This window comes from Hemitrygon akajei, chromosome 2, assembly GCF_048418815.1.
Source record: "Hemitrygon akajei chromosome 2, sHemAka1.3, whole genome shotgun sequence".
Lineage (NCBI taxonomy): Eukaryota > Metazoa > Chordata > Chondrichthyes > Myliobatiformes > Dasyatidae > Hemitrygon > Hemitrygon akajei.
Window position 1 is genome coordinate 32,809,319 of NC_133125.1, and position 118,919 is coordinate 32,928,237.

At 39.7% G+C, this 118,919-nt stretch overlaps 3 protein-coding genes across 7 annotated transcripts; all 3 read left to right on the forward strand.

Moving 5' to 3' along the window:
• Positions 1-9,811: 9,811 nt before the first annotated feature.
• Positions 9,812-18,717, forward strand: phax (phosphorylated adaptor for RNA export). Its single transcript, XM_073069726.1, has 5 exons — positions 9,812-9,967; positions 11,427-12,112; positions 16,311-16,431; positions 16,798-16,881; positions 18,100-18,717. The coding sequence occupies exons 1-5, from the start codon at positions 9,890-9,892 to the stop codon at positions 18,370-18,372; spliced, it is 1,242 nt and encodes a 413-aa protein (XP_072925827.1). The 5' UTR covers positions 9,812-9,889; the 3' UTR covers positions 18,373-18,717.
• Positions 18,718-36,702: 17,985 nt separating this feature from the next.
• Positions 36,703-69,959, forward strand: jtb (jumping translocation breakpoint). Of its 4 annotated transcripts, XM_073069790.1 has the most exons (7): positions 36,703-36,738; positions 48,674-48,789; positions 52,502-52,542; positions 64,093-64,178; positions 65,834-65,907; positions 68,091-68,156; positions 69,176-69,309. In XM_073069790.1, exons 1-6 carry the CDS (start codon positions 36,718-36,720, stop codon positions 68,110-68,112), a joined length of 360 nt encoding a protein of 119 aa, XP_072925891.1. In that variant the 5' UTR covers positions 36,703-36,717; the 3' UTR covers positions 68,113-68,156; positions 69,176-69,309. The 4 variants fall into 4 exon arrangements, with proteins under 4 accessions (XP_072925891.1, XP_072925862.1, XP_072925881.1 ...); XM_073069761.1 differs by lacking the exon at positions 68,091-68,156 and having other exon boundaries at positions 69,176-69,959; XM_073069780.1 differs by lacking the exons at positions 36,703-36,738; positions 68,091-68,156 and adding an exon at positions 45,274-45,368 and having other exon boundaries at positions 69,176-69,959.
• Positions 69,960-70,102: 143 nt separating this feature from the next.
• Positions 70,103-116,637, forward strand: lmnb1 (lamin B1). Of its 2 annotated transcripts, none has more exons than XM_073069738.1 (12): positions 70,103-70,999; positions 78,916-79,303; positions 95,540-95,696; positions 98,027-98,152; positions 101,990-102,160; positions 103,247-103,372; positions 103,731-103,951; positions 107,276-107,501; positions 107,589-107,693; positions 109,750-109,869; positions 110,406-110,510; positions 115,922-116,637. In XM_073069738.1, the coding sequence occupies exons 1-12, from the start codon at positions 70,993-70,995 to the stop codon at positions 115,961-115,963; spliced, it is 1,794 nt and encodes a 597-aa protein (XP_072925839.1). In that variant the 5' UTR covers positions 70,103-70,992; the 3' UTR covers positions 115,964-116,637. The 2 variants fall into 2 exon arrangements, with proteins under 2 accessions (XP_072925839.1, XP_072925848.1); XM_073069747.1 differs by lacking the exon at positions 70,103-70,999 and adding an exon at positions 78,339-78,827.
• Positions 116,638-118,919: the final 2,282 nt, after the last annotated feature.

Sequence of the window (118,919 nt, forward strand, 5' to 3'; positions counted from 1 at the left end):
CTGTCCCTCAACACTTCACCCTGGTTATGATTTTCCTTCACATCTCTGTATAATCTGAAGAAATTGGCCTTCGTAATTTCTTTCTCTACACTTTTAATTTCTATTGTCTCATTCTTTTTTTTGTCCTGTTATATGCCCACTGATTCCCTTTCTGCTCCATACATTTCCTTTCTGGTGTATCTTTAATTGCTGCCACCTCTGCAGGCATCTGGTCTGTTTTTAAAGATCTAATCTGAGTGTGGCCCCTACCCTTGGGACCTCCTGGCATGATTCATACACGTTATCTTGTCTCCTAACCCTCTTATCAAGGTTGCTGTGGCCATGATGTTTGTTTCATGGATAATTATTGTTTACTGACCCTGACTCATCCATGTGATTTCTCCCTTTCCTGAATATGTGATAGCCCTATTGTATGCATCTATCGCTGATCAGTACTAACAGTGGATACTGTCACCAGACAGTTGTCTGACCTGGAGCTGACCTCACCGATTCTATGACCTTTTCGGACAGAAAGGGTGCTGCTGTGGTCTCTACCTCGCTTAGTGGACAACTTCACATCTTTGCCCCTTATTAGGACACTGCCTCCAACATAGCCTGAGAAACCACAGCTGTAACAAATCACCTCATTTACCTTTCTAAGCTGTCCCTCACTCAGTGTCCCAGTCATTGGCACACAAAGTAAGTCCTCTGTGTCCTTGCAGCAGCTATATTCACTGCAATGCTCCTCAGACAGGATGAAGAGGTCAATACTCCCCCAGCCATTAGGCTTTACAATTCTACCGCCAGGACTTAAGAACTTTTTAAAAGCTATTATTAATGCTTTTTGAGATAGTGATTTAGATGCATATCATATTTTTTACTGAGTTAAGTATTGTATGTAATTAGTTTTGCTACAACAAGTGTATGGGACATTGGAAAAAAAGTTGAATTTCCCCATGGGGATGAATAAAGTATCTATCTATCTACTCTCTTTCCTTCTCCTCTGGTCTATCTCCCTGACCCATGACACTGTTGAGTAGTTTGATCCCACAGCTATTCCCAAGACTAAAACTTCCTGGTGGGCTGAGCTCAGGCCTTCCTTATAAGGAAGGCTGTTCATCCTTCCTGATTGCACAGCCCTGAGTATTCCTGTTCTTCATAGTCCATGGTGGATTTGTCGTCTTTCTGACCACTGATATTATTATTCCCAGTTACTCTTTCCTCCTCAGAGTAGCAATATCTTTCCTTGTTACTGGCACACTCACTTGTTGCCCATATACCATCCCACACCGCAGGCTATACTTGTTTAGTTTATTTCGAGATACTGTGTAGAACAGACTTTTCCGGTCCAACAAGCTCACGCAATTAACACTATCCTGATCACAGGACGATTTACATGGCCAATTAACCTACTAATTGTTACATCTTTGGACCATGGGGGGAGGCTGGAGCACCCCGCACGGCCAAGGAGAAATGTATAAACTCCTTACAGACTGCGCTGGAACTGAACCCCAAAACACCCATTTAGCTTTAACCAACACATATGTATCTTTGGGGATGCTTTTGGTGAATTTCAATCATTTCTTCAAGCTTGCATTGGAATTCTGCATTTGCACAAGCAATTTTATTTGGGGGCAGCTCAGTAAAAATGTTCTGTTTATCCCCAGACATGAAGGGTTTATGACATGATTATCCATAAACATTATGGATAATGGTAATCAATGTTAAGGGTTGGCTGTGTACATCAGGATTCTTGCCCTGGCCGTTGTCTGATCTTACTAGGTGACATCCCAACAGGCATGGCTGGCTATAACCTCTCCTGGTTGCTGGCATATTCCATCCTTTCAACTTCATGGGTCAAAACCTCCAAATCTACCTCATTGTTTTGCTATTTGGCCATTCCCATAACTGCTACCCACCTGCAATGTCTTTTCCATTTATTACTCAGTCTATCAAGGTCTATCACTAATCCATCCTTTTATTGTTTGCTAATTCCTCTCCCTAACTGTTTGTTATATCCCTGTCACAATTTGCATCCTGCCTAGCTCTTCACCGTACCTGTCCCTTGCCTTCTCCAATTTGCCTCTTGCTATGTTGGACATTTATTTCTCTGCTGCAGGTACTTCCATGCTAACTCCTATACTAAACAAAGACAAAGGAAGGGTAAAAATAAAACAAGGATCAGTTTTATTCACCATATACATTGGCATGTCTTAGCAATATGCTGTGGTGTATTGGCACAATATGCAACAAAAATCAACAATATTCAACAATGATAGAGAGTTATATAAAGATAAATTTAGAGATTAAAGTACAGATCTGGAATAAAATGTGCATAAATAAATAAATGCCTGCATGTATTTCCCAAGTAAACAGGATTATAAAAAATGATTTAAAGTGTGTACAATGCAGTACAATAACTGAGGTAATGGATATAGGAAGGCGGGGAGGGTTAACTCAAGTGGTTGATCAGAATAACTACCTGGGGGAAGAAACTTTTAAGATGACATGAATTATTTTTGTTTTAACAGGCCTATAGTGCTTTCTAGAAGGGAGCTTTTGGAAAAGGCAGTTTGCAGGGTGGTTAGTGTCCATAATGATTTACTGCGTGCTTCTTTATCCTGGACATTGCAGTGATGGTGGACTGCAGCCAATTTCCTTTCCTGCTAACCTGAGAGTTTGCTGTAGTTTTTCTATATTTTGAGAGGATACATACTTAAAACCAGAGGGCATATTCTCTGCATTCTCCTCCTCCTGCTACTAAGCTTATAGTGCCTGCTGTATTCCTTTCACACAAAACTGTTACCACACAAAAAACACACTTTATTGTTTAGTAAATAAAATACTATACTGTCTCCCAAAGATGTACTGTATATACCACCTCTCTAATCTCAACAGTCAGTAACCTAATTTCACAGCTGGTGGCCATGTCTCACCAAACTACCCAATACTATCAGATAGTTCTACACACACACCAATTTTTATATGTCCCTGATCAGCTCTTTACCATCTCCTGATTTCTTGAGATCAAAGTTAACAGCAAGTGATTCAATCAAATTTCAAGTTACAATGACTTCACCTGAATTCTGAACTGATTCCACAAACCACAGACTCACTTTCAAGGACTTTACAAATTCATGTTCTCAATGTTATTTTTTCAAAATTTGCACAATTGTCTCCTTTTGCACATTGGTTAATTGTCAGTCTTTGTTTATGTATAATTTTTCTTTAAGTTCTATTTTCTTAACATTTTCTGTAAACACCTACAAGAAAATGAATCTCAAGGTAATATATGATGACAAACAGTGGCATGCAAAAGTTTGGGCACAACTGGTCAAAATTTCTGTTACTGTGAATAGTTAAGTAAGTAGAAGATGAACTGATCTCCAAAAGTTCATAAAGTTAAAGATGAAACATTCTTTTCAACATTTTAAGCAAGATTAGTGTATTATTTTTGCTTAGTACGATTTTAGAGCGGAAAAAAGGGAAAGGAGCACCATGCAAAGGTTTGGGCACCCCAAGAGATTTGAGTTCTCAGATAACTTTTACTAAGGTCTCAAACTTAAATTAGCTTATTAGGGCTATGGCTTGTTCACAGTCATCATTAGGAAAGGCCAGGTGATGCAAATTTCAAAGCTTTATAAATAGCCTGACTCCTCAAACCTTGTCCTAACAATCAGCAGCCATGGGCTTCTCTAAGTAGTTGCCTAGCACTCTGAAAATTAAAATAAATTATGCCTATAAAGCAGGAGAATGCTATAAGAAGATAAAGCATTTTCAGCTAGCTGTTTGCTCAGTTCATAAGGTAATGTAGTTAACAGGAATGGTGGAAGTCAAGTTGAGGTCTGGATGACCAAGAAAACTTTCCAAGAGAACTGCTCATAGGATTGCTAGAAAGGCAAATCAAAACCTCTGTTTGACTACAAAAGACCTTCAGGAAGATTTAGCAGACTCTGGAGTGGTGGTGCTCTGTTCTACTGCACAAATATAACCTTCATGGAAGAGTCATCAGAAGAAAACCTTTCCTGCATCCTTAACACAAAATTCAGCATCAGAAGTTTGCAAAGGAACAAGCCTGATGCATTTTGGAAACAAGTCCTATGGATTGATGAGGTTAAAATAGAACTTTTTAGCCACAATGAGCAAAGGTATGTTTGGAGAAAAAAGGGTGCAGAATTTCATGAAATGAACACCTCTCCAACTGTTAAGCTTGGGGGTGGATCGATCATGCTTTGGGCTTGTGTTTCAGCCAGTGGCACAGGGAACATTTCACTGGTAGTGGGAAGAATGAATTCAATTAAATACCAGCAAATTCTGGAAGCAAACATCACACCATCTGTAAAAAAAAAGGTGAAGATGAAAAGAGGATGGGTTCTACAACAGGATAACGATCCTAATGCACCTCAAAATCCACAATGGACTACCTCAAGAGGCGCAAGCTGAAGGTTTTGCCATGGCCCTCACAGTCCCCTGACCTAAACATCATTGAAAATCTGTGGATAGACCTCAAAAGAACAGTGCATACAAGACAGCCCAAGAATCTCACAGAACTAGAAGCCTTTTGCAAGGAAGAATGGGCGAAAATCCCCCAAACAAGACTCCTAGCTGGCTACAGAAAGCGTTTACAAGCTGTGATACTTGCCAAAGGGGGTGTTACTAAGTACTGACCAGGGTGCCCAAACTTTTGCTTCGGGTCCTTTTCCTTTTTTGTTAGTTTGAAACTATAGAAGATGGAAATAAATAAGTAATATTGCTTAAAATATTAATAAATTGTGTCACCTTTAACTTTGTGCCTTTTGGAAATTAGGTCATCTTTACTCGCTTAGCTATTCACAGTAACAGAAATTTTGACCGGGTTGTCCGAACTTTTGCATGCCACTGTATATGTAATTTGATAATAAATATAGTTTGACTTTGACATTAATTACTTCAATATTTTGAGTCTAACAATGCTTCCATTGAGCTACATATCTATAATGGGAGCCAGCTCTGAACATTCAAACTTTGCTGGGAGAAAGTAGTTTACAAAGATGCTCAGAAAGGTTCTGAAAACAGGGAATCCAGACCCTGGGTTGACTGTCTGAGAACACAAATATCCCAATTGATATATCAAATATGACTGTGACCATACTTAATATGATAAGTGACAATATCTGCCTGGTCTCCAAGTTTTCTTGAACTCAGTCACAATGGTGAAAAGTAACTTAGTCCACATTGCCTGGTTTGATGAATCCCATTGTTTTCTGTACGGCAGATGCCTAAAAAAAAAATCTCCTAGTCACTTAGCTTTGTAAACCATAGCTCTTGACCAGCCTGCCCCTGTTGTGAGTCATCAGCATGTGCCTGTATCCAGTACTGCTTGTTATACAAAAACAAGGGAAAATCTGCAAATGCTGAAAATCCAGAACGACACCCACAAAATGCTGGAGGAACTCAGCAGGCCAGGCAGCATCTATGGAAAAAGAGCAAACAGTCTATATTTCGGGCCAGAAGAAAGGTATTGCCCCGAATCGTCAACTGCCTGCTGAATTCCTCCAGTATTTTGTTTGTTTACATAGCTATCTTTCTAATTCCAAATTGATATATGCTATATTCACATAATTTCATAATTCCTGAATCCCTTACAGTCATTAAGGACTACAATGGGACCTTAATCAGCCGGGTAAGTGAGCTGAGGAAAGGCATATGGTGTTTAATTCACATAAGTGAAAGGTATGCATTTTGGAAAGGCAAATCAGGCCAAGACTTTCACAGTGAATGGGAAGTACTCTAGAACAGAGGGACCTGGTTCCTAGGTACATAGTTACCTAAAAGTAGTGCCATAGCTAGACAGGGTGGTGAAAAAGGCTTTTGACACATTGGCCTTCATCAGTCAGCGGTCTAAGTATGTTATTTTGGGATCTTATTTTGCAGTTGCTGAGGCCACATTTGGAATGTTGTATCATATTTTAGTCACCCTTTGCCGGTTAGTGGTGTAGTGCCATTCACACCGGACTTGGGGGTGAGTGGTCCCGGATTCAAATCTGGCCATCTCCTTGCACACTTTCCATCTGTGCTGGGTTGAGCATCAAGCTAGCAACTCAGCCATGTAGAAAATACAAATGCTAAAGATTGGCAAGGTTGCTGCCTGATGTGCCGGAGGATGTTGTTTTATTACTTAGTCATCCTGCTATAGGAAAGATGCCATTCAGCTGTAAAAAGTTCAGAAGGGATTTATGAAGATGTTGCCAGGACTCAAGGGACTTAGAAATGTGTGGCATGGTAGCATAGTGGTTAGCTCACTGCTGTTACAGCTTGGGGTGTTCCGGACTTCAGTGTTCAATTCCAGCGCCATTCTTTAAGGAGTCTCCATGATGACCCTGATTTCTCTGTCTCAGAGGCCAATGTTAGATTGTTTTTGAAGAGAGTGAACCCTTGTAAGGCAGAAGGTCCAGATGGAGTATCTGGTAAGGCTCTGAAAACCCTGGCCAACCAACTATTGGGAGTATTCAAGGACATTTTCAACCTCTCACTGCTACAAGCAGAAGTTCACACTTGCTTCAAAAAGGCAACAATTATACCAGTGCCAAAGAAGAATAATGTGGGCTGCCTTAATGACTATCGCCTGGTATCACTCACATCAACAGTGATGAAACGCTTTGAGAGGTTGGTTATGACTAGACTGAACTCCTGCCTTAGCAAGGATCTGGACCCATTGTAATTTGCCTATCGCCACAATAGGTCAACGGCAGACGCAATCTCAATGGCTCTCCACACGGCTTTAGACCACCTAGACAACACAAGCACGTACATCAGGATGCTGTTCATTGACTATAGCTCAGCATTTAATACCATCGTTCCCACAATCCTGATAGAGAAGTTGCAGAACCTGGGCCTCTGTACCTCCCTCTGTAATTGGATCCTTGACTTCCTAACTGGAAGACCACAGTCTGTGTGGATTGGTGATAACGTATCCTCCTTGCTGACGATCAACACTGGCACACCTCAGGAGAGTGTGCTTAGCCCACTGCTCTACTCTCTGTATACACATGATTGTGTGGCTAGGCATAGCTCAAGTACCATCTACAAATTTGCTGACGATACAACCATTGTTGGTAGAATCTCAGGTGATGACGAGAGGGCGTACAGGAGTGAGATATCCCAACTATTGGAATGGTGCACTGCAACGATCTTTTACTCAACGTCAGTAAAATGAAAGAGCTGATTGTGGACTTCAGGAAGGGTAAGATGAAGGACTACATACCAATCCTCATAGAGGGATCAGAAGTAAAGAGAGTGAGCATCTTCAAGTTCCTGGGTGCCAAGATCTCTGAGGATCTAACCTGGTCCCAACATATTGATGTAATCATAAAGAAGGCAAGACAGGAGCTCATTTGGAGTTTGAAGAGATTTGGCATGTCAACAATAAACTCAAAAACTTCTATAGTTGTACCGTGGAGAGCATTCTGACAGGCTGCATCACTGTCTGGTGTGGAGGGGCTATTTCACAGGACTGAAAGAAACTGCAGAAGGTTGTAAATCTAGTCAGCTCCATCTTGGGTACTAGCCAACAAAGTACCCAGGACATCTTTAGGGAGCGGTGTCTCAGAAAGGCAGTGTCCATTATTAAGGACTCCAGCACCCAGGGCTTGCCCTTTTCTCAGTTACCATCAGGTAGGAGGTACAGAAGTTGAAGGCACACACTCAGTGATTCAGAAACAGCTTTTTTTTTCTTCTGCCATCTGATTCCTAAATGGACATTGAAGCTTTGGACACTACCTCACTTTTTTTTAAATATACATTATTTCTGATTTTGCACATTAAAAAAAAATCTATTCAATATATGTAATTGATTTACTTGTTTATTTATTATGTTTTATTTTATTTATTATTATTTTTCTCTTTCTGCTAGATTATGTGTTGCATTGAACTGCTGCTGCTAAGTTAACAAATTTCACGTTACATGCTGGTGATGATAAACCTGATTCTGATTCCTCCCTGTGGAATGCGTGGTTTTCCTCAGGTGATCCAGTTTCTTCCCACAGACCTACTGAGTAGGTTAATTGGTCATTGTAAATTATTCCATGATTAGGTATGGGTTAATCTGGGCTGTAGGGCTTCTGGGACAGCATGGCTCAAGTGGCTAGAAGGGCCGACCCTGTACTATATCGCTAGATAAAATAAAATGGAGAAAGAGGTTGAGCTGACGAGGGATATTCATTGGAGCTTGACATCCAAGGTTCCCTTACCTTGGCCTTCCTTCTTTCTGAAACATACCTGTCCTGTAGTCAGTGCTGATGGTCTTTAAACACCTGGCACATGTCAAGTATAATTTTGCCCCCATAACAGCTGTTCGCCATTAACTCCCCTTAGTTCCTGCCTAATACTCTCACAATTTGGCCGGCTCCAATTTAATACTCTCCCACAAGGTCCATTCTTATTGTTATGTATAGCTATCTTAAAACAGGGAGTTGTGATCAGTGTTCCCTAATTGTTCTTCCACAAAACACTAAGTCCATTTTGGCCCCTCCTCTTGTGGGACAATCTACATGTTTGTTTAAGAAACCCTCCTGTATGCACCTAATACATTCTTCATCTAAACTTCTTCAGCATCAGAATCAGATTTATTATCACTGACATATGACATAAAATTCACAGCCACCTTCCCCGCTCACTTCGTTTCATGAATCACCTGCCAGCTCCTTTTACTCCTTATTCTGGCTTAATTTTCCTTTCTTTCCAGCCCCAATGAGGGGGGTTTCAGCCAGAAAAGTCAACCGTTTATTCTACTCCATAAATGCTACTTGAACTGCTGAGTTCCTCCAGCATTTTATATGTTACTTTGAATTTCCAGCATTCATAAAATACAATTTTTTGTCAGCAGTACAGTATAAAGACAAAAAACTATAAATTAAAAAACATAAACAGTGCAATAAAGGAATAACAAGGCAGTGTTCATGGGCTGATTTTAGAAATCTAAAAGGCAGAGGAAGCTGTTCCTAAATCATTGGCTGTTAACCATCAGGCTCCTATACCTCCTCCCTGATGATACAATAAGGAGACATACCTCAGTGGATGAGGGTCCTTAATGATGGATGCCACCTTAAAGAAGGTTGTTTCCATGGCGGAGCTGGCTGAGTCTGTAATTCACTGCAACCTCTCATAATCCTATACACTGGAGGCTCAGTTCCAGGCTCTTGCAAACCTCCTGCACTAAGGAGGTCCCAAGCGTTAACTGAATGATTTAAACACACTAAATTCTGTGATTTATAAATCGGGAGTTGCCTTCAAGAGCAAGGCTATTAAGCGTCTTCAAAATACTGATTTGACAGTAACAGGGGAAACAACGTGTCCATTTTACATAACAGTATCCCTGTGGAGTTTGTGAAGGATGTTGCAACAAAGTTACTGACAAGTCCTGAAAGGCCTCGTGACCACCATGGTGAAATGCCATTAAGTGGAGGTGAGCCGTAATAAAGTGGGGTGTGGTGACAAAGGCGGCAGCACCACGTCTGCGGTGGGAGGGAGGTGATAAAGATAGACTCCGCAGTGGTGGGAGGTGAGAAAGCTAGCAGCATCGACAGTGACAGCTTCGTCATGGGGAGGTGATAAAGGTAATGGCAGCGCCGTCTGTGGTGGGAGGTAATAAAGGCAGCGGCAGGAGGAGAGCGGTAGCGCCGACTGTGGTGGGAGGTAATAAAGGCAGCGGCAGGAGGAGAGCGGTAGCGCCGACTGTGGTGGGAGGTAATAAAGGCGGCGCCAGCGCTGTCTGTGGCGTGAGATGTCAAAGGCAACGATAGCGCCATCTGTGGTGGCAAGCCGTAAAGGCAGCTGCAGCAACTCTGCGATTGGATGTGAAAAAGGCGGGACTAGGCGGCCGGAAGCGGCCCCTCATTACCTCCAGAGTTTTCCCGAATGCGACTGTGAAGAGATGGAGGCTGCGCTGGAGGACGGAGAGGTGCTGGACTCAGAGTCGGACTTGGAGATGACAACCGGCGCCGAGTCGCAGGTACCGGTGCAGGAGTGATGTGTGGGAGTATTCGGGGATTCATGTTGCGGCCTGGTGAGCTACTGTGGTTGTGAGGATGCAGGAGTCTGCGGGCTCTCTCGCGGTAAAGTCGGTGCCTATCCACACGTGGGGTAAAGGTGGGCCCAGGCGATGTGAGAAAGAGCCACGGTTACTAGATCCTTCTCCCGTCCATATCCTTGCCGAGCTTTGTCCCAGACGTACTGTATATTGTCATTCTAATCCATGGTGACATTTCAGCTCCATATGTGAATCCTTCCGTTAAAATTTTGCTACTATCGGAACAATGACTTCTTTGATTAAAGACGTAACTGACATATGTGGCTATGATCATAGTAATGCAGCCGTCTCATTCTTCGTACTTCATCCATAACTAATTGGTCCTGATGCAGGATTTGTCCAAATGTCAACAATTGCTTTCCTCTCACAGATGCTACTGGACGCTCTGAATTTTTCCTGCAGATTGTTATTAGAGATTCCAGCATTTGCAGCCTCTTGTGTATTCCATTATCTTTGGTTCAGCTTTGCTGCCTGATTGGTAGCCTAGCAGGAGGAACACCTTTCACCCTATATTAATTGTTGCTAGCAATACTTTGAATAATATTCTAATTTCTGATTTGATGTTCAATTGTACTTGTATACCTTTATTAATGCCTTCATCAGTGCCATTACCATATATACATCTGCAATGTTTTCCAGTCCTGCAACACTTCTGCTCTATGTGTGAAATTCCTATGTCCCTGCAATGAATGTACATTTCTGATTTTGACTGCTCTACCCTCCACTGTTATATTTCCTGAACAAACTGCATCCCTCTACCTTTCAAGATGTTTAAAAGAATACTTCTTTGAGCATCCTGCCCTAGATCCTAGTATCAAATTCTGCTTGACAACAGTATGTTTGGCATAATTTACTATGTCCAAAGTATAATGTAATGCAAGTTATTATTTCTGCAATTGAACAATCCAAATTTAGCTACAGGTTATATCTTTATATCCAATATCCACGTGTAGAGGTTTTAATAACGGTATTAAAGACTCCCAATGCAATTTTAAGGATAAATGTAATTTTATGGATCACAGCATTTTTTAAATAAAGAAAACATCTATTGTAATTTTGATCAAGGAACTTGGTTATTTCAAAGAGCTATAAGCAGGCAAAAATCTGATTTTGCACAGTTTTGGGAATAATTGCATAAAACAATAATTTTATTATACAATTTTTGTATGAACAAAATATTTGATCATTGGATATTCATGGAATGGGAATTTTGGGGGAAATTTAAGATTTGGGATGGTGGAGAGAAAAATTGGTAACAAGGTGAAATTGTGTAATAGCAAGTGATTTTTTTCCTATGATTTAATGTTTTGAAAAATAAATAATTGGCATTAAACTGATTGAGATGTTCATTCTTGCTAACCGCATTGTATTTCATTCCAAGAACCAGCAATCTGCAGTTCCCACCTACTCTGCAACACTGTTTACTGCGCAAAATGACTTCCAACCTCGTCCGTCTTCATTTGATTTGAGCAATTGCTACCGAGTCACAGCATCTGACAACTCCAGTGAAGACAGTGAGCAAGACTCTGAAGAAGAAGAAAGACTGTTGTGGCGTAAAAAACGTCAGAAATGTTCACACAATGGAGGTGATGTACCTCAAAAACCATCAGTAACGCCTTTTGGCACAGCTGGAGAAAGTTTTGCAACTTCTAACAATTCTGCCAAAACAGCAGGTCGAAAAGTTAACAATGTTTGGGGTTGTGTGCTACAGGAGCAGAATCAAGATGCAGTGGCAACAGAGCTTGGGATTCTGGGAATGGAAGGCAACGTCGGCATGGCTTCTCGGCAGTCTGAGACTTACAATTATATACAGGCAAAGAAAATGATGATAAAACAACAGGAGGAGGAGGAAGAAAAGGAACTGGCTAAATTAGAAAAAGAATTGGATGAATATGTTCAGGATGGAAAGATCAGCAAAAAACAGCCGGTGTCTAATTCAGGCATCCTCAAGCGAAAAAGACCTGTCAAAGAGAGGCTGGGTGAAAGAGTTGAAATGGACTTTAAAGGAAAATGTGATATTACTGAAGATGATAGTCCAGAGAAGATTTCTGATGAAATAGCTCACAGGTTAGTTGTTGCTGCTTATTAGTTGTCATTGTACCATTAACAGTTTGGAGACTGTGCAGCTCCTAACATTTTCCTTTGCCCAGTGTACTCCAAGTCTTTGTGGTTTGTTCAGTGCAGGCAGAAGTTATCAAACTTGGATTTAGTGCCTTTAATTATCCTAAATTGCCCTTTGACAAATGAAGCCAGGAATTTTAAGACATTAGGCCCGCCACTTGCAGCTTACAAGCATCAAGTGAGGTGGCCTATCGGAGACCAGGTCTCCTTTTTCCCCTCTCTTATGGGCAATACCTGAAAGTCATATGTCAAATGTTTCATAGCTGAACATCAGAAAACCACTCCAAAACGGCTTTGTATTACAGGAATCCCACCAGATATAAAATAGTGTTTTCTGAGTTGCAACTCATGAGCAAGTTGGTTGATAAGATGTGACGACCCTGAAAGTACTCAGTGAACTTTTATGTTTTGCTTTTGTCCCCACAGGGGGTAAATGTACACATGCAAACATGCACTTTAATGCCACTTCTACAAGCAATGTTCTCTGCCCACCTTTCTGCGGTACATAGCAATGCACACGCAAAATGCTGGATGAACTCAGCAGCTCAGGCAGCATCTATGCACCAATTCAGTGGACACAATGTTGCAAAGAGTTATACCTGGTGTAGTGGCAAAACCAAGATAAAACAATTGTCGCTAGCTTGCAACTGCTACAGAGCTGTTCTACTCACATGACACATCCCTCCGCTCCAACGATTGCTCCAAAAGTCGAATCCTTTATTTGATCTTTTATTAGCAATTAGCAAACATACAATCTTAGAGCAATGAAACTTCAGCATACCCAAGTGTAAGCTAAGCACTATACAGTGTTAGTAAGCATTATTTAGCGATCAGCAAAGGATACAACCTCTGCCAGTCCCAAGCTACAAACTGCAACGAAATAAGTAAGAATACGTGACTTATTCCCTTCACTTTTACCATGCCCCCCCACTCGTGACTAGTTACCATAATAAACAAGCAACAAAGAATACAAAGCAGATAGAGAACAGATACATGGCTCCTATAACTATGTTAAAGTAGTGGGTAAAAATCAAGCGAATGAAGTATAATGTGAGAATGCAAAGCTCAAATGCAGGAGAAGCTGGGCAACGTGATGTATGATGTGCAAATAGTTAGCAGTTATGTTTAGCAAATATTTAAAAAATATTTTGGAGGACCGTAGGGGAAAATAATTATTCCTCAGTTACATATAACTTTAGTGGGAACATATCTGGGAATTGGTGTAAAAGGATGTAATGCATTAGAAGGTATTCGGAAAAGTAATTGGAATGGGCAGATTGAAGTAGTGGAAAAGTTAGCTATACAAGGTTATAAAGAATAACGCAAGGTTAAAGAGTAACGGAGATTTTGATTAAAATATGCAACATCCTAAGTTTGACAAGGTGGATATTAAAGGCAAACAAGGTGAAAATTTTCCTCTTGGAGAATTTTGAGTTGTTAGAAAACCTTGTAGGGTGATGGCAGAGAAGATGGATGTAATGTTACCTGGGCATACAGGTAGATAAGATCAGTCATGATCTTATAGATGATTATGAACTAATGTTTTCATCTTGTTTCTGAAGGACTTGATTCCTCTCTGCCAGTAAGGAAGGTCACTAGTGGCTGTGATGTTACAGTACATGCAGAGTTAAGTTAAAGCACTTCAGGTCTGGTAAATCGTTATTGTGGATATCCTTATCATGCTATACTTTTCCAGTTTGGAGAGCGAACTGACACAATTACAGACTGAGTCTTTGTAGATTATCAAGAACAGAAAAGTTAGAAAGGTACTCAGCTATAATTTATTTTTTATGATGCAATTTGGATATAACACAATTGAAGAATTTGCAAAGATCAGTTATAATGCAATAGGAATGGGGAACTACAGAATGGCTTCTAGTTACTTTGGAAATGGGCTAAAAAAAATAGCCCACTTCCACCTTTGAGAGGCGGGGAGGGGGGAGTTGTGGTGGAAACTGTTTGAAATGTAACCTCCCCAAAATAATCAGACGCCAATCTCTTAGGAACAGAGGATGCTAGTTTGACGTGGGAATGCTTGGAAATTAATAAAAAGTTGCTTCTATTGATACTTGTTATAACAAACAATGTAACATATGGCCTTTTTGTGTTGGAGTAACAAAATAAATGAACTAAAAACAACTTTGTTCCAGAAAGAAAAATGATTTGTTTATTGGCACACTTTTTAATAATGTGATCTGCTATAATAAAAGATTTCTTAGGAATGAAACTATTATAGCAGAACTACCTGTATGTAGTGTGTTGTAAGCACTTAACTACAGTGCCTATAAAAAGTATTCGCCACACCCCGGGAACTTTTCATGTTTTGTTGTTTTTCAACATTGAATCACAGTGGATTTCATTTACCTTTTTTGACACTGATCAACAGAAAAAGACTCATGTGAAAGTGAAAATAGATCTCTGCAAAGTGATCTAAATTAATTATAAAAATAAAATACAAAATAATTGATTGCACAAGTGGAGTATTGTGAACAGTTTTCGGCCCCTTAGAAAGGATCTGCTGAAACTGGAGAGGATTCAAAGGAATTTCACGAAAATGATTCCAGGATTGACATATAAAGAGCATTTGATGGCTCTGGGCCTACATTCACTGGAATTCTGAAGAAGGGGTGACTTCGTTGAAACCTATTCACCCCCTTCAAAATCAGTATTTTGTAGGTACACCTTTGGCAGCAATTATAGCCTTGAGTCTCTGTGAATACATCTCTTTCAGCTTTCCACATCTGGAAACTTCGATTTTCCCCCTTCTTTATAAAACTGCAAAGCAAATCTCCTAGGTCCCTGTTCTCTTGCAGACTGCATCAGGTTTTCCTCCAGGATTTCCCTGTATTTTGCTGCATTCATTTTACCCTCTACCTTCACAATCCATCCAGGGCCTGCTGCAGTGAAGTATCCCCACATCATGATGCAGCCACCACCATGCTACACAGTAAGGATGGTGTGTTTTTGATCATCTGCAGTTTTTGGCTTACGCCACACATAGGATTTAGTCTAATGGCCAAAAGGCTCAATTTTGGTTTCATCAGACCATAGAACTTTCTTCCAGCTGATTTCAGAGTCTCCTATGTGCCTGCTGGTAAACTCTAGCTGAAATTTCATGCGAGGTTTTTTTTCCAACAGTGGCTTTCTTTTTGCCACTCTCCCATAAACGTGCAACTGGTGAAGTATTCAGGCAACAGTTGGTGTATGCGCAGGCTTCCCTATCTTAGCCACTGAAGCTTGTAACTCCTCCAAAGTTGTCATAGGTCTCTTGGTGGCCTCCCTCACTACTCCCCTTCTTGCACGGTCATGTAGTTTTTGAGGATGGCCTGCTCTAGGTAGATTTACAGTTGTGCCCTATTTTTTCAGTTTCCAGATGATTGACTTAATTGTACTCAATTCAGTGACTTGGAAATTTTCTTGTATGCATCTCCTGACTTGTGCTTTTAATAACCTTTTGCGGAGTTGTTTGGAGTGTTCTTTTGTCTTCATGGTGTAGTTTTTGCCAGGATACTGACTCACCAGCAGTTGGACCTTCCAGATACAGGTGTAGTTTTTACTACAATCAATTGAAACACCTTAACTGCACAAAGGTGATCTCCATTTAACTAATTATGTGACTTCTAAAACCAGTTGGCTGCACCAGTAATGATTTAGTGTGTCATATTAAAGGAGGTGAATACTTATGCAATTAATTATTGTGTTTTATATTTGTAATTAATTTAGATCAGTTTATATAGATCTGTTTTTACTTTGACATGAAAGAGTCTTTTTCTGTTGATCAGTGTCAAAAAAGGCAAATGAAATCCATGTGATTTAATGTTGAAGAACAATAAAACGTGAAAACTTCCAAGGAGAGAGTGAATACTTTTCATAGGCACTGTAAATCATTTGCATGAAAAATCTGTTTGGCAGATCGACATTACCCTTGGAGGGGAACAGAGACTAGATCACTGGAGACTCATCCTTTGAAACATCAGTGTTGACCATATGTTTAATTTTTTCAGTAGAGTGTGTATATATATATATATATATATATATATTTATAAAATAGCCTTTACATAGATAACTGTTGTTGGTGAGCTGTATAAATGTTATGAAATAAGTGATATGGAAAAATTACTAAAATTTTAATTTTAAATTGCAGACTCCGAGAGCCAAAAACTGCTTTGATACTTAGGGTTGTGCAAACCATTGGAAAGAAGAAAGCAATAGAACTCTTGATGCAAACAGCTGAGGTCGAACAGAATGGTGGACTCATGATTTTTGTATGTAACAGTTTTTCTACTTTAGAATGTTCTATCAATGACAACTGAACCATATATGTCTCTATAAAGTCTTGGTTTTGCTCTCCACTCTTTATTCAGTAAACTAATGTTGCCTGAGCTAATGATGGGTGTGTTATATTTGACTTTTGTGAGTTTGGAAGAAAGGAAAGTGCCAATATTTCTCCTGCAATGCTGTTGGTTTTGGTTGTGTTTGCATCAATTGCTTATGCAAGGGAGTTCGAACTAAAGAAATAATGCTCCAGGAAGATCAGTGGAGGGAAATGCCATCAATTGAGTGTCATCAATAGGATTTCACCCAATTTACTAAAATCTAAAGATGCTGCTGCAAATTTTTCTTTTACACAGGATGGAAGTCGCAGAAGAACGCCTGGTGGAGTTTACCTGCAATTGTTGAAAAATACTGCAAGTATCACTCAAGATCAGTTAAAGGTAAGAGTCCGACAGATTTGATTGATGAATTTAAGAATTAAGTGGTCACCTATTTTTCTTGTATCTCACTATCTGCATGAATAAAAACTTTATGAAAATTGTGATTATACATATGTTAGCCAGTCTTGGCAGAGCAACAACGAGAATGCCATATGCCTTATTTTGCTTCTAAACCTTTTGAGCTGTTAATCTTCATTTGGGATTAACTGTTTAAAGTGTACTTACACTCAGTGGCCACTTTATTAGGAACACCTGTGCAACTGCTCGTATATGCACATATCAGCCAATGATGTGGCAGCAACTCGGTGAATAAAAGCATCCAGACATGTTCAGGAGGTTCTGTTGTTGTTCAGACTAAATATCAGAACAGGCAAGAAATATGATCTAAGTGACTTTGACCATGGAATGTTTGTTGGTGCCAGACAAGGTGTTTTGAGTATCTAAGAAACTGCTGATCTCTTGGGATTTTAATACACAACAGTCTCTGGAGTTTACAGAGAATGGTGCAAAAAATATCCAGTAAGAGTGGCAGTTCTGTGGACCAAGTGCTTTGTTAATGAGTGAAGCCGGAGGAAATTGGCTAAACTGGTTCAAGCTGACAGGAGAGCAACAGTAGCTCAAATAATAAGGCATTTTGCCCACAGAACTGCCACTCACTGGATACTTTTGCACCATTCTCTGTAAACTGGAAAAACATCTCTGAATGCACAACACATTGAACCTTGAAGTGGATGGGCTACTGCAGCAGAAGACAAACATCTAGAACTACACTCCGTGACCACTTTAATAGGTGGATCTTGTACCTAATAAAGTGGCCACTGAGTGTATATAAACAGCTAGACAACCGATGAATGTTATTTCAGCTACTGGCTAAGTTTTCTTGTCAAAATGGTCTCTTGAGTGAGACCGCATACATTAATGTATTCTTTTGTTCTTTGAAGCCCCAAGAATCCTGTTAATGCAAATGTTATTAATCTTCTGCTCAGATTCCTCAGATTGGCCTTGAACCAATTGTTATCTACAAGGCTCCTCATGTCCATCCTCTAACATCACTCACTTCCTCCATTGTAGATGTTTAGATAGTTTTGACTCTGGTTTCTTATTAATCTCATGGTTAAACTTTGAAAATGTTATTACAAAATGCAGCATTTATCTTTTTTAAAAGGCTTAAATTGCAATTATATTAAAATGAAAATGTTTCATGATTTCAATCAACAGGAAATATTTTATGATGAAAATCAGAAGGAATATAATTCCAAAAAAGCAGCTAAGAAAAGGAGGCGTCACATAATTGGAAAAAAGATGAAACAGGCTATCAAGGATCTGAATTTGCAAGTAGATGATGATGCTTCACGAGAGACTTTTGCTAGTGACACAAATGATGCCTTGGCTTCTGTTGAAGATACAGAAGAAGTTCAGATGGATAAGTCAACATTAGATCCAGAAGATGCAATTGAACTTGATCATAGTAATGATTTGGAAATATTTTGAATTATACTAAAAGTGTTGACATTACTACAAAACTAATGTAATCATTGTTACTGCTTTGCTGATCTCATTGAAATTTCAATTTGAAATGTGTTACATTTAAAACACCTCTTCATGGTTTCATTTTTGATTCTTTATGGTGGTGATTGTTTGTCAACTTGTAAATCAGTGTTGTCACGGTATCAATCTCACAGTATTGTTAAAGATATAGCATAAAGCAACACATTCATATTAGCAAAGGTAAATTTCAGCAGTTTATTTGTGATCAATATTCTGTAAATTTATCTTGATGCACATCGACTATTTTGGAGAACTTTTTTAATGAATAAAATGCAGATATTCTTTGCAGATCTTTTGATTCATTTCAATAGAAATGAATCTGGTTTTAAGAACAAAGAAAGCCATATTGAATGAATGTAATTAACTTTGGTTCCTTCTACAAAATTATTTGAAACACTGAAACGATATTTAGTAATTGGGTTTTATTAATAGCACTATGAAATACATAAAATGATAACCTATATATGGTTTGGATATACTAATACACTAAAAATTACAAGTCATTATGCAACACATATTCCTAATGATGCTGGAGAAACTGGGAATAGTGGGATGATCTACACCTAAGCAGAGAAGACCAATGGTTAGTTTTAATATTATTTAAATTGACAAAATATAGAGAAAGCTCCTGGTTTGTGAGCTAGTAATGAGCAATCACTATTGTGTATGGACCTGGTTGGGTGGGGGGAAATGTTATGTGAGAGGGATCAAAGTGGAAAGGTAACAACCAAGCTACTTTGACTTTAAACTAGACATAAATGAATATAATCTAACAGAGTACAAATACACTCAATAACCACTTTATTAGGTACGCCTGTGCTCATTAGTCATTCAATCATGTAAATACTCAATGCACAAGAGCATGCATACATGGTCAAAAGGTTCTGTTGTTCAGACCAAACATCAGAATGGTCAAGAAATGTAATCTGTGCGACTGGAATGATTGTTGGTGTTAGACAAGGTGGTTTGAGTATCTCAGAAGCTGCTGATAGAAACATAGAGAACCTGCAGCACAATACAGGCCCTTCGGCCCACAAAACTCTGCCAAACGTGCCCTTACCTTAGAACAACATAGGCTTACCCATAACCCTCTATTTTACTAAGCTCCATGTATCCATCCAGGAGTATCTTAAAAGACCCTATCGTTTCTGCCTCCACAGCCAGAAGCCCATTCCACACATTCATCACTCTGCGTAAAAAACTTGCCCCTGACATGTCCTCTACCTACTTCCGAGCACCTTAAAACTATGCCATTTCAGCCCTGAGAAAAAGCCTCTATCAACACAATCAATCCCTCTGATTATCTTGTACACCTCTTTCAGATCACCTCTCATCCTCTGTTGCTCCAAGGAGAAAAGGCCAAGTTCACTCAACCTATTCTTATAAGACATGCTCCCCAATCCAGACAACATCCTTGTAAATCTCTGCACCCTTTTTATGGTTTCCATCTCCTTCCTGTAGTGAGGTGACCAGAATTCAACACAGTACTCAAAGTGGGGTCCGACCAGGGTCCTGTATAGCTGCAACATTACCACTCGGCTCTTAAACTCAATCCCACTATTGATGAAGGCCTATGCTTTGTATGCATTCTTAACCATAGAGTCAACCTGCGTAGCGGCTTTGAGTGTCCTATGGACTCCGATCCCAAGATCCCTCTGATCTGCCACACTGCCAAGAGTCTTGCCATTAATGCTTGTTACGTTCCCCAGTAACCGGGTGACTTACCAGCAAAGTTAGATGGGTCCGCTGAAGCCTGATACTACTATTTTCAAACGTTTTTATTTATAAAGGGGCACAAACGCATGGTTAATACAAAACATTCAGATCATGTACGTCGTCACAACTCAATCTAAAGCACAGGTATAGTAATCAATCAGAAATAAGCTCTATCGTTGTCTAGGGGTAATGTAGATATATATTGTTTACTGGATATCTAAAAGTCTTTGCGGTCACTGCAGTTCCACCAGCTGCCGTTGTCATGGTGTCGCGTTGGTGCACTTTTGTTAGAAAGAGAGAGAGAATGAAACATTTACCCGACAGGTTTTCCAACCTGTAGGAGGTAGTCAGAAGTCTCGTTGGGGAATGGACTCTCATCTGTGGCCTCCCCTGTAGCTAGGCCGTTCTTCCATGGTGAGGTCACCAATCCCAGGCAAGGAAAAGACGCACACGAACCCCACCACCGGCTGTCGCTCTCAAAACGCTGTCGCAGGAATTCTCGCGTATCTTCTGGTCTGTCTGAAGGGGTCCTCCCCCCCAGACCCTCCTTTATACTTCCTCATGGGACCGCCGGTGTCAATCTCTCTCAACCAGCCCACTTTGCCCGAGGGCTTTACACGTGGTCTTCATGAGACAATAGTCAAAGAGTCGCTTTATTCTGCTTCCCGGGGGAACGTGGTCTTCAGCACGTCTCCCTCTCTCTCTTGGGTCATTTGACCCCCCCTTGACTAGGGCTCTTGCGAATCTCACAAAGGAGGGGGCTGGGGTCATAACACCTCCCCTCTTAAAAGTTTTTTACCAGCGGTTAAAAACAAGTTGGTACAGAGTCTTATAGGATTTTTTTTCTAACACAATACACAAGTTCCTCTCTTCACTGAGTACTACCGTTATACATTCAAGTCAGTATCTAAACAGGTAACAATTACAGTGTCCCTTTCTTTAATATCTTAACATCGCGTACCGTACTAAAGTCTGGTAGCATCAAACTTTAGCTCAATAACCACCTATTTATTTATTTTCTTCAGCAACAAAACTAAGGAGGTGTGATCTTAGCTTAGGTGCATCTACAAAAGTTTATACAAATACTAATCGTTTTGGTCGTGTTATTTCACCGGCAGGTCTCCAAAGGGGTTGTCTTTATTAGTCACAGGCTTTGGCGCAAACCCGTACAATCGGCGTTGCTGTTTAAAAATGGCATTTTCTATTAACCATCGCCTTTTTTCCGGAGAGTCTCCCCGTGGGGAACTTGAGTAATTTGGCGAGGTACTCTCCCGCCTTTCCTTTCCACGAGGGTTATTCTCTTAACTCCGTGTCCCCAACCTAATCCATCATGGGAATTTCCACCCAATTCTTTAATGCTACACAGGTAGTCAACCCTTTTGTCAAGACCATGCAGGCTGATGTGTTTCAGTTCGAACCTTTTTCTCTGGCCGCATTTAAATTTTGGCTTCCTCACAGCGCTTTCTTGAATAACAATAGCTTGTGAGGCACCCTTACATTCCAAATCAACCTGTAATCGATGCGCAGGCATCAATCTAGACTTTAACTTTTTTTCATTCGATTTGGGAACTACAGATTTACCGTTCTCCACAACAACAGTTATCTCCCCATTCGTAAACTCCACATTAACTCTGAACACCCCCTTCAGCACAACCATCTGGGAACTCACACTTCCCAAGGTTAACCCTTTTTTTTTTCTGAACCAAGTCTATCTGCTACAAAAGGACGACCGTCTCGTCCAGCTGAGTCAAATACCTCAGACTTTTTCTGAGCTCCATGACTAGGTTCAGGACCACGTGCATCCCCATCTTGGACACACTCAAATGGGGCATTGGCCTCTTCCAGGCTTTCAATACCCGTACCCTTTTCAAATTCTAAATTCCCCTGATCCTCCCAGTTACTCACTGGGCAACTCACTTCCGGAGTAAACTCAACCCCGCGGGCTGAAACAACCCCATCTGCCAACCCAGCAGACTTCTTCAAGGTAATGGCATCCTTTTCATCTAGGACTGCCCTCATTTCATTATCGGGAACACCTTTAGAATTTTCAACTTCTTCAAACAGTCCTGCCAAACCAGACAGATCATCCATGTCCAACCCTTGACCCTTTAACAGCTTTATCTGTTTCTCATCTTTATTTCCTACCTCTAGGACCTTTTTCTTCGCTAAGGGAAGATCTACCTTCTCTCCCTTACCCCCTTTTACGTTACTATTCCTCGTTTTACCACCCTCGAAACCCTCGTGGCACAGGGTCGGTAAAGACGTCTGGGCCAAATCAAAACTGGCCAATTTTAAACTGCTCCCGTTCTCAGCTGCCGCCCTCGACAGGCTGCGAGTGTCCGCGCATGCGGGATAGCTCGGGGACTCTATGGGCGGGGCCTCAATATGCACCGGTCGGCGGGTCATGGTCATGGCCAACCAAACTTTTCCTCCCTCTAAATCGTTCCCAAGGAGGACATCCACGTCAGTTCTCGGGAATTCTGATGGCACCCCCATTTCAACTGATCCATACACCAGCTCACAATCCAAAATGACCCTACGCAAAGACACCCTTTCTGTCCCTTTTCCTATTCCTCTCAGGGCTACCTCGCCCGTCGGAGGTCCGAATTGTAATACGTTACGGCTAATTAATGATAGCTCCGCCCCCGTGTCTCTCCAAATCCGTACGGGAATTGGCGGGTCCCCCTTCCTCACAGACACGGTTCCGTGTGACATATAAATCTCCAACCCCTCGCGCTCTCTGCTCTTGCCCTTGAGCTCTTCGCTCTTGCTTTCGCCTGTCCAGCTCCAATTCATGGCTCCTTTGTTTCTCTTTCTCTTCTGCTTCTGCTTCTAGCTGCTTTAGCTGGAGCTCATGACCCCGTTTCATCTCTAATTCCTTTAGTTTGAACACCTGCTCCCTTTCCTTTTCCTTTTCAGCTCGTTCCTCAGCCTTTTCCTTTGCAGCTGCTTCTAGTTGTTTTACTTGAAGATCATGTTCCAACCTTACTTTCTCCAACTCTACCTGATCTGTCCCACTCGCTAATCTCTTTTCGGGGATATTTTCCAAATCCTCTGCTGCAAACACCTCCTTTTCAATGTAATACTGATTTATGACCCCTCGCACTTCCTGCTTTTTCACTGATGACCTCACCTCTGCGAGGCCTAACCCCTTTGCCAGATTTACCAAGTCTGATTTGGTAGCCATCCCTAGCGCCTCTACAGTCGGATTTCTCATAAATTCACCCACATCCATCTTTGCTGGTTTCCTGTCTGGCTACCTGCGTAACCAGATTTAAGTTTGGACTTACAGCCCGATTCACTGACCCTCCCCTTTGGTTTCAAATCCCGGACGAGCCCCCACTTGTTACGTTCCCCAGTAACCGGGTGACTTATCAGCAAAGATAGATGGGTCCGCTGAAGCCTGATACTACTATTTTCAAACGTTTTTATTTATAAAGGGGCACAAACGCATGGTTAATACAAAACATTCAGATCATGTACATCGTCACAACTCAATCTAAAGCACAGGTATAGTAATAATCAATCAGAAATAAGCTCTATCGTTGTCTAGGGGTAATGTAGATATATATTGTTTACTGGATATCTAAAAGTCTTTGCGGTCACTGCAGTTCCACCAGCTGCCGTTGTCGTGGTGTCGCGTTGGTGCACTTTTGTTAGAAAGAGAGAGAGAGAATGAAACATTTACCCGACAGGTTTTCCAACCTGTAGGAGGTAGTCAGAAGTCTCGTTGGGGAATGGACTCTCATCTGTGGCTTCCCCTGTAGCTAGGCCGTTCTTCCGTGGTGAGGTCGCCAATCCCAGGCAAGGAAAAGACGCACACGAACCCCACCACCGGCTGTCGCTCTCAAAACGCTGTCGCAGGAATTCTCGCGTATCTTCTGGTCCGTCTGAAGGGGTCCTCCCCCCCAGACCCTCCTTTATACTTCCTCACGGGACCGCCGGTGTCAATCTCTCTCAACCAGCCCACTTTGCCCAAGGGCTTTACACGTGGTCTTCATGAGACAATAGTCAAAGAGTCGCTTTATTCTGCTTCCCGGGGGAATGTGGTCTTCAGCACATCTCCCTCTCTCTCTTGGGTCATTTGACCCCCCCCTTGACTAGGGCTCTTGCGAATCTCACAAAGGAGGGGGCTGGGGTCATAACATGCTATATTCTGATCTGGGATTTTCACACACAACAATCTCAGTTTACTGAGAATGGTGTGAAAAATGTAAACAAAACAAACAGTGGCAGTTCTGTGGGCAAAAGTGCCTTGTTAATGAGAAAGGTCACAGGAAAATGGTCAGATTGTTTCAAGCCGATGGGAAGGTGACAGTGACTCAGATAACCGCATGTTATAACGGTAGTGTGCAGAAGAACATCACACGTCATACCTTGAAGTGGATGGGCTACATTAGCAGAAGACTACAAACATGCATTCAATGGCCACTTTATTAGATAACTCCTGTAACTAATGAAGTGGCCACTGATTATAGTTATATGTTAATTGGTAATTGCTGAGCATTTCAAAAGGCCCTGAAGGGACGTCTGATGATGCTTGACAAAGCAACTCAAAATTCACCGGTTAGAGTGAAATTCAGTACCTTGTTATGGCACTGAACAAACTTTAAAATCTGCCCTGATTCCAGTCAATAATTACCTTCTACTTCATTGCTGAGTATCACATTGTGCTACTGACTTCAAGTTGAACTTTAAATCAACGGCACACATAACCCCATCATGCCAGGTCAAAATCCATATCCGCTCCCAGAATGGGAATCGTCATCTTAAAACTAGCTTTCATTCCGTGTTCACTAAGAAATCAGCTAATATTACTGCCACCTATAATCACATGACCTAGAAAAAATAATGAACTGGGCTAGCAAGCATAAGCATAGACCATCTTAACCTGAACACAAGTATTTTAGCAGAATACTGACTCAACATGTGGTTGGGTTCTTTAAGTGCAAATTGAATAGCTATATGCTAAACTGGAGGTTCCTTGGATATTCAGTATAAAGCCAGTTTTTTTGAAACTATGGGTGCGGTGTCCTCAAAGATTATTTCTTGAAGTACATGTTCTACACTCAGGAACAGAACGGCAATATTTTGGAAGCTGATATCCACCTGCAGAACTTAATGGAAGCCAGAATAAAAAGGTTTTGGATCCATTTGTATAATGCTTGGTGAACTTCTTGCTTCTTGCTTGGGAAACAACACATACTGCAATTATATGAAAGGCTTTGTCCGTGTGAAGTGGCAAACCACATATGAGTGAATCCCATACTTAAGGGAATAAATTTGCAGCCATGAATGCCAAGTTCCAAGAATCACAGTACACAGTCAACATACAAACTACAATAATTAATAAAAGCTGCTCCAGAAAATATTTCACTTAAAATCATAGAGCATAATATTTAATTACTGGCTTCCGGAGTATAAACAACCTGAAAAAGAAACTAGTGGTTTCCCAGTGTATATGACGAATAAACTGTTCTTGGGCTTCCAGCCTGGTACAGGTATCAATTATAGCTGACATTTCGATGACAAACTTTGCCACCTTCATCAGGGATGACACTCTGGCATGTCTAGTCTGGTGGTATTTATACCCCCGCAGTCCATCCCTTCTGATTGGCATCCAATCAGGTTTCTGCTCTCCCACCTTGTTTACAACCGAATTCCAGTTTTTACTTAGAGCGAGACCTTTGTCTTTGTTAAAATTCTTTTCCTCTAGTTTTATTTCAATGGCTTCCTTTAGCAGGTGGTCCCAAAAGAGTAGTTTTGTGCCATCAAAGTCAGTCCTACGGCCATTGCAAATGCAGTGTTCTGCTACCACCGATTTCTCCGGGTAACCCAAATGGATTTACCTCCTATGCTCCTCGATGCAGGTACCACTGTGAGTCCTGTCTGGCCAATATAAGCTGCTCCGCTTTCACAGAGAATCCTGTAAGCACTAGCCAACCTGAGTCTCAGTTCATCTTCAATTCACATAAGCTGCAATTTGAGCTTCCTTATGGGTTTGTGGATGGTATTAATCCGGTATTTCTAAAGGATCATGGCAAACCTTCCAGAATCTGTAGAAATATAAAGAAGATAGGCGGTAGCAATGGGTTCCTCCTCATTGTTAGGTTTCCTGCTTTTTCCATCCTGACCTGATTTATAGAAATATGGCAACACAAATTCTCTCATATATGTTTGAAGTACTTTTCATCTTGGTGAATATAATGTTTCATGTTAGTCGTTAATGGCTTGATACAGTATTCAATATTCCATTAGTTTAATTATGGGTAGTGTTAATGATTATTTAATGAAATGAATAAATAGTAGCAACCGTATAATGTACAGGTAGCTTTAGTAAATGGACGTTTCTGACTTATGGTCAGTTCTCAGGAACATAACTCAGGAATTGCTTGTAATCTACAACAGGTCAAATGATTACATATTCAATTGTCATTTCATAATTCAGAATTAATCAACAACATATTTCTGTCCAAATATTATCCATAATGCACATGTTAAGATCTTTAAAAAATCTTGCCCATACATCAAGAAAGAATGCACCTAAAAAAAGGTTGTCTCGTATTCCACTCAGATGGACTGAAAACCTGGCCAATGTTACCATGACAATAGCTGTTTTCTGAATAGTAACAGTTTATTTCCTTTACAGTTGGTTGAAGGCACATCATGTTTTTTCCCAATTATTCCCAGGCCTGGCACATCCTGTCAATCAATCACAGCAAAAGCTAAGGATAAAATGCAAATATCAAAACTACAGAAAGGTCTTAGCCTTTCCAGCTAACTGATGTTCCTCGGTACAGAAAAATTTATAGAAAGGAGGACAACGAATCAAAAGTGTTGGTCATATAGGAGTAACTAGCAGGAAATGATACTACAACAGCATGGTGATGCAGTAGTTTCCTTCTTTGTCCCAAAGATGCACACAGGTAATTAGACTCACCCCTGTAAATTACAAGATAGTATCAGTTATTGGCATGTTACGCCTGTGCCCCCTCCTTTTTGAGAATCTCAAGATCGCTATTAATTCAGGTCAGGAGACCCAGGAAATGAGAGAGAGACGTTTGGAATGTCTTGGCCCCTCGGCGATACAAAGCTACGGGAAACGGCCATTGTCTCTTGGAGACGGAATTGTGTATTGAGTACCATGCTTCGTGGAAGCTCTCAGGCAACGTGGGCTGGTTGGGGGATGGCATCATTCCACCCTGATTGACATCTGAGACCCCGTGAGTGGGGATAAAAGAGGGTCTAGGGAACAGCCCCTTCAGACGCACCAGAAGAAACGCTAGAAATCCTGTAACAGCGTAATAGCAAAAGCCGGTGAAAAGCCCATGTGCGTCCTTTTCCATTTGCCTCGGAATTGGTGGGCCTTGCCGCGGAAGAACGGCTTTAGCGAAACAAAGGAGAAATCAGCCCCAACGACTTTCGAAGGATTGACATCATAAAAGGAATGGGCAAGTTTTAATCTCTCTCTCTTGACTCCAACGAAAGGCTGCAGCCTGCGGCTTAAATGAACTTGAGTGACTTTTATATTTCCATCGGACAATACATTATCCCCTAGACAACGACAGAGTTATTTCTGATTGATTATTATTATACTCGCGCTTTTAGATTTAGTATTGACGATGTATATTATCTGTATGGTTGCATTGATATTATTTTTGTGTATTTTTATCAATAAATACTGTTAAAAATAGTACCATCAGACTTCAACGGACCTCTCTATCTTTGCTGGTAAGTGACCCAGTTACGGGGTACGTAACAGGCAAAAGAATCTAAGGGTAGATTTTGTGGGAGACTAACTTGCAGAGAGAAAGGGAAAGCGGAACAAATTGTATTGCTATCTTGGGAGCTAGCATGGATGTTTTGAACCAAATGGCCCCTTTCTGAGTCAGAAGTACAAACCCTTTAAAGGTCACAACCAAAAACAGTCTCAAAAATTACAGATGCAGATCAGAAAGGTGCAGACTCAAAAACAGAGAATGAGATGGATAATGGTGCAATGAACCATGAATCACATTGTTATGGTAAGAGGCCATTATTGTATAATTTCATAAAAGTTATTGTCATATTTGAGTGAGAAATGCACAATTTTGTGTAATGTGTATCCAGAGTTGATAGCAAGTATTACATGGTTAAGTCCATTCTTGTTGCTAAGCAAACATTATTAAGGTTTTTCAAATGACATCACAATAGTATGATACATATAAATAGCCAATTTATTCCAGTGTTAGTAAGTTACTTTGATATTCCGTGAGTAGGGCTGACACGGGGTTTTTAGGAAGCTTTGAATCAATAGTAAAATTTGAAGATTTTGGTGTACATTCTCTACAATTAATCATCATGAACAGTTCAAAGGTTGATGCAACAACGAACACCGAAGTCAAACTGTGAGGAAAATAATTACATTTCTCATACTATAACCTGTGTTGAGTTTTTATGTTACTTGTATTTTCCTCGAATGTGTAAAATATCACATTGGGCAGCAATAAATTACAGGGTTTATATTATTCCATCAAAATATTAATATTGCCAAAAATGATATGCCAAAAGATTGTGGATATTCATTGATGCAATAGTGCTTGTGTCGGGTAATGTGGCTGGGAGAAATGTACATAATTTACCACCACCAGCATTGAGCTGGGGTTTCACTTTAAGAGGCTGGTCTGACATGATGATGTCCTTACGTAAAGAGTAAGTGTAGTGTAGGTTTTGGAGTTCAATAAAATGTGTTATGGGTTTCATTAAACATAAAACATCTCAGTTTATTTTCTTTGTGAAAACTTAAACTATTTTTGACCTGTCCAAGAAACAAAATTTAATACTTAACAAAAAATAATATTCTGAAAAGAGGCTGCGGAGGATTGTAGACTCAGCCAACACCTTCACGGCACAACCCTCCCTACCGTCTAGGGAGAAGTGTCAAATCACTGAAAGAAGTGTCCATCACTGAAGACCCTCGCAATCTAGGACATGCCCTCCTTGTGTTGCTAATATCACGGAAGAGGTACAGGTGCCTGAAGATCCACACTCAACAGTACATAAACAGCTTCTTCCCCTCTGCCATCAGATTTCTGAACACTAACTCATTATTCCATTTTTTGCACTTTTTGTTTTGTACTTTATAGTGATTTGTTTCCTTAATCACTATATTTCTGCCACAAAACAGTCTGTTTCATATCATGTAAGACTGTGATAATAGTTCTGATTCAGAACCTTACGAGCCCTAATTTTGATCAGTAACTTATTTTAATGTATCTTATTTAAAGCATTCTGAAAATCCAATTAACTATATCCATCAGTTCACTCCACTCCTCCACCACCTAACCCTGTTTTAATTTCTTTTTATTGTGCTAATTAGACTCCTCCTGCTCTGTGGCTAAATCCTTTACAAAGTTATTTTTAATATCAACAACTAGATTATAAAAATTGTATTTTCTGTAAGGATGGAATGCATACAATGTTCAGTATTTGTAACTCAAAAAATATCTTAAAAATGCAATATCAAAGATCAGAAAAGATAGAATGACAAACAGAAGTTTGAGGACAGTTTCTTTTTCGATTGTGAAGGACTTTGTTGTATCCAGCACAGGGTGTGAGGAGTTTAGGAAATGTGCTCCAGCTATCTTAGCCACATTTAAACTCTGAATGGCCTATTTCTAGAGATAAAAAGAAACAATATGGAGAATGAAGAGTTTGTAGCTGTTGGTTTATTTTTAGCATCTCGTTTTAAAATTCTATGGTTTTTAAAATATAATTTGCAATAGTTAAAATGGCACTTTACCCATGCCAAATCCACTCTGTAGTTACATAAATTTAGGAAATTCTAACTTTTCATGTTCCAATGCAACTACCAATATTTTCTGGTTATAAATAATTTCCAGTACTATCATAATAAATTTGGTTGCTTTTCCCCTTCAATTGAGATAAAATACTGCATTTTTAAATAGTGATTCAGCCTTAATTTAAATGAAGAAAAAACTCTAACCTTCGGTAAATCGAATTGACTAAAATCCTTAAATTTCAAAGCCACTATGTTTTTAAAGGGATAATTTTAAATTGGTTTCAGGGAGAAGGCAGGAGAATGGGGTTGAGAGGGATAATAAATCAGCCATAACGTAATGGCAGAGCAGACTTGATGGACTGAATGGCTAACTCTGTTCGTATGTCTTATGGTCTTATGGTTATCTACAAGAAAATTAGTTAGCCATTAACATTTATAAATGAGTTATTCTGGTAGCACGGAAAAATTTATACTTTGTGGGATAGTTTAAATGGAAAGTGAAGTATCAAAGGTCTGCTGCATAATAATTCTGAAATAAAAGGTGAAAAGACTTAAAGGGAAAGCCACATACAAAAATTAAGTAGCCCACAACCAACTTAGTTTCAGAGAACTAAACACAGAGATTTGTTTCTATGCATCTAAGTTTTTTTTGGTGTCCATACCTTATGAACTACCAGTCAAGGTACAAACTGTTACTTAAATTAACTGAATTGAGGGATTGTAACAAATGAAATTCAGCAAAGATTGGGTAAAGAATCTCATCGATTTGTGTCCTGTAATCGATCTATAGAATATTTTAAATAAACAATGTATTCACTTGTTAAAGGTTCACTGGGTGAGACAACCATGCATTGTAATTCCATAAGAGCAAGCTCTGGCAAATGTAAATGAAGGGAGAAAGCTCTAACTAGCATCCTGTATTGAAACAATAGCAGTTCTGCCAGAACATCATTTTTTTCTTTTAATATAACTTTATCTGGAATAATATATAGATGAAGTATAAATCAGTTCATGTGTTCATTGCAAATCTACCATAGTTTACAACAATAACTTAGATCCTAAAATGAGATTACAGATTTGATAATGCTCCAGTCTTTAAAATGTGTAGGCAACATGGAAATGAGTAAATGTAATTTTCAGAGAAAAACAACGGGCAGTAGGGGAAAAGAACACAGAAGATGCTAGTGGTAATTAGTAATTAGTATAAAATTATTGCAGCTCCAGTGATCAATGACTGGGGCTCAATTCTTGCGGCTCTCCGTGAGGGTTTTGTATGTTCTCCCTGGGGGCATGTGAGTTTCCTCTGAATGTTCTGGTTTCCTACCACATTCCAAGATGTATGGGTTAGGGTTAGTAAATTGAGCGCATGCTAAGTTGGCAACACTTGCAGAATGCTGCCAGCACATCCTCAGACTGTGTCCTCAAACAACGCACGTCACTGTATGTTTCAATGTACAAGTGACGAATAAAGCTCATCTAATCTAACAAATATAAGAAATCTGAATTTGATTTATTTAATAGCATTAGCTTTGAAGATTACTTATCTGTGAGGTAATGGAATAATAAAAATGATAATAAAAGAAATAAAAAGAAATGCTAGCTGTAAAACATAGAACAGGCCCTTAAGCCCATAGTATCTGTGTTGACCAGCATGCCAGTCAAAACCATCTTATTTGCCTGCATGTGGTCTGTATCCCTACATTCCCTGATTGTTCGTGTGCCTGTCTAAAAGATCCAAGGTTGTTTAAAGTAATTTCCAGTGCACAAGTGTAAAGGAGAATGAAATAATTATTAAAAAAAACACAAAATGAGGGCAGAACTCAGCAGGCCAGACAGCATCTATGGGAGGAGGTAATTATTACCCTGGATTTGATGGAGCGCAAAAAAGCACGATATGAAAATCTTCTTAAACAAATTAAATGCCTTTTAGAACTGAAATACACATTTTATACATTAATTTCAAATAAGGCATGCTTTAAGCAAACTGCATTATTTATTCATTTTTAAATATGTTCTCCAGTTGCAAGGAAGCTCATAATCCAGTTTTCTCAGCCCTTCACCCTTGTATTCCAAGACGCTATGTGATGCCATGGAAACAGAACATGAAAAACAGGAGGCTCATATTATTGGTATGTTTCAACAAATTATTGCAAATAATAGTTTATGATTGAGGATTTAAATATTCCTAAAAGGATTTTAATATAAAACACATTGGCGTGTGGCCTAGTGGACAAGGCATCAGACTAGTAACCTGAAGGTCACTGGTTTGAGCCTCACCTGAGGCAGCGTGTTTGTGTCCTTGAGCAAGGCACTTAACAACACATTGCTCTGCGACATCACTGGTGCCAAGTTGCATGGGTCCTAGTGCCCTTCCCTTGGACAACATCAGTGGCGTGGAGAAGGGAAGGCCTGCAGCTTGGGCAACTGCCGGTCTCCCATACAACCCTGCCCAGGCCTGCGCCCTGGAAGCTCCAGGCGCAGATCCATGGTCTCTCGAGACTGACGGATGCCACCATAAAACACACCCTGAGTGCTGCTATCTGGCAATATTGTAAAAATCTTGAAGAAGGAGCACCATTTATCACAAACTAAATCTGTGTTTTACATGTACAGTTGATATTAAGAGCTCGGTTGTTATTCATTGAACACTGGCTCTTCAGCTCCTGTGTCTTATAGTCTTATTTCTCCTGTATGCAAATTGCAATTGGTGATTTGGATATTTTAAACTGAGGATTACTATAGGAAGGAGAAAAGTGAAAAGGATTGCTGGGGGTGAATCTGACTAATTAAAGGACAAATAAGAATGTATATAGTAGATTGCTAGGTGAAGTTAACCTGAACAGCAGTGTAGGACCATATCAAGAGAGCAAGCCTTACAGATAAGAACGACAAAGATGATTTGCAGTATTAGAATCTAAGTTATGAAATTCTACAGAATTCTTCAACTTTCAATTAAGAATGAAGTATGTTATGAATACAGACAAAAATTTAACCCTGAATGTTAAGTTTAACTTTCAAACTGCCTAAGTAAAATTTGGAATCATGGATTTAAAACGAATGAAAACTAACTTGCATGCTGTCCAGAGTTGGGAGTAGCTGCGGATGTTGTGTTATAACTTCCTTGCCTAGCTGGATTAGGTTGAGCCTAACATCCAAGCATTTAGTATTTGTTCTAATTTTGATCTTGTCATCAACTAGCATTAAAAATCAGGTTAATAACCAGGAAGTGTTTGTGTTTTGGTTAACTTTTTGGGGCTGACTTTGTGTCTTTTTATTGACAAATTTCATGCTTTGTTCACATTTAACTAACTTAAGAAAAAGAAAAAAAACTACCCCAAAGGCAAGGTCCACAAGAGGCCATCTGTCCAAATACAAGGAACATTAATTTGATTATACACCATCCCCCATTCCATCAAGGAAAAAGTAATCTGATTAAAATAAATGACTTCATACATTGCTGAATTTTGAAGATGTAAAGATCTGGAAGTTAATCTTAATGAATTACTAGAATCAGAATCAGGTTTAATATCGCTGGCATATTTGTTGTTTTGCAGCAGCAGAACATTGCAGTACTTAACCATTTTTAACTATAAATTACAATAAGAAATACATATAAAAATAAATTAAGTAGTGCAAAAAGAGAGCAAAAAAAATAATAAGGTAGTGTTCATGGTTTCATTGTCCATTCAGAAATCTAATGGAAGAGGTTTATCCTGAAATGTTAGTAGCAATGAGATGAGGACATGTTTGGATGATGGGGATCCTTAATAACAATGCCTCCTTCTTGAGACATCACCTTTTGACGGTGTACTTGGTACTGGAAAGGCTAACTCTCAAGATGGAGCTCGTTGAGCTTACAATTTCCTAGATTTTTCCAATCCTGTACAGTGGCTTCTCCATACCAGACAATGATGCAACTAGTTAGAATGCTCTCCACAGTACACCTGTTTGCAAGAGTCTTTGGTGACATAGGAAGTCTCCCCAAACTTTGAATCAAATATAGCCACTGTAGTGTCCTCTTTGTAATTGCATCAGTATATTGAACTCAGGATAGATCTTCAGGGATATTGAAACCCAGAAACTTGAAACTCCTCCCCCTTTCCACTGCTGAACCCTTGATGAAGACTAGTGTGAGTTCTCCAGACTTCCCTTTCCTGAAGTCCACAATCAATTCCTTACTCTTGTTGACATTGAGTGCAAGGTTGTTGGTGTGACACCATTCAACTAGCTGACCTATCTCTTGTATGTCTCTTTGTCACCAAATAAAATTCTGCCAACAATGGCTCTGTCATTATAAATTTATAGATGGCAGTTGAATTGTGTCTAGCCACATAGTTGTGGGTGTGCAGAGAGCAGAGCAGTGGGTTAAACACACAACTTTGAGGTGCGCCAGTATTGTCAGCGAGGAGGAGATGTTATTTCCAATCCACATTGACTGTGGTCTCCGGTGAGGAAGTGCAGAGGGAGGTAGAGAGGCCTAGCTTTTGGAGCTTGTTGATTAGAACTGAGGATATGATTGTGTTGCACGCTGAACTATAATCAATAAGCAGCAACCTGAAGTAGGTATTGCTATTGTCCAGGTGATCCAAGGCCAAGTGGAGAGCTAGTGAGATTGCATCTGTTGTAGACTTATTGTGGCAATCGGCAAATTGCAGGAGGTCTAGGTCCTTGCTTAAGAGTTGATTTCTGGCCATGGCCAACCTCTCGAAGCACTTCATTGATGATTTTTCTACTAATTCATTTACTTTCTCTTCCTTAGCATCAAAATATCCACAACATTCCAAATGACTACATGGAGGAGAGTCTATTCTGGGAAAACCGTGAAAGGCTTTGTCATGGAGAGGACAGAATTTGCCTGGAAGATCAAATGGACCAACTGACCCCAGGCAGTATGCTTTATATTCCTCTGTCATCCCACCTCTCTCGATACAAGAGTACTATTTTACGTCGTTGGAGCAGATCTCGTGACTAGACACTTATGTTTGAGGACATTTCTGCATTATTCAGCCAATATATGAGAAGTAGCTGGTATTTCAGGGCCTGCTAACTGTTAGTCAATTGTTAATTGTTGCACTTATTCTACGAATAAATAGCCATATCACTGTTCCAATAAAATTGTAGCATTAATTTGCTTGCTGTTGTGTTTAGGTTATGTATTCATAATAAAATTAAACAAGCAAATCGACAGAAATTAAATTTAAAATGAGCAGAAATGACCAGTCAGCAAATTGGATGGAATTGTTAATGCTTCTAATGTTATTTTTGTGATTACTTTGAGGGAGAATACCCAAAAGCAGAGTGGTGCAGCAGGAGCATACTGGGTCCATAACCCAGAGGTTGATGGATTGAAATCGTCCTCTGCTAATAGCAGTTAGTGTAATGCTATTACAGCTCCAGCAACCTGGGTTCATTTCCTGCCACGGTATGTAAGAAAATTGTACATTCTCCCTGTGACCACATGGATTTCCTCCAGGTGCTCTGGCTTCGTCCCACATTACAAAGATGTACTGAGTTCATGAGTTGATTGGTCACATGGGTGTAATCGGGTGGTGTGGGCTCATTGAGCCAGAAGGACATGTTACACTCTAAATAAAAAACATAAAAATAAAAATCTTAAAGACCAAAGAATTTACACATTTTATTCTGATGCGGCACTTTGCCTGATAGTAATATTTATTGAGCATTTGCAGCATGTAATTTTCAGCATTTTTAATCATTAATAGTAAAATTGTATTTGACAAATGCACAAAATTCTGTTCCATATTGATGGTGTACAGGTCTTCCCAACAGAAGCATTCACTTTCAAAATTTATCCAGGTAATATCCGATTTAATATTGAACAGAGCCGAATTAATGTACCATGTTCAGGAAATGTATAAATCTAGAGATATTTTCAATATTACTTAACTGCCATTAAAATCTGCCAATTTAAATTAAAAATATATTTTTTGGTTCATGTCTAAATTAAGAAGGCAAGACAGATGGTAAGTATAAGGCACAGTTAAGTATGATGATATTTGCAGGCATGGCTTAAGGGCTATCTATGTAGCTGAAAATAATAATGCATTTCATTCAACAGCTCAGAAAAGGGCGTGTTACGTGCCATTTTTGTCTATGGCTCCTTCAGCTCCATGGATCTTTTATAATCAAAGCTTTATCACAATTCACTGTCCTTCACATAAAAACACAAAGCTCTTTCATCCACTAGATGACATTGATGGACTAGCAGAGAAAATTAAGTCAGGTCGGGCTTCACAGGCTGGCTTTAGAGACTACGGTTGAATGAGGAGCCTGGTCTGTGCTGGGGGTGGGGTTTGGGAGGCATGGAGGTACAGAGTAGTGGATAATCATTGAAAGGAATGACTTTAGTCAAAAGCACCTACATGAACAGAATTGCTGAATTCTGAAGGCTCAAAAGATTTTAGGAAGGTAATCTGTTAAATGCAGCTAATCTTTAACGGATTCCTCTTGTCACTAATTAACCTGCACTTTTCTAAAAGATTGTTTAAAATATGATTTTCATGGTTCGATTTAACCCAGTAGTAAACATGCTTTTTCGCATTATAAGGCATAGATTATTATATTCATTGGTAACCAATGCCTGGTCCAAGAATTTCAAGGCTTAGAAATTCAAATCTTTACTAAATTCTTTCTCATCTTTGGAATGTTCAGCAATCAATGGCTCTCCCCTCCTGACCCAATTCCGAAACTAGGTCTAGAATGTTCTTTCCTTGAGCTGGACTCTCCACATACTGTTTCAAGAACCCCTCTTGGATGCACTAAAGATATCAATGTTCAGTTTCACACTTTATGTAAGTAATAATTGATATATTAATTTAACTCTGAAGCTAGTTTAAAGTTGGGGCAGTTTGTCAATGCTACACAACACCATCATACTATTCAAATGTCACACATCCTGCAATTAACTGCATTTAATGTGAAAGAAACCAATGTTCACATCTTTAATGTAAAGTTTAAACTTAGCATGTCTTCAGCATTTATTTAACTTTGCCTTGCAGGGATATGTGGAATTATTGCAGGTTTCTACTTCTTTGCTGCTGAACTCTTGATCTGTGCCTTTTTCTCATCATGACTTAGCTTCTCCAGAGCATGCTGTAAATTATTTTCAATCCCTCAGATACCAGAAGTGGAAACATCATGTGAAAACTTGTCAGTACCTCCCCCTTAGCTGTCAGTCTGTGGTTTTGTATTGCCATGTGCTCCTGTCCCTGTTCCTGCTGTGTTCCGGCCCCTGTATCACTGAGTACTCCACCTCTCACCTGTTTCTCACTACTACCTGTATTGCTGCCACCTGAGTCTTATTGTGCTCCACTTATCATCTGCCTCTCTGTTTATTGCTTGGTGTATTTCAGTCCTGTGTTTTCAGCTGTTTGTTGCTAGATTGTGCCAGTGAATTTTCCTGAGCCTTCCCAGCATTTGTGTTGGTACCCTGTCTGTCTGAATATTGACTGCCTGTTTCCTGATTATGATTTTTGGATTTTCTGGATGTTTTAATCTCTGCCTGAACTTTGATGCTGACTTTATTTGCACCTTGGGATTTGTTACTCAATTGATATCACCGTGTGCACGGTAGTGGGTCTGCAACTGGATCCCTGCTCCAGCGTCCTGACAAAACTAAGTTGAAGAGTGACTGAAACCTCAGGTTGCAACTGGGACAGGGTTTTATGGTTGAGATTTGAGCCATAAGTGGAGGGACAAACATTTGGATAACAATCTTAGGGCAGATTTCATGCTCTTGATGAGAGCAATATTACAATATTGCTTCTCCAATACTTTGGTAATGTTTCAAGTTGTTCTCTGGTTTTTTTCATTTACAATGGTACTCAAGTAAAGAGTGTGCATTATTATAGGATCTGGGTCAACATTTTGTGCCTATTCATAATTGCCCTTGTGAAATTAGTGGTAAGACACCTTAAATTACTGCAGTCCTTCAGCCCTTACACCCAGTGATAAAGAAATAGTAATGTATTTCCAAGTCAGGACTGTGAGTATCTTGGAGGGAAAAAAATACAGATGCTAGTGTTTCCATGTACCTCATAGGAACTGGCCCACCATGTCTGTGCTAACCATAATGCCAAATTAATCTAATCCCACATGACTGCATTAATTGTGGCTGAAAGAAGATCATAATTAGGAACTTAAGATCCAAGGATACACATTGTGTTGAAAATACAGGCAGGTAGGCAGAGAGGGTGGGGTGGCTCTGTTGGCTTTAAAAAAAAAAGTGAAATCAAATCCTTAGAAAGAGGTGACATGGATTGGAAGATGTAGAATCCTTCTGCAACTGCAAGGGTAAAGAGACGCTGATGGGTGTTATACACAGGCCTCCGAACAGTAGCCAGGTTGTGGGATACAAATTACAACTGGAGATGTAAAAGGACAACATTTTGATAGTCATGGGGGGATTTCAATATACTGGTAGATTGGGAAAATCTGGTTGGTGCTAGACCCCAACAGAAGGGTTTTGTAGAATGCCTATGAGATTCTATTTTGGAGCAGCTTGTGGTTGAGCCTACTAGGGGAACAGCGATTCTGGATTGGGTGTAGTGTAATGAACAGCTTTGATTAGGAAGCTTAAGGTAGAGGAACCATTAGAGACAGTGATCGGAATATGATAGAATTCACCCTGCAGTTTGAAGGGGAGAAGTTAAAGTCAGATGTACCAGTATTACAGAGGGGTAAAGGGAATTACGGAGGCTTAAGAAAGGAGGTGGCCAAAGTTGAGTGGAAGAGGGCATTAGAAGAGATAATGGCAGAACAACAATGGCTGCAGTTTCTGCAAGCAATTTGGAAGGTGCAGGATAGATACATTCCAAAGAATACATTCTAAAGGGAGGATGAGGCAACCGTGACTGACAAGGGAAGTCAAAGACAGGATAGAAGTAAGAGAGGGCGTATAATATAGCAAAAATTAGTGGGAAGTCAGAGGATTGAGAAGTTTTTAAAAGCCAATAGATGGCAACTAAAAAGCCATAAGAAAAAAGATGACATGAAGGTAAGCTAGTCAATAAAATAAAAGAAGATAACATTTTTCAGATATATAAAGACAAAAAGAGGCAAAAGTGGACATTGAACCACTGGAAGATGACGCTGGAGAGGAAGTAATGGGGGAATAAAGAAATGGCAGATGAACTTAATAAGTATTTTGTGTCAGTCTTCACTGTGGAAGACACTAACACTCCCAGAAATTTGGGAGTGTAAAAGGGCAGAAGAGAGTGTAGTTGTTATCACTAAGGAGTAGGTGCTTGGAAAGCTGAAAGGTCAGATGGACTACACTGCAAGGTTCAGAAAAAGGTAGCTGAAGAGACTGTGAAGGCATTAGTCATAATCTTTCAAGATGCACTAGATTCTGGAATGGTTCTGGAGGAATGGGAAATTGAAAATGTCACTCCACTCTTTAAGAAGGGAGGGAGGCAGAGAAAAGGAAATTATAAGCCAATTAGTCTGACTTCAGTGGTTGGTAAGTTGTTGGAATCTGATGTTTCAAGGTGCTTGTAGGTACGTGATAAAATAGGCCAAAATCAGTATGATAGATAGATAGATAGATAGATACTTTATTCATCCCCATGGGGAAATTCAACTTTTTTTCCAATGTCCCATACACTTGTTGTAGCAAAACTAATAACATACAATACTTAACTCAGTAAAAAATATGATATGCATCTAAATCACTATCTCAAAAAGCATTAATAATAGCTTTTAAAAAGTTCTTAAGTCCTGGCAGTTGAATTGTAAAGCCTAATGGCATTGGGGAGTATTGACCTCTTCATCCTGTCTGAGGAGCATTGCATCGATAGTAACCTGTCGCTGAAACTGCTCCTCTGTCTCTGGATGGTGCTATGTAGAGGATGTTCAGAGTTTTCCATAATTGACCGTAGCCTACTCAGCGCCCTTCACTCAGCTACCGATGTTAAACTCTCCAGTACTTTGCCCACGACAGAGCCCACCTTCCTTACCAGCTTATTAAGATGTGAGGCGTCCCTCTTCTTAATGCTTCCTCCCCTTCTTAATGGTTTCCTTAAGGGGAAATCTTGCCTGACCAATCTATCAGAATTCTTTGGGAAAATAACAGGCAAGATAGCAATTGAGAGTCAATGGATGTTGTTTACTTGGATTTTCAGAGGGCCTTTGACAGGATGCTTAATAATATAATTGCCTATGGTATTAAATGAAAGATACCAGCATGAATCGAGTTTTGGCCGACTGGCAAGAGGCAAAGAGTGAGAATAAAGGGCGCCTTTTCTGTTAGGCTGTCGCTGACTAGTGGTGTTCTGTAGGGGTCTGTGTTGGGACTGCTTCTTTTCATGTTATATGTCAGTATTTGGATGACAAAATTATTGGCTTTGTGGCCAAGTTTGTATACAATATAGGTAGAGAGGCAGGTAGTGTTGAGGAAGAAGGGAGTCTACAGAAGGACCTATACAGACTGGGAGAAAGGGCAAAGAAGAGGCAGATGGAATCTAATGTAAAGAAGAGTATGGTCATACACTTTGGTAGAAGGAATGTAAGTGTAGACTGTTTTCTATATGGGTAGAAGATTCAACAATCAGAGGTGCAAAGGCACTTGGGAGGCCTCATACAGGATTTCCAGCTTGACAAGGTGGTAAGGAAGACAAATGCAATATTGACATTCATTTTGAGAGGACTAGAATATAAAAACAAGGCCATAAAGCTGAAGTTTTATGAGGCATTGCTCAGACCATACTAGGAGTATTGTAAGCAGTTCGGGCCCCTTATCTACGAAAGATGTGCTGGCTTTGGAGGGGGTCCAGAGGAGGTTAACGAGAATGATTCCAGGAATGAAAGGATTAAAGTATGAGGAGCATTTGATGGCTCTTGGCCTGGAAGAATGAGGGAGGATCTCATTGAAACCTATGAACTTTGAAAGGACTAGATGGAGTGGATGTGGAGAGGATGTTTCCGAAAGTGGGGGAGTCTACACCCACGGGGCCTAGCCCCAGAATAGAGGGACATACATACAGAACAGAGATGAGAAATTTCATTAACCAGAGGGTAGTGAATCTGAGGAATTCATTGCCACAGACAACTGCACAGTCCAAATAATTGGGTATATTTAAAGTGGAGGTTGATAGGTTCTTGATTAGTCAGGGCATCAAAGGCTACAGGGAGAAGGCAGGAGAATGGGTTTGAGAGGGATAATAAATCAGCCATGATGGAATGACCTGGCAGAATCGATCAGACAAATGGCCTAATTCTATGTCTTATGGTCTTAAGATCTATATCCTCCCATCTGCCTTTTTAACTGGCTGCCTAAATGCCTCTTATATGTTGTTAGCATATCTGTTTCCACCACCTACACACAGTGGAATCCAGTCAGTTATCAAAAGATTGCCTCACAAGATCTTTAAAGCTTTTCTCCTCTCACCTTAAAACTATGATCTCTGGGCATTATATTTCCCAAGTATAGGAGGCAGAGGCAGCATGTGTACTTCCAAGGTGCCTTTGCACTGACGTGAAAGGATGTGCAGTTGGGCATCACAAAAGATAATTACATTCAATGCATGGTATCCCTTGCAATTGGTGAAAGCAGTATGTTCAATATTTACTGGCTTCTGTGCAACATGGAGAGTATCCACAGCTCCAATCACTTTATGAAAGTAGCACTCCTATGGGATATGCTGTGGACCTCTCAATTTGACAGAGTATGATCAATTCAGGATAGATTAAGTCTAATGCTCTGTGGAATATTGTATTCATGACCTGGTGAGTATAGGGCCTCACCAGACTCTGAGCAGTGATGCACATGTCAGCAGTCCCTGCTAGAAATGATCCATAGTTACAGAAGTTGAGTAGTCTGCTTACTTTCGCGGCTGCTGACAATGCAGTGTGTGTCACAGAGCATGGCTGAAGCTCATCCTTTTGGTATATCACTGAGTCAGCCAATTGTTTCCTTTCTGAAACAAATTCTTCTCACATGCAACTTCACTGAAATAATTTTGTTCGTATCCTCGACTTGTTAACCCTCTCAAGTGAATAATCAGTTCTCTGGAGCAGCCTTTTTTGAGAATGCCTGTCTCTCACTCATATCTCCACCAGTAGCTCTAACCAGGAGGGTGCATACTACATACATGATTTGCATTATATGTGTAAAATAACATTTCCTTTCTTTAATGATTTCTATCATTGCCTATGCATTTGAAAACATGATTAAACACTTTAACAGCCACATAAATGCAAGAGTTCATAATTATGCTAGCAAGTTAACTTCAGAAAGGCAGAAGGAAAGCAGCTATATTTTACTTGGAGTTTGAGGAGAATTGGTATGTCATCAAAGACTCTTGCAAATTTCTACAGGTGTACCATGGAGAGCAGTCTAACTGGTTGTATTACTGTTTGGTGTGGAGGGGCCACTGCACATGATCAGAAAAAGCTGCAGAGAGTTGTAAACTCTGCCAGCTCCATCATGGGCACTAGCTCTGCAGCATCTAGGGCACTTTCAGAAGGTGATGTGTCAAAAGGGCATCCATCATTAAGGACCCCCATCACCCAGGACATGCCCTCTTCTCATCGTTACCATCAAGGAAGGAGGCAGAGGAGTCTGATGACACACACTCAGCATTTCAGGAACAGCCATAGAATTGCATGTCTGCACTGCTCAATGTGTAGATCAGCAGGAATCAGGTGCTGTACTGCCCTTCAGCCTGCTGGTGTCAGTCACAAGGCTATGTGTGTAAATCACACGACTGTGACTTGAGTGTTTTCATGTGTTTGCATTCAGTTGAACAAGGTCTGGGCAAAGCTATTTTATCACTAACAATTGTTTTTGTTAAAATGTGTAACCATTACTGTTTGCATTTGCAATATTTGCATAACCAAATGCAGGGTTGCTGCTCTCAGGAGGGATGACTCTCCATGTCACGTAAAATAAAGAGTCTCTTAAATACATGGGTCTGAGTCTGGTGTGGAAATAAAATTTCCCTAACTGAATAGAGTATCTCTATGGCGGAGGGTCACAATGTTGAAACATTGTTGCAAATGGGAGGGAGGGGAGGGAAAATATGTACAAGGAAATCTTATTGGATTGCACCACCATCCAGAAACAAAGGAATATTCCCACACTCACACTTAATTGCTATGAATATGTTGATGGAATCCTGATGGATCTCCAAATCTGGAAGATCTCAACAACTATTACAAGTGGTATCACTTCATTCAGTAATTCCTGGACTTGTGTCAATGAGATTGGCTTGTGCTAGTCACAGACTGGAAGATTTAGTTGTATTTCTCTCTCTGCAGATGCCACCTAAACGATATCTTGAGCATTCTTTTATTGAAACAGAGTACTGTACTTTCTATTCTCAAAACTATACAACCTCACTAACTGCACTTCTTTCAATCATAGGTACTAGGACGATTTTTATGCGGAGAAAACCCAGTAAATCTGGCACTTTTCCTTACAAATGACCTAGTCCTTTGGAGCTTAGCCTAGCCACTTAGCAGTAAACGTTCTACAAAAACATGCAAGTGTCCATCACTATTCACTTTTTTTTTCATTAAACATGCATGTAGTCTGTTTATTTTCTGTGGTGTGCTACCTTGTTAAGATTACAAGATGTTGAAGGTTGGACTGACTTCAGCGATTATGTCTCAGGATTAAACAGTTTACCAAGACATCATTTTATTGACATCCTCAGGGAAGAAAGTGAAATTGGTAAAACAAAATATTTCTAGCAAAGATTCTGAAAGAAATTTGCCCTTAGCTAAACAAACAAACCCAACATTGCCATAGGTATTTATCCTGTGGTAATTATGTATTTATACTGTGGTACTTCTGAGCTCTGTGGGACCTCAGAGATATTTTTGGAGATTTCAATATTATATGGTTAATATTGTACTTTTTAAAAGAATTATGTTACAAAACCTGGCACAAGGCGGTTATTTTCCTCTAAATGCTAGGAGGCAACTGAACACAATTATTTATTTAAAAAATAGGGAGGTTGTATTAGGATGCTATGGATCTGATTTTTCATCAAGAGGGGCATATGAACAAGCAGGAACTCAAGGAAAGCAGATGTGTTGGCAAATGGGATTCGTTACAATCGCATCATTGTTGGCAAAGACATGGTGGCTCAAAAGGCCTGTTTCTGTGTTGCATTGTTTTATGTCTGGTTAATTTGAAGACACTGCAAGGAATAAAGGGTGGAGCAATGATGGTGCCTTACAGTGACCCCTTTGAGCTCACCTGCAGAAACAACTTAATTTCTGCCTTTAATGTCTCTTCATTTTCCAGTTCAAGGTGGATGGGATTCAGTCGAACCTTGTGGTGATGGGACCCGCTCCCAGTGGCTAACGACTGGCCAATTTTCGATATCCCAAGGAGACAGCCTAGAAGACAAGCAGGCCTTCATGGTTCTGAGGCCTTACGGCCCTGTGGACGAGCCAACTCTATACCAGTGGCACAGACTGAAGCATCACGGGAGAAAACTAAATATTGGGAACAGCGGATCAGCTTCTGTATCTGGCAAGTCACGTGCTCTCGCTCTCTCTCGTTGGTGGGGGAGAGTTTGTTGCCAATTCTTGAGTCGGAGAACCCCAGGGAAAAAAGCCACGTGGCAGACTTTATCATCTCAAAACAGCCCGTTGTTTTGTCTTCCCTTTTGATGTGACAGGGTGACTGCTCTCCGTCCCTTTATGAGGGGGAGAGAAAGCCTGTGGTATGTCCAATTGCTGAGTGAACAATTAGTTTTTGTTGTACCTCAGATCATGGTCGTTATTGGGGTCTTTGCTATTGCTTGCTTGGTGGGTGGAGGGTGCTGATGCTTTTAAGTGGGAGAGGAGTGGGTCGTTGTTTTGCTACTGATTGTGTGTGGGAGGGGGAGTAGGAGGCTTTGGGGTTCTAACGCTTTTACTATCCCTCATTCTTTGGAGCATTTTGTTGTTTTTGTGGATGTCTGCGAAGAACAAGAATTTCAGGTTGTACAGTATACATTTCCCTAAACCGAACTACTGAGGCTATTGAAACGGGTCTCATTCACCCAGGAATCCGATATGTCCACCGATTTGGATCGTGACCCTCCATGGCACAGGCCTTGTGGACGAAGCACATGCACGGCACACTCTCCTTGTCTGCGCGGAACTAGGACCGATCGTACGAATCTTTCATCTCTTCCTCGGACGGCCAACAAATGGGCCCAAGTTGACGGCGAAGACGAAGGCCAGCAGACATGGAGGGACTTCCTCACGCGAGAGGAGGTGGGGCTAGTTGCTTAGCAACCGCTTTACGGTTGACGCCGGCAAGTGGAAGGAGAAGTTGTTTGGTCCAGTGTGATGCCAATCATATGCAAGTCCCACCCCTTTCCCGGTCCCGCCGCAGAGCTCCTCTCGTTGATTGGTGGTTTTCCGCTCCGCTTGGCTGCGTTGCGCGGTGGCCGGTCGTAAAGCTGGGAGTTGGCGAGGGCTGGTGAGTGGTGGTTTTGGGCTGTTAACTTCTGGACACCAGCAACTGTTGGTCTGACCAACATGACTGGGCGAGGCTAAGACATCCTCACAACGGGCGTCCAGTCAGCCGCCGGTCACAAGCGGGGGTTTGGAGCTGCTGCTGCTGTCGGCCCTTCCAGGAGCCATCAGGGATCGGTCCATGATCCCAGGCACTCCAGCAGAAAAGTCACCGACTCCCGAAAACATATGGGTGTGAATGTAGGCCGTTTGGGTGGGACGTAGGTGTAATCTGTCAGAGGTGCAGTAAACTAATTGCCGGAATAACATGAATTATCTCCTGTGTCGAGGACCCTCCAAGTAATTTTCCACCGGCAAGTTATTTCTGTTTGTGGACGCTATTTGAATTCCTCTCCAGAACTGCTATGTTCTGTTAGTGCAGTTGCTTCAGAAATATAAATTGGATATTTTAGGAGTGTTGGTGTTTGCGGAAGGCTTCCATGGGCTGCAGCATAAAATCCTTGCCTGTGTCTGTATGCAGCAGCATGTCTTTCTGTCGTCATATTTGTACGTGTGCACAGCAGCAGAAGATTGAGTTTCATGGAACATGATCTTGTGTGTTTATTCAGGTTTGCTCAATTTTTAATTTTTTTGGTTGTAATTTTGGCTGATGTAATTTCCTAGGTGTATGTAGAGAGAAAGGCACTCTTAAAATTGAACATTTCTGATGTCACTATTCATTTTTTAAAAACTGTTGATAATAGAGATCCAACCTACTCCTTGTCTCCTTGCATATCAGACCATTCATCTCATGAACCTATCTGCTTAATCTACAACAACTCCCTTTATTTTAAGTGCATTCATTTTCAGATCACCAATATTACCAGATACCGTAGTAATTTAGTAACTAAAGTTATATAGCTTTAGAAATACATCTTGATTGCTCAGAACTTCTTGCAAAATAAGAAAAATGTAACATTTGCTTTTTAATTGCCTGCTGTGCTTGGACTTCAAATAACTTGTATACAAGGTCACCTTCTCCCAATTTAGAAAAGTTATCATTACACCTGTTTCTGTTTTTCCAACTTCAGTAGATAACCACATACTTTTTGCTGCACTTGAATCCATCTTAGCACCTTCATCTTTAACAGCAAGCGGTCTCTACCAAAATGAGCCAATGCATTTGGATTAGAAATATCTAGAAAAGAGGGAATGTAATTTTGTCCCAAGGAGTCCCATTGCACATCACAGCCACCTGGTACAACAAGCTAATTTGATCCTGACTGCCAAAGTAAGTAAATTCACAATCAGGGATATCTTTTGACTCTTCAGGATAGCAGCCTAGATGTCCTGCATCATGAAGAGAGCAGAAATAACAATTCTTGAATGGACAGATACTGTGAGAGACAACAGGCCACCCAAACATATCACTCACTGCAGGAGCTGATTGAATTGAGCAATGCAAATAAGCATAAAACCTGTTCATGTTGGCTGCCAGTATACACTTGCCATTTTCAAAGTAGTTATTTTAAAACAAATGAAGTGACTGAGTGGGATTTTTCTCCTACGCATGAGTAGCTGTATGTCAAAGCATATTCAGAGGCTGGTGAGAGAGTGGAACGAGCTGCCAGCACAAGTAGTGCACGCGAGCTTGATTTCAACGTTTAGGAGAAGTTTGGATAGATAGCTGGATAGTAAGGATATGGGTGGGTATGGTCCTGGTGCACGTCAATGGGTGTAGGCAGTTTAAATTATTTTGGCATGGGCTAGATGGGCCAAAGGGCCATTTCTGTGCTGTACTTCTCTATGACTCTATATGTTGCAAGCTTAGGGGTGAATGTTTTTGGCCTATTCGATTACAATTCCTGTAAATTGCAAAATTAATTTTGAACAATTGATTTGAGAAATAAAATCCGTGTTTTGTAACAGTAAAGAATATTAGCTGCTGTCTGAGAGAAAATGGGGATGCTTTCTCTGTTTCCTCCTACCTCAACACAAATACTGTTGAATATGTCTTGCTGTTTAAACCAAGTACATGTGAAACAGCAAACTTTGTAAGATTCACAGTAGTTTTTTTTCAGCTTGGCAGTCTGTCCATTGTTAACAGATTGCTAATATTTTTGTTACAACTTGTCTTTTCTTGTTATTTTGCCCAATGTGTACTATCTCTCACATAGACTTTCTTTACCAGAGATTGCATATTTGGTTCCTGTGGATGAAAGAAAGCTGTTTCTTATGTTCATTTGTCATTGACCAGCTGGAAGTATCATTAGGCATCATGATGGAGCTTTTCAGAAATTCTGATATACAGTCAGTATTATAACAGGGAAATGGGCTGGTGTTTCCCTGAACCATAGGGAGTACAGAACTACTAATGTTTTTATTGCTAGTGAAAAAGATAACGTCAGTCTTGATAGTAGGACAGTGGTTATATATTCCTATCTGAAAAAAATCATTGACAAATCAGTGATAATAAATCCTGGGTGCAATTCATCGATTGAAGATTATCACTAAATATAATGCATTTACTGTCTCTCTTCAGGTCGTCTGAAAGTTTGAATGACTGCAACTTTTCAGTGTTATAAATTAAAGGTGGCTAATATAAAACAGCAATCTTAAAATTAATCAGAATTTATTATTCTCTATTGCATTGTAACTAGTAATCTGACAACTGTACTGAATGTATCAATGTATAAATTGTAAAATGAGTGTATCATACATATTTTGAATGTAAAAAAAAACTTTTGCAAAGAAAAAATTGGGAGTTACAGTGACATGGCTAATAGAGCCTCTGCCCCGCAGTGACTTAGACCCATGTTTAACTCTGATCTCATTACTGTCTCTGTGGAGTCTGCATGTTTGGTCCACGGCTCTCCTGTGGTTGTTGTGGTTTCTTCACACATTACAAAGATGTGCAGGTGGGTGGGTTGGTTGCCCACTGTAAATTGCCCTTTGCGTTTGTGTGAGCGGTAGAATTGGGGGACATTAGATAAAAATGTGGGTAGAATACAAAAGGCATTAATGTTAGGATTAGTGCAAATGTGTGGTTGATTACCAGTCTAGTTTTGGTGGTGTGTACCTGCATTATGTTTATATAAGATAACCTCTTGTGATGATGAGGCTAACTTCTTGATTTAGATGACCAACTGAGTGTTCTCACATTTAACATTTGAGCATTTTAAATTATTTTGTTTTAACAATATTTAATAATGTACATTCTTTCTGCCATAATTTATGGCATCTTTCTACTTGGTCGTTAGATAATTTTTGAAAAGACAAGCCATTTTTTGTAAATGGGTAAATTCAAATTTTAACATTATTTCATTACAGAAAATCTTGGATGGTGCCCAGAGACGAAGGAAAACTAAGAAAATGTTACAGTTTGTAGAGATGGTGTACCTTCTGGTTTATCTATGTACAATATGGACAATGTTCACTTCTTTCAGGTAAAAATAATTAGAAACATGTTTTTAAATATATTAAAGCTTTTAGAGTTTTCATCTTGGCTCAAGTGGACATAAGTAAGTCTTTGTTGCTTTGTTTAATGTTTTACATGTTAATTAACAGTGCTGGGAGAGCTTAGTGATTTCCAAGCATGTGGTAGAAAATATGTGGCTGTGAATGCCTTTACCTATAAATTTCTAATCTAATAGTTTATTGAGTAAAAGTATCACCATAGCATGAATCTGAGAGTTGTAATCTCAGTAGTCCAGAGCCACCCAAATTCTTTTCCTGCTCTTTAATAATGTAATTGATCACAGCAACTGGGCTGAAAAATACAGATAGACAGACATACTTTATTGATCCTGAGGGAAATTGGGTTTCGTTACAGCTACACCAACCAAGAATAGTGAAGAAATATAGCAATATAAAACTATAAATAATTAAATAATAGTAAGTTAATCATACCGAGTGGAAATAAACGTGGACGCTCAGTGTTACATCTCGGTGGAATGAGTCTCTGGTTGAATGTACTCCTGTGCCTAACCAGTACAATAGTTTCAGGTGCTTTAAAAAATATAACCTCTGCTGGAAAGAATGCAAAAAGAATGAGTGATGTGTAGATGATGTATTAGGTAAATTCTTTACCCAAGAACTGTTGTAACGTTCTCCCTCGGGTGTGACGCAACGCCGAGGTAAACGTTGAGATAAACCAGAATCAATGCAAACGAGGCCGCAGTAAGATTAACCATTTACTGTTCACTCTTCACATTAATGCATGGTGAAAACTGTTGAAAAACAATACAAGATTGGTACAGTGTTTCCTTCTAAATATCACATTTACATTGTGAATACTTGCAAAGGTAAAACTACAATAACTACATTACATTAAACTGCAGCATACAGTCAGAATCTAGCTGCTCCATTGGCTGCTTTAGATACACTTCAATACAAACTATCCCGACTCTTTAACTGACGAAAAGGTAAACCTTACCGACCGTCGTTACTTTTAACAGAATCGGCGTTAACATTTTAACTCAAAATATCGATTATCTAATGACTTACGGCGTTGCTTTCACTGTGTCTTTGGTGCATAGAGAGACCCTAGTCGGCGTTATGGCGGCACATGTGAGTGACCCCCACCCTTGCGTGAATCTCAAACCGGTAATTTCCCACAAGACGCGGCGAACCCGGATGTGACGTCATCGCAGCCGCGATGTATTACAGACAAATCAATTGATTTAAACAATCCTAACTTTGACTAAAAAAATGCTAACAAATTACTACGCGAAAATATTATAAACTAAATAACTGCCATAAAGGCAGCACAACGGTATTCTTTTTATTGAAATTTGAAATGGACAGATTTCCCTTTGATTTAAGGAGCCAAGACCAGTATAATCTGGGTAGAAAATAGATTATGAGTATGGGGTGTGCTGCACTGCTGTTGAGTGGTGAACAATGTTCCAGGCACAGTACGGTAAACACTCATTACTATTTGTTCTTATATGCTTAACAGATTTGTTAAGAATGAAAGAACATATTTGTCCTAATTAGTCATTGCTTCCTGGAATTCTTTGATTACACTCATTATATTGGTGGCACAGTAGGTAGCAGTTAGCGTAACGCTTCACAGTGCTGGCTGTAAGGTCCGGGATTGATTCCCGCCACTCTTTGTGGGGAGTTTGTACGTTCACCCTGTGACTGTGTGGGTTTCCTTTGGGTGTTCTGGTTTCCTCCTACATTCCAAAAGTTTGGGTTAGTAAGTGGTGGGCAAGGTATGTTAGTGCTGGAGGTTCGGTGACACTTGCACAATCCCCGCAGATTTGATTTGACGCAAATGATGCATTTCATTAAAGATAGGCTGACAAATACATGTACATCTGTGTACATCTGACAAATAAAGCCTATCTTTAAATCATTATACCAGCTAAATACTTCTTGCCTCCACTACCAATAATGAATAGTTTCTCCCAAATTTAAATTAAAGCAATAGAGATAGAGTAGATCTTCAAGCCTGTTCCTCCATTCAAAAAAATAGTGGCTTATGCCACATTCCTGTGATAACCTAAATATTTTGTGTGTGTTTTTCCTCTCTAACTGCCATCTTCATATCTTTCAATTTGTTCATATTTTTTGTGTCTGACTGCTCTCACTAACGCAAACTGGATGAATTCATCTATACCTTTATCCCCATGGCAACCTTCCCTCACCCTATCAGAGCTATTCCTTTTGTCTTTCTTGTCCCTTCTACAGACTCTCTGCACCTTAAAACTAACTTGTTTTTTCTTTACCAGTCCTGATAAAGATTCTTCAACCTGAAATATCAACTCTGTTCCTCTTTCCCCAAATATTGTCTGACCTGCCAGGATTAACTAGTATTTTTAGTTTTTATTTCTGATTTCTGGCATGTACAGTTTATATTGATTTGTGGCGGTCTGCACACGCGGGGCTTGAAACGCCATCGGAAGCTGTGAGCAGACGCACGACCCGCTTGGGGCGGACCTTCTGGGGATGGTCTGACGTCACGTCCGCCCCGCTGTTCGCAGGGACCCATGGGAAGGGGGTTTTAAGCACGCGTGTTTGAATCGGTAAAAACATTCCGAGTTCAGCTCTCTCTGCCTCCATGTGTTCCTTTTGTAACACCTTGCGCGCCACTACAGATTTTCGATTTGTATATTTTCATTGTCCTTTCCGTCCATTATGAGAGGAAGCATTAATCTGATATAGTGGCACTGATAATATTTGACATGCTGAACCAGGTAAACCCCAAAGGGACTGTAAGCTTACAGTATATAGATTAACTTGTATATCTTAGAACCTTATACAAAGTTAGTGAGCTATAAAAGGTCTCAAGGTCTCGATATTTGCTTTTACAAGAAGGACTACATAAATCAAATAAAAATCTGGTGGTGGCCCCACACCATCAGGTTCAGGAACAGTTATTACCCTACAAAAATCAGGCTCCTGAACCAACCTCGCACTGCAAAATTCAGACTCACTTTCAAGGACTCTACAGTTCATGTTCTCATTGTTATGTATTTGTTTATTTTTAATTTGCACAAATTGCCTTCAATTGCACATTACTCCTTTGTCAGTCTTTATGTATAGTTTTTCATAACTTCTCTTGTATTTCTTTATTTTCATGTAAATGCCTACAAGAGAATGATTCTCAAGGTAGTATTTAGTGACATATACATACTTTCACTTTTAGACTTAGAAAAAAAGAGGAATACTATGTTCAGAGGCAATTCATTGGTATTGTCTCCCATTTACACAATGCAGTCAAATAAATACAGTATCTAGTGTTAAGATATTGATGAGAGATTTTAAGCTATAACTAATATGGTTGTGAAAACAATTAAATTTCAGATGCTATAAATATGAGACAGGAATAATGGGTTGGAAATAATCAGCAGGGCAAGAAGAATCTATGAAAAGAGGAACAGAGTAAATGTTTCAAGTCCAGTTGGTTTTGTAATTAGGTTTCATGCTGTTTTACCAGAAATACTTCACTGTATGTAATCCATTGTGGTGAAAGAAAGTGTAATTTAGTTCAAAATGTCTGCCGCATTTCCAGCTTTGCTTAATGGATTATAAAACCAGCTAGTTTAGATAACTTTTGATTTCTTATGAATTTTCAAAGTTAACACAGCAAGCAATTTGCTCATTTGTAATGGTTAAATTTTGTTCTACTTACTATCTGCATTCTTTCAGGATATGTGAAGCCATGCCATTGCAGTCACAAAAGAATACAAGTAAGTAATAGTAAGGTAGCAAGTTGTAATAAAACTTGTTTTTTGAAATGTGAATAAAAATATAACTTAAAATACTAAAACATATGTACAATTGAAAACAAATTTGGAATAATAGAATTCAACTTACAAAACTTAGACTACAGAGATTTGATATTGAAAGCCTACAGAAGATTAGAGGTAAATAACAGTCAAGTGACAAGTTATATCAACATTTTTACACTTTTTTGAAAGATGAATAAAAATATAGTAAGGTATAGAAACAGGTACCATTGGAAAATTTTGAAATTAAAAACAATTGTAAGAGGTATGTACATTCTTCCTGTGGATGCACGGGTGTCCTGGGGTGCTTCGATTTCCTAATGCAATCCAAAGATGTACCGGTGAGTAGTCATTGTAAATTGTCTTGTGATAAGGCAAAGGTTAAATGGGTGGGTTGTTGGGCAGTGTGGCTTGTTGGGCTGGAAGGGCCTGTTTTGCACTGTATCCCCAAATAAATAAATAAGCAAGTAAGTAAATAAATAATCTGAATTAATAGAATTCAACTTAGAAGATTTGGAATGCAGAAGTTTAATGTTGAAATTCATATAGTATTCTGCAATATATTGAATAGGCCACAATAGGAGTAATGTGTCAATTCTGATCACTACATATGAAAGTTGTGCAGGTACTAGAGAGGTTGCTGAATAGTTTTGTGTGAACAGTTTTTCATGATGTGTAATTTGGATTAGAATGTTTTCGACAGAGTAAAAAAAAAAGTGACAAATTAATAGAGATGTGCAAGATCATGAGTGGTTTAAATAGAGTAAATAAAGAGAAGTTCACATTAGCACATGCTTTAAAGACCAGAGGGCACAGATTTAAATTTTAGGCAAAAGCTACAAGGGAGAGTTTAAGAGCTGGAATGCATTACTTTCAAAGGTTTTACAAACACAACCAAAATGTGGCTTTTAATGGGAATTAGATATCTACTAATTGGGGAATATTTTTCAGAGTTAAAGGAAAAGAGTTGTTATATTTGAAGCTGGCACAGGCTTGCTGGATGAACGGCCACCTCCAATGCTGTACTGATTTTAGACAGAGTATCTGTCATTGGCCTGACAAAATAACAAAGATGTTGGAAGAATAAACAAAGTGTTTAGATTACCAGAGAATTGGAGTACAATCCAGAGCCATGTTTTAATGCTACCACTGGAACTAGGTTATTTGTAAATTAAGTAATATGGAATTTAAAAAGAAAATCCAAAATCTCGTGTAATAAAAAATACATCACGTTTGCTTGTCTTTCAACCCTGTCCTTGCCTTTGTGTGGCCTTAGCTTCTCTCAAAAGTGACCGAGCAAGCCTATCTTGTATTTAATTCTATGTTGAAACACTGAAAATAAAGCTTAATGGATCTGTGATTTGTTTAGGCAGCAGATTCAAACACTTTGCTCCGTATGGTTTGGAATTTGTGTCTAAACTGGGAGAGCAACAGACTATGCTCACTATATTGTAGCTTGCATCCAATGTCTCCTACTCCTCCATTACAATTTCTGGCTAGGTTCACTTACTAGAGGTAATTAAATTCAGAATCAGGTTTAGTATCACTGACATATGTCATGAAATTTGTATTGTGACAGCAGTATATTGTAATGCATAATTTAGTAAAGCTATAAATTACAATAAGTAATTTTTTTTAAACATTAAGTAGTGCAAAGAAAGCAAAAACATTGAGGTAGTGTACATGGGTTCATTATCCATTCAGAAATCTGATGGGCGGAGGAGAAGAAGCTGTTCCAAAAGCATTGAGTGTGTGTCTTCAGGCTTCTATACCACCTTCTTGTTGGTCACAATGAGAAGAGGCTATGTCCTGGGTGATGAGGTCCTTAATGATGGATGCCGCCTTTTTGAGGCATCGTCTTTTGAAGACAGCCTTGATGCTGGGAAGGCTAGTGCCCATGATAGAGCTAGCCGAGTTTGCAAATTTCTGCAGCTTTTTCCTGTCCTGTGCAGTGGCTCCTCCATATAGGACAGTGATGTAACCAGTTAGAATGCTCTTCACAGAACAACTGTAGAAATTTATGAGTCATTGGTGTCATACCAAGTTTCATCAAACTCCTGATGAAATATAGCCACAGTCATGTCTTCTTTGTAATATGTTGGGCCCAGGACAGATCTTCAGAGATGCTGACACCCAGTAACTTGAAACTGCTCACCCTTTCCATGCTTATCCCTGATGAGCACTGGTGTATGTTCCCTCGACTTCCTCTTCCTGAAGTTCACACTCCATTGCTTGGTCTTGCGGACGTTGAGTGCAAGGTTGTTGCTATGATACCACTCAACCAGCTGATCTATCTCTCTTCTGTACAGCATTTTATCACCCTCTGAAATTGTCGCAATAATAGTTGTGTTCATAGCTCTTGGATTCAGGGACTTTAATGCCCATCATTAAAAGTGACTTATTAGCATCATCGTCTGAGCTTGCCATGCCAAATGGAATCTTTGGTACATAATGAGTGAACTGACATGAGAGATAAACTTACATGACCTCATCCCAGCTCACTTGCCTGTTGCAGTTGCAAATGTCTGTTTGATAAAAGTGGCCATAGAATAATTTTGGAGAGACTAAGTCCTGCCTTCATCTGTATGAAAAGTGTTCTATGAATAAAGTTGTTATTATTTCACACCAAGGACACTGTTCATCACGTGCCACTCCCATGCTGCTATATGGGATAGTCTCAGAAAAGTTCAGACAGACCAACCTGAAGCTGCAATCCAACAACTCACAGAAAAGTTAAGAAATCTGCAGTCCTGTCATGCCTAGCTGTGAAAGGTGGTTGTCAAATTAACCAGCCACAGACAACCCATAATTACTAAATGTACCATCTACAAAAGGCAGTACACATCATGCTCCACAATCTTTCAAACATGAGACTCATCCCAGCAAAAAGGACAAAGTCAAAATGAGCTGTAGAAATAGGAGGATTCATAAACACAAGAAATCCTGCAGGTGCAGATGCTGGACATCCAGAGCAAAATACACAAAATGCTGGAGGAACTCTGCAGGTCAGGCAGCATCTATAGAAATGAATAAACAATTGTTGTTTTGGGCCTCTTCATCAGGACTGGAAAAGAGGTGGGGTAGATTAATAAAAAGGTGGAAGGATGAAGCCAGGTGGATGGGAAAGGTAATGGGCTGGAGAGTAAGGAATCTTAGAGGAGAGGAGAGTGAGCCATGGGAGAATGGCACCAGGAAGGATGGGTGGCTGTGGTAGCAAGTCTGGGTGAGTACATAGTCAAAGCATTGGAGAGCAGCCCAGATCACAGAGGATCTCACAGAACTCCCGTTGAAGAGAAGATTTAAACTTCTTCAGGGTAGGCTTATCTTGAAGAGCCTTCACAGTGGAGCAGCAATTCATAAATAAGAGATTCTACAGATGTGGGAAATTCTGAGGAACTCAGCAGGTCAGACAGCATCTATGGAAATGTATAAAAGTTGACGTTTCATGCCAAGACCCTTCATCATGACTGGAAAGGACCACTTAAATTGATTATTATGATATAGAAGTATATTACTAGTTCTTTATCACTAGTTGTAACTCTCAGAACTCCCTATAAACACAGTAGGAGTACCTTCATTGGGATTACAGTAGTTCCAAAAGGCAATTTGCTACTATTTCTCAAGAACAGTAAGAGGTGGACAATAAATGCTACCCTTTCCTGTGATCTTCCCATATCCACAAATGAATGAAAAAAAACACTAATTGCAATTGTAGAAGCAGATTTGATATACAGATCCAGATCACTAACTGAGCAACTAAAGATAAGTAATAGATGCTGAGCTTACCTGCAATGCCATTTATTAGAGATATTTAAAAACAGACATTTCTGGGAATACTTGGCATCTCCAGCAGCGACTGTGCAGAGAACCAAGTTCACATTTCAGGTTGAACAATCATCATCTTTTCCATCAGTATTTATAATAAGTTGCTTATGGAAGTGGTCTCCATTTTCACATATCTCTCCCTTCTAATTTTGCCTCTTTCATTTGACAGCATCTGCACATTTCAAAATACAGTCTAAAGTGTATTGTTTTCTCTGATTAAGTTGCTTCTGGTAAATCAATTCAATGTTATTTGTTCTCTTTTGATATGTAAAATGATTGCAAAAATTACACCCTCTTAAATCTGAACCTTAGGTGTAATGTAAATAGAGTGTATTCCAGTTAATTGGGCCATCTGTTAACAGAGGCAGCTGCTTATTTGGGACACTATGCTGCTTAATTGGGACAGGAGATGGTTGCAGAACAGGTTCTAACTAGCATCAGTCACATGGACTTGTGTGCCCATTAGACATTATACCATGCTCAAACAGAACAGTTTTTAAATAGCATCATCTGCATGCGTTTGTGTTCAAAAAGAGGTAATTTCACTGAAATAATCAGCAAGACAATATAGAAATGTTTTGATTACTGTGGTTTCAAGCATTCAGGCTTGGAGATACCAGAATCGGGCAGGAATGAAAATGAAGCAATTTCACTAATCCAACTAGTTAGAAATTATGAAGAATTTGAAATTATCAACAATCATTTTGAATGTTACAATGAAAATGAAGATTTTGAGGATGCAATCGTCAAATGCATTGTGTGAAGGCTTTGTATTTGCACCAGGTGTTTGCGCTGATTTTATTTATTAACAGTCAGTCAAAAGAATATAGCATCGTACACTGGAAGAATTCCTCTGTTGATAACTATTAAGAACTAATACATTGTTTTATGGTATTGCCAGTAGCATTGGTTTTGTTCTAATTTGTTCTGAATTTAAGTTAAGTACATAATTTGTTACTCAGTTAAACAGTAGCTTGTCTTTTTTATACGTTTTGAAAACTATTTTTGTGAAACGTCGGCTAATTGGGGCAGCCACTCAATTGGGCCAAAATGTACCGATCCTATTGTGTCCGAATTAACCAGAATCTACTGTATATAAGAGAATTGTTACATTTTTATGTAAAACTGGGATCTAGCCTTGTTGACAAACATGCACTGTGTATAGAATTCTTTGTGAAAGTTTCAATGCAGTGGCTCTTAATACAAGTAAATGGATAAGTAAATTATTTTGCCAACTGCAAATGTCACTCCTCCCTTCAAGAAGGGAGAGAGGCAGAAGAAAGGAAACTATAGGCCAGTTAGTCTGACCTCAATGGTTAGGAAGATGTTGGAATAGATTGTTATCGATGTGGTTTCAGAGAACTTGGAGGCATGTGATAAAATAGGCTGTAGTCAGTATGCTCTCTTCAAAGGAAAATCTTGCCTGACAAGTTTGTTGGAATTATTTGAAGAAGTAACAAGCAGGGTAGACAAAGGAGAATTGGGGGATGTTGAGTACATGGATTTTCAGAAGGCCTTTGACAAGATGTGACACATGAGGCTGCTTAATAAGTTAAGAGCCCATGATATTCCAGGAAAGATGCTAGCATGGATAGAGCAGTGGCTGATTGGCAAGAAGCAAAGAGTGGTAATAAAGGGAGCTTTTTCTGGTTGGCTGCCAGTGACTACTCATGTTTCACATGGGTCTTGGTTTCGACTTCTTTTTACATTATATGTCATTGAGTTGGATGATGGAATTGATGGCTTTGTGGCAAAGGTTGCGGACGATATCAAGATAGTTCAAGGATAGGTAGTTTTGAGGAAGTAGAGAGGATGTGTTGGGAAATGTATGGTCTTGCATTTTTGAAGAAGTAATAAAAGGGAAAACTGGTTTCTACATGGAGAGAAAATTCAAAAAACCTGAGGTGCAGTAGGACACGGGAATCCTTGTGCAGGATTCCTTAAAGGTTAATTTGCAGGTTGAGTAGGTGGGTGAAGAAGGCAAATGTGATGTTAGTATTCATTTCAAGAGGGACAGAATATAAAAACAAGGATGTAATGTTGAGACTGATGAGGCTTCACTTGCAGTATTGTGAGCAGTTTTGGGCGTCTTATCTAAGAAAGGATGTGCTGACACTGGAGAAGGTTCAAAGGAGGTTCACAAAAAGATTCTGGGATTGAAAGACTTGTCATATGAAAAGTGTTTGACGGCTCTGGGCCTGTACTCACTGGAGCCTCATTGAAACCAATTGAATGGCTGAAAGGCATCGATAGAGTGGATATGGAGAGGATGTCTCCTATAATGGAGGGGTATAGACAAGAGGACACAGCCTCAGAATAGAGGGGTGTCCCTTTAGAACGATGAGGAATTTGTTGTCACTGGTGGCTGTGGAGGCCAAGTCATTGGGTCTATTTAAGGTAGAGATTGATAGAAGCAGGTGATTGGGGCTGAGAGGGAAAGTTGACCAGACATGATGAAATGGCAGAGCATTTCATTGGGCCAAATGGCCTAATTCTGTTCCTGTATCTTATGGTCAGCAAAATATATACTAATGCAGTACAGTAACAGTTGATGATTATCATATAAATTCATATAATATAAATATCATATAATAAGAGTACAAAGTAAATGTACTATTAAAGTACATACTATATGTCACCATATACTACCCTGAGATTTGTGTTCTTGCAGGCAGTCACAGTAAGTACAAAGAAACACTATAGAATCAGTGAAAAACTGCAAACGAACCATGGCGGGGAACAACCAATGTGTAAATACAAAAAAGAAAAAAAAAGCAATATTAATAATAAGTAATAAATATTGAGTCCGTGAGTTACAGAGTTCTCGAAAGTGAGTCTATGGTAGATTGTGGAATCAGTGCAGTACTGGGTGAGTGAAGTTACCCTCTCTGGATCAGGAACCTGATGGTTGAGGGCTAATAACTGTTCCTGAACCTGGTGGTGTGGGACTGAAGGCTCTTGTACCTCCTTCCTGATGGCAGCGGCCTGGATGGTGGGGATCCTTGACAATGGATGTTGCTTTCCTGCAACAGCGCTCTTTGTAGATGTGCTTAGTGGAGGGGAGGGCTTTTCTGTGATCATGGATCTTGGAATAGACTTTTTACCCAATGGAACTGCAACCAGAATTCTGTGTTATGCAACTTCTCACATTTCAAATGGTACAGTGGGGGATGTACTCAATGGGACATTAAGAGCCATGGGAGATAGAAACATTAATTTTGAGTGTTATAGGAAATGCAAATACTCCACCCTGCATACTCATTGGAAAATGGCCAAAAGTATAGTGGAATATAGTGGTTATATCACCAGACTAATAATCAGAGTCCTGGATCATTGATCAGAGACACCAGTTTGAATTCCACTTTACCATCTGGGTAATTTAGATCCAATTAAATCCACCAGCTGGGAAATTTAAACCCTCTTTTTGCTACTACTATCAGGCAAGAGGCACAGTTGCCGTAGGTTGTATGTCACCAGGTAAAGGATCAGTTATTGTCCTACAACCACGAGGCTCCTCAAATGGCGTGGATAACTATTCACACCTACTATTCTGAAACGATTCTACAACCTACCAACTCACTCACAAGGTCTTTTGACAACTCAATATTATTTTTGTTTGCACTGTCTTTTGCAATTTGGTATTCATCAGTCTTTGTTTATAGTTTTTTGATAAAATTCTACTGTATTTTTTCATGTAAATGCCTGCAAGAAGATGAATTTAAAGGAGGCATATGATATAATATAGTAATATATTCAATATGTATTTGGATAATAAATTTAGTGTGAACTTCGAAGTAATTAAATTAACCGGAATTTAAAATAAGTTAGTCTCCACAACAAGCTAATTATCATTAAAGATGTACAAAGTTCATTAATGTTCTGCATGCATGTTCTACAAATCTGCCAGCCTTACCTTGCCTGACCTGTATGTGACTCCAGCCTCTCAAAAGAAGTTGACCTTTAACTGCATCCTCCACTCAGAGGCAGTTATGACTAGGCAATAGATGCTGGCATTGGCTGCATCATCCATATTCTGTGAATGAATAAACAAAGGCAAAGCTGGATTATTTTAAACAACACACACAAAATGCTGGTGGAACACAGCAGGCCAGGCAGCATCTATAGGGAGAAGCGCTGTCGACGTTTCGGGCCGAGACCCTTCGTCAGGACTAACTGAAAGGAAAGATAGTAAGAGATTTGAAAGCAGTGGTGGGAGGGGGAAATGCAAAATGATAGAAGACCAGAGGGGGTGGGATGAAGCTAAGAGCTGGAAAGGTGATTGGTGAAAATGATACAGAGCTGGAGAAGGGAAAGGATCATGGGACGGGAGGCCTGAGGAGAAAGAAAGCGGGGGGGGGGGGGGGAGGACCAGAGGGAGATGGAGAACAGGCAGAGTGATAGGCAAAGAGAGAGGAAAAAAAACAAACAACTAAATATGTCAGGGATGGGGTAAGAAGGGGAGGAGGGGCATTAACGGAAGTTAGAGAAGTCAATGTTCATGCCATCAGGTTGGAGGCTACCCAGCCAGTATATAAGGTGTTGTTCCTCCAACCTGAATTTGGATTCATTTTGACAGTAGAGGAGGCCATGGATAGACATATCAGAATGGGAATAGGACGTGGAATTAAAATGTGTGGCCACTGGGAGATCCTGCTTCCTCTGGCGGACCAAGCGTAGGTGTTCAGCTCCCGGTGTGGCCTTTTATATATTGATGAGACCCGACGCAGACTGGGAGACCGTTTCGCTGAAAACCTGCGCTCGGTCCGCCAGAGGAAGCAGGATCTCCCAGTGGCCACACATTTTAATTCCACGTCCCATTCCCATTCTGATATGTCTATCCATGGCCTCCTCTACTGTCAAAATGAATCCAAACTCAGGTTGGAGTGTTATGCACCCCGTAACTGGGTCACTTACCAGCAAAGATAGAGAGGTCCATTGAAGTCTAATGGTACTATTTTTAACGGTATTTATTGATAAAAATACACAAAAATAATATCAATGCAAACATACATGTAATATACGTCGTCAATACTAAATCTAAAAGCGCGGGTATAATAATAATAAGAAATAGCTCTATCGTTGTCTAGGGGATAATGTATTGTCTGATGGAAATATAAAAGTCACTTTAGTTCATTCAATCTGTAGGCTGCAGCCTTTGGTTGGAGTCGAGAGAGACGGAGGCTTAGAACTTGCCCGATTGTCTGTTTTATGATGTCGATCCTTCGAAATGGCATCGGTGGTGATCTCTTCCTTAGCTAAGCAGCCTTCCGTGGTAGGGCCTCAATCCCGGGGCAACGGGAAAGGACACACGTGGGCCCTCCACCGGCTATGGCTATTAAACGCCGTCACAGAACTGCTAGCATTTCTCCTGGTGCGTATGTGTGGGGTTGTTCCCCAGACCCTCTTTTATCCTGACTCACAGGGTCGCAGATGTCAATCAGGGTGGAATGATGCCATCCCCCCAACCAGCCCACTTTGCCCGAGGGCTTCCACGAAGCACAGTATTTTAATACACAATTCTGTCTCCAAAAGACAATGGCCGTTTCCCTTAGCTTTGTATCGCCGCGGGGCTAAACATTCCAAATGTCTCTCATTTCTTGGGTCTCCGGACCTGAATTAATAGCGATCTTGCGATTCTCAAAAAGGAGGGGGCTACAGGCGTAATGGGAGGAACAACACCTTATATACCGGCTGGGTAGCCTCCAACCTGATGGCATGAACATTGACTTCTCTAACTTCTGTTAATGCCCCTCCTCCCCTTCTTACCCCATCCCTGACATATTTAGTTGTTTGCTTTTGTTCTCTCTCTCTGCCCATCACTCTGCCTGTTCTCCATCTCCCTCTGGTGCTTTCCCCTCTCCCCCTTTCTTTCTCCCAAGGCCTCCCGTCCCATGATCCTTTCCCTTCTCCAGCTCTGTAGCACTTTCACCAATCACCTTTCCAGCTCTTAGCTTCATCCCACCCCCTCCGGTCTTCTCTTATCATTTTGCATTTCCCCCTCCCCCCACTGCTTTCAAATCTCTTACTATCTTTCCTTTCAGTTAGTCCTGACAAAGGGTCTCGGCCCGAAACGTCGACAGTGCTTCTCCTTATAGATGCTGCCTGGCCTGCTGTGTTCCACCAGCATTTTGTGTGTGTTGTTTGAATTTCCAGCATCTACAGATTTCCTCGTGTTTGCTGGATTATTTTAGCTCTCTTTAGAAAGTTGGTTCAGTTTTTCTGTCGAAAGATTGTAGGTAGGCCTCCGTTAGTCTCAATAGACCATGGATTTCCAGGGCGCAAGGTTTTTTTTAATGGAAGACCGGCAGTTGCCCAAGCTGCAAACCTTCCCCTCTCCATGCCACCGATGTTGTCCAAGGGAAGGGCATTAGGACCCATAGAGTTTGGCACCGGTGTCCTTGCAGAGCAATGTTTGATTAAGTGCCTTACTCAAGGACACACACAGCCTCAGCCAAGGCTCGAACTAGCAACCTTCAGATCACTAGACGAACGCCTTAACCATTTGACCACGCACCAACACTGAAAGATTGTATTTACTAATTGACAAAAAAAGATTAACATAAGAATAAGAAAGAATGTAAAAGGACAAGGCAGCATAATCAAGAGAGAAGAGATTTATTTGATAAGGGAACAGGGCAGGAATAGGAATTTTACTAATTAATTTACTATTTTAATCTTCCATTATGGAAGTTGCTTAGTGCAATGGAAGTTTGTCATCTCTCATAAAGCTTATCATTATTTTTATCATTATATTTATATACATAGAGTTATGTAGCACAAAGAATCTTAAATTTAACATGAATTGAGCACTTCAAGGAAGAACTTTATATGATTTCTTTTTTTCCTGTGTTCCCTGGAGCTTATTTCAAGTTTTGTGGAATTCAATTTCATATTCCTTCCATCTTCTATCTTTTGGTCACCTATATACGGGAAAGATGTAGCTTAGGTTGAAAAAGTACAAAGAAAGTTTACAGGGATATTGCCAGGTCTGGAAGACCTGAGTTATAAGGAAAGATTGAATAGATTAGGACTTCACTCCTTGGAACATAGAAGATTGAGAGGAGATTTGATAGAGGTATACAAAATTATGAGGGGTATAGAACAGTTAAATGCAAGCAGGCTTTTTCTATTAAGGTTGGGTGGGCCTACAGCTAGAGGTCATGGGTTAAGGGTGGAAGGTGAAAAGTTTAAGGGGAAACTTCTTCACTCAGAAGGCCATGAGAGCATGGAACAAGCTGCCAGCACAAGTGGTGCATATGAGTTCGATTTTAGCGTTTAAGAGAATTTTGGATAGGTACATGAATGGTAGGGGAGTGGAGGGGTGTGGTCCTGGTGCAGGTCAATGGGAATAGGCAGTTTAAATACTTTGAAACTGACTGGATGGGCCGAAGGGCCTGTTTCTATGCTGTGCTGTTCTATGACTTTATTTCTCTGCTACTTGCTTAGCCCCATATTCACAGGTTTAGTACCTGTCATGTGCTGGTAATTGCTAAAGCAAATTTCTCTAAAAGTTAGCTGTTGACTTATGAGCTGTACTCTATCATTCTGTTGACCCAAAAGGTAAATTTTCTAGAATTTTCTGTAAGGTGGATAGGAAGAAATTGATTCGGTAATTTGTTTAAAGATGTTACTTTTCAAAATTTACAAGGTAATATTGTAAATATATTTTATTTATGAATTAAACAGCAAATATTTTGCAATCAAGACCTTGCTGGGAATATGAAGAATACAGCATTCTAAGAGAATGTAGACCTTGCACTGATTACGAAAAGGTATTGTTTGTGTGTGTGTGTGTGTGTGTGTGTGTGTGTATGATATTCAAATACTTCTTGTCCTTGTAGTGGAATGAAAAGTTTTCTATGAGTGGATATTCTAAACTGACATCTTAAAAATAGGGATATTGTATCATGATGACATACATCTTTAATTAACCAATTTGTTACCAATGATTCTTTATACTGTTTGGAACATTGTACAAAACAGCAGTTTCCAAATCATTATTGGCTGTTGAAATATTGGTGAAGATAAATAGTTACTGCTTTTGCTTATGCTCAAATACAACTAAGCTTGATATGAGGACCAAAATGCTTGGTTAAATATGTTGTGTTGTAGGCCCTGATGCAGGTTTTAACCTGAAAGTCAACAATTCCTTTCCTCCCACATATATTGCATAACCTGTTTAGTTCCTCCAGCAAATTGTTTCTTGCTCCAGATTCCAGGGTATGTAGGCTTTTATCTCTATTGATCTGCTAATAGATTCCTGAAAATTTTATCTGATTGTTTAGCTCATCTGAGGTACATTGATTAACAGTGGCTTTCTTTCCTTTTTGTTTTTCTTCAAATACTCATTGACTTAACATTCTAATTTACATTTCTTTCTTGTTTTTTTTTGCCTCCCATTCAACATCACCTAAAAAAGGTACTAAAATTAATCCTTTGGGGAGGGATCTTGTTTAACGTCAATTGTCTGCCATGTTTTCTACAGTGCAATGGAAGTGAACTTTTAAAATTACTTAATTCACTGTGAAGTGTTCTTTGGTGTGCAGATATCATGAAAGACACTACCTGTTCTGTCTTTTCAGAACAGTCGTTAAAATTTTATTTCATAGTCCCTTCAGCATCTGGAAAACTTTGGAATCAGATCTGTAGGTAACAGCCAACTGAAAAATGGAAGGTGAATGAAAATATGTGAACAAAAATGAGCATGTAGAAAGATTGCACATATGCCTTAAAGGTTTACTCTTACACAAAGATTGAACATAAAGATATGTAATTCCTGAAGTTAACTACGTTAATTTTACCATCATGAAATAGTACAGAATTGTAGCATTATGCATGCAGCACTTAGACAATCTAATTCCAATGAGAAGGTTAGGATTTTGAATCCCAGCTTGTCTGTCTATTAAAATTATAGGCTCTTCTGCATGTGTTGCTCAATTGTTCATTTCTAAGAAAGGGTCCTGGTTTCAAAACATTTTTTTCTTTCTCCATAGATGCTATTTGACCAGCTGAATTCTTCCAGCTTTTATGTTTTTGTTTCAGATTCCAGTGTTTGCAGTTCAATCAGTTTTCTGATGGACTGCTGTTTCTGGTTATGCAAAGAAAGATTAGCAGAGAAATTTGTTATATTGGACAATTACACTATTTTCTTGTTATTAATTGCATGTGGTAAAACCTATAATCTATTCTGATGAATGCTGGTGAAACAAATGATGAAATTAGAAACAGATTTAAATATAAATCTAGTGTTCATTGAGAAAACACACAGTTTACAAATACGTAACAAGCCTGCAGTATGTTCCAGAAACCATATTCTAAGGAATCCAATTTTTTGTCTAGGTTTTTGATTGTTTTTGGTTTAACAAAGTAATGTATTGCTTTTAAAATCTTACTGCTATTCCATAACCTATTATCTAATATTATGCAGATTGTGCATCCTGAATGTAGGTTTACTGGTTTTATTGAAGAGGTAAAGTGTGCCGAAGACCAAAGGTATAGAAGGTAAGGCAGCTCAAAGTTTCAATCCGGTTGGTGTGCTGGTTTGTTTTAGTAAGGTATCACACTTGAAAGCCTTCTTAATCAGTAAATTTCATTTTATTATTATTGGATCGTGATGCTATTTGAATTTCTGATCTGGTGCCAAGCTCCAATTTCTTTATTGTTTTGTTATATTTGATGTTTCAGCAGAGTTTACAACATTTAAATTGCATCCACACACGTCTTCCTTGTTATACATCATGTAGTGGTAGAGAATGAGGTTATAAACTGCTATAAATCCTCTTCCTTGGCTGGGTGTTATTTGCATGCGTTTATTGTATGTTAATATAATAATGGTCATTGGTAACTTTTGATTTTACATATTGCTGTTGGATAATTGGAATATAAAAATACATAATTGTTAAATTTACAGTATATTGCAAGTCATCATTATCCAGGAGGCTTAGTGATATTAAGACTTGCTGTTGATAACCTGGGTGGTGGGCTGGAGATAGGTCTGTATCAATGCAAGTGTTAGGCTCCCCTTCCCTCTGCTAACCTGCACATCACCCTTGGGCAAGGTGTAGCATCTGCTCAGCCCACCCCCCAGTCAAGGTCATGTGAAACCGTGGGAACAGGTGTGAGTGGTTTTATGAGCAGCTGGTGCATATCACAAGTGCTGGTTATGCGACCACTGACTGACACCAGGCAGACAATCTCTGAAGATTACTGATAATGGCTGATAAGAGTACTGATAATGGTCACCTGTGTTGTAAAGATACTGCCCAGAAGAAAGTAATGGCGAACCACTTCTGTAGAAAAATTTGCCAAGAACAATCGTAGTCATGGAACCATGATCGCCTACATCATATAACATGGCTCATAATGATGATGATAACTGTTGATAACAAAAAGACACCAAGACTGCAATGAAGCACAGTGATCATACCTTCCATGAATACAGGCGTCCCCCGCTTTACGAATGTTCGCTTTACGCCACTTCGCTTTTACAGAAGACCTACATTAGTAACTTGTTTTCACATTACAAAGAGGATTTTCGCTTTTACGAAAATTTTTCCCATATAAATGAATGGTTTTTCACTTTACACCATTTCGGCTTAAGAAAGGTTTCATAGGAACGCTCTACCTTTGTAAAGGGGGGGACACCTGCACACTAATTCCCATGTTTGTTTCACCTTACCTTGTATATTTCAGCTTGTCAAAATAGCTTAGATTTGCTTTTGGATGACTGCAGTCTTACAGAGCAGAAATTGACTATCTTTGGATATTTTTCACTATGCATATACCTGACTTGTTTTGGCTGTAAATCTACCACAATCCTGACCACTAATGTTACTGATCCAGATTCTCAGCACACACATAGTCCAAGCTGCCAGTCCCAGCTCCAAATGTACACTAATCTTCAGACCCTGGCTTGGGTCACATTACTTGCCATACATCAATTGTTTTCTTAACTAACTTAAAACACTGGTGATTATAGGACTTGGAAAGGCACATACATAGAAATAATATGCAAAATGGGTGTAAGTTTATACACATTGATGAATAATAGATATTAGCTAACCAAAAAAAAGACCCAGGCTCCTCATGTCAGCTGCACACCAACTATTGATATTTCACTCCTTGCCATTGCAAGACATCTAATGCGTGATATACAGGATTTAATAGCCAACATTGGGGAAGGTCCTGGAGGAATATTCAATGTTTACCAATAATCCCATGAAAACTGGTTTGACCTCACAAGAATGCTGATCCACAGATTGTAAGTTAGTGTGTAATGAAGACTTGTTAGATCATAATCTGTTCCAGTTCATGATCCTGTTCTGATTTATGAGCATAAAGCCATGAGACTTAAATAGGTCTGGAGTCAATCTTGATTCCAAGAGCCACACCCCCTGCCTTTGTGCCACCATCTCTCTAGATCTTCCCTGTCAGTGGAATAGAAGGTTCTTAGCAATTGTAATGGAGAATCACGCACATTGAAAGTGAGGAATGTACCATAAGTGCAACTATATCAGGCTGTCACTTGAACTAGACTGTGGAACAGCTTTCCCAGTTTCCATAGAAGTGTATGAGGAGGAATTTGTAAGTTTAATTGCTTGGGAACAACTTTGCCATGTTTGATTTTGATGCCTAGCGATGCCAAGTGATCCATCCAGTTAAATTCCTTCTCTGTTTAAATGTAGTAGTATTGGTTCAACCGAGTAAATAGTCAACTACATGAGTCTGGAATCATATGAGGACCAGACCTGGTAAGAGTGGCATTTTCCTTCCCTTAAAGACATTAATGAACCAGATGGAGTTTTAAAGATAATCCAGTAGCCTCCATGTACAGACTAGTTGGGGTTTTGTTCCTAATTCAGTTTATTTACTAAATGTAAATTCTACAGCAGTTTTGGTGGGATTCAATCCTGATTCTGTGGATTACCAGTCATATCACTGAACTACTATGTCATGCCTTTACCCATTATGTGTGTAGTCTGATGCTGTAGTGTAAAGGTAAATGGGAAATTGTAAACCCTAATGAAATGTTCAGAATATGTTATTTCTGTATAGTACACCCTCTTTCAGTTTTTGACCATTTAAAACAAAAGTAGTTAATTTACATAATATTGTGAATCATGCTTTATCATTTCTCGTCTTTATAGATACTCCTTTCTTTATACCTTTATTTTCTTGGAGATATACATGTTGCGTTAATATTAGTAGCTAGATTCGGAACAGTTAAGTGGTATAGATAGGGAGTGTTCCTGAATGTCAAAACCATTTAGTAGCAGAGCTATCTATTGAGCAGATTGATTCAGCTTTAGCTTGTCCAGTCTTTCTAAGATCTGTCTATATATTGTTCTTTTTTAAAAAGGTTAACTGAGACTTGGTTCTTTGTGATTAAACAGGAAAATCATAGGATGTAATATTTCAAATGGTTGTATCTAAGAGTTATATTTCCTAGTATTTATGTTTTGATTTCACTGCTCAGATTTTGAGTTGTTTATAGACAGAAGGCCAGTCAGTCCCTCCGAGCTTATTTAATAAGATCATAGCTGATAAGTTTGTAACCTCTGTTGATGCAATTGTTCTACTTATGATGAAAGTAGAAAAGCATGCTGTATGATAGACTGTCACACATTTCACTACGATCTGATTTCTATATAAGAACCACCATTACATGTGCCATTAATTTAACAACTCTCTTTAATGTTAGATACAAGGTATTTATTAGAAATATTAAACTTTGATTTTTGCTTAAGTTTGTTTTCACTTTGACCCTCAGCTGTCGTTCAGTTGAATTGGAGGAACTGAAGTTCTGGAAGTTTGAAGGAATTGTTGTTTTGATGGGTGTAATCTTTGCCATTATTGTTACTTTCCGTCAAAGGACCTTAGACAGACGTGCAGAGCAAAAAGTGCGACGACAGCTTGAAGAGATGTAATTTCACAACAGTTACTAACATTTGTGTTTGCACCCAAAGTAGTTCAGATTGCTTTTCAAATTAATGTTATTTTGAATTGGTGATCTTTAGTGTTCTATCCATTTTTACATTCAATATCCACCTGTAAATGTTGTAGGAAATAATAGATTTTGATGTACTTAAATTTGTTTTCAATGTGTTCATAAATGTTAGGATGTAATTATCTTTTGTGGTTAGACAATACATTTCTATAATATTTATATGAAGAGATAAATTGTAATATAAAAATCTATTTATATAGGCAGTATAAAATGAAAGAGAAGAGTCTGTTCAATTTCTTATTTTGTTAGCTATTAGAAAATGTGATTAATAGTACTTTTTACATATCGTACATCTATAAAAGTCAGTGTTCCCATACTGATTTCAGTATAAAGTTCTTGTGTTACTGTTATTTTTTGTACTTTGAACTGAATTTACCTGTTTATATTCCACCTCACCTGCCACGATTCTCCCTTTCCCCGAATCCGAAGAAGAAAAAGAAAACTACATCTAAATAGTTAATTAAAATCAAGATAAGTCATCTCAAAGTTTGTTTGCAGAGAATAATATTCTGAAGAAATAAAGTGTAAAACTCATAATTTCTTTAAATATGGATACTGTGCATTTTTAAAAAAAAATCTTCCTTGAACCTTCAGGTTAGTTGAGCTTGTTGAGAATTTGATCAGGTAGTCTGCAATGTAAAACAATCCCTCTTCCCTCTTTAAGATGCGAGTGGGGGACTAAAGAAGAATTTTGCTTTTCAATGTTTTCAATGAAAAATGCACATAGTCTAGTTCTTTTTTTTACGTTGTTCCACGGATTGAATACAATTGTACTCTTCTCAATTTAAACGCTTTTGTGCGTGCATTAACACTAAAATAACAATAATAACTGATTTTTTTGGCTTTTTAAAGATTGAGGTTTACAAGTAATTTCTTATATTTCTCCCTTTATATGAGGTTATTTGGCCTTAGAATCTCCGTGAGCAAACACACCAGTCCCATTACCCCAATTCTCACAATTTATTTTCTGGCACCTGCCTATCAATTCCTATTATCCTACTGCCACTGATCTAAACAAGGGCAAATTGCAGTAGGCAATTTATCTATTAGTACAACTTTGTGACGTGGAGGAAATAGGACAAAGCTGTGCAGTTACAGGTAACATTCCAACCTCCTCACAGACAGCATTTGATAATAATTGAACTTATTACTCTATAGCACTGCAGCATCAGCCCAGCCTCATATATACCCCACATAGTGATTACAAATAAAACACAATACACTGGAAATACATGCCAGGTCAGGCTGTATTTGTTAATATTTCAAGTTGATCATCTTTCAAAAACTAAGAGTCAGCAAAAGCAAGTTTCAAGATGCAGGAGAATGGGGCGGGAAGAGGTGAGAACAAAAGAGAAAGTCTGTGAAGAAGGAGAGATAGTATGACAGGAGAGAGTGAATTATTGGGTGATAGAGTAGCCAGGAAGGAAGGTGATTTAGTGAACAAAAGATTGTCTAGAGAGGGAGTGAATACAGAATAACATTACGAAATTGTTAAATTCAGAAGTTTATAATGTACCTCAACCTTTATTTAATTTCAGTGCAACGATTTTGAAGTTGAGGACAGAGATGGGGCAAATAAAATGACAGGTAACTACAAACTCGGGTCATCTTTTCAGACTTAGACATTTTTCACAAAATGGTCATCCTCTTTTTGAAATAAAGGAAGCAACATCATGAGTAGTGAGTACAGTATACAAAAATGAACATACAAGTTACTGCCTCATGGAAAGGGTATTTGGAGTACTGAATGACAGGGAGGGAGGTAAAAGGGAAGGTACAGCAGTGCCTGAGGTAGCAAGGTAAGATACTGACAGAAATTGAGTAAGTATTGGTGGAGATGGAAGAGGGAATCAAAGCATCTCAGTGAAACAGTCCTTTAGAAGATGTTTTTGGTGAAATCATGGTGCAGTTGCTAGAAAATTGAAAGAGTAAATCAATAAATTAAAAGGATTTTAGAGGAAAAGTGAAGACAATTCTCCTCCTGAATTAGGGAATGGGGAAAGATTAACTGTATATTGAAGATCTTGTTCATCTGATTTAATTATTGTATAATACAAGTCAAGCTGATTTTGTGTGTCCAGAACCTAATGTAAAAAGTGCTTTATAATTTACTTATTGGACACTTCATGCGGTGACAATGAATGAAGATTAATAATGTTGAGGAAAAGTGGCTACTTCTCTTGCTCAGTATTATGGCCACAGAGTGCATTACTGCCAGCAGTATAACTCATCCATTCTGCAATACCACAGCTCCCATCAGTAACATCAGTGGCATAGTATATGGATATTGAACACTAGTCAAAATATATCCAATTAACTATATAGTAAGGGAATTCCTCCTTTGTCCCATCCTCCTATACTCTTTGCCTTCATACCTTTGCAGTGAAAAAGGGAACTGGGAATTCAGCTATGACCATAAATTATGCATGAAATGAATAACAGTCTTAAAAAAATTATATCTTGGACAAAAGAATCAATTTCAATTTGTAACCATAAACAAACCCAAATGTGCCTCTAAAGGTCAACAAGGTCACCTATTATTTACCTTTTTAAAAGCTGTTGTTCTTTTTTATTCATTGAATTTATTCAAAGTTCAAAGTAAATTATTTTCAATGTAGATATGTCACCATATACTACCTTGAGATTCATTTACTTGCAGTAAATACAATGAAACACAATAGAATCAACGAAGATGGACAAACACTAATATATAAATGAGAAACTGTAAATACAAATAGAGAAAAAACCCTAACAATACATATTGAGGATATAAGTGTGGGAATCTTTGAAAGTGAGCCCATAGTTGTGGAATCCCCTCACTGTGGGGTTCAATGAAGTTATTACCTCTGGATCTAGACCCTGATGGATGATGGGAAATAATTGTTCCCAAGCCTGGTGGCTTGGGACCTGAACTTCCTATACCTCCTTCCTGATAGCCATGGATAGTGGAAGACCTTGATGATAGAGCTGCATTCCTGTGACTTATAGATGTGCTTAATAGCAGAGAGGGCTGTGCCTTTAATGGACTAGGCTGTATCCACTAGTTTTTGTAGGCTTTTCCAATTTAGGGCATTAGTGTTTCCATATGAGAAGATGATGGCAGCCAGTCAGTATACTCTCCGCTGCTCATCTATAGAAGTTTATCAGAATTTTTGATAATATTCCAAAACTTTTCAAGTTATAGGAAAGTGGACACTGTTGTGCCTTCTTTGTAATGGAAGTTACATGCTGGATCCAGGACATATCCTCTGGAATTATAACACCATGGAATTTAAAGGTGCTGACCATCTCTACCTCTGATCCCCTGATGAGGACTGACTCATGGACCTCTGTTTTCCTCTTCCTATTGTCAATATTCAGCTATGTGGTTTTACAGACATAGTGTGTGAGGTTGCTCTTGTGGCATTATTCACTCTTCCTCATATATGCTGATTCGTCACCACCTTTGATTAAATCCACAACAGTTGTGGTGTCAGCAAACTTAAATAGGGCATTGAAGCTGCACCTAGCTTCACAGTGATAAGTATAAAGCAAATGTTTATTTCAATTAAAATTTCTAATTATTTTTTGATTTTTATAGCTCTGAGTGACAATCCTAATGGTGTGCCGGTTCTTCTATAATTTTGTGCTATGGAATGAGATTTACATTTTTTCAGGTACAACATTCATCAAACCCAAAATTTACTGGTCATGTAATCCCATCCATAGACTTTATGTATTTAAATACATTTTGCAAGGGTGAAACTAGGATTCACATTTAATCCTTAATTTTAAATTACATTATTAATGTATGTAGAAAAAATGGACAAGCTTGCTTGATGTAAACTGATTTTGTAATCTCAATCCTAAATTTCAATGAACCTATCTTTAATCGTTGCAAGTTTTTAAAAAAATCTTGGAATTCAGAAACTAAAAGTTGAAAAAATCTGAAAAATGAAAATACTGCAAATGTTGGTAATCTGATATAAATTCATCATGTCACTTTTGATAAGTAGCTTTCAATTTGAAAATTTAATTCTGTTTCTCTTTGCACAGATTCTGCCTGGTCTGACAAATATTTCCAGCATTTTCTGACTTAAAATTTTGTACTTAGATAAACAACTTTCTGTTCATCTTAGGTTGATTTTTCCCTCTTGCTTGGAGGTACTGAATAATGAAGCTACTGGACATATGGATCAGATCAAGTAGCATTTGTAAAGATCTAAAACAGCTAACATTTTAGGTCAATGACCTTTAATTACTGGTTATTAAAATGTTCAAGCTTTGTTGTTTTCCTGAGATGGTTTAAGTTAGTTATTTATTATCCTATCATTACAGTCAAGATACAATTCACACCCATGTTTTAAGAGGTCTTAGAAATCCTTGCTATGACTTGGAAGGAAATATGGAAAAGAAAGTTTGGTTTTAAATAGTTTAAACAGAGCTATTGTAATTGGAGGTTTGTTCAAGTTTTGGCAAGAAGAATGGAGAGAAGCAAATAAGCTAATAAAAGTTATATGAACAGAGGTGCTTGCACATACTGATGATGGTGTAAAGGCAATTTGAAAAGTCATACTAAAGTTTTAATACTTAATATTTCACCTAGGGAAAATGTTTTTTTTCTCTGAGCTTCATATTTAAGGAGCATTTAAACATGATGTTTATCATAGAAGGATACTTAAAAGTTAAAATAAATCTCATGGGTACAAACCTTATTGCAGTGAGTTAAGTGCACAATGAAATAAGCAATAGTGAAATGATACTGCATTGCACTGCTCTATTTGACATTAAAAAATCTAATATTGAAACCCATCACCACCTTCAGTTACCATAAAGATCTCTTTGGTGAAAAAGGGGAAGTTTTTATTAGTTTCCTGGCTAATTTTAGCCTGTAAACCAAAAACAGCAAAAAAAATCATTGCTAATTATACTACCGTGTTTTAATTTGGCTGTTGCCACTCTCCTAGTATTACAATAACACTCGGTGTAATTTATTTGTCTATGACTATCCTTGTGTTATAAAGTGTGTAAAGTAAATAAAGTTTTTTCTGTAATGGAGAAGTTTGAGGTCTGAAGTAATTCATGTCAAGAATTGAGATAATATATGCCTACACAGACTGACTATCTAAAATGCTAATAAATTTCAACTGTAGTAACAAGAACCAACTGTAAACATGTTATGAAGGGAAATTGTGTAATTTTCATACTTGAAATACCTTCAGTAAAATTAATCTATTCAAGATTAGAACTGTGCATATTTGAAAACAAATGAAATTAACAAGAGGCAGAGGGACAAAGACTTCATCAGAATGGTGATGAGTGAGATCATTGGAACATGAGGGCAAAATCCAGCAGCACAGTTAAATTCAGTGTTCTTAACCTTTCAGCATCAACATTCCAATTGAAAATAATAGTAAAAAATTACAGATTTATTTGGTGGGATTTTTGTAAAAACTTTTGAAATCAGAAATTAAGAAATGGTGACAAATGGATTGAGAAGGCTCAGGCTGAAGACCCTTCCTAATCCAATTTTGCCAAGCAGAAAACCAGAAGTTCACATGAAATTGCTTTTTCTGAACATCAGTCCCAACAGGTCTAAAAGCATGGATATGAGACAATTGTGCTATTTATCCTCTCACTAATCCAAAAACCACTTGCTTTCTCAAATGTTCAATCATATAAACAGATCTGGCAGATTTTCAATACTGTCGTGCTATTGGCCAAAGATAAAATCTCAGGGATAATACAAAAGCAGTGCACAGAAAGGTCACCTGGAATCACTTTTAGATTTTTAAATAAGATTTATAAAATGCCAACATTACATTCTATATATATCTGTAAACAGTGATGTTAATTCTTATACCAAAACATAAAGTGACAATAATTAAGTTCATGTTTTGATATGAAACCACACAAAATATATATAGGTCTTTACAGGTAGCTACAAGATGATGTTTTTTCCTGGCTGGATGTCTGCATAGACACAGAAAGTAGCAGGAGTAGGCCATTTAGTCTTTTGTCCCTGCTCCACCATTCAATATAATCACCATTGATTGTCCACGTAAGTTCCTGTTCCTGTTTTCTCCTCATACCCCCTAATCTCTTTGTCATCATGAAATACAGTATATCTACCTCCTTTGTGAATACATTTATTGACTTGATGTTCACTGGCTTTGTGGCAGAGAGTTCCACAGGTACATCACCCTGTACATAAAAGCATTTCTCCTGATCTCAGTTTTAAATGGTACATCTACTGTTCTAAGTTGAGGATACTTGGTTTTCAATTTTCCAAACATCAAGAATATTGTCCCTTCATTTAGCCTGTCAGGCCCTGTAAGAATTCTCAGTTCCACTGAATATGAACGTGGTCTCTTGTAAAGTACTGAGCAAAGACTTAGACACAGGTGAAAAAATTCTGTAAAGCAAAGATGCTTTCAAAACAAATGAAATAAAAAGTTTCTAAATATATAAAAAATATATAAAGAGCAGTAAACAGTAAAAAAAAATCAAATCAATATTTGGTGTGACCACTCTTTGCCTTTAAAATGCATTAATTCTCTTAGGTACACTGTCAAGCAGTTTTTAAAGAAAATTGGCTGGTGGGTTGTTCCAAGCATCTTGGATAACTTGCCACAGTTCATCTGCAGACTTTGGTTGTCGTACTTGCTTTTGTCTCTCCAGGTAATCCCAGACAGCCCCTTGATGACGTTGATATCAGGGTTCTGTGGAAGCCATACCATTTGAAACCATATAAAAGTTCTAGGGTGCCCAAGGTATTTGCACAGTACTGTACATCAATCCCACCACTCCGGAAGTCGGTCAATTTGCTGTCAATCTTTGACAAGAGTATCCTTCCTCAAATGTGAAGACCAAAACTACCCCAAGAGCTCCAGATGTCATAGTTTCACCAAGGTCATGGGAGTTGCAGCATGATGCCCTTAACTTTCTATACTCAAAGTTCTGGCAGTAAAGGTCAATGTACCATTTGTCCTCCTAACTGCTTGATGCAGCTAAATGCTTGCTTTCAGTAACCATGTACAAGAGCACCCAGGTCTCTTGTATTTCTCCATTTCTTGGTTTATTGCCATTCAGATAATTCTTCTTTCTGATCTAGAATCAAGGTGGACAACCTCACATTTATCCGCATTACATTTCATTTCCCTTGTATTTGCCTGCTCATCCAACTTGCAGCTCCCATTTTCCTTCCAGCATTGTGTGTGTGTTGCCTAAGTGTCGTGGTGCTCCTGACACCAACATAGCACGCCTACGACTTCCCATGGTGGGAGAGTCTAGGACAAAAGGCAACAGCCTCAGGACAGAGGGGCATCCATTCAAAACAGAGATGCAGAGAAATTTCTTTAGCCAAAGGGTGGTGAATTTGTGGAATTTGTTGCCACGTGCAGATGTGGAGGCCAGGCTATTAGGTGTATTTAAGGCAGAGATTATAGGTTCTTAATTGGACATGGCATTAAAGGTAATGGGGAGAAGGCTGGGAAATGGGGTTGAAGATGACAAAAAGGGATCAGCCATGATTGAATGGGGGAAGCAGACTCAATGGGCCAATTGGCCTAATTCTGCACCTATGTCTTATGGACTTAAAACTTAGCTGCACGTCTTTTGAAATAGTGGAGGAAACTGGAGCATCCGGAGGAAATCCATGTGGTCTTGGGGGGATCGTACAAACCCCTTACAGACAGTGACGGGAATTGAACCTGGATTGCTGGTGCTGTAAAGCGTTTTGCTAATGCTACGTTGTTGCACTGCTCTGTAGACACAGATCTGCAACCGTTTCCTGTCTGTGTATTCATAGAGGCTTTTCCAGTGGCATTTTATATCCTGGGCAGGTGAAATCTCATACTCCATTTCCACTGAACCCCTAAATTCAATCTTTTTGTTCTCATTTGCACAACCTAAACATCAGGTGCTGCCCATGCGGGATTGAGATGAAGAGAAATATCTCCTCTCAGGAGGCAGTGTATTTGTGGAATTGTCTGCCCAAGAAGGCTGTGATGACTAAGACATAGCTGGGTGTTATATCAGGCTGGAGATGGAGTAAACATGTAGATAAGATCTTGTGCAATATCTGTATATGGGTACGTATGTTTGTTTTTAAGCATGTGTCCAGTTATGTACAGTATATACACATACGAAATGCATGCACAACCATTTTGGACCTTCTTGCCACTGGACTAAGACCAAGACCTCCCTCAGTCAAGATGGTGTATACCAGCTGGTGTCTACTAGTTATCTCAGACACACACAAAGATGTCACACACACAGGCATTGTTTGCTGCCCCTATTCTCAAAAAGATCAACTACGATTAATAAATATTCACCACATTTTTCTCTTATCACTGGCACCTTCAGTGTCATTCTCTCTTGGCCTCCATCCTATCAACAGACACGTCCCTTGTTCTCGACACTTTCCTGTCCCCAACTTAAAACGTGTTCTCACTTTAACTAGTTCTGAAAAAAGATCATCAGTCTGAAACATTCAATGCTTCTTTCTCAGCTCGACTTGAGTATTTTAAATATATTCTGATTCTTTTTGCGAATTTTCACAATCCATGGTGTTGCTCGCAAAAATTATTAAGACGTTCCCATATGTAAACGTAGACGGAAAGGCATTTCTTTTAAGTGAAAAGAGCCAAAAACCGCCTGACTTCTCAAGTAACCCAACGAAGTCTACAAAACATCTGCCCGACTTCCTTCCAACCTTATCGGTTTGTTTCTGGATATAGAGCTTCCTAGCGTAGGGCGCGCATTGTGGAAAGACTTGTTAGTTTTGGGTATTTCGCTTTGTCCGTCTAATCGACGGTGTTAATCCATTCGCAACTGGGGGAAATTACATATTTTATCTTTTGCCGAACAAAATACTGATTTGAGAACTTTCACAACTAAAATGGATACAATGTAATATTTACGATTCATTTGAAACAATTAAACCAATCCATTAAAATTTCGATCATTAGCGCACCACGTTATCTCATACGCCTTAAGGGAGAAGAGCGGTATCTGATGCTTGCAGTGTGTAAACGCCTCAGCGCAAGGGAACCCACAGAATAAAACCGATGAAGCAGCTTCTCGCATCCAGTTTTCGGTGCTCCACCGATTATATTGATTCTGAGAAAACAAAACTACACCGAGTTTTGTCAAACACGACTCTTAATTTGCCACTTTGGTTTGGATTTCTGAAGGGAGAAAAATGTAGGGTATTTGCATGGTGAAAAAAAATTTGCTGGTGATTTGCATAGTAACAAATGCTTTCAAACTTTGCAACCTCTGGTAGTATCAGAAGAAGTCCTTTAGTCTCGCGGTACAATTGGCCGCTTGCGGTCACGTTGTGGAGCTCAAACAAGGAGCCATTTTAATAGTGGATTTGTCAGTGGATACGGGGAAGAGGCGCGAGCACGGAGTGGAAGGAAGGAATAAGCAGGTGCTCGCGCTTATTATTGCTTTGATTTTTAAAGCATTTTATTTTGCCGCTTCTCCACACTGTTGTTGATAATTGACTTGATTTTCAGTGCTCTCTAAGGAAGAGTTCTGGGAAATTATGGCGATGGCCACTCCGCAGACCCGGCAGCGGGCGAGCAGCAGGAGCGCTGCGAGCACACCGCTCAGCCCAACCCGCATCACCCGGTTGCAGGAGAAGGAGGACCTGAGGAACCTCAATGACCGGCTCGCCGTCTACATTGATAAGGTGCGCTCGCTGGAGACGGAGAACAGCGCTCTGCAGCTGCAGATCTCCGAGAAGGAGGAGGTGACCACCCGGGAGCTGAGCGGCCTCAGGAGCCTGTACGAGAATGAACTGGCAGACGCCCGTAAATCCCTGGACGAGACGGCGAAGGATCGGGCGCAGCTGCAGATTGAACTGGGAAAGCTCCGCGGTGACCACGAGAGTCTTTTGCAAACGTAAGTGTCGGGGTCATTCATAATATCCTTTTTTTGTTTACACACGAAACCACATTTTACACAGATGAAAGATGTGTTTTGTTTCGTATCTGACGCTCTCGCCCCCTGCGCGCATTAAGCGCGAAAATATTTTGAAAAGCTCCGCGTTAGATTGTAGTGATGAAGTTGAAAATCCACAAATTATGAATAATTGTTTCACTTTCTAAAGGGCAGCTTTTAATATACAAGCTGATCGTGAATGCTCTTAAAGTATAAGCAGTTATTTGAATTACTATTTATAAACCACTACACGTTTTCTTATGTACTTTTTGAACAGTGGGATGTACGATACTTGAATGTTGCTAGTTTCATAGTAACAATCCCTGACTGGCCACAGCTCAAGCTCGCCATCAATCGAAATGCATCATTAAATGTGGTAACATCTGATTTGAATTAGTGACACTTGCAGCTCTTTAATCCTGAATTGTTAATTAAGACTGACCTCGGTGACTTGATCACATTTAATTGTTGGAACTTTTTTTGTACGAATCTGTTGGATTTATTTGCCACCGATTGAATGGGTCAGTTCGGCAGTTAAGATACTGGCTAAAGGCGGCATTGCTCTCTGGGGAGTTCCAAGTGGGGGGTTGGGGTGGGAGGGAAAGAGCCGAAATCTCGGCCCTTTCACAAATGTCGCACCTTTTTTTAAAAAAGTGGGCTTTTGTTTCAATGGGACGGAAATGTAGAAGTCCCCAATAAAGGTAACGTTTGTGAGCTCGGGAAATTGGAGGAAAATGGTGAAATGTGAGCTGGGCAATGGCCATCTGTCGCGTGGTAGCGCTACTCTGCAGACAAAGAGCCGCTCGCCCATTAGCCGGGGTCCCTACAAACCCCCAGCCACGCACAATTCAGTCGATGTGGCCCGCACCATTAAAGCGAAGTTAATGGGGACATTTCTGACATATTCCAAGTAAGGATAGTGCTGCACGCGGGGTTACCGTGTAATCTTTCCTCTTTGGCTGCCCTCACCGCCAAAGGACTGTGTGAAAAGACAACAATTAAAGTTCTAACGACAAAGCAGCTTTTGAGTGGCGATTGTGTGGGTTGCAGTGGTAGTCTAGTTTTCAAACGAGAGAATATCTGCGGATGCTGGAAATCTAGACGACACACACAAAATGCTGGAGGAGCTCAGGAGGCCGGGCAGATTCTCTGGAAAAGAATACTGATGAAGGGTCTCGACCCGAAACGTCGACTGTTTTTTCCCATAGATGCTGCCTGGCCTTCCGAGTACCTCCAGCATTGTGTGTGTGTGTGTGTAGCCTATTTTTGTCTTTACAGATGAGACTTTCCCTTAAGAACTCACTGTAACACACTAACAATTCCTAAGGTAAATGGTTTTCGCAGGAAGAACTGGACTTATGAAAACAAGTTTTCTGGGGCGTTTTGCTTTCGGTCAACAAGATTTCTTTCCATCTTTCTCGCAAGCTCGTTTGCAACTATAACAGCTTTCAATTGGCCACCTTTAGCATTCGAGTGGAAACAAAACATGTTTGATCCCGATGATCTACTGAATATCATCTTGCATCCCTAGACCTTGCACTTTGTTTCACACGTTGTTACATTTACTTTATCCAAAGCGAAACATATTGTTAAAATCTTTTGAAGTTGTTTCATCTGTGATCTTGTTGATCCTCTTACCAGCCTGCCCTTTTGGTTTGCTGTCCTCTGCAGATTCAACAAGGCAATGCTTTTATTCTGGCAGAAGATAAGTTTAGGTGAGGATTTATTGAAAATGCAAAGTTAAAGTTACTAAATCTAATAGAAGGGTGAGATGCTATGTTTTAAACTGTACAAATCAAGTTTAGTTGATATGGAGTTAGCTTACTACAACTTCAAAGAAAAAAAGTAGCCTTTTCCTGTGTTCTTGATAGTTTAAATTCTTCCATATAAAATTTCATACTCTTATGCTTAAGTTTGGGATTTTAAAAGAAAAGTCACCATTAATGGCACCCTTCATTGAAAAAAATAATAGGAGCTTGGTTTGAAATCCCACTGACAATCTTTGTAGAAATTTTGAAGGGGTACTTCAACATTTTAAGTTTTACCCATCTGTTTAAACATTTAAAAGTACAATTCACCTGTAATATGGCTAATGCCTTCAGCTGCAGTAACCAGTGGCATCAACAGCTGCACTAATTTTGCAAGGCACGTGGGTTTCCTGTGTTCCACTATCAATTCTCTCCCCTAGCTGCTTGAAATGGAATGATTGGACATTCCTCCAATTTTATTCTTATTCAATTCTCCATCAGTGGCCCTGCTAGCTGTTATTTCTATGTCACCATCGCTAAGTTCCTACCTCTTAAGATTTTGTGCTAATGATTCATGAGCCCTAATTGGCACACTATCACCATTTCCTGAGAACTCATTGTGACAAACTGGTTGTGCTGACATTCTAACTAAATTTTATTTTAGATTTGGACTTATTACATGTACATCAAAACATACAGTGAGATGTGTTGTTTACATTAACAACCAACATACACAAGGCTGTGGTAGGACTGGTCTACAAGAGTCGTCACATGCTGTGCTGGCAACATTAGCATGCCCTCAATGCTTGGCAAAACAACACACGACACAAGTGATGAAACAATAACAACAGCAAAACAATCCCCATTCCTTCCTCTCGCATGTGCACTTACACTGACCATAACTCCAGAAAAGGATGTTTAGAATGATCGGTCTTTAGATGTTGGACTCTTGCACTTTGCTTTTTATTTCCTTCCTTTCTCCACTGCCCTCCACCCATGCCCCTATCCTCCAAAGCACTTTTTTGGAGGGGAGAAATGTGCGTAACATTATCACAAACTTAACAGACTGTGTGTCCGAAAGTGATAGCCTTGGATATCCATTAAACAGTCAAATTGATTATTTAATAAAGAATAGGCCTATGAGCAGGGGTTTTGATGGATTGTTTCCATACATAGATCATTCAGATTGGTTTGACTTTAATTTTTACATTGAGATAAAGAGTTGAGAATAATTAACATGCATATGCACTATTCTCTTGAATTGCAGGTAATTCCCTTATCATTTAATTGTAGGTTGTAATTCATTTGTGTACACAAGCTAGATATTAATCTTAAACTATTGGCATAAATTGTAGAAATTAATAGTATACAGATCTTTAAAAAAATTGTATGGATGCCTTTAGAACTTGGAAGGTTGGTTGGATAAATTGCTAGCTATTTAGAATGGAGTTTTGGTTAACATTGGAAATCTTAGGAATTTTCTAACTTGGAGTTCTGGTTGCTTAATTACTGGGTGTACTTGATGGTAGAATAAGTAGTGTTTGGATGAAAGTAATTTAAAGAAGGGATCAGGCAGAAAAATGAACAGAGCCCACAGGATCAGTAGAAATTTTATTGAATAGCACAGCTAGCTCATGGGGCCATATAAGCTACAGAGCTTAAATTTAACTTGAGGTTTTGATTTCAGTGAAGTTCCTGTGGTGGGGTGGGTGATAGTGTTACTCTCGAACAATATAAATTACTTTAAATTATTCAGTTATAACGTGGCCATGAATGGCAAAGCCAACAATAATCAGGCTTTATTAAATGTTCATTTGAAATGCTGGAGAACTGCTTGATACTAGTATGGTTAACATAGTGGTGTAGTTCTATAGAACATGTCTTTGAATTGGCAACAGCAGTGAATTGGTATTTCCATATTAGTGTGGTGAAGTTTGCAGGGGCTTGCAAGTAGTAATGATGATTCCTTGTAGCTGTTGGCTTTTGTGGTGGCAGAAAGTTACATGTTTGGAAAGTAGGCCAAATAAGGAAAGAAAAATTTGAGTGGTGGAGGATGGGTGGACATTTCAAATTGAAGGCACCACTTGAGCTGTAATCTCAGCTGTTCCTTGATTACCCAAAGTATGGGTAACTGAGACAAGGTTTTAATTCAAAGTTGGAATTTGCTTAGTGTGACATCTGCAACATTAGCCCAAGTTTAAGATACTAGAGCTCCTTTGTTTTGAATCCATTAGGCTGATCAGCAAAACAGCTGCAAACTTGCAACCAGCTGCTTTATTTGACAGATGTTTGAATAAAGTCTGCCTTTTCTAAGGAGGTGTGCAGGCTGAATTGTGCTTGCAGCCCTTTCCAAACATCAGTTGATGCCTAAACTGTTCCATGTGAATATTCACGTGGATTAGATTGCATAATACATGAAGCAAGTTTGTGAATTTTGCGAGTCCTCATTACATTTTCTTCATTTGATAGGCGAGTTAATTTTTTAAGGAATCATGGTTGAGTTTTGATAACAATATGCAGTGCATTCTGATTAATTGCAACACATCAGGACCAGTACATTTGACTCAATTAGTTGAAGTTTCATGGAAATAGTTAAAAAGGTATTTTTTAAAAAAAGAAACTGCTGTTTAACAGAGTAACAAGTTGTGTATTTAAGTGAAATATAGAACAAATTGGAATACTACCAATACTACTACTACATTACTATAAATCTCTTGGTTACTAATTGTTATTGATGGAGGAATTGATCCAGCGTAGGCTGCCATGTTCTTTTGATTGACTAAATGAACAAAATCAGTGCAGACACCTAGTACTGATAATGGACTGCCTTTAAACAATGCTGTCGATGATTACGTCCTCCAAATCTTCATTTTCATTGTAACGTTAAAGATGATGCCTTCAAATTCTTTATAGCACCTAACTTGTTGGAGCGTTTTCACTTCCAACTGGTTCTGCCATCTCCAATCTGGAATGCTTGAAACCGCAGTGAGCAAAGCAGTTCTAAATTGTCCTACACTTTATTTCTCACCAACTGTCAGTGACAAAAGAAAACACTGATTTTTGAACACAAACACGCAACTGATGCTATTTTAAGAACTGTCCGCTCCAAGCACAGTTGGAGTGTAGTGTCTTAACAGCCACACAAGTGCACGTGACTGACACTAGTTAGAAACTGTTCGGCAACAGTCTCCTGTCCAATTATGTGGCATAGTTTCCAAAATAAATTAAGGGAATTCTGGCTATTTTCCTGATTAGTTTTTGTTCTTCAAGAGTTATCCCAAATAAGTGGCTGCTCTAGTTAACTAATGGCCCGATTAATTGGATTCAAACATTCATGGGAAAGGGAGAGCGTGAGGGAATCATCCATGGAGTTAGAACATAGAAATCTACAGCACATAACAATCCCTTTTGGTCTATGATGTTGTGCCGACCATGTAACCTACTCTAGAAACTGCCCAAAATTTCCCTACTGCATAGTCCTCGATTTTTTTTCTAAATTCCATGTACCTATCTAAGAGTCTTTTAAAAAGGCCCTACAGTAAGGAAAACAAAATAAATTGGTTCTGGGGCTTCCTGACCACCGACTGCTAATGGGTCTGGGTTTGTTAAGACAAGACTTAAGTGACGCTGTGCACTTTGGGAACAGCAGCTTGGTAACCGAAGATGGATATTTAAGTAGTGATTTGAAGACAGATGATCTGCTCTCCCAGAAGCTGGACAAAAACAATTTCTCTTCCACCAACTGCCATTCAAATGTGTTGAATGAGAAGAATTTCCTGTACTTTGAAATGCCGAAAGTATGTTAGTGTGGAAGCCTTCATCCAATTCATGGACTTAATTGTGCTTTTGTCAGCACTATTTTGAGCTCTGTAATTTGATAATTTACAAAGAGAAAGCATGCAGATGCTGGCAACACACACAAAATACTGGAGGAATTCGGCAGTCCAGACAGCATCTATGGGGGGAAAAAAAGTACAGTCGCCATATCGGACCAAAGAGTCTTACGGAAGGATTTCGACCCAAAAGATTGTACTTTTTTTCCATAGATGCTGCCTGGTTTGCTGAGTTCCTCCAGCATTTTGTGTTTGATAAGTTATTTGGATATTCATTCAAATAGGTTGAATAAAGAGCATTTAAAGAAACACTTAATACTTGTTGGAATAGCCAATAACACAATAAAACACATTGGATGACATACAAGAAAGGATGTTTCAGACATTTGTCTGCCAAAGGTTTGCTAGTGTACCTGCTCCGAAGATTTCTTGGAGCTGAATATAACCCACTTGATAAAAACACCTTCACAGTAAGGTGCTAACTTTATCAATGAGACAAGATTTACTGTTAGAAATATTAAGTGCCTACAGGAGCTGACCTCTGTGGTATTCCAAAAAGACTTGTCCTATGAAGACCATAAGACAAAGGAACAGAAGTCAGCCATTTGGCCCATTGAGTCTGCTCTGCCATTTTATCATGAGCTGATTCATTCTCCCATTTAGTCCCACTCCCCCGCCTTCTCACCATAACCTTTGATGCCCTGGCTCAAAGATACCTATCAATCTCTGCCTTAAATACACCCAATGACTTGACCTCCACTGCCGCCCGTGGCGACAAATTCCACAGATTCACCACCCTCTGGCTAAAAAATTTCTTTGCATCTCTGTTCTGAATGGGCACCCTTCAATCCTTAAGTCATGCCCTCTCGTACTAGACTCCCCCACCACAGGAAACAACTTTGCCACATCCACTCTGTCCATGCCTTTCAACATTCGAAATGTTTCTATGAGATCCCTCCTCATTCTTCTAAACTCCAAGGAGTACAATCCAAGAGCGGTCAAACGTTCCTCATATGTTAACCCTCTCATTCCCGGAATCATTCTAGTAAATCTTCTCTGAATCCTCTCCAACATCAGCACATCCTTTCTTAAATAAGGAGCCCAAAACTGCACATGGTATTCCAAGTGAGGTCTTACCAGTGCCTTATAGAGTCTCAACATCACATCCCTGCTCCTATACTCTATTCCTCTAGAAATGAATACGAACATTGCATTCGCTGCCTTCACCACCGACTCAACCTGGAGATTAACCTTAAGGGTATCCTGCACGAGGACGCCCAGGTCCTGTTGCATCTCAGAACTTTGAATTCTCTCCCCATTTAAATAATGGTCTGCCAATTTATTTATTCTACCAAAGTGCATGACCATACACTTTCCAACATTGTATTTCATTTGCCACTTCGTTGCCCATTCTCCAAATCTATCCAAGTCTCTCTGCAGACTCTGTTTCCTCAGCACTACAGGCTCCTCTACCTATCTTTGTATCATAAGCAAACTTAGCCACAAAGCCATCTATTCCATAATCCAAGTCGTTGATATACAACATAAAAAGAAGCGGCCCCAACACAGACCCTCTGTGGAACACCACTGGTAACTGGCAGCCAAACAGACTGGGATCCCTTTATTCCCACTCTCTGTTTCCTGCCAATCAGCCAACGCTCTATCCACGTATGTAACTTTCCCATAATTCCATGGGCTCTTATCTTGTTTAGCAGCCTCGTGTGCGGCACCTTGTCAAAGGCCTTCTGAAAGCCAAAAATACACAACATCTGCTGCATCTCCCTTGTCTAGCCTACTTGTAATTTCTTCAAAAAATTGCAAAAGGTTTTTCAGGCAGGATTTTTCTTTAAGGAAACCATGCTGAGTTCTGCCTATCTTGTCATATGCCTCCAGGTGCTCCGTAACCTCATCCTTGACAATTGACTCCAACAACTTCCCAACCACCGATGTCAAGCTAACAGGTCTATAATGTTCTTTTTGCTTCCTTGCCCCATTCTTAAATAGCAGAGTGACAATTTGCAATCTTCCAGTCCTCCGGAACCATGCCAGAATCTATTGCCTTTTGAAAGGTCATTGCTAATGCCTCTGCAATCTCCACAGCTACTTTCTTCAGAACACAAGGGTGCATTCCATCTGGTCCGGGAGATTTGTCTACCCTTAGACTATTCAGCTTCCCGAGTACTTTCTCTGTCGTAATTGTGACTGCGCACACTTCCCTTCCCTGACACCCTTGAGTGTCTGGTATACTGCTGATGTCTTCCTCAGTGAAGGCTGATGCAAAATACTCGATCAGTTCCCCTGCCATCTCCTTATCTCCCATTACAATTTCTCCAGCGTCATTTTCTATCGGTCCTATATCTACTCTCACCTGTCTTTTACTCTTTATACACTTGAAAAAGCTTTTAGTATCCTCTTTGATATTATTTGCTAGCTTCCTTTCATAGTTCATCTTTTCCCTCTTAATGACCTTCTTAATTTCCTTTTGTAAGCTTTTTAAAAACTTCCCAATCCTTTGTCTTCCCACTAATTTTTGCTTCCTTGTATGCCCTCTCCTTTGCTTTTACTTTGGCTTTGAAGGTGGATATTGTCAAAGATTACAAGAAAGGAACTGTTTTCAAGAAAAGTTTCTTCTTACCATTTCTCTTCACCTTCAGCTGTCCATCACATCTGGCAGGTGCCTCTCCTTCCCTTTCTCCCAGGGTCCTCTCTGCTTGTCTTTCTGATTTCTTCAGCTCTTCACCTCCCAAATTCTCATTGCATGAGCCACCCACCACATTCCCCTTCACCTGGATTCAGCTGTCTCTTTCCACTCTCCCCACCTTCCCCTTTCCTTTCCAGTCCCGATGTAGGGTCTTGGCTGAAGCAGTGATTGTTTATTCCTCTCCAGATGCTGCCTGACCCACTGAGTTCCTGTCTAAGCTACAATTCTGTTTTTATTCTACACTCTTGAATTCTGGTTGGATCCACTGCTAAGTGAATAGCAGGGACTTTTTTTTGGTATATATTCTTCCAGTCAAACTTTACCAGTAACTAGTTTAACATCTCTTGTTCCTGATGATGCAGCAATTCACTTCCAATTCTTTCAATCTAATGTATTGCATTTGGTGTTCAGAATGTGGTCTCATCTATGTTGGAGAAACCAGTCACAGCCTGGGGGTGATAATTTTGCTGAGTACATGTTTAGTCTACAGGAGTTGCTTTTTACCTTTCAGAAATTTACCATCCTCTTTCCATTCTGAACTATTTTTTTATGGTCTCCTTCATTGTCATATGAAGGGCCCATCATAAGCTTGATGAACAGCACCTCTTCTCCATTTGGGTGCTTTGCCTCTGTTCAGGCACTTGTACATTGTAAAGAATTCTGCATCTTTGTGTAACTTGTTTTCTCCATCTTTATTGGAACTGGCCACTCATTTTGTCATATTGACTTAGTTTCTTGTCCCAATAGAACATCCTGACCTGCCAGGCATGTTCTCTTCCACCCCATTTTACTACTTAAGCTGCTTTGTATTCTCAATTGCTAAATGCCCTCATATTCAGATTCCCTTTCTAACTGCTCCATCAACTGGATTACTCACTTTCAGTTTATCCTCATGGCAAACCCAGTGCAGGACAAGCTGTTTTGCCTTTGTGAGCTGAACTAGATTGAGATAAGGAACTGCTGCATACTTATTCTTGCAGAAACATGGCTCCAGATCAACGTTCTGTGCACCATCAATCTTCAGACCATGCCATTCTGGGACTTGTGCTAATATTATTCTTTGTGACTGTATGCACTGTCGTAACTATATGTGGAGACTGTATGTACGGTGTTTTGCACTTGCCTGCAGAGGAACACTGTTTCATTTAGCTGTATAAATGTGTATTCTGAATGATAATTAAACTTGAATTTATTGAATATATACCCTTTGTCTCATCCATCTTTCTCTTAACATGTCTGCAATTTAAACTTTGTTCTCTCTACTTGCAAGTTGTGTTTAAGAATCTTTGAACTGAATTGTCCATTGATTCTGCTTCCATTGAGGCTGTTTAATGTGTGCATTTACTCTGTTTCTGCTTCCATTTTTTTTCTTGGCATGGATAATAATTCTGCAATTGTTCAATATCCTGTTTCTGATTTTTTAAATGCTTTTATTACCCATCCCATTAGTAACATTCTGGCATGTGCAATAGTATGCAAGCAATGTTGTAGTAGGAGCAAAGATAGATTACACTGTCTCTGAGTCAGTTTGTAACAAGCTATGCAAAGGTCATAAGAGTTACTTTCAAGTGTCTACATTTTTATGTTATGTGTGTATGAGATATGCTGAAGAAATATCAATTATTGCTTTTACTTGTGCATGTAACTGGAACTAGAATGGATTTTATTGTTGTCCAGAGAATGAACCCACAGAAAATACCTGGCCTGGATGATGTTCCTGGCTGGGTCTTTAGATCTGTGTGTAAATCTGCTGCCAATGAGTATTGGCAAACATTTTTAACGTCTTGCTGCTTCAATCTGTAGTTCCCACCTGCTTTAAGAATACCACTGTTATCCTGCAACTGCCCAATGGTTTTGACATCTATTGTCATGAAGTGCTTTGAGAGACCGGTCATGGCACACGTCAGTGCCAGCCTTCCAGAGACACTTGACCCACTGCAATTTGCCTACCACTTAAAAAAAAAGGGTAAAGAATGGGCACCATCTCCCTTGTCCTACACTCATCTTTGGACCATCTGGATAGTAAAGATGCACCATGTCAGACTGTTTATTAACTGTAGCTCTGCTTTCAACACTATAGTTCCAAGCAAACTCATCACCAAACTCTGTACTCTGGTAGCCTCCCTCATCACTGACTTCATGACCAATAGATTGCAGTCAGTAAGGATAGGCATTAACATCTCTGCCACAATTATTCTACTCACTGGTGCCCCACAGACTGCATTCTTAGCACGCTATTCTACTCCCTGTAAACTCATGACTGCGTGGCTAGATTCTGCTCGAACACCATTTATTTACAGATTTGAATTTATAACATTTGCCCAAGGTAAATAAAATACAAGCTGATCCAATTGATGTATCCAATGTTGATTAACAATAGGAGCAAATATATATTTGTCTCTTTTTCGCCTTGTGAAAATCAAAATTGAATTTGCTTAGTAAGTGAAATACTTCCTACCTCTACTCTTCTTTGTAATGTCTATATCCTCTTCAGGTGACTGAAGTAATGAAAGATTTGTTATCTCACTGTTTCTGATACATTGATACTACATAAGCTTTAAGTGGGAAATTATCAGCATGGAGAGAAACTGGAAAGTGCTTCTGTGTGCAAAGGGATCTGGGGGTCCTGGTGCAGGAAACACAAAAAGTTAGTATGCAAGTGCAGCAGGTGATCAAGAAGGCCAATGGAATGCTGGCTTTTATTGCTAGGGGGATGGAGTATAAGAACAGGGAGGTCTTACTGCAGTTGTACCGGGTATTGGTGAGACCACACCTGGAGTACTGCGTGCAGTTCTGGTGTCCATATTTAAGAAAGGACATACTGGCTCTCGAGGCAGTGCAGAGAAGGTTCACTAGGTTAATTCCGGGGATGGGTGGGTTGATGTATGATGGGAGGTTGAGTAGATTGGGACTCTACTCATTGGAGTTCCGAAGAATGAGAGGCGATCTTATTGAAACATATAAGATTGTGAAGGGGCTTGATCAGGTGGATGTGGGGAGAATGTTCCCAATGATGGGTGAAACTAGGACTAGGGGGCATAATCTTAAAATAAGGGGATGCCGTTCCAGGACTGAGATGCAGAGAAATTGCTTCACTCAGAGGGTAGTGGGGCTGTGGAATTTACTGCCCCAGAGAGCTGTGGAAGCTACTACACTCAATAAATTCAAAACAGAGATAGACATTTTCCTGGATAAAAATGGCATTAGGGGATACGGTGAGCGAGCAGGTAAGTGGACATGAGGCTAGGTTTAGATCAGCCATGTGATCTCCTGGACCAGTTTTCGATAGCCTGGATGGGTCGGAGAGGAATTTTCCAGATTTTTTCTCCTCAATTGGCAACTCGGTTTTTTTTCCTCCCGGGTGATCACATGGGTTTGGGCGGGATGAATAATAAAATAAAATGGGCGGCATGGTGCCCTGTTGGTTGGCACTGTTGCCTTGTGGGATTCGGTGAAAACTAGAGTTAAGATTGGATCAGCCATGATCTTGTTGAATGGCGGAGCAGGCTTGAGGGGCCGATTGGCCTACTCCTGCTCCTATCTCTATGTTCTTATGTTATAGTGACTCTTTTATAATTATTTGAATAGATAAACTTCAGATAACTATTTACTTGCATATTGACAGTTTTTTTCTTCTCCAGCCTCTTTGCTAACTGGCTACTTGCATGTATAAACGATTCCCCGGATATTTTGTTACTTTATGTATCTGGGTACTGCCTTTTCCTAATTGCCCTTGGGCAGTCACCTTCGTTGTCGAGCCACATTGAAGGAGTGTATCTCCATAATGCTTCAGGGTAAGCAGTAGAATGGAACTTGGCTGGGTGTAGGTTGGAATGGTCAAGTTCAGATATAACAAAAGATATGAATTGGCTATCCTGCATCAAATCAACAGAAATAAGCAGATACAAAGTGCTGGAGGAACTCAGAAGGTCAGTCAGCATCTGTGGAAGCATATGAACAGTTGACATTTTGGGCTGAGGCCCTACATCAGTCCTAATCAAGGATTTCAGCCCGAAAAGTCGATCGATCATTTCCCTCCTCAGATATTGTGTGTCCTGTTGAGCTTCTGCAGTTTTTCTTTGTGTGCTGCTCCAGATTTCCAGCATCTAGTCTCTTTTGTCTGAGGTAGAGCAGAGTTGGATATTACTGAGAATGAAACTGTGGTTCTTGCTGATAAATCTGTGTCTAAAACCAATCACCGTGACACTGGCTTCAAGAGCTCAGTGCTTCCATGCTCACATCTTGGGAGGAAAAGCTGCTCCTTCCTCGATCTAATTCCTTTGATCTTCAGAGCCTCTCCACAGGCTGTTTAATTTGTCTGGATCTTTTTTGTTAACCTCGCTCATGATAACTAGCTTCTCAATTTTTAACACTTGATTCCTCTGGGATCGATGTTGGGTTAAAACTCACCAGGCTTTTGCTAGAAATGGAGCTCTTACAAACCCTGCGGGGGAGAAAAGTTGGATATTTTCTGGCAACTCTTGCTTTTCCTGGGACCATGACTTCACCAGACATCAAACAAATGACAACAAACAATTGCTGATGTGTCATTAATACCATCTCATGAGGTTGTCAACTCATGACCGCTGACTGTTACCTGGTTTTGTGAATAAACATTGCTCGTCACATAGAGTCTGAAGGATCTAATTTAAAAAAAAGTCACTGTACTATTTCACTGTCATTTTGGTTGCATCTGTTCTCCACCCCTTTACATAATTTATTTTTCTCTTCATACCCACTCCCCTTTGTGTTTGAAACTCTTTGCTGTCTTCTATAGATGTGTGGTAGAGAGCATATTGAATAGCTACATCACAGCCTAGAATGGAAACACCAATACCCTTGAGCATACATTGATAACAAATTTACTTTGAACCTTCCCTGCCTGGAAAGTTAGCAATCTCAAATGTTTGTTCAAGATAAGCTACCTTGTCTGTTACATTTTGCTTTCCTTTCGGTTAGTCCTGACGAAGGGTCTCGACCCGAAACGTCGACAGTGCTTCTCCCTATAGATGCTGCCTAGCCTGCTGTGTTCTACCAGCATTTTGTGTGTGTTGTTCTCTGTTAAATACAGTGTTTCCTATGTAATCAGTAAAACCAATTTTTTTAGGGTTATGACATTGAAAGTTTCTAATCATGAAAGATGAAACAATGCTGGAGGAAGTCAGCAGGCTAAGGCAGCATCCATGGAAAAGAGCAAACAGTCAACATTTTGGGCTGAGACCCTTCATCAGGACTCAGGCCTGCTGAGTTCCTCCAGCATTGATTTTGCGTGTGTGTGTGTGTTTGATTTCCAGCATTTGCAGATTTTCTCTTGTCTGTGATAACAATGCTGTATTTTGGTTGAAGTATTCATTTGGAGCTACTGTTGGTCAGACCTGCTGAACAGGCTTCAGAACTGGAAAAGCCAGAAAACAAAGATTTTGGGAGTGTCAGTTGCCTGCACATGCTTTGTGGGGTTTGATTTGAGGGAACAGTTTACACTGAAGTAACTTCTGCTAAAGAAAGTTGTAGTTGCAATTAAAACCTAGTCTTTTGCAGCAGAATTTTTCTGTCATCCTGAACAGTTGAATGAGCAGTCTGCTTCATACAACTGTGGGTAGACAAAGAAAAACATTGAATACTGTGAATAGCATCTTACATGCTTTTTTAACATTATATAAAGAATTGTCCCAATGGAATGGCATCTGAAGGTTTGTGCACAACTAAACTGCTGGAAGAACTGTGGGTCAGGTTATATCTGTAGAGGCTCAATGGATGTATTGATGTTTTGGGTTGCATCAGGTCTGGGGCTGACAGGGAAGAGAAGTACTATAGCAGTGTGGGGAAAGGGTGTGATAGGAGGTTGGGTAAATGGAGCAGAGGATGGATGGGAAATGTGAGCAAAGGGGAAGAACCTGTGAGGGTTGTTTGGAATGGGAAAGGAACATGGTATATGTATTGCTTGAAACTGCAAAATTCAGTGTACATACCATTGGGTTGTAAGGCACCCTAGCGACATTTGAGGTAGTGTTCTTAGTTTTGCTTTTCTCATCACTGTGGCAGTGGAGAAGGCCGAAACTAGGCAGGTTAGTATGGGAAGGGGGGTTGAATTGACTCATCTGGAAACCCAATTTGGCTGATGTAGGCAGAGTGCAGGTGCTCTTCAACATTGTCTCTATTTTAATCTTGGTTTTGTCAGTGTACGGGAGGCTGCTTTGCAATTATCTAAGGTAGTAAATGAGGTGCGCTTGAATCTTTTCCTCACTTGGCAGGGCCCTTTAAGTCTCTGGATGGTGGTTTGAGAGGAGATGTTGGGATAAGTGTTGTATCTCCTACAGTTGCAGGAGAATGTGGCAGGGAGTAGGAAAAGGTGAGAAGGAAGAAATGAGAACAGACCAGGGAGCCACAGAGAGAATGGTACTTGCAGACAAAAGAAATGGAGGGGAGAGCAAGGAGGAATCTGTGAAGTGTCAGGGGAGTGGACTTGGACACCTTTCGTGCCCTTTATTCTTTTGATAACAATTAGTTTCCTGGTCCCAACCACCACCTCTTTACCACGGACATCCAGTCTCTATACACATTCATCCCCATCAGGAAGATCTTTCTGGAATGAAAATCCAACCAGTGATGCTCCACTAACACTTAATTAGACTAGGAAACCACATTCTTATCATTAACAGCTTCTCTTTTAATTTTTCTCCACTTTTTACACAGATCAGAGGTCCTAGCTATGCTTATCTTTTTGTCTGGAGCAGTTCATGTTCTAAAAATATTCTTGGCACCCCTCTCTAACTCTACTACATTGGTTCTGCTCTTTGCTCTCAAGCACCACTTGCCAATAGTATTCCCTTTTGCCACCATCTTTCACCTGGGTTATCTCTGACACTTGCCCAGACAAAACGGGTAATTTGCCTAGTCTTCGTCTTTTACTTCATTAGCCTTTATATCCTTCATTTCCATCAGCTTCATTGGGGTTTACCAACCGTCACCACTGCTGGTGTATTATACGGCAAGAAAGCAGGGTACTTACCAGTATGATTGGGTGAAATTAATGTTAACAAATGACAGTATTGGCAAGAATTTTAAGTTATTTTTACTTTTCTGATAGAATCTGAAATATTTACTATGTTGTAGTTAGACAGCAAATGAAAGACGATAAAAAATGTGAATTGGAATTGATTAATTTCCCACATAAATAGCAAGCAGTTTATGCTGACGTTTTAACATTTAATGAAACCGTACTGCATTTTTAAAAATTCTGCCAGTGCTAAATACAACATTTTGCCTTTTGCAACTTCCACAGGTGCAAGTTTCCAAAATAGAGATAGCTTGGGGCAGTTGTAGTCAAGTAAGACATTTTGAAATGAGACTGCTGGAGACCTCTTTGCTCACTACAGACCAGATAGACTGTGTGTACTTAAAGCTGAGTCTCGGCTGATGATTCTGTAGTGTCATCAGCTGTCTGCTTGACATTTTGATTGACTTCAACACCGCTATTGTGAATGGTAATAGCTCTTGTGAGTAAGGAATTGAAATATATACAATTTACAATAATCAGTACCTGTAACTGATGAGCCAATTCTGTATATATTAGAAAAAAATAGCTGTTTTCTGTTCTGACTTCAGAATGGTGTGGGTAACGAGGGCCCATGCTGTTCCCCTTGCGCACAAGTAAAAAGAAAGCTTCAGCTGTAAGAATGCGTGCGTTCTGGGCCCAGTTATTTTAGTTGTTTTATTATTGTTGACGACAGTTACTTCGACACAACTTACAAGTGGATGTTTAATTTAAGAGTTAACTTGTTTGATGTTAAGTAAGCTTTATATCCTGATAAGGCTGTGTGTTGGTGTACATTTGCTAAGACATGAACCAAGCACTGGTTCTAGCTTTTGATTTTCGGGATGATTTTTTTTACACTCCCCTCTGGTCTCGCAACAGCTTTGCCAAAAAAGAATCTGATCTACATGCAGCGCAGGTTCATGTCAAAGATCTTGAAAGTGCACTTCATGCCAAGGAAGCTAGCCTCTCTACAGCACTGAGTGGAAAAGAGGCCCTCGAGGAAGAAGTTGAGGATTTGCAAGCACGTCTTTCAAAGGTAACATTACAACTCAAGAAAAAAAATCGTTGGTATGAGAAATATTTTGGATTCCACTCCATTTAGTTAAAGTTTAGTTTGGATGGTGGCCACATATCTTTTTCTCCATTTCCATGGTTTTTTTAAAAAAGCTGCATTCTTAATTTCACACCCTTCGTCTTGGAATGAAGTACTGGATAGGAAGGTCCTAGCTTTTCTTGTTTATGGGACATGCAGCTTGTGATAATCTTTTTTTCAAATTAATTTTAAAGCAGCAGAAAATCTGTGTTTATTTTATTGGTCAAGGAGGCTTAAGCTACCCTTTATTCCCCCATTCGATTATTTTAATGTGTTTCAAGCCTGTGCTTAAATGATCAGTGACCACCACCATTTTATTAGAACTTGGTCAGTAAGGAATAATCAGTGAGTAGAAAAATTCTGTTTTGAAGCACTTAAAATGATCTGCCAAACAGTGAGTGCCTCAGAAATGTTTACTGCCTTAAGTTTATGTAATTTGCTTGTGCAGGTTCTTGGCTGAAGTAATCCATAAATAACCTTTTGCCCAATTTTTGTCTCTCTCAAGTCGCCTGTGATATTTTAACAAAACATTATATTACTTTCATAATGAACGCTATTCCAAAACATATTGTTTTGAATATAACATGGCAGCAGTAGGTAGTATTTTTGTTTAGCATCCTGCGGGATCTAGTTTCAATCCTGACTTTCAGTACTTTTCATGTAGACTACTGGTCACCAACCTTTTTAAGCCCAAGATCCCCTACCTCTGCCTTAGTGAAAGGCAAGATCGACCGACTAAATCATTTAGAGAAACAACAGCTCAGATTGTACTTCCAACTTGAGGCCTTTTATTTGGGCTAATTGTACTTTAATTACACAAAATGCTTTTGTCAAACTTTCAAATTAATTTAACCAAGAAAACACTGTAACTAGTATATCAAACAGGACATAGTGGCATTGAGCTCCTCCAATAACGCCTTGAATAAGCGGTGCTGAAGTGCTTTTGCTTGAATCAAGTTTATCAGTTTGACCACCAGTGTCATTACATGAGAAAAGTCCACGACTTTCCCAGCCAAGGCCTGCTGATGAATCACACAGTGATAATCCAGGAAGTCAGGAAAATCAGGGTCATTACGGCACAGTGCTATAAAAACCAACTTGCACACTGCAAATTGCTGGGGCCCCATCAGTAGTAATTGCCACCAGTTTATGAATGGGGATGTCATTTTCACGGACATTTTAAAAAAAAACTCATTGTAAATATCCTCGCCTCTTGTTCTCTCCTTTAAGTGCAAAAGAGTGAGCAGGTCCTCCTTTGTTGTAAAATCCTGGAAAGCCATTCTGACAAATACAACAAGCTGAGCTGTCTGCATTACATCCAGGGATTCAACAAACTGTCGTGAAAAAATATTCACAGAGTGACAAGTCCTTTAGCACTTGTCGATCCACGTCCTCTGTGCAGCATGTTTGCTGGGCCTTCAACCCCGATTTCAGCTCCTCAACTTTCCTGGTATTGGTAAACTGTTACTGAGACACTAATATAAGTTTCAGGGGTACGCAAGCTATTGACACCACTATTTTTGTTTCCCATTTCTTGTACATTTGGGGAATATTGGAATTTAAAGTGGGAGAAGGGTTGTAATGTGAGTATTATAAGAATTTAATACCAATTAGGATCATGGTAATATAGCAATACTCCCGCTACAGAAAACTGTTTGTAAAGAGAGATTGTTTCCGGGGTTGCGGGGTTTTCCTTCTGGTCTTTTCTGCCCGATGCACATTAGTGAAAACTTCTGTATGGGAATATCGTTTTACCGTCTAGATTAAGTTGTTCCTTTTGGGCATGAAGTTACCGAGTGATCCTTTTTCAAAGTAGAAGTTACTACATATTTGCATCAAGAAGTTTATCAGGCATAATGTATTTGTGTATTTATTTTTCATTTTTTTTCCGGGATCTACTGGGAAAGTCTCAAAGATCGACCGGTGGATCGCTATCAACTGGTTGGCGACCACTAATGTAGACATCGTGGGTTCCACTTCTGACTACAGGGATTTTCTGTGTGCTCTGATTTCCTCCCACATTGCAAAGACATGCTAAGTGTTAGACTAATGTAAATGACTTGTATGTGGCAGATGAATCACTTAATGAGCATTTAAGAAAGAAAAGGGAAATGTGTACAAGGTTGGGATTGCACTTGATGGAATTGCTTTTCCGAGTGGTCTCTTATTTTGAAGGGAATTTGAGAAAATGTGCTGAAATGAACACTAGTAATTTTGCAATCTTTTTGTAGAAGCATTTTTAAAAAATGATTAAAGTAAGATCTTCCCTGCAGCTGGAAGTCTCTTTAGCTGCTGTGAGGAAACAGCTTGAAGATGAAACACTTTTGCGAGTGGACCTTGAAAACCGTTGTCAAAGCCTCACAGAAGAACTTGAGTTCAGAAAAAATGTATATGAGGAGGTAAGGACGTCATCCATTGCTTGCAAAAAAAAAAGATTTTGCCATATTTGAAATCAAAGAAATTTAATTGAGAGGGATGAAAGAAAGCACTGTACAATAGGCAGAACACAGTATTTTCAGTCAATGGTCAAGTCATCAATGGTCAAATCAGATGACAGCTCTGCAGTCCTACATGCAAGTCAAATTCAAGTTTATTGTCATATACACAAGTACATGTGTGCACAGGTGCAATTAAAATCTTACTTGTAGCAGTATCACAGGCTGATGGCATCAGCTAAGCAGCATTCATAAGAAAACATACACACTACACAGTTTTTACAAGAAAATAATTTGAACAAAATAGCCATTTTAGTTCAAAGTAGTCAAAATGTTCATAGTACTCTAATCTGCAATGAATAGGGTTTTGTCAGTAGGTTCAAGAACTGAAAAGTTGGAAGGAAATAGCTGTTCTTGAACTAGGTGACGTGTGACTTCAGACTTCTGTACCTCTTGCCCACCTTCAGAAAAGGTGTCGTGGCTCGGATGGTGGGGATGTTTATTGGATGTTTGATAGATATTGCCTTCTTGAGGCAGTGCCTCTTGGAGACACTAGCAGTGTTGTGCCTCTGATGTGTTGGGCAAAGGTCACTAGTTCCTGTGCATTTAAATTGCCTTACAGCCCATGATGCAACCAGTCAGGACATTTTCAATATACACCTGCAAAGTTTGTTAGAGTTTAATAAGCTGAACCTCATTAATCTCCTAAGGACAGCACACCACTGTCGTTTACTTGTGATTGCATCTATGTTTTGGGCCAAGACAGGCATCTGACAGGAATATTGTTAATATATTAATAGTGTGAATATCAATGAAGAGTTGAACGGCTAATGAGAGGAGGTGGTTCCAAGAGTACTCCCATCCTCAATAATGGTGTGGCCTAACTTGAGTTCTAAAGGTAAGGCTGAAGCATTCACAACCATGATCAGCTGTTTCCTTCTGAGTTGCACCTGTTCATAAGATCAATTTCAGCCACATAATAAGCCAAATAACATCCTAGGTGTACTATTGAAAGTGTGTATTCCAGAACAGGTTGTGTCTCCAGCCTACCTCTTGCAGTACAATTTCAACTAACAATGTGGAAAATTGCCAATTGTCTCATTCAGAAGGAAAATTCTAATGCAGGTAATTGCCTGCCAGTTGGTTAGTGATAGAAAATGTAATTGATGGCCTCATTAATGTCCTGTCCATCCATGTCCATGTCAATCCATACTCCCCCTTCTCCAGCCTTGTATCCCTTTTGCCAATCAACTTCCCAGCTCTTGGCTTCACCCCTCCCCCTCCTGTCTTCTCCTATTATTTCGGGTCTCTCCCTCCCCCTCCCACTCTCAAATCTCTTACTATCTTTTTTTCCGTTAGTCCTGACAAAGGGTCTCGACCAGATGCTGCCTGGCCTGCTGCATTCCACCAGCATTTTGTGTGAGTCATTGGACCTTTTTTTTTGCTGAAAATAGAACAAACTTCTAGGAAAAGAAAATCTTTTTCTGTGAAAGATAAGCTTCACGCACTTGACGCGATCAAGACTAAAAGTCAAACTCAAGTTGCTTGAGACCTCGGGATACTGGAATCAACACTTTGTGGCTGGAAGTCTCACGAAGAAACGTTATGCACGTTGCTTTGCAAAGTTGAAGAAGCAGGACTAAAAGCCAAACGCCTGAAGACAGCCAAAGATGTCAGCCTCGATGACTCCCTGTCCGAGTGGTTCTTTCAAACTCACTCAGAAGGCTTTCCAATTTCTGGTCCTATTCTCAAACCTCAAGCTGAAAGTTTGTCAAGCAGATCAACGGAGAAACCTCACAGTTCAAAGCTAGCAATGGATGGCTAGACCGGTTTAAACGCCGTCACGGGATTTCTCAAGTGTTATTGTCAGGAGAAATTTGCTCAGCCGACAGTGCTGCCACCAGCGAATACCCAGCTGAACAAAAAACTCTTAGAAGAAGGGGGCTACGTGGAAGAACAAGTGTACAATTGTGACGAAACAGACCTGCTACAAGATGATCCCAGACCGTACACTGGCTAGCAAAGATGATGCCCACCGACGTGAGGGATTCAGACAACGCAAAGATTGTGTGATGTTTTCTGTAAACAAGATTGGAACACAAGTTAAAACCGCTCATGATTGGCAAATCTCACTCACCCTGCTGTTTCCCTGCTGTATTAAAAAGCTTTACTGAAAGGATCTCGGCCCGAAACGTCGACTGTACTTCTCCCTATTGATGCTGCCTGGCCTGCTGTGTTCCACCAGAATTTTGTGCGTGTTGCTTGAATTTCCAGCAATTGCAGATTTCATTGTGTTTGCGTTTTTAAATTCACTACTGCGAAGCCTCTTCCAGTGATGCCTGCACTGAAGAAGTTTAAATCTTCTCTTCAACAGGCGTTTAGTGCTCTTACTATCTCTTCTTTCAGTTAGTCCCGAGGAAGGGTCTCGGCCTGAACTGTCAACAGTGCTTCTCCCTATAGATGCCGCCTGGCCTGCTGCGTTCCACCAGAATTTTGTGCGTGTTGCTTGAATTTCCAGCATCTGCAGATTTCCTCGTGTTAGCATTACTAAAAATTAATTTGTTTTAATTTCTATAGTAACAACGATTTATTTGTGGAATTCTTTAATTCAAAGGTAATTTACTTGCCAGAAGGTAGACATGTAAAAAACGGGTCAAATAGGGTGAAATTAGGTGTGTTTTAGGATGTTAGGTCAACATTGGGTCAGTTTGAACACTGATTTTCTTGAACCCTGATTTAGTGTGAACCTGCTTTTCTCGCGATGGCATTTTATGGACCCAAATGATCGCATCATAACAGGGTTTCACTGTACTTTGATAATAAATTTACTGTGAACTACTCTGACTCATGACCTCTGCCACCAAGTAGGATGAGCAATAGCTGCATGGGAGCACTAATGCATGCAGGATCCTTTCCAAGCTGCACATCTGGATCCTGGCAGTTCTAGGATCTGTTTGCATCAGTTATGGAGGAATGACAACCTATCTCCAAGACAGTAAGTTATGTGATTTGGAGACTTCCTAAATTAATGTTTTCCTCCTTATTCTTTATAGAGGTTGAGGAGCAGTTGGCAAGTTGTTGCAGAATATCTTGGGATACAGGATATGCATCTATGTACAAAGGGTACTCTGCATCTTGCCTGTTAAGTTTCTAGTTGGTAGGGACTTGCAAGCTACTGGTGGAAATTCACTCCCTCAGTCTCATACTCGTGCAATGAAAGATGGCGTTGGGTGAAGTAGGAAGAGTGGTGGAAGGCCAGAATTAAAACAATGGAAACTTAATAATTATGATTTTTTTTAATGGATAGATTATATTTCTGCCATTGGAAAAGAAAGTTGAGCAATGGTCACTTGGCTAGGGAGAATTGGGGATGTAGTAGCTGAGGTAGGAAAGTTGGCTTAGTGAAGCAACGTGTGGTAATTTGCTCAAATTTGAGCTCAAGTAGCTACGGGTGTATAACTTGGCAAAAACCGAGCATGAAGCAATGTGTAGGCTTTTCTTGTGAATCTTCTTACACTTTTCTGAAATTAAAATCAAATTTCCTGGACTTTCACTGTTGTAATTTGTAATGTAAATCTCATCGAAGCAAGTCCGGGCTTCCTCCTCATTGCTCAAAGCTATTTGAACAACTCATTTTGTATTCCATTGTATTCTAATTTACTGTAAGTTGAAGGTTTATTTAATAAAATTCAAGCTTGATTGAGATGTGAATTTCAGTTTTCTTTTGTCTTAATAATTTGTATGCTTCTGGTGAATTCTTCTCCCCACCCCACCCACCCACTCAAAATAAAAAAAATCCAGGAAATCAAAGAAACTAAAAAGAGACACGAGACCCGTCTGGTTGAAGTGGATACAGGTCGCTTGGTGGACTATGAGCATAAACTGGCCCAAGCTCTACAAGAATTAAGAGAACAACATGATCAACAGGTGAAAGTCTATAAAGAAGAACTGGAGAAAAATTTCCAGAATAAGGTAATAAAAACTCTCATTTGCAGCAAGTTTTAGATAGGATAGTCCTGTTGAAGGGCCTCGGCACAAAATGTCAACTCTTTATTCTTCTCCATAGATGCTGCCTGACCTGCTGATCTCCAGTATTTTGTGTGTGTTACTATGGGTGGGGGAGTAATGTACATTACAGAAAACTTTTCTCAGATTTAACATCTTTTGGATATGATTTAAGATGGAGAAAGTTCAGTGGAAAAAAATCAGGTGTTTTATTGGCCTGCACACTTGAGATATTAGGAGAAACTATATATATCCTAGGACTTGTTTTCCCTGGATAGAAGGATGCTGAGGGGAGCCTTACTGCGGCTTAAATCATGAGAGTCACAGTTGAGTCTTTTTTCCCAGGGCATAGGTTTAGGGTGAGAGGAATGAGATGAAAGGTGAAGGATTTAAAGGAGAGCTGAAGGGATTTTTTTTTTCATACAGTGAAGTGAGTATATGGAAAGAGCTGCCAGAGTAAATGGGAGAGGCAGGTACAATCAAAAGTGTAAAAGACACTTGCATGTGAATTTGAAAGGTATAGAAGAATATTGGGTCCTTTTGCTATGTTAGTGGCATCTTTTTGTAATCAAATAGCACAAAATAAATCCTCGCTGTAGCAGATGGGCAATTGCACCAGAAATGGAGAAGTAATGATAAAGTAGTTCAGTAGTATTGTTTTTCTTGTGTCGCTGAACTTTAGAATAATTATATGGTGACCAGATGTAGTGCATATTTTGACTTTGGAATGCTCACATTTTATTAACTGCATGAAAATCTACTTCAAGAGCCATCCTTTTTACTGAAAATTTATTCTTTTATTTTTTGATATAAATAATAATGCTAAAATTTGAGTGAGGAATCTATTGTTTCAATAATGGAGATCTTTAGCCTGACCTCGTTAGTAATTGGATGTTCTTTCTTCAGATTATCAGCGTATTTAAAATACTTTTTAGCCTTACTTGTTTATCTATATAATCATGGCGGTCAATCTTGGGATAAATTGACAACATTGTCCGAAACTCGAAGCAGTTTTTCTTTCAAGTACTGAAATTTTGACGTTCTTTTTAACAGCTTGAAAATTCAAAGCTTGCTTTGGAGATGAACACCAAGTCGGCCAAGGCAACTGAAGAGGAGCTAGAGGAAAATTACATGCGAATAGAGAACCTCAGCACTCAGTTATCAAGCTTGCAAAAAAATGTAAGTCAATGTGTTGTTATTGGATTATTATTGCCACGTGTGCTGAGATGCCATTTTTTTTGCCATCCAGGCAGTTTGTACCAAGTACACTGGGGTAATAAAAGAAAACAATGTAGAATATAGTGTAGCAGCTACAGAGGAAGTTGCAGTGTAGGTAAACTAGTGCAAGGGCCATGCCACGTAGAGTGGCAGATCAGGCCTTGCAAGCTTGCAAGAGGTCTGTTCAAGAACCTGATAACAATAGTCCTCTAGTCTGGTAGCATGTGTGTTCAAGCTTCTGAATCCTTTATCAGTAATGTTAAACAACAATGTTAACCACATTTCCTTCTCTTCTCCCCCCTCCCCCACCACCATCTAGGCAAAAATGTGGCAAGAACGAGTCCAGGAGTTGGAAGAATCTCTGGAAAAAGAAAAAGATGGAAATCGAAGGCTCTTGCTAGAAAAGGAGAAAGAAATGGCTGAAGTCAGAGCACAGATGCAACAACAGCTAAACGAATATGAAGATCTTTTGGATGTCAAGTTAGCTTTGGATATGGAAATTAGTGCATACAGGAAACTCTTGGAGGGTGAAGAAGAAAGGTAACCTTTGGTTTCATCTTAAATGTGTAACATGTTTAATACTTTTCAAATGTAATCTCTCAAAAGTGACTTGGGAAGCCATATTTTTACTTCCTGCCATCTACCCAGTGCAAATTTCCATTTATTTATTGCACACTTTATTTACTACGGTTTAAGTCCCATGCTTTAAGTGGTATTTTGCAGGAAAAAGCACAATCTCTGATAGGTATCCATTGGATTTTTATGAAATGTCTCCTATTATTTACTTCCTACAATAAAATGGGGAAAGTGGCATCTTAAATACCCTTGATGATCTTCCTTTGATTTGATGTCCCTCTCCTGTTGGGAATCTTTAATTTTCAGAAAGCTTCTGCAAGCAAAGTACCATGTCAAGGTGTTGGTTAAGATGCTTGAGGTTCCCATCTGAACAGGATGGGCAAGTAGAATTTTCCAGGAGCTTTTATGATTTCTGCTGTTAATGGGATGCTTATCATTTGACGTTGCAGCATAAGGGAACTTGCTCACGTGTGCATACTTCTGAATGTGCCTTTCTTCCTACGTGCCTTTTTATATTCTCTATTCTTTACTTTGTGACTGTGTATAATGAGTACTGATGTAACCAGAGTGAATGGAGACAATTGGGTAATTCCTCGGCACAGACCAGATGGGCTGAAGGACCTGTTTCTGTGCTGTACTTCTCTATGACCCTGTTATTCAAGCTTGCTGAGCTTGCATATAGCTATCCTATTCACTGCATTTTCCTAAGCTACCCTTTTTTGGGAATGGTATCTGTTTCCTCTGTTTTTTTGAGTGTCTTTTTCAGGGTAAATTAGCATTCCTTGCATAATGAGTCATTAAACTTAATCTACCATTGGCATTTTCGCTTTAGTTCAGATTTTCAATTCCTCTTAAAATTGAGGATTCACCTATGTAGTTTCAGCATGAGGTTGAAAGTATTATGTGACTCAATTACTAGAATATATTTCCATCCACAACTATTTTCATTTTAATCTTTCCAGATTTGAATTGTTTTGAAAGTAGATGCATACTGATATAGTCGCCAGTCCCCGAGGCCTGTTACTATTCAGTGATTTGTATTATCTGGTTTACAGTCTTGCTCTCTGTCACACTGAATTGTAGAAGTATACAGCAAAGAAACAGACCATTACAGCCCATCTTGTCCACACTGATTATGATGGCTAGGTACACTGATCAGTTTGCTTGCATTACGCTCGTGAACTTCTGTTCCTATTTCTATCAATGTATTTGTCCGATGCCTTTTAATTATTGTAGTTTTATCTGCCTTCACTGCTGCCTCTGGTTATTCCTCAGCTTCCTAGCTTCAAGTGAGAATAATCTCACCCAATCAGTTCTTGTAACCGAACCTACATTCCTGGCGATACCTAGTGAATCTTCTCTGAACTTTCTCTTGCTACCACACCCATTAGTGTGGCAATCAGAACTAAACATAACAGTGTGGTTCAGCCAGTGTTGTGTACTAACTGCAAAGTGGTGTATCAATTCTTATTCTCAGTGCCTCTGCCTATGAAGACATGCATCCATGTATGTTTTTCATTACCTATCCACCTGTTTCACAATTTTCAGGGATCAATGAACATGCACTACAAGGTCTCTTTGTATATCCTTTCTGTCCTTATTCCGAGATTCTGCAGACGCTGGAAGTCCAGGGTAACATGCACACAGTGCTGGAGGAACTCTGCAGGTCAGGCAGCATCTATGGAGAGGAATAAACAGCAGAAGTTTAGGGCCAAGACCCTTCAGGACTGGAAAGGAAGGGGATTGAAGTCAGAATATGAAGGTGGGGCTAGAGGGGAAGGAGCATAAGCTGGAGGTGTGAGAGGAAGTCAGGTGAGGGGGGTGGTGGGAAGTTAGGAGGTGATGAGTGGAAAGGGTAAAGGGCTGAAAAAGAAGGAATCTGATAGGAGAGGAGAGTAGGCATTGGAGAAAGGGAAGGAGAAGGTAACCAGAGGCAGGTGATAGGCAAGTGAGGTAAGAGGGAGCCAGAATGGGGAATGAAAAAAGGGAGAAGGGGAAGGGGGGGGGGGGGAACCTGTTCATGCCACCAGGTTGGAGGCTACCCAGATGGACTCTGAGGTGTTGCTCCTCCAACTTGAGAGTGACCCTGTAGTGGCAGTAGAGGAGGTTATGGCCTGACATGTGGGAATGAAAAGTAGAATTAAAATGGGTGGCCACGGGAAATCCTGCCTATTGTGGGTGGAGTGAAGATGCCCCACTTTTGGGTTTCACCAGTGTAGAGGAATCCACCCAAGGAGCGCCCTGACAGATTTGTAGGTGAAGTGTTGTCTCACCTGGAAGGACCATTTGTGGCCCTGAATAGAGATGAGGGAGGAGCTAAAGGGGCAGGTGTTGTCTTTGTCCTCCTTGCAGGGATAAGTGCCAGGAGGGAGTTCAGTGGGATGGGATAAGTGAGGCAGTTAGAGAGCAGTCTCTGAAACGTAGAGAGTGTGGGGGTGGGGGGGGGAGATGAATTTGGTGGTAGGATCCTGTTGAAGATGATGATATGAAGAATGTGGAGGCTCGTGGGGATTCACCCTCACCTCATCTTCCTTGCTGCCATAACATGGATTCTGGGTACTATCTCGTGCCTCGTTAATTTAAATCCCTAACACATCCCTTTGCAAGAATAGTGGTTCCCCTCCTGTTTGGCTATAACTTATGGTCTTCGGCCTTCTCTCCTACAGTAATTCTTTAGCTATGCATATATCTGTCCTATCTTCTCATTTTTATATACTCACTAGCAAGTTTCACAGGGAGTAATCCTCAGATTACAACCCTAGAGAGCCTACTTTTTAAATTTTAACTTTCTAAATTCCCCACATCAGTCTTAACCATGTTTCGTTTCAAGCCAAGCCTGAATACATTTTACATAGTACCAGGACTGTGTGCTTTCATTGTTAGAGTACACACATGATCATGAATAAATTAATCTTGGAATAGTTAGGGCAGCATGGAGTTCAATTAGCACAATGCTATTAAGGCATCACAAACCCAGGTTCATTTCCTCTGCTGTCTCTAAGGAGTTTGTATGTTCTCCACATGACTGTGGGTCTCCTCCCACGTTCCAAAGATGTACTAGCTCGTAGGTTAATTGGTCCCATGGATAGAGTTGGGTAGTGCGGTCTCATTGGTCTGGAAGTGCCTGTGACCATGCTGTATCTCTAAATAAAATAAAGCAGGTTAACATTTGAGTTAGTACATTCATTGTGTTGAATCATCTGAAGAATTTTGCAGTTGGCAGTGGTAACAATGTATCATATAAATCGTCGGAGCATTTTGAGGTGCTTTCTAAACATTACTTTTCAGATTGAAGTTGTCGCCAAGTCCATCTTCGCGCGTGACCGTTTCTCGTGCCACATCAAGTCGCAGTGTCCGCACAGCTCGTGGAAAGAGAAAGCGTGTTGATGTTGAAGAGTCTGAGGCCAGCAGTAGTGTTAGCATTTGCCATCATGCTTCTGCCACTGGGAATATCGTCATCGAGGAACTGGATGTAGATGGCAAATTCATACGCCTTAAGAACAATTCTGAACAGGTAGGAGGTGGATGGGTGGGGGTAGGTTGATCTTAAAGGGTTTATTAGGTGCACGTTTTTATGTACTGATATTTTTTCTTAAAATAGGATCAACATATGGGTGGCTGGGAGCTGATCAGAAAGATTCATGATACAACTGCCTCTTACAAGTTTACTACTAAGTATGTGCTGAAGGCTGGACAGACCACTACTGTAAGTTCAGTAAGAATCTTGTTGAAGTGCTGTGAAAAAGAGTGAGTTTTACCTCTGAAGTGTAAAGGAATAGGACGATGGGAAAAATATTTTAGTGGAGATGCTAAATATCAGTAGCTTGATTACAATCAATAACCAGTGAATTCTGAGATGTCTGATTTATGGTAGAAGGCTTTCCTTTTGGAGTAAAAGAGACTATTCGTTTTGATTTTAAAGCTGCATTTGGAGAAAGGTGCTCTGTGTGTATACAGTCTGGATAACCAGTCACAAAAGAAGCCATTATTTTCTGATAGCTGTGGCAGCTCCCAGATAATAATTTGAAAGAACACTTTTTCGTGCATGGTCCCTTTAAACTTCTCTTTTGTCAACTAGGGTTGATATACAGATTTCATTTAAATTGGGCATTGGATTATTTAGACTATTGTGGAGGCAAGACAGTTTGAATCACATTTTAACTGGTTAATACCCATTAGTTGGTTCCTGATGAAGGGTCTTGGCCTGAAATGTCAACTCTTTATTCCTCTCCTTAGATGCTGCCTGAACTGCTGAATTCTTTCAATATTTGTGTGTGTGTGTGTTGCCCCATAATTCGTGTGTTTTACTGCATACCCCTTGCAGAACCTTTACCCTCGTAGAATAGTTTTAGCTGGTTAGATATATTGTGACATTAATGGCTGTTTACATTCTTTTTGCATAGTTTGGTAAGAAAGGCCATTCATAGTTAAACAACTTGCAAACTAGCAATAGACAATGTCATGACTCTTTGCAAACCAATTAGAAGGTTTGAGTGCATGGTTGTTTGCTGGTTACTGACTGCCAGTAGTTGTATTTGAAGTTTAAAATATATCTTGTTAAATGATCTGTATCACCTTATATTAATTGAAACACCTTCCAAAATCCCATGTAGCATATAGTACAATTAGGCTTTTTTTAAAACCCAACTAGTTTTGCTGGTATTCATCACTTCAGTCACCACCATCTTTTATGCTTATCTAGCCTCTCTCAAGTGCAAACCTATGGTTAATCTCATTATTTTATGCTTGCACTACTGAGTAACAATTTCTTCTGAATTCCTTATTTAATCCATCGTGACTGTCATTTTAATTGTGGTCTTCTCCATGTAGAAAAGTTTTTGAGCAGTTACTAAACTTTATTTTATGGAAGTAAATTCAAAGGTGGAACTCAGTGGCCAAACATTTTAATTCTGACTCCCATTCCAATATATCGGTCCACAGCTGCCACTTGTGCTGTAATAAGGCCACCCTCAGAGTTAGAGTAGCAAAACCTTACATTCAGTCTGGGTAACCTCCAACCTGATGTCATGATTATCGATTTCTCCTTCTGCTTTTTTTAAAAAAACCTTTCCCCCCTCTCCCCTCTTCTATTCCCCAATCTGGCCTCTTACCTCTTCTCATCTGCCTATCCATCTCCCCCTGGTCTCTCTTTCCCCCCCCCCCAATCCCATTTCCTTTCCTTGCTCCTGTGGTCCACTCTGCTCCCCAATTAGATTCCTTTCTCTCCAGGCACTTGTTTTCCCTACGCACATGACAGCATCTTTTTGCCTTTACTTTTCCTCCTTCCCCTCTCCCCACTAGTCTATTCTGTCGTCTGCCCCTTCCTTTCCAGTCCTGAAGAAGGGTCTTGGCCCGAAATGTAGACTGTTTATTCATTTCCATAGATGATGTCTGGCCTGAGTTCCTCCAGAACTTTGTGTTTGTTGCTTTGGATTTCCAGCATCTGCAGAATTTCTCTTATTTATTTTATGGACCCGTGTAGGAGCACGCTTCAGCCTCATTAAGAAATTTGTGCTCTTCGTAAGTTGTTGTTAGCCATTGCCTTGTAGTTCTAGCCCCATCTAGATGATGTGTTGTTGCATAGATCACAGTTTGATCATTGTATTACATCTACTTTTCTGTTGCATCCCTGTAGAAATGCCTAATACTAGGTTTGAGTTTATGATATTTATGGTCGGAGTTTCAACATTGATTTTTGTATTTGTACTCCCAATACCCTTTTTATGCCCTGTGCTTAATTATCGATGATTTTATCATTTTAGATCTGGGCTGCTGATGCTGGTGTAGCATCTACTCCACCAAGCAATCTGATCTGGAAGAATCAAAAAGCTTGGGGCACAGGGGCAGACGTGAAAGTAACCCTCAGGAATTCTCAGGGAGAGGTAATGTTTCTTTTGATTACTGTGAGAAATTTGGCAAAATTGTACCACGTTTTTTAAAAATAGAAAGGAATGGGAAATGTCATGTTCATACGAACGTAGATTATTGTCTCATGGTGTTGAAATGGGGTAGTGTGTACAATTAAATAAGGGTGCTTCAGTCATTTGACAGCAATCTTTGAAAAGGTAGAGAACATGATTTTTCTTTGTAGAATGTGGATTACTGTGAATTTAGCATGGTGGTTTACACCATGCTTTACGGTACAGGCAACCTGGGTTCAGTTCCTGCTGCTGCCTTTTAAGGAGTTTGTAGGTTCTCCCTGTGACTGCATGGGTTTGCTCCAGGTGCTCTGGTTTCCTCCTACAATCCAAAGATGTACCAGTTAGTAGGTTCATTGGTCTTTAGGCCATCATTAAGTCGGGGGTTTGCTGCGCGAAGTGGCTCAAAGGGCCTACGCTGCACTGTATCTCTATAAATCTGTGGTTTTTGATACTATAAGTCACATTTGGAAATGAACTTTGCTACTTTCTCTTTGAAGGAAGTGGCTGAGAGAACTACAGTCTTTACCACTACTCCACCAGAGGAAGAGGAGGTGGAGGAGGAAGAAGTTGAGATTAAAGATGAAGACCTTTTCCATCAACAAGTATGTTTTCCTCTTACAATTGAAATCTTGCAATGGAAATTTGGAGGAATACTTGTGGTTATATTAGCTGATGAAGCCAAGTTTCAGGTTACATCATTAATGGAACGAATGTCTAGGTGACTGAACCCTGATTCATAGGTTGTAATGATGGAGTGATATTGGGAGATGTTCTCCCTGTCGGACAAGTCCTTGAAGTTAACCGAATGTTTAGAGGTATTGCAAGCTCTCATGATCAGCAATACTGTTGATGAAGGGAGGAAGAAATGACATGAAATATACAATGGAACTTTGGCCTTTGAATATTTATCTAGTGCTTGCTTTCTCCAGATGGAAAATTTTAAGAAAGGTTTTGGTATTGTCAATCTTGACATTATTACCAAGGAAAAGAGTAAGTTAACTTTTTGTCAGCTCTGTATTTTGAAGCATTTTCCCCATTCTGTGAGATGAATATGCATGAGGACATCCTGTTCCAGAAGACACTTGTCTGGTCAGCATTAAATATTTTGTTAAGAGAGTAGCAACCTTTAGATCATTTTAGTTTAGAACTTCTGGTGCTACATTATCTGCACTTTTTACTCCCTCTACGTGACAAGTATCGTGCATGTTTCTTGATGTGCAAACAGCTGTGGTTTTCCTTGAGCATATCTACACTTTCAGAAGATTCATGATTCCCATGTGCATTTGCAAGTCTTGTTAGATCAGTGCTCATAAAGAATCAGAATCCAGTTTATTATCATTGACATATGTTATGAAATTTCATTTGTGGCAGCAGTACTATGCAAGATAAAAATCACTAAGTTACAGAAATAGTGTTCTTTTTAAATAAAAATAAGGAGGTTGTGTTCATGGGTCATTTAGAAATCTCATGGAATGGGGGTGGGTAACTTGGATTTGAGTGTGTGTCTCCAGGCTCCTGTACCTTGTCTATGGTGGTAGTAATGTGAAGAGGACATGTCACAGATAGTGAGGGTCTTTAATGATGGGTGCAACTCTCTTGAGTCACTGCCTTTTATAGATATCCTCAAAGGCCATAAGATACAAGAGCAGAAGTAGGCCATTTAGCCCATCAAGTCTGCTGCACCATTCAATCATGGGCTGATCCAACTCTTCTAGTCATCTTCACTCCCCTGCCTACTCCCCGTACCCTTTAATGCCCTGGCTAATCAAGAACCTATCTATCTCTGCCTTAAATACACCCAATGACTTAGCCTCCACAGCTGTTTGTGGCAACAAATTCCACAGATCTACCACCCTGTAATTTCTCCATATCTCAGTTCTAAATGGACATCCTTCAATCCTGAAGTCGTGCCCTCTTGTCCTAGACTCTCCAACCATGGGAAATAACTTTGCCATATCTAATCTGTTCAGGCCTTTTAACATTCAGAATGTTTCTATAAGTAAATCAATTACAGTATACATATATTGAATAGATTAAAACATGCAAAAAAAAAGAGATACTGTATATTAAGAAAAAGTAGATTGGGTTCAATGTCTTATTTAGGAATCGGATGGCAGAGGGGAAGAAGCTGTTTCTGAATCGCTGAGTGTGTGACTTCAGGCTTCTGTACCTCCTAGCTGATGGTAACATTGAGAAAAGGGCATACCCTGGGTGCTGGGGGTCCTTAATAGTGGATGCTGCCTTTCTGAGACACCACTCCCTGAAGATATCCTGGGTACTTTATAGTCTAGTACCCAATTGGAGCTGATTAGATTTATAACCCTTTGTAGCTTCTTTCGGTGAGAGTAAGCGTTTGGCATGAACTAGAAGGGCCAAGGTGGCCTGTTTCCTTGCTGTAATTGTTATATGGTCCTGTGAAGTAGCCCCCCCCCCCCATACCAGACAGTGATGCAGCCTGTCAGAATGCTCTCCACAGTACATCTGTAGAAGTTTTTGAGTATATTTGTTGACACGACAAATTTCTTGGAACTCCTAATGAAGTATAGCCGCTGTCTTGGTTTCTTTGTAACTACATCGATATGTTGGGACCAGGTTAGATCTTCAGAGATCTTGACACCCAGGAACTTCAGTATTTCCTTTCTAAAATAAGGATCCCAAAACTGCAAACAATACTGCAAGTGTGGACTCATGAGTGCCTTATAGAGTCTCAACATCCCATCCCTGCTCTTATATTCTATACCTCTAGAAATGAATGCCAACATTACATTCGCCTTTTTCACAACTGACTCCTCAACCTGGAGGTTTAACCTTTAGGGTATCCTACTGAAGGACTCCCAAGTCCCTTTGTATCTCTGCATTTTGAATTCTCTCCCCATCTAAATAATAGTCTGCCCGTTTATTTCTTCCACCAAAGTGCATGACCATACACTTTCCAACATTGTATTTCATTTGCCACTTTGCCCATTCCCCTAACTATCTAGGTCTCTCTGCAGGCTCTCTGTTCCCTCAACACTATTAGCTCCTTCACCTATTTTTGTATCATCAGCAAATTTAGCCATAAATCCATTAATCCCATAGTCCACATCATTGACATACATCGTAAAAAGCCTCAGTCCCAACACTGACCCCGTGGAACTCCACTGGTAACTGGCAGTCTGCCAGAATAGAATCTCTTTATTCCCACTCTCTGTTTTCTGCCAATCAGCCAATGCTCCATCCATGCTAGTAACTTCCCTGTAATTCCATGGGCTCTTATCTTGCTAAGCAGCCTCGTGTGGCACCTTGTCAAAGGCCTTCTGAAAACCCATGTACACCACATCTACTGCATCTCCTTTACCTACCTGCTTGTAATTTCCTCAATAAAAAAAATTGCAGTAGGTTAGTCAGGCAGGGTTTTCCTTTCAGGAAACCAGGCTGGCTTGGCCTGTCTTGTTATGTGCCTCCAGGTAGTCCGTAATCTCATCCCTAAGAATCGATTCCAACAACTTCCCAACCACTGATATCAGGCTAACAGGTCTATAGTTCCACTTTCTGCTGCCTCCCACCCTTCTTAAATAGTGGAGTAACATTTGCAATTTTCCAGTCATCAGGCACAATGCCAGAATCTGTCGACTTTTGAAAGATCATTGTTAATGATCTCTCCAGCTACTTCCTTCAGAACCCAAGGGTGCATTCCATCAGGTCCAGAAGCTTCCTGAGCACCTTCTCAGTCATAATTTTCATTGCACATACTTCATTTCCCTGACACTCTTGAATGTCCGTATACTGCAGATGTCTTCCACTGTGAAGACTGATGCAAAATACACATTCAGTTCCTCTGCCACCTTTGAGTCTCTCATTACAATATTTCCAGCGTCATTTTCTATTGGTCCTATATCTACTCTTTTACCCTTTATATACTTTTTTTAATTAAAAAAAAGCTTTTAGTATCTTCTTTGATATTAGTTGCCAGCTTCTTTCATAATACATCATTTCCTTCCTAATAACCTTAGTTTCCTTCTGCAAGTTTTTGAAAGCTTCCCAGGCCCCTTTCTTCCCTCTAGCTTTGGCTTCCTTGTATGTCTTCTCTTTTGCTTTTACTTTGTCTCTGACTTCACTTGTCAGCCACGGTAGTGTCCTTCTTCCATTCGAAAATTTCTTCTTATTTGGAATATATCTGGCTTGTACTTCCCTCATTTTTTGCAGGAACTCCAGCCATTGCTGCTCTGCTGTCCTTCCTGCTAGTGTCCCTTTCCAGTCCACTTCGGCTAGTTCCCCTCTCATGCCATTGTAATTTCCCATATTCCACTGAAATACCAACACATTGGAATTTAGTTTCTCCTTCTCAAATTTCAAAGTGAATGCGATCATATTGTGATCACTGTTCCCTAAGGATTCCTTAACCTTAAGCTCTCTTATCACCTCTGGATCATTGCACAACACCCAGTCCAGCACAGCCGATCCCCTAGTGGGCTCAACAACAAGCTGTTCTAAAAAGCCTCCCTTAGACATTCTACAAATTCTCTCTTGAGGTCCAGTACTGGCCTGGTTTTCCCCAATCCACTTTCATGTTAAAATCCCCAATGATTGTCATGGCGCGGGGTGGGGGCGGGGGGTTATACTATGACGGATCTAGTTGAGTCTACACCCTCTGTGGCCTCTTGTGATCCTGGGCATTGGAAGCTCCATACCGGGCTGTGATGCATCCAGTCCAAATGCTCTCCACTGTACATTTGTCGAAATGCTTCCTTTGTGATTGATGCTGAGACCTTGAAGCTGCTCATCCTTTCAACCACAGAGCCCACCGTGAGGACTCTCCAAAATCAATTTCTCCTCTTGTTGACATTGAGTGTGAGGTTGTGCAGTATATCCAATAAATAACTGTATATCCAGATAGATTTGGGAAGGACTGGGTCAAATGATTTTATCACTTGTGTCTGTTCACTGTGACCTGCAGCATATCCTGTCTGACTGCAGTATCCTCCTTGTGGTAGTGCTGGTGCTACTAACTAAACCAGGCTTGATGGGTATTGAAATGTCCCAACAGTGCATTCTGTGCCCTTAGTTTCTACATTAGAAATTAGTTTATTGTCACATGTACTGGGTTGCAGTGAAAATCATATTGGTAAATTCCTGAGTGAATTGTAGAGCACAATCATTGACATTGTATGACATAGGTTATTCAAAGCATTATCTCTACCTGTTTGAGCAGGGGTTTGGGCCATTCCTGTTTAATCCAGCACCACCAAGTCATTAGCTGTGTAGGTCAGAGCTCCAAGTACACAGAATTTTTATACCACTGAAGGACAAACCAGAGTTTTGAGTCTGGAGTTGCACATAGGTGAAACCAAGTTGTGGTGGAAAATTTCCTTAAAGGCTATTTGTCAACCAATGATTTTGACAGTTTGGTAGTTTCATGGTTACTGTTCCTCATTATTTAATTAACTAGATTTATATCTTCCCCTTTCTGCCATGATTTGATATAAGTTTGGGTCTGTGACATGCTTGCACATGTTCCTCAAGTAATCCTTAAGACCGCAGAATTCGGCTATTTGGCCCATCAAGCCTGCTGCACCAGTCCACATTGGCTAATTTATTATCCTTCCCAACCCTATTCTCCTGCCATCACTGTCACCTTTGACATCTTTACTAATCAAAGACCCTATTACCCTCAGTTTTCAAACATACCTAATGAACTGGCCTTCACATACAACCGCTACAATGCTGCTCTTAATCATCTGATGTTCACCTTTCTCACCACCCACCAACCAAATGGAATTAGAAGCTATATACCACTGCATTTTTGAGTTTCAGCAGGATCATATCTATTGTAATAATGCTGCTCCAATGGTAGAATGTGCTGATAGCTTTTTAAATACCCTTGGTTTAATTAGATAATACCAAATGCAGTCTCCCTGCCATTATTGCAAATTATTTGCTTAATTTTCATCTGGAGTGGAAAAAAATCAAATTGTTCTGAATTCTTATAGTTCACCAAAACTAAATTGTTCATTGATTTCTTTTTGTGTTTTAGGGAGATCCAAGAGCAGCTAACAGAAGCTGTGCAATAATGTGATCAGCATCTTCCAAGACCACGTCTTCAAAAACTTATTACTGCCTATGTTAAACTTTTAATATTTAGAAATTCAAAATATTTTTGTATTTTGTATTTTAGATATTTTCATTTCCTTTTGTACACATGACATGGATCAGGTCTTTTTTTATACTATTACTGAGCATTTTTAGAACATTGCAAAGACTAGAATTTAACAAAACTTAATGTGAATGACTTTTTAAAACTACAGAAGATGTTTATCTGAACCTGATTACAGATGAAACCAATGAAAAGTAATTTGTGTAGTTGCAGAAACCAGAGTCATCTTGGGCAGCTTGCAAGTGTGAACTTGACTTTGAATTAAAATCTATAGCAGGAAATGGGTGAAAAGGCATTTTTGGTGAAGACTTGTAAATTTATAAATAGAACAGCACATTAATCTTGATGTCTTTTTTAAAAATTGCTAATGCTAGGTTGGCCAAAATGTACCACAAAAAACCTTTGAAAAATTGTTTGTAGTGTACCCTTTTAGTGGAGGGGAATATGGTATGCAGACGTTTTAATTAGGTGGTGGCCTACTTGAGTTTCCATGGTAAATATAAATAAAACTTGTTATTTTCTGGAGCTGAATCTGGATCTTTAAACTTCAAGGCATATCAAAATAGTTTTGAATAAAATTGGCACCATTACCAGTTCCTTGAGTATTTCTAAATTTGAATGTGAACTTGATGGCATTTTTTTCAAGATTTATAGGCTTTGTAGGTTAAGTACAGTGATGGGAATTTGGTAGGAGATGATTGAAAAGCTTTGACAACTAAAGCATTTGCAATTAATATTCATGCTGATTTTTTTTTTTGGATTACTCCAAACTTCTGGCTGGAGAGAGGCAACAATAACATCTGCTTACTAGTGAAAACTTGGATAAAGAAAACCATATAAATACAATTCCTTTGTTTAGGAAATTTACCTTCATGTTTGTTTTATCAGAGTTTGGAGTTCAATTCTGATGTCCTGTCAGAATGTTTGTACGCTGTCCCTGGGACCACGTGAGTCTCCTCCGAGTGCCCAGGTAGTCCAGTATCATACTGGTTGATAGGTTTGTTGGTCATTGTAAATTGACCTGTGATAAGGCTAGCTTCAAATACGTGTGCTGCTGGGTGATGGGCAGCCCACTTTGTGGTCGAAGAAAGTACAACACTGAACTGGCCCTTCAGCCCACCTAGTTTGTAAATTACCTACTCTTATCGACCTGCACTGGGATCATTGCCCGCCTTGCCCCTACCATCCATATGCCAATACAGACTTAAACATTGAAATCGAATTCACATGCACCCCTTGTGCTGGCAGCTTGTTCGACACTCTCATGTCTTCACGTGAAGAAGTTTCCCATCATGTTCCCCTTCACCTTTCACCTTTAACCCATGAGCTCCAGTTGCAGTCCCACCCAACCTCAGTGGAAAAAGCCTCTGCAGCACTCCACTGGTCACAGGCCTTCAAATAGAGGGGGCAACCATCGACTACCACACTCTGGCTTCTCCCACAAGGCCAATGTCTAAACCAATTGAATTTAATTGGAATTGACTTTATCACTTACATCCTTCATATACATGAGGAGTAAAAATCTGTGTTACATCTATCTAAATGTATAGCTTGTAGTAATTTATAATAAATAATATGTACAACAGGACAGTCGATTATAACAGAAATACAATTGTATCTGCTTGAATTAATCCTTTGGGCCCTTTATACACACCTGTCTTTGTAAATGCACTGAATCATGAGAAGTTCATAACTACAGATGCGCTGGGCTGTCTGCACCACTCTCTGCAGAGTCCTGTGATTAAGGGAGGTACAGTTCCCATACCAGGCAGTAATGCAGCCAGTTAGGATGCTCTCAATTGTGCCCCTGTAGAAAGTTATTAGGATTTGGGGCCCATACCAAACATCTTCAACTGTCTGAGGTGAAGTAGGCGCTGTTGTGCCATTTTCACCACACAGCCAGTATGTACAGACCATGTGAGATCCTCGGTAATGTGTTTGCTAAGGAACTTGAAGCTGTTCGCCCTCTTAACCTCAGATCTATTGATGTCAATAGGGGTTAGCCTGTCTCCATTCTTCCTGTAGTCCTCAACCAGCTCCTTTGTTTTTGACAATTTACTACCTCATCTTGGAGACTGAGCAACTGAACCTTCTTGACCAACCTGCAAAGTGTGACATTGCCAAGTACCTTGCTAAAGTCCATGTAGACAACATTCACTGCCTTGCTTTCACCCTCTTTCCTGGTAACATCCTTGAAAAGCTCCAAGACTAGTTAGACATGACCTACCATGCACAAAGCCATGCTGACTATCCCTAATCAATCCTTCTCTATCAAATACTCGGATATCTGTTCCCTTAGAATAACTTCCAATAACTTTCCCACTACTGCTGTTAGTCTCACCTGCCTATAATTTCCCGGTTTATTTTTGGAGCCTTTTTTTAAACAACGGAAGAACGTTGGGTATCCTCCAATCCTCCGGTACCTCACCTGTCACTAAGGATCATTTAAATGTCTCTGATAGGGCCCCTGCAATTTCTGCACTTGCCTCCCACAGGGTCCGTGGAAATCTTTGTCAGGCCCTGGGGATTTGTCCGCCCTATTTTGCTTCGAGAGCAGGCACATCCTTCTGTGTAATCTGTACAGAGTCCATGAAGTCAATGCTGCCTTCTCTTACTTCTATAGACTCTACCTCCTGACTAAATACAGATGCAAAAAAAAAATCTTACCCCATCTCTTTTGGCTCCATCCATAGATGACCATTCTGATCGTCCAGAGGACCGATTTTTGACCCTTGTGATCCTTTTGCTCTTAACCTAGTTGTAGAATACCCTAGGGTTCTCCCTCACCTTGTCTGCTAAGGCAACCTCATGCCTTCTTTTAGCCCTCCTGTTTTCTTTGTGTTCTCTTGCATTTCTTGTACTCAAGCACTCACTTGTT

Bases quoted from the DNA above. Each gene is read 5' to 3' on its own strand.
- phax (XM_073069726.1), top strand. From the start codon at position 9,890: ATGGAGGCTGCGCTGGAGGACGGAGAGGTGCTGGACTCAGAGTCGGAC. The intron at 12,113-16,310 runs GTTAGTTGTTGC...TTTAAATTGCAG, and splicing joins TCTGATGAAATAGCTCACAG to ACTCCGAGAGCCAAAAACTG. The intron at 16,882-18,099 runs GTAAGAGTCCGA...TTCAATCAACAG, and splicing joins TCACTCAAGATCAGTTAAAG to GAAATATTTTATGATGAAAA.
- jtb (XM_073069761.1), top strand. From the start codon at position 36,718: ATGTTCAGTTTCACACTTTAT. The intron at 48,790-52,501 runs GTAAAAATAATT...GCATTCTTTCAG, and splicing joins ACAATGTTCACTTCTTTCAG to GATATGTGAAGCCATGCCAT. The intron at 64,179-65,833 runs GTATTGTTTGTG...AATATTATGCAG, and splicing joins CTTGCACTGATTACGAAAAG to ATTGTGCATCCTGAATGTAG.
- lmnb1 (XM_073069738.1), top strand. The intron at 95,697-98,026 runs GTAACATTACAA...TCTTCCCTGCAG, and splicing joins TGCAAGCACGTCTTTCAAAG to CTGGAAGTCTCTTTAGCTGC. The intron at 107,502-107,588 runs GTAGGAGGTGGA...TTCTTAAAATAG, and splicing joins TTAAGAACAATTCTGAACAG to GATCAACATATGGGTGGCTG.